The following is a 144,179-nucleotide window of genomic DNA, read 5'->3' as shown; positions in this document are numbered from 1 at the left end:
ACAGGAAATATAGACAATTCCAATCAAGTTCAACCCAAAGAGGGGTTCACTAAGATACCTCATAATCAAACTATCAAAAATCAAAGACAAATAAATTATTTGGGGAGGAGCAACAGAAAACATATAACATACAAAGGAGCGCCTATGTTACTATCAGTGGATTTCTCAGTAAAAATTATACATTCCAAGAAAGAGTGTGATTATATATTTAAAATGTTGAAGGAAAGTATTGCCAAACACGAACACTTTACACAGCAAATTTGCCTTTTAGAAATGAGAGAGAAGTATAAACTTTCCGAAACAAAAGCTAAGAGGGTTCATCACCATTAGATCAGCTTTGCAGATACTGTTAGAGTTATTTAAGCTAAAACAAAAGTCTACTAATTAATAACATGAAACATACAAAAGCACAAAACACAACGATATAAGTAAAAAACAACCATATTCAAAATACTCTAGGACTATAATAATAATTTGTAAGACAATTTTTTCCCTAGTATGGAGGTTAAAAACAAAACTATTAATAACAAATATAGCTAAAATAAATTTTCAAGGGATACATATTACAAAATTATGTATATTCTGACATCAGAAAAAATACAGGGGGGAGTAAAAATGTAATGCTGTATACAATCAAAATTAAATCATTAACAGCTTGGATTAGTCAGTATATAGTTGAGTACAGTGTATTTTTTTGTTTTGAATCCATTCAGTTACTCTATGTCTTTTTATTGAATAATTTAATCCATTTACATTCAAAATAATTATTGATAGATAATAATTTACTGCTGATATTTTGTTGTTTTCTGATTTTTCTATAGATATATATATTTTTTTCATTTCTCTTGCTATCTTTCTTTATGTTTTGATGATTTTCTGTAGTGGTATTCTTTTAATCCTTTCTATTTTCACTTTTTGGTTTCTCTAAAAATTTTTATTTTGTCAGTACAGTGAGGCCTACATAGGGACATTTTGTACTTACATATATCCAGTAGGAGTTAATACCCAAAATATATTAGCAACTCAAACAACTCAGTAAGGAAACAATATACCCAATTAAAAATGGAGAAGGGATCTGAATAGACATTTCTCAAAAAGTCATCTAAATGGTCACCAGATATATTTTTAAACACCCGACATTGCTAATCTTCAAGAAAATGCAAATTAAAACCACGATGAGATATCATCTCACACCTGTAAGAACAGCTATTATCATAAACAGAAAAGATAACAGGAGAAGTGTTGGTGAGAATGTGAAGAAAACAGAACGCTTGTACACTGTTGCTGGAAATGTAAATTAACCATTATGGGAAACTGAATGGAAGTTCCAATAAAAAAAAGAATGAACAACAAGATCCAATAATCTTAGTTTTGAGTATTTACCCAAAACATTTAAAATGAATTTCTTAAAGATATCTGCACTCTCATGTTCAATGCAGCAACACTCACAATATCCAAGTTAAGGAAGCAATGTGTCCATCAACAGATGAGTGGGTTAAAAATGTGTAGTATATATACACAATGAAATAATACTGTTCAGCCTTACAAAGTAAATTCTGTCATTGGTGACAACGTAGATGGAATTGGAGAACATTATGCTAAATAAAATAAACCAAACACAGAGACACAAATACTGCATATTCTCACTTATATGTGGAATCTATAGCAATCAAACTCATAGAAGCAAAGAGTTTAATGGTTTTACAGAGACTGAGGGAAGGGAGAGTTGGGAATTGATTATCAAATAATATACAATGTCAGTTAGACAAGAGGAATGAGGTTTTTTGGAGATCTATCCTGCAATATGGTAAATATAGTCAACAATATTGTTTTATATATTTCAAAACTGCTAAGAGTACATTTTAAATGTTCCCCCCACAAAAATAATATTTACTGGAGGTAATATATAGTTAATTAGTTTGATTTAATTATTCCACATCATATTAACGGATCATAGCATTACTTTGTACCCCATAAATATATACAATTATGAAGTGTCAATTTACAATAAAGTTAAAAAATAGTATCTAAGGCTCTCAACCCTTTCTGCTTAAAAGACCCTAGACTTTTAAAAGGACAATCTTAATCTCCCCCACCTCAAATACTTGAAGTCAGTAGTAAATTTAATATATTGTAGCTCAACAAATCCTAGAAGTACCTCCACTAAAGATTAGATGACAACATCTCCCAGTATTAGTAACCTGATGAAAAAAAGTTACTTGTTTTGGGGGATAAATATTATCACTTTAATCTTTAACCTTGTTTTGCACAAAATATTCATCACACAATCAAAAAACTTATGTATACATTAGGAAGCAAAACTTTGTCTACATGAGGAACAGATTAAATATTCAATAGGAATGTAACCAGAAATGAGTCATATTCTGGAATTTATTTAAGAATTTAAGCCTACTTTAAATACTCATATAATTACATTAAAAAATCTAATGCAATAATAACTACATGCATGAACAGATGAAAAGGTCAAGAGGGTAGTGGAAGCTGATCCTAAAATGCATGTGGAAATATACAGAATAGCAAAAACAGCCAGATGTGGTGGCTCGTGTCTGTAGATCCCAACTACTCAGGAGGCTGAGGTAGGAAAACTGCTTCAGTTCAAAAGTTTAAGACCAGCCTGGAAGTAGAGCAAGACTATGTCCCTTTAAAAAAAAATAACAAAAACAATTTTGAATACGAAAAAAATTGGGAGACTTACCTCATTTTAATGACTACCATAATGCAATAATTATCAAGGAAATGTGTTATTAGTATAAGGATAGACATAAAAATCAAAGGGATGGAAACAGAATTAAAAAAAACACCACACATGTTTAGTCAAATAAATATATCAACAAAGGCACTAATTCAATTCAATGAAAATTGGAAATGTTTTTGAACAAATGGTATTGGAACATCTAGAAAACTATACGGAAAATCATTAGTCAAGACTTCTACTCATTCATATGCAAATATTTGTTTGAGGTGGATCTTAAACCTAAGCCTAAAATTTAGAACCATAAAAAGAAAAAGATTAGTAGTATCCCTTTAACTTTGTCATAGGCATTTTCTTAAAGCAGACATATAAATCAATCATAAAAAACTAATGAAAAATTAAACTTAATTCCAATTAATTTTCTTCTATTCAAAATATATTGTTTAAAAAATGAACAGGCAAATTATAGACTGGTAGAATATGCATAACACATATTCTTATGCAAAATATATAAAGGACTCTCATTAAGAAAAAGAAAAACAATCTATTTACTGAACAAGCAAGAGAAACAATATATGAAAAATAAAATATACACATATCTGATAAGTACTTGAAATCTACTCATCATTTTCAAATAAGAAATTGCTCTTTAGCATCCTCTAAAATTACTCAAAATTATTCATACCCACACTCACGAACACACAAAATATCTAGTGGTGCAGAATTGGAGCAGTTGAAACTCTCAACATTGCCTGTGGGTACAAATAAAAGAATTCAGTCATTCTTGCAGTGTATGATAAAGGTCAACATACTTACCTTATGACCAAGCAATTCTGCTCTTGAGTATTTAATTAAGCATAATGAAATTATATGTCCAGAAAGAGACTTACACAAAAATGTTCATAGGAGCTGTATTGGCAGTAGCTGCAAACTGAAAACAACCCAAACACGAATCAACATAAGAATGGATAAAAAACAAACTATACTCACCTAAGAAAATACTTCTCCAGCTGAGGCGAGTGGATCACGAGGTCAGGAGTTCGAGACCAGTCTGAACAACATGGTGAAACCCTGTCTCTACTAAAAATACAAAAATTAGCCGAGCATGATGGTGCAAGCCTGTAATCCCAGCTACTCAGGAGGCTGAGGCAGGAGAATCACTTGAACTCGGGAGGAGGATGTTGCAGTGAGTCGAGATTGTGCCACTGCACTCCAGCCTGGGCGACAGAGTGAGACTCTGTCTCAAAAAACAAGAAAAGAAAAGAAAAAAGAAAAGAAAAAAAAGGGGAAGGGAAGGGGAAGGGGAAGGGGAAGTGACGGGAGGGGAAGGGGAAGAGAGGGAAGGGGAAGGGGAAGGGGAAGGGAAAAGAAAAGAAAGGAAAATAAAAGAAAAAAGAAAAGAGAAGACAAGACTACCAATCAGCAAAAGAAGGGAACAAACTGCTACTATACAAATGGCACGTAAGGATCTCAGTAATGTTATTTTAAATACTCATGCCACATGTAAGTATATACCTGTCTTTGAAGTGAACATTAAAGGTGTTCACTTTGCTCACATTATGCCATATTTCGAATTTCCCACCCACTATATTCTGCACAGAACACATTTTTCTCCATTCAATAAAATGTTCTTTTCTGTGGGGATCTAAACTTTAAAATTTCCCCTGGAACTTTAGCAAATTTTTGAGATATATTTAATTCTTATGCTGTTAGTTCTTATGTTCATTTTAGCAAATATATTCACTCGAGATCACCACATGTTGTTGCTATTTGAACTAGCTGGAAGAAAATGGTAGGACCTAGAGGTAAAATAGTTACTCCTCTAGGCCAAAGAAAAAAACTGTATCAAAAGGGAGTATACTAGATGAAACAAAATTAAAAAAACAGATAAAAAAGATAACAAAATAATTTATCAGTAAGGAGTAGGTTTGTGTGAATTAGAGGAGACATGTGGCAGGCTGCAAAGATGTTAGCCAACATCTTTTTTTTTTTTCCTTTTTTATCCTCATACTTATTTTGAACCGGGCTTGAGGTCTTATAGCTAGGATTGCACTTCCCTGATCTCACTGCAGTTTGAACACCCACTGACCATGCCATCTCTAATGGAATTTGAGGGGAAATGATGTGCATCACTGAAAGCAGAATCCCTTAGGAAAAGGTCAAACTTCCTGACACTTTATCTTCTTCCTGCCTACTAGCGGGAACCTGGATATAAGAACAACCTACCTGTACCATGAAGGTTCCTGCACCTCAGAGTGACATTTATCAAAAGCTGATTCCTATTGAAGTGGCTTTCCTGGCTCGACATTATCAGGAGGAATGGTGCAAATTCTGAAAATAGAATTGCTATTTGTTGATAGCATGCTATTGAGGAGTGAGCAAATCATAGATTCAAATCTCACCCTGAAAAACAAGTAGACTTGTGACAATTTGAAACCTTCTGACTTACATTTCCCAATCAGCATAATCCAGATACTAGTAAAATATTGCAAAAGGTGGGTTTGAGATTTAAATGATCACCACATAGTAGGTGCTCAGAAAATTATAATTCTCTACCATTTTTTTCTTGAAATGATATATATTTTATTCTATTTATGTTGAATATATTCTCTGAGGATAAAATACACACTTAGATTTAGGTTATCAGAAAGAGAAGTGGCTACCGAATAGTTGTATTCTGCAGAGCACTCCAACAATTTGATTATTTGTTTTTTTTACTACCCCATTCATCATATAGGCCTAAAGTATTCATTAAATTTCTAATTGTTGAAAAGAAATAAGCAGAATGATTAGCTAATGTTCAGTGGCTTAAACATACAAATGGAATCATTTGAAGAAGATACTGCTGCTTATCTGTTTCATCTGTTTAATGATTACAGGGTTTGAGGTGGCCTCTTTCAGCAACCATACTACTTCATTTTCTTTTCCTTTTTTTTTTTTTTTTTTTTTTTTTTTTTAGATGGAGCCTTGCTTTCTCACCCAGGCTGGAGGGAGTGGCACAATCTCAGCTTGCTGCAACCTCTGCCTCCCAGGTTCAAGCAATTCTCCTGTCTCAGCTTCCCCAGCATCTGGGACTACAGGTGCACACCACCATACCTGGCTAATTTTTGTATTTTCAGTAGAGATGGGGTTTCACCATATTGGTCAGGTTGGTCTCGAACTCCTGACCTCAGATGATACACACGCCTTGACTTCCCAAAGTGCTGGGATTACAGGTGTGAACCACCACGCCCGGTCTATTTGACATTTTAAAGTTACCCTTTGCCTAAACAAAAATCAAGAAAGAACATCAAATTACTTCTTAAAAAATAGATCATCAAATGTATAGAAGATAGGACCAAAGAAAACAGCAAGTTTTAAATATTAATCAGCACTAAATTCATAAACAAATACAAGATGAAAATGCTTTTATTATGATAGATTTGGACATGTGATTTATGCTGGAAAATTTTTTCAGGATAAAATATTATGTTTTCTTTAGAGATAGGCCATGTAACAATATAGATGAATTCTGATATTCTGTCAAATAAGTGTATTTTAGCGGAGTGTTTTGAACATGTAAACAATTCTCTTTGAGACCTTGACTTGAATGAACAAATATAAAATTCACTGAAAATAGCTAGTGTGACTCAGTTCTTCTTTGGAAAAGAAATTCAATTGACTTCTTGGCTATTATCAAGATGAATGTTTCAGCTTTGAGCTTCATCTTCCCAGTTTAGATTTTGGTAAATGTAAGGTCATTCATTTCTTGAGCATTTAACTCTAGCAAGTTAAAGGCTGTGCTATTCAGATTAAAAATACATATTACCAGTAAACTGAAATGTCACACAGCAATTAAAGTGAAAAGAAACCTTTTATGTATTGGCAATCTGTTTCTATTGCCGCTTTAGCTATCTGATTTTTCTAAGGAACTGCAAGGATAAGATACAGCATACTTGTGTGAAAGGAATATTAATACTGTACTTTAAGTATTGTAAAATATATTTTAAAGTGTACCCAAATTTATAAATTAGCTATGTATAAATGACTTTTTATAACACATATTAGGTATTAAGATTGTGTACTTTTTTAATAGACTTTAATTCTTTTTGTCATATTTCCTAGCAAATAATGAAATAAAAGTTGACTAGATGTCCAAGTAAGACTGCTTAACATCAAAATAAATCTATAAAATCAATATTAAAAAATTCTAATAATGTAATGTGTACAATTCTTAAGGAAAATAGCACAGAAAATTTATGCAGTTTTTGTTTGTTTATTTGTTTTTGTTTTTACACCTAGCCTATAGGAAACTCAGGGCCAGCTGTTTCCCTCTGTCATCTCCTTTCGTCTTCACAGTCAATGTTGATAAATACGTCCATCCCAAATTTACAGCTGAGGATTGTGGGAATCTTTCATCCTCAGTTATCTTCCAGAGTTATACACATTAAAGTGTAATTAAGATAATGCTAAGTACCTTGTATTATTGCACTATATAGTATCATCTAAATTCTGTGGAGACTTTCTCAGTACTGGAAGAAAAAAAAAGAAAAAAAAAAAAAAAAAAACTTCAATTTTGGTGGTACCCATGACCACTGTTTTCTCTAATATATTGCTAGGTATTTTTCATAATCTTTATTTCCCAGTAAATATGTTTCACGAACCATATTTCTTTTCTCAGAACTTCATTTTGATTCTTTGCTCTTCCTACAACATTCTACACATATTTTCCAGGAAGAGAATTTTGACATTAATGATTACAAATACAAGGAGGAAAAAAAGTACAGTTTTAATAAATATTTGTTAATACTGTTCTTCCACGTCTCAATATCAATGTACTTTACTAACTCACAATTTAAAGATTACAAAATCTATATCACAATCTTAACCATATAAGATTGTGATTATAAAAGTCATGTAAACAAATTATAAAATGTTTGAAAAATACAATATTCCAACATAGAGTCATTTCAATTATTTTTTTCTTAGCCCTATATATTTCTGTTTCAGTTCATTCTTGGAATTATCACTAATGAAATTTATCAAGACTATTGATATACACAGCAATCATTATTTTTTAAGGATTATAAAAATTAAGTTCCCATTGCTTTATATAATTGCTCATTTAAATATATCCTTGTCAGTATTAAAAAAAAATCTTTCAACCTTATAAACAAATAACTAAACCTAATCATCTTTTAAAGAAATGAAGAATATTCTCACAATTTTTTGGGAATTGGTTTTGTTGAGTAAATTACATGCATATGTTTTTATTTGTTTTTAAAAGTCTTTTAAGTGCAGCTAAATTAATCAAATTAATCATACACCTCAGATGATGGCAAACTATCACTTTCAGTTCTAAGTCACTATCCTTTGTAATTCTATTTTTCTTTCTTTTTAATGCTATTCCCTATTTCTGTTCCTAGCATCATAAATCAACATGATAGTGTTTTCAGTGTGTTTATTTTTGTTAACATCCTTAGAAATAATTAAGTATTTTTACACATGTACAATTAACTTAAATTCATGGCATGATGTTTTGAATTTCATTCCTTTTTATACTTATCTTCCCTTCAAACACTATCAACATTTTAATTTTAGATTCCAGGGATACATATGCAGGTTTGATACATAGGTATTGATATGGTTTGGCTCTGTGTCCTCACCCATATCTCATCTCAAATTGTAATCCCCATAATCCCCACATGTGGAGGATAGGACCTGGTGGGAGGTGATTGGATCACAGGGCAAGTTTCCTCCATGCTGTTCTCATGATAGTGAGTGAGTTCTCCCAAGATCTGATGATGTTATAAGTGGCTCTTCACCCTTTGCTTGTTCACTCTATCTCGCCTGCCACCGTGTAAGATGCACCCCTTCCCCTTCAGTCAAGATTGTAAGTTTCCTGAGACCTCCTCAGCCATGCTGAACTGTGAGTCAATTCAAACTCTTTCCTTTATAAATTACCCAGTCTCAGGCAGCTATTCATAGCACTGTGAAAACAGACTGTTACAGGTATACTGTGTGATGCTGAGGTACAAATGATCCTGTCACCCAAGAAGTAAGCATAGTACCCATTAGGAAGTTTTTTTTTTTTTTTTTTTTTTTTACCACTTATCTCACTGTCTCCCTCCCTCTTCTTAGAATCCTCAGAATCTACTATTCTCAAGTTTATGTCCACTTTATATACCCAATATTTAGCACCTACTTATAAGTGAGAACCCTTGATATTTCCTTTTCTGTTTCTGCATAAATGTGCTCAGGATAACAGTGTCCAGCTGCATCAATGCTGCTGCAAAGGACATAATTTCATTCCTTTTTATGGCTGTATGGTATTCCATGGTATGTATCTACCACAGTTTCTTTATCCAATTCATCACTGATGAGCAACCAAGTCGATTCCATATTGTTGCTATTGTGAATACTGCTGTGATAAACATATGAGTGCATGTGTCTTTTTGGTAGAATGATTTTTTTTTTTTTTATGTTACACACCCAGTAATGGGATTATTGGGTTGAATGATAGTAATATTTTTAATTCTTTGAAAAATCTCAAAACTACTTTACATAGTGGTTGGACAAATTTACATTTCCTCTAACAATATATAAGCGTTCCCTTTTCTTTGTAACCTTAACAACACCTGCAATTTGGACTTTTTAATAATAACCATTCTGACTGGTGTGAGATGGTATTCCATTGACTTTTGGTTTGCATTTCTCTAATGATTAATTATGTTGATCATTTTTCATGTTTGTTGGCAGCTCGTATGTCTTCTTTGAGAAGTATCTGTTCTTGTGCTTTGCACACTTTTTAATGAGGTTGTTTTTAACTGGTTGAATTGCATAAATTTTTTACAGATTCTGGATATTACATGTTTGTTGGATGCATCGATTGAAACTAATTTATCCTATTCTGGAGATTCTCTGTTCACTTTCTTGATAGTTGTTTTGCTGTGCAGAAGCTATTTAGTTTAATTACACCCTACTTATCAATTTTCTTTTTTGTTGCATTTGTTTTCACAGACTTGATCATAAATGTTTTATCAATGCTAATGTCCAGAAGTGTATTTCCTAGGTTTTCTTCAAGGATTCTTATAATTTGAAGTCTTATATTTAAGTCTTTAATGCATCTTATGTTAGTTTTTGTATATGATGTTGGGCAGTGGTTCAGATTTATTCTTCTGCATATGCTTAGTCAGTTTTCTCAACACCATTTATTGAATAGGGAGTCCTTTCCCCGTTGCTAATTTTTGTTAAATTTGGTGAAGATTAGTTGGTTGTAGGTAAGCTGTTGTATTGCTGGTTTCTGTATTCTGTTCCATTGACCCATGTGTTTATTTTCGTATCACCACTATGGTGTTTTGTTACTGTATCCTTGTAGTATAGTTTGAAGTCAAGTAATGTGATGCCTCTGTCTTTGTTCCTTTTGTTTAAGAAGGCTTTGGCTATTTGGGCTCTTTCTTGGTTCATAAGGATTTTAGAATGGTTTTTTTTTTTCTATTTCTGTTAAAACAACAACAACAAAAAAACTACATTGGTAATTTGATAGGAATAGCCACATATTTCTAGATTGCTCTGGGCAATATGGACATTTTAACAATGTTGACTATTTGAATCCATAAGTATGGAATATTTTTCCATTTGTTTCTGCCATCTCTGATTTATTTCAACAGTGTTTTATGGTTCTCCTCCTAGAGATCTTTAATCTCCTTGGTTAGATGTTTTCCTAGATACTTTATTTTATCCTGTGGTTATTGCAAATATGTTGCATTGTTTATTGGCCTCTAAACTTGAATAGTATTGATGTATAGAAATCCTGTTGATTACTGCACATTGGTTTTTCATCCTAAAAGTTTGCTGAAGTCATTTATGAAATCCAGGAGCATTTCAATGCATTCTATAGTGTTTTCTATGTATAAAATTATATTACCAGCACCATGACCCACCAAAATATTCCAGAAATGAAGCCAGATGACTGAACCCACCTTATACTACAGTCAAAAACTCAGGGGCATCAAAAAGTGTAAAACTAAAACAAGACAAAACCCACCCAATGGACAGCAATTTCAAATATTAAATAAACATAAACCCACATAGATACAAAAGAACCAGTGTAAGAGCTCTGGCAACTCAAAAAGCCAATATGTCTTCTTACCTCCAAACAACCACATTAGCTCCCCCACAATGGTTCTTAACCAGACTGAAATGGTTGAAAAGATAGACACAGAATTTGGAATCTTGATAGCAATGAAAATTATCAAGATTCAAGAGAAATTCAAAACTCAATCCAAGGAATCTAAGATATTCAATAAAATTATACAAGAGTTGAAAAACAAAATGACCATCTTAAGAAAGAACTATACTTATCTGATACAGCCTGAAAAACACACTAGAAGAATTTCATAATATAATCAGAAGTCATAACAGTGGAATAGATCAAATTGAGCAAATAATCTCAGAGTTCAAAGACAAGTTCTTTCAATCAATTCAATCAGAGAAAAATAAAGAAAAATAATTGACAAAACCTTCAAGAAATATGAGATTATGTAAAGACAGCAAACCCATGACTCTTTGGCATCACTGAATGAGATATGGAGAGAGAATGCAGCATGGAAAATATATTTGATGATACTCTCTATGAAAATTTCCCCAACCTCAGTTGAGAGGTTCACATTCAAATTCAAGAAATAAAGACAACCCTCGTGAGATACTCTACAAGATGGCCATCACCAGGACCCATAGTCCTCAGATTCTCCAAGGTCAATATGAAAGAGAAAAGATTAAAGGCAGTTAGGGAGAAAAGACAGCTTACCTATAATAGGAACTCCCAACAGGAGACCTTTCAGCAGAAACCCTACAAGCCAGAAGAAACTGTAGGACTATATTCAGTGTTTGTAAAGAAAAGAAATTTCAACCAGAAGTTTCATATCGAGACAAAGTAAGCTTCATAAATGAAGGAGAAATAAGATCCTTTTCAGACAAGCAAATGCTAAGGAATTTTGTTATGATCACACTTGCCTTAAGTAGTGCTAAACATGGAAATAAAAGACTGTTACTGTATACCACAAAAGCACACTTAAGTTCATAGACAATTGACACTATTAAGTAACTACATAATAAAATATTCATAAGTACCAGTTAACAACTTGATGACAGGGTCAAATCTGCACATATCCATAGTAATGCTGAATATAAATGGGGTAAACACCCCACTTAAAAGGCACAGAGTGGCAAGTTGAACAAAGAAGCACAAACCAATTGTATGCTGTTTTCAACAGACCCATCTTACTAGTGCTGACACCCATTAGTTCAAAGCAAAGAGGTGGAGAAAAATCTACCTAGAAGACAGAAAACACAAAAGAGCATGGATAGCTATTCTAATTTCAGACAAAACAGTCTTTGAACCAACTACTATCAAAAAAGAGAAAGGTAGACATTACATAATGATAAAGAGTTCAATTCAACAAGAAGATTTATCTATCCTAAATATATGTTCACTCAACATTGGAGCACCCTAATTAATAAAACAAGTTCTTAGAGACCTACAAAGAGACTTAGACTCTTACAAAATAATACGGGGATATTTCAACAACTCGCTGATGGTATTAGATCACTGAGGACACAAAAATATCAGCAAAGATATTTGGGATCTGACTTGACATTTGACTAAATTAACCTAACAGGAATATACAGAATGCTCCACCCAACAACAACAGAATATACATTATTTTCATCTACACATGGCACATATTCTAAAATTGGCCACATGCTTGGCTATAAAACAATTCTCAATAAATTAAAAAAAAAACTGAAATCATACCAACCCCCTCCTGAACCACAGGGTAATAAAAATAGAATTCAATGCTAAGAAGATCTCTCAAAACATACAACTGCATTGAAATTAAACAACCTGCTCATAAATGCCTATAGCATAAATGATGACACTAAGGCAGAAACCAAGAATTTATTTGAAACAAATGAAAACAAACATACAACATACCAGAATCACTGAGACACTTATAAAACAGTTTTAAAACAAACATTTATAGAGCAAAACACCCTCATTGAAAAGTTAGAAATTTCTCAAATCAATGACATAACATCACACCTAGAAGAACTAGTAAAACAAGAACAAATCAACCACAAAGATAACAAAGGAAACAAAATAACCAAAATCAAAAGTGGACTGGATGAAACTGAGATATGAATACCATACAAAAGACCAAGAAACTGAAAGCTGGTTGTTTGAAAGAATTAATAAGATTAATAGAACACTACCCAGACTAATGAAAAGAGAGAAGATCCAGATAAACAAAATCAGAAATGAAAAACAGAACATTACCACTGAAGCCACTGAAATTAAAAAATAGATACCCTCAGAGACTGTTATGAACACCTTTATGAACACAAACTAGAAAACTCACAAGAAATTAATAAATTCCTGTAAATGTGCAACCTCCCAGAATTGAACCAGGAAGAAATTAAAACCCTGAAGATACCAATAATGACTTCCACAACTAAATTGGTAACAAAAAGCCTACCAACCATAAAAAGCCCTGGACCATTTGAATTCTCGGACAAATTCTACCAGTTGTAAAAAGAAAAGTTGTTATCAATCCTACTGAAAATATCCCCATAAAAGTAAATAAATAAGGAGTGACTCTTCCCTGACTAATTCTGTGAGGCCAGCATCATTCTAATACCAAACCCTGGCAGAGACACAACCTAAAAAGAAAACTTTCAGGCTAATATCATTGATAAACATAGATGCAAAAATCTTCCACACAATACTCGAAAACCAAATCCAGGAAGACATCAAAAAGCTAATGAGCCATGATCAAGTAGGATTTATCCCTAAGATGCAAGGTTGTTTCAATATACACAAATCAATAAATATGTTTCATCACATAAACATAACTAAAACAAAATCCAAATGATCATCTCAACAGATGCAGAAAAGGCTTTCAACGAAATTCAATATCCCCTTCATGAGAAAAACTCTCAAAAATTAGTCATAGAAGGAACATGCATCAAAATAATAACCATTTATTACAAACCCATAGCCAATATCATCCTCAATGGGCAAAAGCTGGAAGCATTCCTCCTGAAACTCAGGACAAGACAAAGATGCCCACTCTAACCACTCCAATTCAATGTAGTACTATAAGTCCTAACCAGAGCAATCAGGAAAGAAAAGAAACAAAGGCATCCAAATATGAGATATGATATGATTCTATACCTAGAAAACTCTGAAGATGTCTTAAAAAATAGTAGAATAGGTAGATGACTTCAGTAAAGCTTCAGGATACAAAAATCAGTGTACAAATGTAAGGAGCACATCTATACAACAATAATATTCAAACTGAGAGCTAAATCAAGAATGCCACCCCACTCACAACATACACCCACACACACAATACGATACCTAGGAATACATTAAACCAAGTAGGTGGAAGTTCTGTACAACAAGAATTACAAAACACTGCTCAGAGAAATCAACAATGACACAAACAAATGGAAAAACATTACATGCTCATGGATAGAAAGAAGCAGTATCATTAAATGGCCTTAATGCCCAAAGCAATTTACAGATTCAATGCTATTCCTATCAAATTACCAATGACATTTTTCATAGAATTAAAAAATGATTATTCTAAAATTCATGTGGAAACAAACAGGGGCCTAAATAGCTAAAGCAATCATAAGTAAAAAGAACAAAGCCAGAACATCACACTACCCAACTTCAAACTCTACTACAAGGCAATAGTAACCAAAACAGCATGGTACTGGTACAACAGACACATATATCAATGGATCAAGTTAGAGGACTTAGAAATAAAGCCAAACATCTACAACTATCCGATCTTCAACAATGTCAATAAAAAAAAGCAACTGGGAAGGGGACTCCCTATTCAAAAATGTTGCTTCAATAACTCACTAACCATATCCAGAAGATTGAAATTAGACCACTTCCTTTTACTATATACAAATATCAACTCAAGACAAATTAAATAATTAAATGTAAAACCAAAAACAATAATAACTCTAGAAGAAAACTTACAAAATATCATTCTGGACATAAGCCCTGGCAAAGATTTCATGACGAAGACACCCAAACCAATTATAACAACAACAACAATTGACAAATAGGACCTAATTATACTAAAGAGCATCTGCACAGCAAAACAAATTATCAATAGAGTAAAAACAGTACCTTCAGAAGGGCAGAAATATTTGCAAACTAGCATCTGACAAAGGTCTAACATCCAGTAGCTATAAGGAAATTAAACAAATTAACAAGCGAAAAACATTAAAAAGCCATTAAAAAGTGGGCAAAGGACATGAACAGACACTTCTCAAAAGAAGACATACTTGCAGCCAACAAATAAATATAAAAAATTATCAACATCAGTAATCATTAGAGAAATGGAAATCAAAACCACAATGAGACACCATCTTGCACCAGTCAGAAGTTATAGTTTAACATAACTATATGTTAAAAATAACATATAGTAGTGTGGTTGTGGACAAGAGGGAATGCTTATACACTGCTGGTAGGAATATAAATTACATTAGCCACTGTAGAAAGCAGTGTGGAGATTTCTCAGGGAACTTAAAACAGAGCTACCATTCAACCCAGCAATCCCATTACTTTATATACACCCAAAGGGATATTGATTGTTTTATCATAAAGACACACGCATGTGTATACTCATCACAGCTCCATTTACAAGGGCAAAGACATGGAATCAGCCTAGGTCCCCATCAGTGATGGACTGGCTAAAGAAAATGTAGTACATCGGCCGGGTGTGGTAGCTCATGCCTCCAATCCTAGCACTTTGGGAGGCCAAGGTGTGGGGATCACCTGACGTCGGGAGTTCGAGACCAACTTGACCCATCTCTACTTAAAATACAAAATTCACTGGGTGTGGTAGCACATGCCTGTAATCCCAGCTACTCGGGAATCTGAGGCAGGAGAATCGCTTGAACCCGGGAGGCGGAGGTTGTGGTGAGCCGAGATCGCACCATTGCACTCCAGCTTGGGCAACAAGAGCAAAACTCCATCTCTAAATAAATAAATAAATAAATAAATAAATAAATAAATAAAATGTAGTACATACACACCATGGAAAACTACACATCCATATAAAAGAATGAAATTGTGTTCTTTGGAGCAACGTAGATGGAGCTGGAGGTCATTATCTTAAGTGAATTAACACAGGAACAGAAAACCAAATAGCGTATCTTATCACATTTAAGTGGAAGCTAAATACTGGGTACACATGAGTACAAGGAAGGGAACCATAGACACAGTTACCTACTTGAGAGTGGATAGGAAGTGATGAGGATCAAAAAACTACCTATTAGGCACTACGTTTATTACCTGGGTGATGAAATAATCTGCATGCCAAACTCCAACGACACACAATTCACCCATGTAACAAACCTGTACATGTACCTCAAAACTAAAAATTGGAAAGAAATAAAATGAGAAATGTATCATCAGCAAAGAGAGATAATTTGACTTCTCTTTTTCTATTTAAGTAACTTTTATTTGTTTCTCTTTCCTGATTACTCTGACTTGGACTTCCAGTACCGTATGTGATAGGAGTGATGAGAGTGAACATCCTTGTTTAGTTCCAGCTCTTAGGCGGAATGCTTCCAACTTCATCAGTATGATGTTGGCTGCAGGTTTGTCATAGGGCACCAAGTATATCTTAGCAGGTTTCCTGACTTATTTTTTCAACTATGGTGCCTGCATCACCTATTGACTTTCAGTGTTTTATCTCAAAAGATTCAATATTGTTAAAATGTAAATTCTCCTAATCTACAGAGTTAACGCAATTCCAATTAAAAGTCCAAAGGATTTTTGTAGGTTTTTTTGTAGATTTAGACAATTAAAATTTTATATGGAAAACCAAACTAACCAGATTAGCCAAAAGAAAGAAAACAAAACATTAGAGGTGTCACACTACCTGATTTCAAGACTTTATATTAGTCAAGATCATGTGGGATTGGCAAAGGAAAAGATAAATCAATGAAATAGAATTGACAGTCCAGAAATAAACCTTTGTATTTATGGTAAATTCATTTTTTTTTAAAGGTGTAAATGGAATTCAGTGGAGAAATTATGATATTTTTAAAAAATGATACTGGAACATTTGGACATTCAGATGCATGTAAATTCATACATACATATACACAAAAATACATGCATACCTACATACATACATATGTATGAAGAATAAGCCTAATCTATACTTCACACCTTATACAAAGCGAACTCAAAATGGATCATAAAGTGTAAAGCTAATAAACTTCTAGAAAAAGAAAAAAAAGAAAAGAAATGTCAGAGGATTCAAATATATTCTTGCTTTGTTAATTGAATCAGTACCAATAGCAATTTGTGATTAGACTGTCAAACAAAATCCCTGAAGGGATTTCACACTGTTATATGCTTGGTTTTTATTTGTTGGGATTTTTTTGTTTTTGTTTTTGTTTTTAACAATGTAGATGTAAATTTGTGAATTACAGAAAAGAAGCAGTTTTAACATAAAATGGACAAAATTGATTTCTTTCTCTGCTTACAGAGCTTAATACGAATTTCAATCCATAAACCTTTAAAATGAAACAATAGAAACTCCAACAATTCAGAGTTAATGTAAATGAAAACGGTTATCTTCCAAATCATAGCGTAATAAAATAACCTTGAAACATTGAAAAAAAAAAAAAAAAAAGATCTGTTTGAAGCGTGATGCTTTAGTTGATATTTTAGTTCTTTTCAGTGGTAGAGGTCTTTCCTGGCGACATGTAGTTGTCATGTGCCCAGACCCATTGTAAACTGTTTTTAAGGTACATTTATTATTTAATTCCTTTGGTTTTTGTTTTCTTTTTCTAATTCATTTGTATGGCTTTGATTTTAAAATATATTAACCATTTAGAATTGAGATTAATGAGAAATAACTTTCTGGTACTTGTATTTATTATCTTCTAAAATAGTATAATAAGGTGGTAAAAACACATACACACACACACACACATAAACATACTCACAATGTAGTGTGCAGTGTCATCACAAATCAAATGACAGAATGGACTTATCTATTATACGAAGTTTTCCTAGTGCAAACTTAGAATATAGCTATATTAGTTAAGTTATTAAATAGTTGCTATTTTCCTAAATTGTAATTTAGTATTTTATATTTTTTTAATGAACCAGGTCTCTGAATAACACAGGAAATTGTTTTTAAAACAAATTACATGAGAAACATAGCACTTTTTACTGTCTTTTACATGAATCACTTTGCTCTACATTTAGCTGCATTATTCTGAATGAACAACTGATTTGCTTCTCATTCTAACTCATTCATTGTTCTTATGAATAACGGAAATGTCTTCCAGATTTCTGCAACGGGTTGACTGTAAGTCAAAGGTTGGGATGTGCTGTCATACCTTTTTTTGTGTTGTTTATTTGTTACATGACTTCTTGTAAATTTTTGTACAAAGTTGGGAGTAGTTGTACTAAGAAACGAGAGTTAGATGACATTATACAATGGAATATCAATTTTATTCAATATTTCAATTGGAGAAATACTTTCTGCCATGAGGTACCTTAAATGTCCTCTATATCTTCAAATCCTTGATAGAATCTTTATGTGAAACCTGCACTTCAATAAATGAGTATCACTAGATCATATGCAAGTCACTCATATTGTCGAAAAAGTGGGTTCTACCAATCAAAACTCACCAATTATGTGTTGATATGCTTTTTATCCACAAATTTAAGTGTAAAATAATAATTATGTATGAAACTAGAATAACTGACATCATAAGAAACATACGTAATTTGTAAAAAAACACATAATTTTCCTATCATGTTTGATAGAGTGATATCTAATTGTAACAACATGCATATTGACAATGGCTCATACAAAGTAGGAGTTTTAACTTTCTCACATAACAAGAAATTTGAAAGTAGGGAGTCCAGAGCTAATATTGTAGTTTTAATATGTTACTAGACACTCACATATGTTTACTTTACCTCATATATAATTGTTTGAATTCTAAGAAGAATGAGAAGGGCAAGAGGCAACTGGTAAGTTTGATCCTGTGGTGTATTTGTGAGCCATCTCTAGGAAAGGAGGTGAGGTTAGGGGTAGGGTGAGGATAGTTTCTGATTTGTAGAATTTGTTGGTTCATGTGTAAATATTCCCACTGTGGCTGAATTTAAGTTACTCAATATGATATTACTAAAGGTGGAGTTGTGAAACGATGGGTAAAAATTGTTCCTGTGAGACAGTTATAGCTGGTTTAATGGCAAACCTCTGGCTGTGCCCTCTTTTAATGAGCCTCCTTGGGACCCATGCCAAGAAACTCCTATCTGATTGCTCAAAACTGTGTTCCATAGCCACGGCCACAACAGGGCAGGCTAGAAATTATTACTGCTCCAAAATCAGAGAAAGGAGACATAGTCATCAGGGAGACAGTCAAGTGTCTGCTATACTTGTCTATAGCAAAAAATAAACTAACATCAGAAACATTGCTGAGGGTCTTTTTAAAATAATAATGTATTGTATATTTCAAAATAGCTAAAAGAGAGGACTTTAAATGTTCTCAACACAAAGAAATGATAAAACTTTGAGGTGATGAATATGCTAATTCACCTTATTTGATCATTCCATAATGCATATGTGTATCAAAATATATTGTAGGCCATAAATATATACAATTACAGTTTGACAATTAAAAAGAAAATGAAACAGAAAAGTATTCATCCCTTCCTGTAGACCTGCTGCTCCAGGAACTGGGTTAGGCAGTTGAACAGACATGCATGGGACAAGAAGAGTTGTCCTGCAGGGAGAGTTTCTTCTTTGTATGTTTCCATCCTTTTCACTGCTACAGCAAAATGCTTGAGATTCAGTGATTTATAAAGAACAGAAATTTATTTCTTGCAACTCTAGAGGCTGGGAAGTCCAGGATCAAGGTGGTGGCATTTTGTCTAGTGAGAGAATTTTTGCTGTGACCTTATATGAGAAGTCATCAGAGTAAGCTAGCATGAAGCTTCTTTTAAGGGGCCATAATCCTATCAACAAGGGAGTGGCATTCATGGCCTAATTAACTCTGAAAGCCCTCACCTACTAATACTATCATGTTAGCAGGGCCTAAATTTTGGAGAGTAAACTTTCAAATCATAGCGGAGGGGAAGAAGAAATTCAGAAAGCATGAATTAGGTTACTTCTGTAAAGTGGCAAAAGCAGGCAACATTGAAAGAGGGCAAACAACATATGCATAGTTCAATGCTGGAATATTTCATAAAGCAATAATTACATATGTGGATATAAATATATAAAGAATTATGTCCATATGCTATAAAATATTTGAATCTATGAGATATTTGGATCATAGAAAATATTCTGGTTACCTCTAGTTTTATTATGGCTAAATATTGCTTCTAATAAAGTAATAGAAAATCTTTAAAATAATTTTTTTAATGTCTAGTTGCCTTATACATGTAAATCAGCCAGCAGCAGTGCTGATAAATTGATTTTATTAGTTGAAAATTGCATTATCATCAATTTGTTCTAACTCAATTAAATATCTTTCTCTTTGGAAAGATATTCAATTTAAAAAATTATTTCAAGCATGGAATTGTATGCACCATAACAACTGCAGGTACAAGGTGCTGAAGGACACTAGTACATAAACTAGTCTGGAAGTCATTAAAAGCTTAAATCTTACTTCCTCAGTTTCTATCTATACAGATGCTCATCGATTTATGATAGGGTAACATTCCTAAAAACCTATAGTAAGTTAAAAATACCTAAGTTGAAGAAACATTTAATACATTTAACCTACCAAACATCATAGTTTAGCCTAGCTTACCTTAAATGTGCTCAGAATACTTACATTAGCCTATGTTTAGAAAAAGCCTTGTAATAAAAGCCTATTTTATAATGAAGTGTTGAATATCTCATGAAATTTATTAAATGTTGTATTAATAGTAAAAATCAGTATAGTTGTGCAGGTACCCAAAGTTCAGTTTCTACTGAATGATTATCGCTTTTGTATCACAGTTGAACCACTGTAAATTGAGGACTGTCTATGTTAAAAACAGTTTTTCCCATACAAGTAAAATAATGGAATAAAATTAGATATATATTTCTACTGTGGGCCTTTCTTTATATATCAATAGTCATATTTATATATAATATATACTGCCACAGCAAAAGTGACAAATAATTTTTCTCCTATGTTATTACTATATTTCTTTCAAATTCCCTCTAACAACTTTGATTGTTTCCAATTAATTTTAAGTAATGTGTCTTTTTTTTTTTTTACTATGGTCCCAGTATCTATTGCATTTTTGAGATTATAGCATATGGTTAAAAATGAATGTTGAATGAACGAAAGAAAGACTGAGACAAATGATTGGTAAAGGGTGGTAAGAGTTCTGGATTTATAAAAGGCAAATAAACTGACAAGTAGCTGACAATCCAAGAAAAACTTTTTAAAATTACTAGTAACAGAAAGAGATAGTAACTATAGTATGGTTGTGAACTCAGGACATCCATATTTCTCATTATACAGCCAATGAAGGCTTAATTATTTATACTAATGGATCCTAGATAATTTAAAACAATTTATTACTAAGGCCATGAAATACACTTTTGTACTCCTGGCTGAATGAAGTTTTAACTTTTGGAAAATCACTTTGTTTTTTTCCAGAAATATTCAACTAATGTCTGCCTTCCATTATGTTTTGAAAAGTCAGTAAATGTATGTACACAAGGCTCTTACCACAATACATACAAATACTAGATGGTGAATACAGGTTACTATTGTCATGCTATGCATTGATTCTCAAATTCAAAGAGAGCGAGACATATGATTCAAAAGGAAGTAAAGAGACCCAAATACAGTCTTACAGAGTATCAGACTGATGTGGCCATGATTTTCTATTTAAATTTGTGCTTATATACTAGATATAGTATTTTTATAAATTGTGAATAGTGGCTGTAGATACATATTTACATTATATACCACATAGTATGTTGCTATACTCAATATACACATATACACATAGTATAAAGTTGTTTAGCATGTTTAGTTCTTATATTTACTATAAAGTATGTGTATATGTATGTGTGTGTGTACAATTTAATGTGGGAAATAAAGGAAAATTGGTATGATCCTTGCTGATAAAACATCTTATAAATAAGCGGTTTCAGCAGTTAAACTGTTTTTGTGTGTGTGTGTGTGTCTGTTTGTTTGTTTGTTTAATTCTCCAGTAGCACAATGTACAATGTTGACAACAAAATTTAGCAAATTCTGTCTTTTTCATCCTGAGTCCTGAATAGGAAGACCTAATTATCATGTTAACAAAGAGCATAGCTCGGCCTCATTTTTATCATGCACCACAGTTCACTTTTCCCTTTTTTCCAGGATATCACTAACAACCTCTAGATGTGCTATAAAAATGATACTTTGAGTTTGGCCTTTTGTTTCTATATAGCTACCAGGGAATATCCTGAGATAGCTGGATACCACATCTGCACAACCAAAAGTAGAACTGCAACATCTCATCCAGATATCTCATTCATTAAGTTGAAAATGATTCATAAGTGAATTCACTAAATGACTATTTATTCTCTGTTCTGAAACTACTAAATAAGAAGTCAATATAGTCAGTATACATGGAACTTCAATTATAAATTTACATTTCAGTAAGGACATTCTGTCTATCCCAATGGCTATTTAAAAAAATCATACTATAGCTGCTTTCACAAAGCTGTCCCATAAAATGTTATTGGATATGTAAAGAAAATATATTACCCTTGATGTTTTTCTCTGTATGGAAAATTTTTCCTCTTACAGGCGGCAATTCCTTTAAGATTTTCTTCCAAAAATTACCTCTAAGGACTTGTACAGATTGCATTTCAGGAGATTAAGTCTCTAGGAAAACAAACATTTTTGAAATATTGCAAAACAAGTACAACTCTATACAGCAATAAAACACCACGGTTAAGAAATGGACTGACTTATGGCCTTGTGGACTGGAAAGATAAGTTTTATATCATGCTCCAATGACTACAAAGTTAATCCTGTTGACTTTTTGTATCACTTCAGTGAGGTGCAAGTTTTAGTGTCCCCAGGTAATATGACCAATGTCATTCAATTCACAGTAGTGTATAGACCATATTTTCAGAAAGCATAATTTTAGAAAACAGAGAGAAAATAATTTAAAATCAAATTCTGTACTATAAAAAACGAAACTTATTGATATCATGAATGCCTATGGCTACCATATCAATAATGACTTTAGGTGACCAGGACTTGCTGTTGACATATTGAATAGTATAATATATTATATGTGAAAACATGTCTAAATATCCAAATTAGCCTTGACATTCTCAAAATCCCAAGTCAAACTTTTTAACATCCACCTACTCATTCTTTCACATTATAAATGTTCTTACATCTCTTCCAGTTTAGATATGGCAGTTATTAATAATGCTCACATTTATGACATGTACATTTCATAGTATTGATTTTTTGAAAGATAATTTTATATGAAAATTATTGATAAAGGAATTGTCTTTTATGCTGTCAAAGAAGTTTCCCTGCATTAAGAAGACAGTCTTGCTATTCAGTATGAGTCAGCTTTGTTGATTCCTCCAAAGTATGCTCCCAGTTAACAAGAAAGATTTTGATGTTAAACTGTAAGATTCTTGAGTAATTTTCACTGATTCTTTGTAGTGTCAGTTTTGCTAAAGTTGAATGCAATGCTTCTAACCACAACAGTTATATCTCTTTCTTAATTGCACTATTTCATTACTGTTTAAACTCAAAGAACAGTTGCATACAAAAAAAAAAAAAAAAGACTTTTTTGTGCTTTTCCTTTTTTCCTGTTTTCAGAATTTTAGGTATCAGAATTGAAAGCTATGAGAAAGTCAGTTTTTCTGCCTTGCAGAGATAGTCCTCAAAAGTCTCTAGGGACTACACATTTTATCAATAAAAGCAATTGGCTATCAATATCAGTAACAACTATTGGAGCAGTTGTATTAACCATTAAGAATACAGTAACTTCTGAGAAATGAAAGTAGATAGACTAAGATACCGAGCCTTTGTCCCTCAGGCATGTTGGTTGTTTATTATATACTACATTTGAGGGGAGATGTGTTAGTGACCAGTAGGCTTCCACTTTTTAACAAGGGAAAGGAAACCTGCTTGTTTCTATAGAGACTGTAAAACAAAGAAACAGGAGATAACAAACTTTTATTCCTTGTGTCCTGCAACCATCAGGACAACTGAAAATTATTTCTACCCCATAACTATGGGAATATAACCTAGTATAATGCCATATTTTAAATCATATGTGTATACATATATACATACAAAACCACACATATATCTGTATATGTGTGTATGTGTGTGTGCGTGTATATATATGTATATAATATATATACACACACTCACATTTTTAAAGCATTATTACAAATAGTATCTTCTTTCACTTTAAACACAACAGAAAATTATTTTTTCCATTTTTAGAGATAGGAAATTGAGATTTAAAGAGGTTAAGTCTTTTGCTCCAGTTCACAGAGATAGGTGAATATAATCTATTTTTTCCAATATCTAACATGGGGAAGGAGAATATAATCTATGTTTTCCAAGTTCTAAAACTTATTGCTGCTTTCATCGCATCTCTCTAGACTTTTGGCAGTTACTGAAAACTCACTAATGATAACTATTGTATTCCCCAAAGCAAAGCTTTCTAAGAAAAATATTCTATCACATTAAAGCTAAATTTCTGTACATGCTTCCACAGCCCCCTCTTATTTTGATGAATTTTAATGGGATTCGCAAAATTTAATGTAAAAATAAATTTTAGAATGCATTAATTCACATATCTTTTAGATTACCATTGGGTAATGATAAAAGCATCCTTATGCTACTCTTTACTCTTATTTTTTTGTCTTTAGTTTTCTTAATTTTCAAAAAGTCTCCTCTTTTCGTGACCTTGGCTGCATTTGAAAAATAATTATGATGATATTTAAAGAATAAAAACTAAAATGTAAAGACAACAACAAAATAATCAGGAGTCGGTATGCAAAATGGTATATAAAAGAGTATAAAGAAGAGAAGAATTCAATATGCATTTGAAAAACATAATTAACTCTATGGAAGCATAAGATAGTACCAGGTCTAGTACTTCACTCATAAAACTTTAATCAAGTGCTTATTATGGGCTTGTCATTTGACTAAGGAGCTGGGTAAACAAAGATGAAAAAGACAGCCCACAAACAAAGATGAAAAATTAAACTGTACAGAAAAATGTTCAATCAAGAAAATAGAGACACAGAAAATTTATCTAAGTTACACAGTATTGGAGCAACTATTCAAATCCAAAGCCAAGTGAACTAGGCTTTGAAATTTAACTTTTACATTTGCTCACTACACCAAATAGTAAAGTTTTAAAATATAGTTTTAGGAAATTCACTCCACTGAACTGTGTGTATCACAACTATGTTACCCTAAATAAAATATTGAATATGATAATACCGGAGTTGAAAATCTTTGGAAACTCTTCATATTCATTTTATTGTATCACTCCTCCTTGGGTACAAAAAAAAAAATCTTACTTAAGTTCTGACCTTATCACCTTCATTCACACTGTAACTTGCTCTCTTGTTTAACATTCTCAGGCATAAAACCCTGAGAACCATAGAATGCCCTGTTTCTATGTACCTATAAACATACTGAAGGCTTTGCCGCACTTAAAACAAATAAAAAGAAAATGAAAAAATATCTTTAACCTGTTCCCACCTCTATTAAATTCTTTAGAAGTCTCAATTTAATCACAACTGTGTTTCTTGAGATGGCAGTGTACATTTCTCCCTTGTCTAGCTTAACCCAGAAAAACATGGCTTTGACATGTTTTTGACACTCGAATTTCTGTTTAAATTCCTTTTGTACAAGTCAACAGTGATCTCTAAGCTTCAGAACTACTCTGACATCATCTTTATGTAGCATTTATATTACCAACCCATCATTATTTTTAGATGGAACCTCTTGGAGTCCGTAACATTAGTCCTCCTCAATGTTCTACTTTTCTGAGCATCCGTTTAGTCCATTTCACAAATTTATCCAGTATATTTTACTTTGGTCCCCTTTCCTGCTGAGATGGTAACGCTCTTCCTATGGATCTTGTAAACGGCTTCTACCAGAGTTGTTAACTTTCATGCCAGGACAAATTGCCTGAATGGAAACAAAGTATGACTATTTTTTCCCTTTCCTTTTCTATTAAGAAAGTTATCCTCGATATGAGAGAAAGAGAGAGAGAGAGAGAGAGAGAGAGAGAGAGAGAGAGAGAGAGAGAGATTGAGAGAGAGAGAGAGAGAGCCAAATTAAAAATAAATGTATAGAAAAAATCTCAAAGTTAGATTTCAGAAGTTTTCAGGCAATGACCATTTCACAACCACCTCTACACTAGCCACACTATGAATACAAAAATAAAAACAAAAGTTTAATTTTTGTTATACCAGATAGAGTGACAACTAAACTTTAATAAAAATCCATATATAATTCATTATTTGTAGAGAAACACAGACTTTCTTTTTTAGATTTTATCACACTAATGAAGCCTAATGGTACTCACAGTAAAGTATTCGGGAAAGAATTAACTCATAAGGGCAAGCATCAAGAAAGGATTTTAGTTCAGGATTTTTTAAAAAAGAGCCTGCAGGGCAAGTTGTGAGAGAACTTTCTTATTAAACTATCCTTACCTTTCCCTTTTCTCCTGAAAAATTGGAGAATTTTATTAAAAAAATAATTTACTTTGAGAGTGTCTTACTTCATATTGGTCAGTTTATCTAACCACAGCAATATCATATATAAATATTTCATGAATTTATTTCTAGCAGTTACTCAAATTAGGAAACTATGTCTCCCTCAAATATGTCCTGGCCCTTAGTATCTTTCTTATTTTTCTGAATTTTCTCTTTTCTATAACTGTTGACTTATTACTACCCTCATTTCTGTACTTATATAAGGCTCAGATTATCAAGGTAAAATGGTGATGGGTGTCTGTGGAAATATTGTTTGAAAAATATTATGTTTTGTCTATTTATTAATGCCTAATTTTTTAATTTTGTACTTATATTTTTGTAAAAATATAACACAAAGCAAAACAAATAACCAAACAAAAATAGACAATCACTTCCTCATGACATAGAAGAGCCGAGAACTACAAGGAGAATTTTAATTGAGAAATATTTTTCAATAAAAATATTAACATTCACAAAATTCGAATAAATTACAGCAAGGAAATTAATAATGACTTGATTGATAAAATTTTTGTCATCGCAATTATAACCATTCAACATGGTGTAGAAAATTTTATGATATGAAGCTAACAGCCATATGCAAATGTAAGCCTTAAATAAGATTTAAAAACTGGCAAACAAAAATGTATTCCCAGGCTACACAATACATATTCTATAGTGTCAACTCAGCCTGAGTACAATATGGAGTATGTTGACTGTAGAATCCCAAGAGATAATTTTCTGGAGTTAAAAATAAAAAATTATAAATGGAGATCATTTTGATTTAAGAAATTAACTTATATTGCAACAACCAAATAATTATATTCTAAATTACCTTATACAAGAAAATACCTTAAGGAGCTCTGTGTAACCTCCTCACACTTCATTTGAAATATATAAAATATTCATATTTATCTATGAACTTGGCAATGTATTACTCCTACATTCCTCTGTTTAATTTTTATTCCTTTAATAACAAAATTTTGTTTGGCAAAGTGTCATTTTGTGTCATTACTCAGTAACCCAAAGACTCTGTAAATCTCAGAGAGACATTTCAACAACTTTTATTCTTTCCTACATACATTACTCAGCCTCTGTTGTATAATGCATCCTATGCATCAATAAATTTAAAATTTAGATTAAGCTATTCAATTCATAGAAGCACTTTTGTTTGATTGCTCTTTATAAAATTCAAGATTTCATCATCATGATTTTCAATGGGACAGATCAATAAAAAAAATCCATAACTCACATCTATGGCCTTGCAAAAAATATGCTAAATATATAACAACATAATGACAAAGCAATGAATCATTGTGTTCTATATCTTTGTGCTGAAATCCATTCAGTAGTTTTGTCTACTTCTTTTCTTATATTGAAAACTTCTAATACAACTACATTAATCAAATAACATCTCAAGAAATTGTGCTGATTAATGTAAAAGAGATACTGTACACCTTAATCTCATAATCCAGATTCAGTCAGCCATAATTTTATAAGGTTTATCTATGAAGATATTAAATTGTTTATAATGCAGTATTCTATACAGAAATATTTTTAAATATATATGTATCTGTGGAATAAAATGCTCTAATTAACCAATTATGCAAATAAAAAGACACTTGTTCCATATGTCATTTTTGAGTTAACTATCTTAAAAAAATTACATTTCAAGGATTTTAGAAAGATTAATAACATGCAAAGTTTTTATGAAAAAAATATTTATGCATGTCAAAGAAATGGGGAAATATAGGCACAATTTTTTAGTTAATTTTATCATACAAAAAATTAATATTTTATGACTTTATACAGTGGCTAGAGTTAAAGTAAATCTATCTTGAAGATAAAATAAACACTTGATTAAAATGATCATATTATACATATATTTAGAGTTAGAATTTCATTTATATTTATACACACTGTATTTTAAATAATGTAATCATTTCTATAAATACAAAGCAAACTTGAATTACCAGATACTTTATAAGATAAATTTCAAGTTATCCATTTGCATTTTTGTATTATAAGTAATATTTTAAAATATTGATATTACCTCTCTCCAATTTTTGAAAAGGAAATAGCTAGTGAACATAGCCCTAATCACAGCTGTAGCAGATTTTCTTTTTTTGTTTTTTTTTTTCACTCATCAAAAGGTATTTTTATAAGTAGTATGTGTAATCTCATTCTTAAAAGATTCACTACCTCAGACATTAATTATACACAATAAGGAGATTATTTTTTATGATTTGAGCTGACTTTTTTTATTCCCACCAATTGGTGTCTAGAGAAATAATGTTGTCGTACACTGATTAAAAAGTTGATAAACCTAAAAGTTAAAATTGACTCTTAGCTGAATAAACTACAAAATTATTATTTCAGAAGGGAGCAGTGAATAAATGGATTTATTTTTAGAGTACTCAGCATTCAGGTATATTCTACATTGTTGAGATTAAAGGTAGGATTGAAAGGAGATGAGAAGGGACCAGAAGAACTGACAGGGTTTTGATTACAGCAAGCAACAAGCAGATTTATATGCACTGAAAGCATTCAAGACTGCTGAAGCACAGCTGGCATCATGTATAAAGCTGATGATCATGAATTAAATGAGTGATGGGTGACAGTAATCTAATATGTTCTCAATGCAGTAGTTTTTAACTGTCTTTACTTGAGAGTCTTTTAAAAAATATACTTCTATATTTATTTTAATGATTCCCTTTTGAATACACCTTTATTCACCAAAAGAATTATGATTTACTCCTATATGCCAATATTTCCATCACTGTTTAATTGTGTATTAGAGGACTTTAAAAATATTCTTATTAGCAGTCAAATATTAAATATCATGTTTCTTGTAATTAAGCTTTTTTTCAGATTACACTGAAATTAGCAAAGGCCGGACATGGTGGCTCACACCTGTAATTCCAGCACTTTGGGAGGCTGAGGCAGGCAGATCACTTCAGGTCAGGAGTTCAAGACCAGCCTGACCAATATGGCAAAATCCAGTCTCTATAAAAATACAAAAATTAGCCAGATGTGGTGGTGCATGCCTGTAATCCCAGCTACTGGGAAAGCTGGTGCATGAGAATTGCTTGAACCCAGGAGGTGGAGGGTTGCAGTGAGCCAAGATCCCACCACTGCACTCCAGCCTGGGTGATGGAGCGAGACTCAATCTCAAAAAAAAGAAAGAAAGAAAGAAAGAAAAGAAAGAAAAGAAAGAAAAGAAAAGAAAAGAAGAAAGAGAAAGAAGAAGAAGAAGAAAGAAATTAGAAAAGAAAGTATATTGTACAGACCAACTCCTTAGAGATAAAATGAAATTTAATAGAAAATTTTGTAGTTCTAGAACTCCAGGAAATATTCAAAGTTACAGCCATATGCCTACATATCTAGGGATGTATGTGATGGAAAACTAAATGGCTGTTTCTTGAGATAAAATGGAATAAAAAAAATTTGATGTCCCATTGTGTAGAGGGTTCCATTACTATCCCCATGTTCAGAGATTTACTAAAACTCAAGGGATTCAGCATGTAAGTGTATGCATGGCTAAGATTTATTACAGTGATGTTCTCAGAATACACATCCAGATCATGAAGGGCAAAGACACAGCTCAAGTCCATCTGGAGAAATCTTGTGAAGGCTTCCTTATGCTCCCTCCCTCCAAGAGCAGAGTATACTTTTCTTCCAGTAAAAGAAATGCAAACAAAATGTGTGCAATATTTCTACAGGGAAGCCCATTAGAGATTCATCTTCCAAGGATTTGCTGAGTTCTAGTGATACAACCACTTTCTGTCTAGAAAACAGCAAAATTCCAGATTCCCAGAAGAAAAGCAGGTCTTTTCTGTAAACCATATGGTCAATATTAACCACATTCTTTACACAAAAGGCCTAGGCACAGTGAACAACCCTTATCAGTTAAATGTTGCCTGGAAACACTCTGAAAACCAAGTTCTCAGACTTGCTATGTTAACACTTTTTGGACACTTAACTATTTTTAGAATACATATAAGAGTAGAGAAACTTTATGGTTTTCCATTATAGGCATTTTCACTCTTTTTCAGTTAACTGAGATATAGAAGTCCAGCTGTATTCGTTTCCTAGGGCTACATCATAAAGTGCCACAAACTGGGTGGCTCAAACTAACAGAATGATATTCTTTCACAGTACTGGAGGCTAGAAGTCTGAAATCAAGGTTTCCTAGGGCATGATTGCTCTGAAGGTTCTAAGAGAGAATCTTTTCTGTGCCCTTCTCTTAGCTCTGGTGTTGCCGACAATCATTGGCATTCCTTGACTTGTAGACACATTACATCACTCCAGTCTCTGCCTCTGCTTTCACATGGCATTATCTACAATGTGTGTCAGTGTCCCTGTACCTCTTCCCTTAAGGGCAACAGACATATTAAATTAGGGCCTACTCTATTTCCAAATAAAGTCACATTCACAGGTACAGGGGAGTTAGAACTTCAACATATTTTTGGAGAGATTAAATATTTTGAATATTCTAAATATTCTTAAGGGCCATTCTACTACAAAACATCTAGATCTGTTTAAAACATACTATTTAATGCATTGCTATCCACTAAACAGAATGAAACCAAACAAAAAAGACAAAGAGCAAGAGTGAAGCAAGCTTAAGAGAGAGAAATGACATTCCACTGCTCACTACACTAAAATAAATACAAAATACTAAATATAAATATTTCATATATATATTATAAATGACATCCCACTGCTCACTACACTAAAATAAATATAAAATATTAAATACTAAAATAAGTGTAAAAAGTAAGATTTCCTCAAAGACAATTGGTGCTTCAGTGTTATGACTATCTTTGGGAAAGCAGCAAGGTGAAGAAGCTGACTTTTAGATTGCCTTACTAAGCCAGAGTTGCCAAAAGGAAGAAGCATGCAAACACCACATGTATATGTGTTTGATTTTATGATATTACTTATATATGTACTGTATATATTTAATGTACATATAATTTTCATATTTTACTATCATTTATCCCCATAAAGATGGCTACAGCACATTATTTGACTTCATACTTCTTTATGTTTAAGATAGTTAAATATCCCCCTGTCCAGAATTGTGGCTCCAGTAGTTTGGTGAGCGGCAGGAAGTGGCCCCCAGGAGCCTTTTTGCTCCTTCACTCTCATAATTCAGCCAGTAGGAGGGAGTGGCATCCAGCAGCTTTTACACTCCTATAGTAGAACAAGTGGGAAAGAGGGTTACAGCTCTTTTATTCCCACTACTCGCAGCTCGGTGAGTTGTGGGTTCTTGTCCTGTGACCAAGAGGAATAAGGTACACAGACACTGGACAATGAGTAAGGCAGATAGAAAATTTATTGAGTGACAGAAGAAAAGCTCTGACTACAAGAGGGGCGCTGGAAATGGGTAGCTGTCTGTGAGGCTGAGTCCGGGGTTTTTATGCGTTTAGAATGGGGGAGTCTGTGGTCATTGGTCCTTGGGTGGTCTTGGAAAAAGCACCATTTGATTGGCTAAAAGGCATCATTCAGAAGGAACCAATCAAGGGAGTGGGTAAGATAGAGATTGAAGTTCTCACTCTGGTCATGGAGTCTATCTGGATCTGGCCACTCAGTTTTCAGGCTTTAAACTGTCCTTGGTTTGAAATTCAGGTTTCACCAGGGTTTTCTTGTCTGCCTAGGAATGTATCTGTCTCCTGTCACTATCAGAAACAGAGACAAGGTTCCTTCCTTTTTGTTTTTCACTACCTGGTAAGTATACAATTCATGGAGCAATTAAAAAGACAACTAATTATTGTGGCTTCCATATATCAGAAATCAATATCTGGCTCTACATATTATCTCAAAAGTTCTTCTAATAACATCAGAAAAGAGATGTGGTTCATGCTTTTGTTGAGTTTCACTCCTAATAAAAATGAAAAACAGGAGGAGGAGGAGGAGAAATAAAAGGAAGAGAAAATAAATATGATTCTACCACAGAGACTTAGAGGCACCAAGAATATGTTTTGATGGAGTTAATACAGGATGAAGAAAAATAATACACAATAATATATGCAGACAATCATCTTAAAAACTCATGAGAGATAAATGAATAATATTTATTTACAGGTTTTGTATATTTTTAAATTCAACAAAATTGATAACTTTATTACCAAGTGTTGCACATGAGGTATTTGTAGCAAGGTTTCTTTTGTTTGGGAATATAAAATATTTACTCCTGTTATAATAATTTTTAAAGATAGTATTAGAACATCTTTTTTTTTTCAACTTTTAGGTTCGGAGTAGATGTGAAGGTTTGCTACATCAGTAAACTCATGTCACAGAGGTTTGTACAGATTATCTCATCACCCAGGTATTACTCCCAGTACCCAATAGTTACTTTTTCTGCTTCTCTCCTTCCTCCCACTCTCCACCTCCAAGTAGACCTCAGTGTCTGTTGTTTCCTTCCTTGTGTTCATGGGTTCTCATAATTTAGCTCCCACTTTTAATTGAGAACATGCAGTATTTACTCATCTGTTTCTGAGTTCGTCTGCTAAGGATAATGGCCTCCAGCTCCATCCATGTTCCTGCAAAAGACAAGGTCTGGAAGAGCATCTATTTTAAACCAAAAACTGTTTTAAATGTTGAGAAAAAAATTAGAAATAAAACTTGTTAATAACCAGATTTTATTTGACCCATAAAATATACTATTACAAATTTATATTGTATTTTTTACTTTGCTTGACTCAAAGGTATTCTTGTGGCTTCAGATACTGAGAAATGGCTTTTCCTTTTAGTGACCAAGTATCTTTTAGTATCCTTTCTACCAACTGCTATTTTATCTCCCCTTTATTTACTCTTTATCACAATAACATCAGTTCTTAGTCATGGCTAACTGTATTTTTCAAGCTCAGTGGTGGCTGAAGCCACTATTTTCTCTTTCCACCTAGATGTCAGGAGTTGAAGAATGGCAGTAGATTTTTTTCCTTAATTTTCCAGTGCTTCCTTCTACACTGTCAAATCATATTATAAGGAAGCAGCAGATAGGATTCAGGTTACACTGAGAAGGTAAATCATTAACTAAAATTCTTCCTATACTACCACAGTCTCCAGTGCAATATAAGAAATAGTTCTTTGTCTTTCTTTCTTAATGTTTTTTGGTGGTCCTTTTCTATAATTCGGGGGAAATCTGTAATCGTATCAAAAAATATACATTTTGGCTACATTTAAAAATATTCCATAGTAGTTGTGTGTTTAAGTGATATTCGAAAGTCTTAGGCATTTTATTTCTCAGTTTAGAGATTTAAAAATGGCCAGACTATTTAAAGATTGAATACTTACAGCAATAACAGAGAAGTCTGAGTAAGGGTGTGAGATGTCTTTGCAAAATTCATATCTACATACTTTTTATTCTATACTTCTGGAAGTGTAATTCTTTGGATTTCTTTTCAACTTAATATGATCTAATTTATATAAGCAGGAATCTACTAAAAATGAAGAAATATTGCTTTCTAAAGTAAAAAAGTTCTTTTAATTTAATTCTTATAATCTGGCACATTATATTGTCATCATTTTTTAAAACCTGGTTGGTATTACTTTTTCTGAGTAATACCTAAAGAAGTTCAATTTTATTCATTGGAGGAAATCTACAAATACTATGAGAAGTTACATTTTTTGGAAAATATGCAGTTCTTGAAAAACATATTTTCTGTTTTTTCCCTAATATAAATACAACTTGACAAAGTGTGCTCTAAAATATTTTAACTGTATTTATATATTGGGGAAAATGAAATTTTTTAATGAATATCAATTTAGAATTCCACTTAAATTTAGCTGAAAATAGGAACATTAGAGAATATGAGAGGATGATCCATGTAAACAGAAGTCAAAATATTTCGCACAAGGGCTATTTATACAAATTAAGGCATATGTTAAGTTTCAACAGTTTCACTCTATTACTTAATCTGTAAAGGAAGAGTAAAAAGGAAACCAGCAAAGTGCTAATATTTTCTGTCCAGAATAGAAGTGGAAATTTTGATTATAGCACCATCAAATTTTTCTTTTCCCTTGATAGCCAGAAGCAATTTATGTTGTCCATCTCAGATTTTTCACAGACATTTCATAGCAGGGGGCTCAAAGTTTGGTGGAAAACTTTATTACTGACACAAAGATTTTCAATGTTGTCCCCAACTTTTCTTGAAGGAAGACTTTAAAATCTAGACTCTCACCAATTTAAAATACACTGGTTTGCCAAAGGAAAAACTTTCTACCTCCCACCTCCATTTTAAAATTTACTATCCCAAACTAATGATAGTGAATTAAAACATTCAGGTATTTACAATTTTAGTGGTTAAAAACAAATTATAATAAATTAGAAATTATGTTAGATATTTTTATGTCAAGGGATGCTTTCTTGGAGTTAAATCAAGACATTTGTATCTTCTTTTTGCCATAATTCATGTGCTTAAAAAAACATTAAAAATTGAGCAAATGCCATGAAAAGGAACAACATCATCTGCTTTACAAGAATGTGGATGGAGCTGGAAGCCATTATCTTCAGTAAACTAACAAAGGAACAGAATACCAAACACCACATCTTCTCACTTTTAAGTGGGAGCTGAACAGTGAGAACACATGGACACATGGAGTGGAACAACACACACTGGGGCCTGTCAGGGATACGGGGGGAGGGACAGCATCAGGAAGAACAGCTAAGGGGTGCTGGGTTTACTACTTGGATGATAGGTTAATCTGTGCAGCAAACCACCATGGCACACGTTTACCTATGTAACAAACCTGCACATCCTTTACGTGTACCCCGGAACTTAAAATAAAAGTTGATTTTTAAAAATTGCGCCAAAATTTGTATACCAAATTGAGTAACTGTTATTATATTTACTATAATTCATCCTTAGTGCTTTTAATTAAAACCTGTTCACCAACACTTTTTATTTCAAAATTTCCTTTCTTTTACCTGTCTATATTAATGAAAGTAGATATCTGAAAACATTCAGATTAGGTAAGTTAAGTTTTCAAAAAATTAAAAAAAAATCTTAGCAAGTATATTATTATAGTGGCAAAATTGACTTTAAAATATAAACAACTACTCTACCTCTACTAATAAAAGATGGTTTTGACAAAACTCTTAAAAAATTCTGTCAGAACAAGAAAAAATGTAAGCTGGATATATAAACTACATTTAAGAAAAGCAATAAGGTAAAGAATTTAAGTGGATAATTTAAGAGAAAAGATAAGACGGTTATTGAGGGTACTACAGTTAAAAGGCAATTTTTTAAATGTGTTACTCGCAATGCCCCATCGGTGATGACATGAGCCTAACCTCATCATTGAGTTCCCTTTGACATGCATAAAAAACTTGCCCTAGCTGGAAGAGAATAAGGAGCAGTTTAAGTTTACATGAAGGAATTCCACAAAAATTTTACCTCTGTAAGATTTGACTTAGGTTGGGGGAAGGTTTTATCACTTCAGCATTTCATTTATAACAGCGACATACTTTCCATGTTGGTGAATTAAAATAAAACCACAACAGAAACTGTTATAAATTTCTGGTATTTTGTCAAATGGTCTTGGTTTGAGGTCCCCTAAAAGGTTGACCTTGAAGTGAAGACCAGGTGTTGGTAATTTATCAGGGAGCTGGTCCAGGGAATCACAAGTGAGGACATAGGAAAGAAAAGACAGGGAGGGAAGAAAGACCATGAGCAAATTTCTGCTGTGGGCAACTGGGACTCAGTTCAGCGAGGGGACACCTGAGGTAGAATGTGTGTTTCTGTATTCCAGACTCTGAACTTGTGTCCTTTATCATCTAACTCTGGTGTCTGACCATACCATACCGTTTGGTTGAGCAAGTTCCCCCGGCGACAGACAAATTTTATGTTGAATTGGTATTTTCAATACACTTTTATGATATGTTAATCATTTATTCATTTTATTTTATACATGTTAGACTTCATTCACAATATACATGCTAGTTGGTCAGCAAAACTACCCAATTTATTAATTGGTGAATAAAATAAATGATGGCAAATATTTACAAAACTAGAAAAGATTCCTGGTGTTTGATTTTGAAAATTTTACAACTTAAAATAGGACTAGAAACATCCATCCATCCTTCACTTTGTTTTATAATTGGCTAGTAGTTTGCCTCATTTGCTTTATCTCTTTTACCACAATATAATTATTGCAACCCAGAAATTAAGCATTAATAAGACAACAATTTATTTTAAAGTTCATAATTTTAATTTATCCAAATATCCCAAAAGGTATTTTTAGATGCATTTTTGACTGAAGATTCAGTCAAATATCACCAGTAACATTTTGTTGTCTAGCTATTTAATCTCCTTTAATATAGATTATTCTACCTTTTTATTTTTGTCACATTTATATTTTTGAAGGCCCCAAGTCAGTTGTCTCGCAAAACGTGTCAAATCTGAATTTCCCTAATTGTAATAACATTCAAATTAAACATATTTGGAAAAATATAACACATGTGATTTGTGAGGTTTCTATTACACCTCATCAGAAAGCTCATAATATTAGTTTATTTCATTATTAGTGATCCTAAATTTAATCACTTGGACAAGATAGTATCTGCAACATCTTTCCACTTAAAATTTATCTTTTTCATTGCAATTAAGAAATTAAAAATATCCTTGTGATTTCTCCTGTAACTAGAATCAAGTGACTATCGATTTCCCTGTCAAATTTTTTTTTTTAATTTTTTTTTTTATTATACTTTAAGTTCTAGGGTACATGTGCATAACGTGCAGGTTTGTTACATATGTATACTTGTGCCATGTTGGTGTGCTGCACCCATCAACTCGTCAGCACCCATCAACTCGTCATTTACATCAGGTATAACTCCCAATGCAATCCCTCCCCCCTCCCCCCTCCCCATGACTCAAAGGTTTTTGCATCCATTCATTACCCTTCCTGGAAACACTGATCCCTTTAGTGGTTGCAAAACAGCGATTTTCTGGTTTTAGCATTGCTTTTAGATGTACTATGCAAAGTTTCCTAAGCAAAGAAGAGCGTCTCCCTCACTTTTTGAATATCATTAAGTACTCTTGAATTCTTACTTATCTTCTTAATAAATATGTAGGGTCCACATTTCAAAGATTCTGGAAAAAGACAAGAGATCCCTGGATCCAAGGCAATAAAACTTTTTATAGCACAACTGGTAGCACAAGCCTCATAGCTGAGAAATTGCAAGTGTAGAGAACCCCAAACCTAAACAAGCATCACCAATTGGGTAGTTTAAACAAGAGATATTTATTGTTTTACAGTTTTGGAAGCTAGAAATCTAAGATCAAGGTTTCAGTGGAGTTAGTTCTTCCTGATGTCTATGAGACAGGATCTGTTACATACTTCTTCCCTAGCTTCTGGTGGTTTGCTGGCAATATTTTGTGTTCTTTGACTTGTAGAACCCCCAGTCTCTACCTTCATCTCATATGTTCTCTCTGCATTCACTTTCCCCCTTATTATTAAAGACAACAGTAACATTTGACTAGGGTCTACCCTAATGGCCTCATCTTTTTTTTCTTAGTATTTTATTTTACTGTAGTCAGAATACTTAACAGGAGATCGATCCTATTCACAAATTTTAAGTGTACAACAAACACATTTCACAAAAGAAGATATATGAATTGCAAATAAAAACAGAAAAAGGTATTCAGCATCATTATTCATTAGAGAAATGCAAACCAAAACTAAAATATCACTACATACCAATTAGAATGGCTAAAATATAAAAGATTGATCATACCAAGAGTTGATGAAGGTGTAGAGCAACTAGAAGTCTCAAATACTGCTGACAGGAATGTATACTCACTTTGCATAACATTTTGGCTGTTTCTTTTCTTTTCTTTTTTTTTTCTTATTATACTTTAAGTTCTAGGGTACATGTGCATAACATGCAGGTTTGTTATATATGTATACTTGTGCCATGTTGGTGTGCTGCACCCATCAACTCGTCAGCACCCATCAACTCGTCATTTACATCAGGTATAACTCCCAATGCAATACCTCCCCACTCCCCCCTCCCCATGATAGGCCCCGGTGTGTGATGTTCCCCTTCCCGAGTCCAAGTGATCTCATTGTTCAGTTTTCTTAAACAGCTAAAAGTGCATGTACCATACAAACTAGCCATTCCACCCCTAGTTGTTTACTCAAGTTGAATGGAAGAATATATCCATACAAAGACTTGTTGATAAATGTTTATTATAGCTTCATTGTAATAGTTAAAACCTAGAGGAACCCAAATGTCCATCAACAGCTGAATAAACAAATTGCTATGCATCTATTCAATGGAATACTATTCAGCAATAAAGATAAACTATTAATATGTACAACCAAATAGATGAACTTCAAAATAATTATGCTGAATGAAAGATGTCATGTAAAAATGAGCATATACAGTATGATTCCATTTGTGTAAGATTCTAGAAAATGCAAACTAATCTATAGAGACTAAAAGTAGATAAGTAGCTACATAGGGAGGTCTGAGGAGGGCAGAAAGGAAGGGATTACAAAAGATTGCAAAAGAGTAAGAGGAAACTTAGGGGATGATGGTCGTGGTTATTATCTAAATTATGGTGATTTATTTATTTATTTATTTATTTATTTATTTATTTAAGATGGAGTTTCCCTCTTGTTGCCGAGGCTGGAGTGCAATGGCGCGATCTCGTCCCACTGCAACCTCTGCCTCTCAGGTTCAAGTGATTCTCCTGCCTCAGTCTCCAGAGTAGCTGGGATTACAGGCATGCACCACCATGCCTGGCTAATTTCGTATTATTAGTGGAGACACAGTTTCACCATGTTGGCCAGGCTAGTCTCAAATTCCCAACCTCAGGGGATCCACCTGCTTGGGCCTCCCAAATTACTGGGATTACAGACGTGAGCCACCACGCCTGGCCGGTGGTGGTTTTATGATTTTCGGGTATATACATATATCAAAACTTATTAAATGTTATACTTTAAATATGTTCAGTTTATTATTTATATTATACCCCAGTAAAACTTTCTCATTTTAAAAAAGGAAAAAGACCTCATAAAGGGACTGCTGGCCAACCCATCTAATATTCCTTTAGAGAAAGATAATAACTTATTTATCCTGGTCAGTAAGTCTCTTCTGCACCAGAGAGAGCATTTGTATCTTTCTTTGCTATACAAATATACTTAAAGTGATAGTCCAGAACAAATGTATCAATGCCTTTATTCAAAACATGTGCAAAAATGTGAGTGACTCATGGAGTTTTGTCTCTCAACAATATAATGGTAATCCATCTCCACTATTCACTCTGATTTCTTTCTTTCTTTTTTTTTTAAATTATACTTTAAGTTCTAGGGTACATGTGCACAACATGCAGGTTTGTTACATATGTATACATGTGCCATGTTGGTGTGCTGCACCCAGTAACTCGTCATTTACATTACGTATATCTCCTAATGCTATCCCTCCCGCCTCCCCCATCCCCTCAATAGGCCCTGGCATGTGATGTTCCCCTTCCTGTGTCCAAGTGATATCATTGTTCAATTCCCACCTATGAGTGAGAACATGCGGTGTTTGGTTTTCTGTTCTTGCGATAGGTTGCTGAAAATGATGGTTTCCAGCTGCACCCATGTCCCTACAAAGGACACGAACTCATCCTTTTTTATGGCTGCATAGTATTCCATGGTGTGTATGTGCCACATTTTCTTAATCCAGTCTGTCACTGATGGACATTCAGGTTGATTCCAAGTCTTTGCTATTGTGAATAGTGCTGCAATAAACATACATGTGCATGTGTCTTTATAACAGCATGATTTATAATCCTTTGGGTATATCCCCAGTAATGGGAAGGCTGAGTCAAATGGTATTTCTAGTTCTAGATCCTTGAGGAATTGCCACACTGTTTTCCACAATGGTTGAGCTAATTTACAGTCCCACCAACAGTGTAAAAGTGTTCTCCACATCCTCTCCAGCACCGGTTGTTTCCTAACTTCTTAATGATGACATTCTGACTGGTGTGAGATGGTATCTCATTGTGGTTTTGATTTGCCTTTCTCTAATGGTGAGTGATGATAAGCATTTTTTCATGTGTCTGTTGGCTGTATAAATGTCTTCTTTTGAGAAGTGTCTGTTCATATCCTTTGCCCACTTTTTGATGGGGTTGTTTTTTTCTTGTAAATTTGTTTGAGTTCTTCGTAGGTTCTGGATATTAGCCCTTTGTCAGATGAGTAGATTGCAAAAGTTTTCTCCCATTCTGTAGGTTGCCTGTTCACTCTGATGGTAGTTTCTTTTGCTGTGCAGAAGCTCTTTAGTTTAATTAGATCCCATTTGTCAATTTTGGCTTTTGTTGCCATTGCTTTTGGTGTTTTAGACATGAAGTCCTTGCCCATGCCTATGTCCTGAATGGTATTACCTAGGTTTTCTTCTAGGGTTTTTATGGTTTTAGATCTAACATTTAAGTCTCTAATCCATCTTGAATTAATTTTCATATAAGGAGTAAGGAAAGGATCCAATTTCAGCTTTCTACTTATGGTTAGCCAATTTTCTCAACACCATTTATTAAATAGGGAATCCTTTCCCCATTTCTTGTTTTTCTCAGGTTTGTCAAAGATCAGATGGCTGTAGATGTGTGGTATTATTTCTGAGGGCACTTTTCTCTTCCATTGTCTATATCTCTGCTTTGTTAGGGCAATCAGGCGAAAGAAAGAAATAAAGGGTATTCAATTAGGAAAAGAAGAAGTCAAATTGTCCCTGTTTGCAGATGACATCATTGTATATTTAGAAAACCCCATCGTCTCAGCCCCAAGTCTCCTTAAACTAAGCAAAGTCTCAGGATATAAAATCAATGTGCAAAAATCACAAGCATTCTTATACACCAATAACAGACAAACAGAGAGCCAAATCATGAATGAACTCCCATTCACAATTGCTTCAAAGAGAATAAAATACCTAGGAATCCAACTTACAAGGGATGTGAAGGATCTCTGCAAGAAGAACTACAAACCACTGCTCAATGAAATAAAAGAGGACACAAACAAATGGAAGAACATACCATGCTCATGGATGGGTAGAATCAATATTGTGAAAATGGCCATACTGTCCAAAGTAATTTATAGATTCAATGCCATCCCCATTAAGCTACCAATGACTTTCTTCACAGAATTAGAAAAAACTGCATTAAAGTTCATATGGAACCAAAAGAGAGCCCGCATTGCCACAATAATCCTAAGCCAAAAGAAAAAAGCTAGAGGCATCATGGTACCTGACTTCAAACTATACTACAAGGTTACAGTAACCAAAACAGCGTGGTTCACTCTGATTTTCAAGTTTTCCCAAATTCGTTGACTGGGAACACATTAAAGTTGGCTCATGTGTCTTTCAAATATGTCCCTATTTCTTTATCTTTATCTTTATCTTCCCTCCCTCCCTCCCTGTCTGTATTTCTCAAAGTCTTTTTACCATCTAGTACATTAAAGTATTCTATTTTATGCTTTCCTTTCCCCAGATGAGATGTTGACTATTTATCTAAAGGTGCCTTGGTTATTTTAAATATATATATATATAACACTGGTATTCCAAAACCAAATGCTGAGTGCTTGAGTGTCTCATACTCCTAGGACTATTCAGTGACAAGCTCACATATTCATACTGAATCTTACAATTCAAATTCAGCACCATGCCATTCTTCCCCATCTCCCAGACTCTATATTTTGGTATTTCTTCTCCCACAGTGAAGAACTTGGTTCTCAAGAACCCCAACACATTTGTTTGCTCTACCTACTCTATAATACAAATATAAAAGTTTCAGAATTTCTAAACCAATATTACAACAAACAACAAGTCTGCTAAGATTTCAAGATTTTTCTGCAACTTTTTTTTTTATTGTTCTTAGGCTATACTAAGAAACAACTGTGAAAGAATTCTGTATATAAGTAACTACATTAAAAAGGCATAAACAGACATGTGCCACAGCAACACTTAAACTTTATACCCTATTGTAATGTATCTCTTTAGGTAATTTTCTCTTCTGCTTCTGGATGAATCCTTTTTGTATTTATTTTTACAAAAAAACCCCACATATCTACATATTAATATTATTCCATATTTTTCTTAACTGCAAATCATAAATCCATTTACCAGATCATTAAGACTGTCCTAAATTTGAACTCCTGAATACAATTATTTCAGTGAATATTTCATTTTGGGGGGATTGTTTTGTTTACCAGTTCTTTATGAATAGACATTTAAATGGCTTTTAATATTTTGTTATTTCAAAGAATCCTTTAATAAATAACCTGTCTGTAGGTTATCTTGTATGTCTGGAGCTGCACTTTCAACGTAAAATTTCTCAAAATGGGATTACTGGGTCAAAGAGGAAATCCTATAGAGCTTTGTTAGATAATATCACGTTTTTCTCTGTAACTAGAGATACTTAATCATCAATAAATCATATATTTTGTAGCTATTATAAGAAAATAATACATACTGTCTTCTGGGAATTAAGCTTTGAAATTTATGACTGTTAAATTAAATATGGTAAACAGACAAGCTTTATCTAAGAGGGAACTTTGCAAATACCAAATAGTATGTGAATTTACTAGTTTTTAGAGCATTTATTTAAATTTCCATTAAAACCTAAATTTAATTCAAGATTATCTGCTTATCTTCTTATTAATAACTATGGTAGCTACATTTATCATACATTTATAAACTGTAATCACACTCTACTGTACAGATATTTATGCCTTACTTGGCTAATACAGTGGGATGTCTATAAGTGTAATTAGGTACCTAACCTTAATTATGAAGGCATAGATAGCTAATTTTACTTAGACTTCAGTTAATTGCGAAGAAAAGATATTTTTGTATACATTTGTTTGATGGGTCCATGTAGAGTCTGCATAGACAAACCATTAGTTTGTAATGTAAAATTTGTTTATTAAAATGTGTTGCAGATTTTATTTTGTTCTTTAAATAATTTTTATTAAAATATTTCACAGTATATATTTTCTAGAAATGTGTATATTTATGTATATGCAGTGTTTTACTACTGTATGCCAGAAATTCAAATTATATAGAAAATAGACAGCTTTCAAATTCTAACAAATGTTAAAGTCTCACAAGAAAAATTGAATAGTAACAGTTGTATGTTTGTACTCCAATTTTCAATTACACTAAACTTTCAAAACCATTCTAGTAATTCAATTGTAGGTATTCAATCTCAGAAATTAGTAATAATGTTTTTTATTATTAAAGCATTTTATGGTTTTCAAAGCAATTTCTCAAGCATTACTTTTTTATGCTTCACGAAAAGCCTGTGAGAAGATAAAATTGCATTTTGGTTCTCTGGGTTTCATCATTAATAAGTTTGATATCTGAATATGTGCATTCAAAATGGAATATTTGGAGATCTCTTTTTATATTATTCTTCAAAATCTATAATCACCTGACAAAATTTAAGTTGTATCACTATTGTGGAAATGATCCTATTGCAAACAAAGGACAGTTTGATGAAAGATCCTTGTTGCTACAATTCTCTTACCGTTTTAGGGATTTAGTAGTAAAAAGCTTTTAATATCCTGATTTGCTTCAGATGACATTTTGAGATAATCCAAAATATAATCTTTAAAAATTGAGAACAAATAAATTATTTCCTACATCTCCTAAGATACAGCACATTTTAGGTATCAGGGCATTAAAAAATAACTAAGTAGCTTGAAGCTGTTAAGCATCAAAAGAAGGTTGTTGCTGATAAAGTTAAAATTGTTGTGTATTAACTTTTGAGGTATGAAACAAAATCAGACTGTATTTATTTCAGCATTAGTATAATTGCAGTTGAAAAACAATAGTTATATTTAAAATGTTGATATTATATAATATGTTCATATAACATGGTTTTTATTAATATTATTATAGATATTATAAAATAATATGCACTGGAGCATTTTAATTTTCACACATATAAAACCTATTCATTAGGATGAATGATGTTCTCCTAATGAATGATTTTGAAAGACAGTTGCATTCTCAGAAATGCAAAGCTATGTCATTCATCCCATATGCCTCACTTTTAGACTTAATATTCAATAATGTATTTCCAGCATTTTGAAGATGATACTCAATATTTTTCTTTTACCTCAAAATAGGACACAAGAAAATTTGCTTAAGGCCAAATGGCCATCTGCCTGGGGCTAAAATCTCACTGCTTTCTGGCACACATAATGAGTAACCTCTACTGTGTTAATTTTTCCAATATAATGAGTTCTATACAGCTTATCATCTTTTTCATTTTTTTTCATTCATTATCATAAAATGATAAAGCCAAAATATAAGGTAATATGCAGATACTTTATGAACACTATTGTATATACCAAAATAACTAAAATAAATTAAAATATTGCCTGCAAAGGATTATCACTATGATGCATCAATATGTTCATTAGTTGGTATATGGATGTTTGCATTTGGCATGTGAAAGAGAGTTTAAGAGTGCTGACATATAATGTGTATTTATAACACAGTAGGCATTTCATTAATGTTTGTGAACTGAGTAAAACTGTAGGTCACATGAGATTTAAAAATATTGAGACTATATGTTCATAGTTCTCTTAGTAGAGATTTTCTTAATGCATCTATTTTAATAAATTAAAAAACATTATACTGTATATAGCAAGCATTTCCAGTAAAAATTTGTTTTTTTGTTTGAATATTTTGGTAAATATAGTTTACATATAATTTTAAAATATTAAAAATAATTTTAATGGATATATTAAAGTAACTGGTCATGAAGCAATAATTTGGAAATTGAGAGAAAAACATAGAAAAACATTATTTTTTAAAGCTTTAGAGGTGAAAAGTAAGATAAGAGTGAGAATGTAGGTTTTGCCTTTACAAAGTTAATGAATCACTGGGTGGAATGGAAAGATGGATCTAAATTAATTTGAACTCATCAACATTTTTGAGAACTTTGACTATAGTTACAAGAGATTAATTGAGAACTCGAGAGAATGGTTTTGGGAAGAAACATTGTGTGCTTATTATATATTATAAGACCTGAATATATTTGTACATAGAGATGAAAGCATCAGTCATAATGATGAGGATGAAGATACAAGAAAATAAGTATATAGCTAGGGGAAAAACAAGATATTAAGACTGGATCAACCTTAAAACTGGAGAGGTGAAGATCAGGTGTCGTAGCACATACTGGCAAAACATAGTAGAATGCAATGAGATGGTAAGATAGAGTGGAATAACTATCTGAGACTAAACCCACCAGTGAGAAGACAGGTAATGAAGCAACAGGTTCATCTGCCTATATTTGGAAGAAGCCAAGTATACAAGCTAAAATGTGCAAAGGAATATGTAAACAACAAGCAAGTCCAGTACAATCATAGGGATCTGATAGGTGCAATGTGAATAATCAACATGTCCTTCTAGTTGATTAAAATCGGGTGATTGGAATTCAGGAACTAGTTGATTAAAATCGGGTGATTGGAATTCAGGAACTAGTCATACTTAGAGATTTCATAGGCAGCAGAGTCCCAGAAAAGGGTGTCAATAACAACATAGGGCTTGAGATTGGAGAAACATTGTGCACCACTTTTAACATCTTATATTTATTTGCTGGAGGACAGAATAATAGAAGACAAGAAAAAATATAAACAAAGCAGGCTGTTGGATGACAGAAAGAACTAGGTCTACGATAAAAAGAATATAGCAGATGAGTAATCCGGGAGGTACTGGTGCACCACAGAGGTTATAAATTCAAGAAGTAATACGGGTTTTAAAATGTGAGATTCCCATCTCAAAGGAGAAATTTCACTTCAAGAACCAAAAAATAAATGAACTAGATTAGAGGTAGACAAAGTATGTCTTTTGGACCAAATCTACTTTGCAGCCTGAAGTTTTGTGAACCCAAGCTGAGTGACTTTTACAATTGTAAAGGATTACACACACACACACGTATGTGTGCACACTCATATGTGCGATCATAAACGTACACACAAAAAGCAACATGTAAACAAGATTTTAATTGTCCATAATTCCTAATTTATTTAATATTTGTCCCTTTACCAAAAACATACACTAATTATTGAACTAGATAAAGCTAGATACTTTAAGACCAGGAATAACTTTACAACTAACACAAAGTAAAGCAAAACAAATGAACAACAACAAAAAAAGAACTTGATGCCAAATGCTGTATTGTTTAGAAATCCTGAAAATTTATTTTATAACTTAGGTGTGTGTTAATTGTAAGCAATCAATAATACAATAGAAAGTAGCTTACACGTTATCACAGAAAACAGTTATACTTTGTCTGCCTTGTGCCACTGCTCATAATAACTCTAATGGTTATACTTTGGAAGAAGTCAAAGGGGTTAAGTTTCACAGTATCACCTCTACAGGTAATAAGTTCAATGACGTATTTCTTTTCTGGGATTCTCCTGACTCAGCCCTTAAAATAGGGCTTCCAGACTTCGCCCCAATGCTCTAAACACCAGTACACAAGAAAAGGCCTGAATCTCACTAGTATGCTGTTCTCCAAGTTATTGTATCAGATATAGGTCCTTTTTATCATTGGCTTATGTATTCCTCAGAATAATTCAATCCGCCGGTTATCTAGCAAATATATTTTAAGCATTTATCATATACTAGGCACTGTTTTAGACGCTGAGGGTAAAATGGTGATTAGGATAGAGTCACCATTTTAGGGATAGAGTCCTTTTTCTCAATTAACTTATAGTTGATTGGATAAAAACAGCAAGGAAGGAAAGAAGGAAGGAAGGGAGGGAGGGAGGAAGGAAGGAAAGTGAGGGAAGGAGGGATAAATTCTATGAAGAGATAAATGAGAGCCAAGCGAGCTTGGAGAGCTGTTTTAGCTAAAGCTGTTTTAGCTGATATTTCAATTGAGACATAAATAATCAGAAGAAAGTCGTCATGAGAAGAGTATTCTAAGTAAGAGGGATAAGAAGTACAAAGATCCAGAAAGAGAAACAAGCTTGAGTTATTCAAGACAGAAAGAAGTTGAGGGTGGTATAGCATTCTGAGCTAGTGGATGGTAGAGGGCAAAAAGATAGAGAGTAGGCAGAGCCACAGAGGCTGCCTTGTTATTAGTTCAAGTGCTTTAATTTGCAAGGGGTAAAAACCATTGAAGCAGAAATACAGACATTCTTGTGATCAATTTTAACAACCACTAAAAAACATCAAGAGTATACAAAATGCTGCTATAAAATAGTCTCAATATAATCATATGTAGTAAATTTTTCTTTCTCTTTTTTCCAGTCAAAATAATTATACTACTATTCTGAAGAGAAATGTTTCAAATATATATTGCATTGCAGTTCATGATAAAGTATCTCAGAAATTTATCTGCCATATCATTTGAAAATTTATGAGAGAGAAAAGGTCACTTCAGACAGGGTTTTTCAGAACTAGGTTACCTGAAGAAAAAAATGTCATTGGGAAGACTTGAAGAAGGGATTAAAATTATAACAATAGAGGAAGGGGGCAGTAACAGACAAAGCCTGGAGGAATTTTTCCCCCCTAAAGAATGAAATAGGACAGTTTGCATGTGGCATAGTGTTTATGTGGAAGAATAGATGATACATCTGGAAGGAAATTTTTGGAGCAAATGACTAGGAGCCTGTTCAATAATGCCTTGCAATTTAAAAAGGGAAACTTTTAGGAAAAGGGGGGATTTCAATGCTTGTCTATCCAACCATCATGTATTAAAAGACCAAGCACTTATTACCAGGTACACACTTTTTTTAGAACTCACTTTTAAATGTCTACAGACAAAAATGGGAAGTGACACTAGCTACTCTCTACCTATCCACTCATGCCAACCCAGAAATCAAGGCATTATTTTTCTCCAGATGCTTGTGATTAATGTCCAAAATTGTTTTCATGACTGTTGTGCATCATCGCAAATGCTCTCAACTTTCTTTCTCACGGACAGCTTAAGGAGTAGTTTTGAGTCTGTTAGTACATCTTAAAACTAGGATGAATGTGATATGCCTACTGCAGCATGGTTTATAGTCTCTTACCACGTCAGGCTGTCATGCATCAAAGCAGTGCCTCAATTTTACTGGCCTTTTTCCTCCAAGTTCTTACGACAGAAGCAGAAGGCAAACCTCTCACTGATTTATTTATTTTTAAGACAAAACTACTATAAACATTTAACACAGACACTATATTTTAGTTATGAAAACAAAGTATACAGATAATTCAGTTTAAAGCATGTTTAAGCCAGAAATTTCTGTAATAGTTAACCCTGATTGATTAAATGTTTTAAAATCAAGATATGCTCAATATCCATATATTAATATATTCATTGTAACTTTCAGTTGACTCTCCATACAAATCTCTGCAAAATTCCACACATCAGCTGATATTGCCTATTTTCTCTTATCCTCTTAAGAGAGCTAATACTAAAAATTAGAATTGTATCAAAGTTGAAAAGAAAAAATATACATATTATAGATGTCCTTGGGAAAGAGCATTTAAGGAAAAGTTTATTCATGGAGTCCACACTCACTGAATGAGGACCGAAAACATAGCTTTAAATTCTCTAGTGTGTGTTCGATGATAATTTAGTGAGGTGACATTAAATATAACGTAAACTTGTCATTTCATAAAATTGTATGAAGCTCTTTTTAGAATATAACAAAGGTATTACTATTAAGCTTCTACTTGAACAAATTCCTGGGCATTTTAGTGTTCACTTTCCTAACCACAGGTGATTCAGTAAACTACAGGTTTAGGTTGCTGAGAATTTCTTATTTTAAGCTGGGGCCCCTTGACAGGCCATGGACTGGAAGACACGAATGCCATCCTCAACAATGGCCCAAGGGAGAAAATATACCCATTGCAGGAGATTTTTGATCAAATTGAGCCTTAAACCTGACATCAACAACCAATTATGTTATTGACCCCTCTGAAACACCCGGTGTCTGGAATTTGTACTCTTTAAACCAAGTTTGCCAGATAAAACACAATACATCCAGTTAAATTTGATTTTCAGATTAAAACATGCTTTAAAAATATAAATGTGTCCCAAATATTGCATGAGACATAATTACACTAAAAAAATTTGTCACTTAAAATTTAAATTTAATTAGCTATCATATATATTTATATTCTAAATCCAGCAACCCAAATTAAAACTGAGTATAATCAAAGCTAGACATTATTTTTTGTTTTGTTTACTTGATTGTTTTCCTCATTTTCTTCCTAGAAGAGATCCTGCTGTCCGCCCTCTCTAAGTTGCTTCTTTAAAAGGATTGATAGGCACTTCTGATAGTGGGCATCCTTTTTTTACTAACAGCTTTTCTACCAAAGCACATAAGTCAATAGCATCCACCCTTTCTAAGGACTGAAGAGAATAGTCTCCTCATACCTGATGTCAACCACCTATTATGTTATTGACTCCGGTGAAACACCCAGTTTCTGGACTGTGTACTCTTTAAACCAACTTTGCCCAATAAAATACAGGATACCCAGTTAAATTTGAATTTCGGATTAACACATACTTTAAAAATACAAATGTGTCCCAAATATTGTATGAGACATAATTACACCAACCACCACAAGAGCTTTTTGATCAAATTAAATCTTAAACCTGATGTCAACAACCCATTATATTCTTGATTCTGACTTCTGAGTGTGAAAGGAAGAACTAAACCTATTCAGTTGAGCTCTTTCAAGAATTTATTTCATTCGAGAGGAGTCTGTCTTTTCTCATTTTTTTCTTTTTTAAGTATTCAATAAATTTTTGTTGTAACTGTTGAACAAATTGTTTCTCGCTGAAAACATATAGACCCCTTCCTATTTAAATTTTTCATATTTTTGAATAAAAGAGGGACTTTAAATCTTTATTTCAAGCTTCTTTAGATTTTAATAATGAAGCTATAATAGCTGTATGACAGAATTTTATTTTATGTTGCATCATTTGAAATGATTCTTTTTTGATAAATAAAAATTAATAATTTATTTAAAATATGTTTACATTATCCCTATATCAAATACTCTTTTTACAGTAAAGCAGAATTGTAAGTATGCCAGTAGTAATCACTTTTTAGATTGTATTTTACTTTTGGTAATGCAAAATTACCTAAATTTCTTAGAGAATTTAATCATTAAACATTGTCTTTTTTATCTTTCAATTTGCAACCAGGCACTTATTGTCCCTATTATTATCAAAACACAAATAAAAACAGAAAACCCCAAAATAAAATAGATTGTTTTGCCCCACTTTGTTAGTATCGTTACTCATAGACTAATAATTTGACATGTGTTTTCTTTGAGGCAACCACATTTACATGAGATGAAAGAAAAGCATTTCTCTTAGGAAATCATTTACAAATCAAGTTTGCTCATTTAAAATGTTTTTCTTGTTATTGATCAATGATGCAGTGTTCTCTGTAACACAATAGGAATTGCCTCCATGTTAATGGCACATGAGTTCGTAAAGGCTGCTTTTCAGTATTCTCTAACTCAACAGCTAATGTCTGTCGTTACTTAACAGCTAGAATTTCTAGTAAGTCACAAGGTTTGTTTTATACTTAGCTTGCTTCCTCGAAGTACATTATTCCACACTTTCAAGTTCAAAAATCAAAACAGTCAGTTTGAATGTGCAAACTATTATTCAGTGCACAATGTCATGTAACACGTATCTGTGTGCCCATTTAACAACCATTAGTCCATGAAAGAGAGAGACTAACCAAATATGGTATGTTGAAGTTAACACATACGGTTTATTAGAGATGAAGTTCATGCCATGATGACAGAAGAGGAGAACTGAAGTTACAAAGCAGGAAAATGCCGGGCGCGGTGGCTCAAGCCTGTAATCCCAGCACTTTGGGAGGCCCAGACGGGCGGATCACGAGGTTAGGAGATCGAGACCATCCTGCCTAACACGGTGAAACCCCGTCTCTACTAAAAAAAAAATACAAAAAACTAGCCGGGCGAGGTGGCAGGCGCCTGTAGTCCCAGCTACTCGGGAGGCTGAGGCAGGAGAATGGCGCAAACCCGGGAGGCGGAGCTTTCAGTGAGCTGAGATCCGGCCACTGCACTCCAGCCTGGGTGACAAAGCAAGACTCCGTCTCAACAAAAAAAAAAAAAAAAAAAAAAAAGCAGGAAAATAATCACAGATGATATATGAAACCTCCTTTTAAAACCTTTTGGATATGTATCTCTTTGGCATGGTCCGTTTTTCTAATATTTAATCTTCACAGATGCATCTTCTTCTTTTTTTCAATTGAATGTGAATGCTGTCCCTCTCACTCTTCTGCTTAGTTTGTGTTAGTTGGAGTATAATAGAAGTAAAAGGCAAGCATACTTCATAAGTGACCTCGGTTCTATTTTCATCTCTCTTCTACATCCAGCCTTTTTTACTTTGAGCAAATTACTTATTCCCTCTGTACATTGTTTAATAATATTAATGAGGTGGAGTCAGTTAAATAATTTGTAAATTTTATTCAGTAACTAAAGCTTTTGGTTGCTTATTTAAACCCTGTTGAATTCCTGATCCTGCTGTAAATCTAGTCCTGTAAACTAAATACTCTTTTCTGGTTACCGAGTTGTATTTAATGTTTATAGCTCAAAACTCTATTGCAAATTTTTACTTACAACAGCTCTATTGTACATAACCTATAATGCACTGAAATATCAAAATATTAAAGACGTTTCATCCAGCCTTCTGGTACATTATCTAGTCCCTACTTACTTAAAATAATTCAGTGATTCATAGAGGATTAGAAATGATATAGCAGAAATTCGGGAAAAACAAAAAAAGTAAAAGAACAGTCAAGGCCCAGCATTTCAAATTCAAAACAAGCTCAGAAAATTGAAGGCTGAAATATTAATGTATTAGTTTGCTAGACTAACATTAAAAAATCACAGACTAGGTGGTTTAAACAATGGAAATATATTTTCTCACAGTTTTCTGGTGGCTGATTTCGACCATTAAGATATCGGTAAGAGGTGACAATATGTTAGCAGCCCTCACTCTCCGGGCCTCCTCGGCCTCCGTGTCTACTCTGGCAGCACTTGAGGAGACCTTCAGCCTGCCACAGCACTGTGGGAGCCCCTCTCTGGGCTGGCCTAGGCCAGAACTGGCTCCCTCTGCTTGCTGGGAGGTGTGGAGGGAGAGGTCCCGGAGGGAATCAGGGCTGAGCCCCGCTCTTGCAGGCCAGAACACGTTCAGGGTGGGCATAGGATTGGCGGGCCCCGCACTAGGAGCCCCGACCGGTGCCACCGGCCCCAGGCCAGCAGCTGCAGAGGGTGCCCCGGGTCCCCTAGCAGTGCCGGCCTGCCAGTGCTAGACAGTGGGCTTCAGCGCTGCAGGAGCCTCCGGGACGAGCACCGCCCCCTGCTCCACTGCACCTGGCCCCATCAATCCCCCAAGAGCTGAGGAGTGCCAGCAAATGGGGAGGGCCTGGCAGGCAGCTCGGCCTGCAGCCCTGGTGCTGGATCCACCAGGTGAAGCGAGCTGGACTCCTGGGTCTAGTAGGGACTTGGAGAACCTTTATGTCTAGCTAAGGAATTGTAAATACACCAGTCAGCACCCTGTGTCTAGCTCAAGGTTTGTAAATACACGAATCAGTACTCTGTATCTAGCTGACCTAGTGGGAACTTGGAGAACTTTTCTGTCTAGCACTCTGTGGCTAGGTAAAGGTTTGTAAACGCAGCAATCAGCACTCTGTGTCTAGCTCAGGGTTTGTAAATACACCAATCAGTACTCTGTATCTAGCTAACCTAGTGGAAACTTGGAGAACTTTTCCATCCAGCACCTTATGTCTAGCTAAGCGATTGTAAATACACCAGTCAGCACCCTGTGTCTAGCTCAAGGTTTGTAAATACACCAATCATTACTCTGCATCTAGCTAACCTAGTGGGGACTTGGAGAGCTTTTCTGTGTAACACTCTGTGTCTAGTTAAAGGATTATAAATGCACCAATCAGCAATCTGTCAAAATGGACCAACCAGCTCTCTGTAAAATAGACCAATCAGTTCTCTGTAAAATGGACCAATCAGCAGGATGCAGGTGGGGTCAGATAAGGGAATAAAAGCAGGCTGCCTGAGCCAGCAGTGGCAACCCGCTGGGCCCCCTTCCACAGTGTGGAAGCCTTGTTCTTTCACTCTTTAACAATAAATCTTGCTGCTGTTGGCTCTTTGGGTTCACGCTGCCATTATGAGCTGTAACTTATCAGCTGTAACACTCACCGTGAAGGTCTGCAGCTTCACTCCTGAAGCCAGCAGAGACCACAAACCCCCCAGAAGGAAGAAACTCCGAACACATCTGAACATCTGAAAGGAACAGATTCTGGACACACCATCTTAATAACTGTAACACTCACTGTGAGGGCCCACGCCTTCATTCTTGAAGTCAGCCAGACCAAGGACCCACAAATTCCAGACACATTGGCAGGTTTGCTTTCTCCTGAGGTTTCTCTCCTTGCTTGCCAATGGCTACTTCCTGCATCATCATATGGATCTTTCCCATGTGCCTGTGCTTCCTTGGTCTGTCTGTGTGTTCAAGTGTCTTATAAGTACACAAGTCAGATTGGATTCGGGCTCGCCCATACAACCTCTTATAAATTTAATTACCTCTTTTAAGGTCTTATCTCTAAATACAGTCATGTTCTGGACTATTGGTAGGGAGAACTTCAACATATGCGTTTAGTGGGAACACAATTCCGTCCATAAGAATTAACATTGAGGTAAAGCATTTTGTGAATACCCATGAGTGAGGCCCTGGCTCAACAATAAAGTGGAAAAGGATAAAATCATCCATTCTTAACATTCTGTAGTTTAGGAAAGTGTATGAGTTATTTAGGGATGGGAGACAGAGGGCAACACGAAACTTGTTAGAAGGGCTTATGGTTTATCATGCTTGAGAAGGAGCCCTTTGTTTCCCTAGGTAGACAAGATATTGGGATTAAAACCTCCAGTTTGGCCATGTGCAGTGGCTCACACCTGTAATCCTAGCACTTTGGGAGCCCAAGGCGGGCAGATCACTGGGTCAAGAGATAGAGACCATCTTGGACAACATGGAGAAACCCTGTCTCTACTAAAAATACAAACAAATTAACTGGGTGTGGTGGCACATGCTTGTAATTCCATCTACTATGGAGGATGAAGTGGGAGAATCACTTGAACCCAGGAGGTGGAGGTTGCAGTGAGCCGACGTTGAGCCATTGCACTCCAGCCTGGGTGACAAAACGAGACTCTGTCCCTTCCCCCACCCCCCCCCCCCCCCCAAAAAAAAAGAAAAAAAAAAAGACACAGCCAATTTTGGGGAAATTTAGACTGAAGCGGATTTGGGCCTATTTCCCAACTGAAGATCCAGGAAACAACAAACTCACTGATGAAACCATGATACCATCCTTGTATCAGAACACTCACAGAATAATGACCTTAGATGGCATCTAGGCAGAGAAGTTTGAGGCAGCCTCACAGGAATTTATTCTCCCAAGCCTTTGGTCAGCCATTTTCTTTATGGCCCAAATAAAGGCTAGGAATTTAGCAAAGGAAGGTGTCCCATAGTTGTGACACGACGATCCAGTAGTGAATGAAACATAGGAGTCATAAGAGTCAGCAGATGGCTGTGGAGCAGGTGCTTTCCCAATAGATAGTGACAAGGAAATTGTTACCGCAACACCAGGGGTTCAGCCTAGGTCCTGCTTCTTGCCATACAGAAAGCCAATCACTGAGACAAATTATTGCCAAGGAAGATGGCTTTAATCGAGTGATGCAGCTTAAGGAGATGGGCGATCAGTACCAAATCCATCTCCCTGACTGACTAAAATTGGAGACTTATACAGTAGAGGAAAAATGTAACTATGTATGGGAAAACAGTAAATCAGAATGGTTAAGGAGGCATCATGATGAATAAGTAAGTGACTTCTCATTGTCTGTGTGAGATGATCTGGTGAGTTTCAGTTCTTTCATATCTTTTAAGAACTCATTGTCTGGATCTGGTGAGTTTCAAGATTTAATACAGAAGGGTCAATTTCTACGTTTATCAAAAAAAAAAAAAAAAAAAAAAAATCTGTCTGTGGGAATATTGGGTAGATTTCAAAATCTTCATGTGACCGAAATGGCTGATAAATCATTTTAGAGGTTGATTGGGTAATACACAACTGGGCAGAAAGGAAGCTTCCAAAAGAGGTGAGACATAAAAAAGAATTAGAGGTGTTATGTTTTTTACATGCACAAATTGTTTGCCTATGAATTTTTATCTGGTACCCATATTTGAGGTTAAATATGTGTGTTTGTGTGTTATCTGGGATGGGGTGTGTATTGGTCCGTTTTCACACTGCTATAAAGAAATTCCCAAGGCTGAGTAATTTATTAGGAAAGAGGCTTAATTGACTCACAGGCTGAGGAGGCCTCCGGAAATCATGGCAGAAGGGGAAGCAGGTCCCTTCTTCACAAGGCAACAGGAGAGAGAGAAGAGTGTGAAGGGGAAAGAGCCCCATATAAAACCATCAGATCTCTTGAGAACTCACTATCATGAGAACAACACAGGAAAAACCTCCCCCATGATCCAATCACCTCCCTCACTGTATGCGTGGGGATTACAGGTCCCTCCCTTGACACATGGAGATTAAAATTTGTGATAAGATTTGGGTGTGAACCCAGAGCCAATCCATATCAGGGTGCAAGTTTATATAGCTTTTGCTTTTATGTTCACAACAGGGCAAATAAATCACTACTATGATTATGAAGTTAAGACTAGGCAAATTTCAAACTCTCTATTTTCCAAAAATTACCTAACTTTTTTTACAGTCTGAACACCTGGAGTTAAGCTAAGCAAACAATAATAAAAGATGTAAATCTGCTTTCTGAGAAAGAAGACAAATGTTTCCTGTATCATTTGTTTAGTGAACAAATAACAAAAGAGGACTAAAGATAAATATGCTCCTTCTTGTCAGTAGGAAACTAACGCAGCTTAATAGCATTTGATGCCTAGACTCAAGGTCGGGAGAGGAACAGATATCCTTGATCTCAGAACAAAACCAACAGTGAAATATCATGTGCATCCTGAACTCTTCCACTACCTTTCTGCTGTGCTTAGATACTTTCCTCCCAACTGCCTCAGATCATAAAAACTGTCAGCAGTATGTACCTGAATAATGCATCAGGAGATTGGAAGTTACTAAAAGGAAAGAAAAAGACCCAAACTGCTGAAACAACAATACTACCTACCATTACTGAGAGTGTCAATTTATGGTAGAGTTTATTGGTAGTTTCTGTTACTTTATGGGATAGTTCATAATTCATAAGAAAACATCCTTGCATACTTGTTCCACACAATAAAAAATAACCCTTTTGAGCACAGGGCCAGGAACCTATGGAGTAGTTGTTCGCATCAGCTTCATAAACTTAGACTTATTATTGAAGATTTTTATCTTTAGTTTTCTCATCGATAAGATGTGGAAAATGTTGTTTTCAGAGTTGCGTGATTGAAATGACAAGTTAAATTGTTTTTAATAAGATGATTGTTTTCTAGATATAATACACCGTTTATGAATGTTTAGGTCAACATTATTTTACTTATCTATTTATTTTTGAGATGGAGTTTTGCTCTTGTTGCCCAGGCTGAAGTGCAATGTCATGATCTTGGCTCACTGCAACCTCTGCCTCACATATTCAAGCGATTATCCTGCCTCAGCCTCCCGAGTAGCTGGGATTACAGGCATGTACCACCACACCCAGCTAATTTTGTATTTTTGGCAGAGATGGGATTTCTCCATGTTGGTCAGGCTGGTCTCGAACTCCCAACCTCAGGTGATCCGCCCACCTTGGCCTCCCAAAGTGCTGGGATTACAGGCGTGAGCCACCGTGCTCAGCCTAGGTCAACATTATTAATGAGGTTTTAATTTTCTAAAAATATGTTCAAAGAAAGACATATTTTCTAAAAATATGTTAGAGAGACATGTTTAAAGACATTTGTCTTTAAACAAAGTATAAAATATAATTTATACTTTGAACTTCTCAGGTAGTTTCTCAATTATAAATAAGAGATGAAAAAAAGTTGAAAATATAGAATATAATTAAGGGATAAGTTCTGAATATATAAATTATCCTTAGTGCATTGTTTAAAATAAACTGACTGGCCGGGCGCGGTGGCTCAAGCCTGTAATCCCAGCACTTTGGGAGGCCGAGACAGGCGGATCACGAGATCAGGAGATGGAGACCATCCTGGCTAACGCAGTGAAACCCCGTCTCTACTAAAAAATACAAAAAAACTAGCCGGGCGAGGTGGCGGGCGCCTGTAGTCTCAGCTACTCGGGAGGCTGAGGCGGAAGAATGGCGTAAACCCGGGAGGCGGAGCTTGCAGTGAGCTGAGGTCCGGCCACTGCACTCCAGCCTGGGCGACAGAGTGAGACTCCGTCTCAAAAATAAAATAAAATAAAATAAAATAAATAAAATAAAATAAACTGACTTTATTAGGCAGAATACCCAATAACATTTCCTTATTAGCTTCCAGAATTTAATAAGATTGCATATTAAAAATTCTAATCTAGAAAGGAAAAAAGAGAAAAGCCAAAGTCCTATACTCACTTGAAAAAAATTGAATATTATATTTCCCAAAATAAACAGGAAATAGGAATTCAATGACTGAGTTTTTTGTTTTTAATTTCTAATTGTTTGGGTATTTTTGCATAATGTAGAATAGTGTGATTTTAATGTTCTTTGTGGTTCTTTTTCAGTGAAGAAGTTTTAATTTTTTAAGGAACAAAATTATGCCAACCAGTAAACTAAAAGCAAATTTCCAAATTTATTCAGTAGTACTGTATTCTGAGCAGAATTTTAGTCTCTGGAAACCAGGGATGTATGCCTAATTAATAGACATGAGTAGAATCTATTACTTGACCATCAAATCTCTTGAATACTCATATTTAAGTAAACATTTTTGATAGGTGTTAACAATTAAATTAGAATGAAATCCAATTAAAGTTCAATTAGCAATTTAAAGATTCAGATTTGCAAAATGTATAGTGAATTTTAATCTTCTTTCAGTGATTGATGCGCATGTTCAGAATATTAAGTTCTTACATGTTCCTAATAGTATTTTCATTTTCACATGCAGCGCACATGCTGAGTTAGTCAATGCTTTCTAACAAGTCTTATACTAATAAAGTAACCTGGAACTGATAATTGATGTCATTATCAACAAATGAAATAAACCTAAATGATTTTTACAATTCTTTTCCTTCACTTAATGTAATTGTGATAAAATATTCCAATGTGCACCACAAAGCATTTTTTACTATATGTGGGATGCTTTCTCTATGACAAAAACAAAAACAAAAACAAAAACAAACAAACAAAAAAGAGTATTAAGATAAAATTTGGAATCTTGTAGAAATAAGATTATTTTTTACTTAAGAATATATTTTATATAAGACAGAAAAGACTCAAACACAAGAATAAGTAGAGACAACAACATAAAGTGAAAAGAAAACTGAAAATCTACTTTAAGTATTAATGTTTATATGCCAAATAATATAAGATTTATAGAATGCAGGCATCAAAAACTGTTATCTGAGCAAAATTATTTTTACTGTGGACAACTATATATTGGATTATACTTTTATATTAACATAATGCAAACATATTTTCAAATTAATAAAATGAATGGACCTTACCTTATATAAATACTTGAAATCATGACAACATCAAAAGCATCAAAATTCAGACTAATTACTTTAGTTTAATGTGAAGCATTTTCTACATTTTGTAGACCATGCTGTGGGGGAAAAAGATACGACAGCATTGGTGGATTATATGCTATGAACCCCAAAGTGCCCTTTACGAGAGCAGTGCTGGGATCATGGTGTCCCTCTTAGCTGTAGGAGCTGAGATTAGTGTGTGACATGTGGGCTACCAATCCTGGGGAGTGTTTGATATCGGGGCTACACCCACTTGGTAAAACTAAAGTATAAGTGCTGCACAGGACTAGCAGTTTCAGTATCTGGAAATCAGTGAACTTGAACTTAATTAAGGGATAAGCTCTAAATATACAAATTACCATTAGTGCATTGTTTTAAATAAGCTGACTTGATTAGGCAGATTACCCAATAACATTTACTTTTTTGACAATCTCAGGGAGAAGTTCAATAGTTGAGAAGGGAAAGTTACCTTGGGAAAGTAAGGCAAGAACAGAAACTGAGATTAAAAGACCAAGGTGATTACTGGCTTCAAAGACTTGAGAAAAGGCAAGAGAAGAGGTATCTTTTCTTGATAGATTATACTATTTCTGACCCAATCTGCAATTGTTTTGTAATATTAGCCATCAGTATTCCTTAAAACTCCATAGCTTTGCTTAGGCATGTAGCATGGTAGTTAAGAATATGAACTCTGGAACCACACTGGCCTTAAATTCCACCTCTGTCACCTTCTAGCTGTGTGACTTAGGCAATTTACTTAGCCTCTCTATGTCTTAATTTGGTCATCTATAAAAAGGACATTATAATAGTGTATCTAAATCATAGAGAGATTATAATGATTACGTGTACTAACACAGATAGCATGTGCAGAACAATACATGGGATTTATTAAGCACTATATACATATTTGACAGTACTGATTTATTCATTGAAGTGAAAAAAACAAATATTTTTTCACTGCAGTTTATGCTTTTAGAAAATTGAAGTAACTATTACTTAATATCATGTTATTTAAAAAATTATGTAATTTTTAAAGTAAACACAAAGTAATGCTGAACAGTACATAAAATGAAAATAAAAATTATCTGTGAGCTTGGCCATACTAAAATCACCCTTGGTTTGAAAATTGACAAGAATGATGTTTGGAATTGATTAAGATTCATTTTACTTTGTTTTTCTACTAAGTCATATAACAAGATGCAGTCCCCAGCCCTTTTGGCACCAGTATCTGGTTTCATGGAAAACAATTTTTCCACGGACCAGGGCCCAGGAAGGATGGCTTCAGGGTGAAACTGATCCACCTCAGATCATCGGGTATTAAAGAGTCTCAGAGGAGTGCGCAATCTAGATCCCTCGCATGCGCAGTTCACAATAATGTTAGTGCTCCTATGAGAATCTAATGCAGTGCTGATCTGACCGGAGGCCGAGCTCAGACGGTAATGCTCACTGCCTGGCTGCCCACCTCCTGTTATGCAGCCCAGTTCCTAACAGGCTACAGACCACTACAAGTCGGGGCCTGGGGTTTGGGGATCCTTGCTAAAAGATGTACTCAAAAGCAAAAGTATACTTGTGAGTGAAAGCATCACTGCAACGCATTCCATCTTCTTAATGAGCCACAAAAGGCAGAAGTCAGTACAACCAACGTGAAGTGAGATATCATCAAGACCTGAGGAGCTAAGAATGATATGTGCATTATTTTCCATCAAACTAGGCCAGAGAGCCACTTTAGTTCTCAGGAACTCATTCTATTATCATGCAAAAAGAGTTTACTTTCCATATATGTATAGTTTATTTTTTGCTAAATCTTTGCACCTATATACCACACTGTAAAATGGTTGTAGATGTAACCAGAATTAGTATTTTAACTGTTAAAACAATTGCTCTGTCTTCAGTAATGAACAAGTATGCTAAGTTAAAGTCCAGTAATATCTGTGAGTTGATTATATCCTTGATTTTTATGAAAATTCATGGAACTTCCATCGGAAGTAAAACAGAAAAGGACTTATGGCTATTATCAGATATTTGATGAGATTTGAGGATAAGAATGTAGAAATATGACCTTAGAGAAGAGACCCAAATATTTCTGATTTGTCTTTCGTTTTAAAATAGTGTCTGAAAACAAAACAAAACACAAAACCTGAAGTAAGCAGCTAGACCTGCTATAGGATTCTAATTAGGCTGTCATTGTGAAATCTCGTGTGAATTTTCATGATCAGGATTAATTACTTAATTTGCAGTTTTAACCATAATTAACTTAATTTGTGGTTTTAAAGATAACCACAAAAAAATTATAATTGTATAAGTAAAATATAAAATTATAAATATCAGACAGACCCATAATCCTAGGGACATACTCAAAATTTATAAGGCAAATTTCCAGGTATTTGAGATTTTAAGAATATTTATTAAATTTACTTTTACATCACAAAAGAACTAAACTATGGATTTAAATATTTGGAAAATGAGAAACTTTATCTCTTTCTATAAAATATAGAATTTGGTTAAAGTGTATCATAAATACTTTGAAATGAAATAAACATATTTCATTTTAATTCCAAAGAATTGAAATCAATATTTTAGTAGAAGTTTGGTTGTAATAATTATAACACATATTTATAGTGCCTTTAATAGATGTTAGGCATTCTTTTAAGTGATTTATATATGCTAGTTACTTTGTGACATAATATTATTACCTGTATTTCAGAAATTAGAATGCTGTGACAAGGAGATTAAGAGATTTGCCAGAGATTATATTAAAAATACTGTATATATTCATTTATGTACATTATAAATATCTATGTTTATATTTAAATATTATGTATGAACAAATATCTATGTTTATATTTACATATTATGTATGCACAAAGCTAAAAAAGGGTTACCAAAGTTTATTAACTGTTGTATTTAATGGGAAGTGTATTTTGAAGGTGAAAAAGTATCTTTCCTAAATTGTAAAAATCACTTTAGTGTTCTAAGGATATTAAGTAGATTATTCTGTGGTGGTCATTATCATCAAATATACCTAATATATTACTTACAGAAAAAATTATGGAAGCATATTTATATAAATATATGCAACTTGAATTTATTTATTTGTATTACAGTTAATTTTTTAAAAGTCAGAAATATAAAATATCTAACAGTCCTATTTATCTTATTAGGAACCTTACCTATGTAGTTAATTGAATCCTCCCAATAATAGTGTATCTGCAGTTTATAAATACAGAAACAGAAATATAGGTAAAGTTAATTGGAAATATTTAACATGTATTAAATTAAAATCCAGGATTAGAATACATTGCATTCTTATTCCAAACCTTTGCTCTTTTTACTTCTTAGAGCCATCAATTTAATCTTAAATTTTTTTCTTTCAGTCTGGCAAAAATTGTTATGTATCTCAAGGTAATTGATAGACCTTTAAAATCTAAGGCATGAAACCATAAAAATTCTAGAAGATAACATTGGAAAAACCCTTCTAGACATTGGCTTAAGCAAAGACTTTATGACCAAGAACCCAAAAGCAAATGAAAAAAAAAACAAAAAACAAAGATAAATAGGTAGGACTTAAACTGAAAACCTTCTTCACAGCAAAATAAATAATCAGCAGAGTAAACAGACAACCCACAGAGTGGAAGAAAATCTCCGTTGTCTACACATCTAACAAAGGACCAATATCCAGAATTTACAAGGAACTCAAACAAATTAGCATGAACAAAATAAATAATCTCATCAAAAAGCGGGCTAAGGACATGAACAGACAGTTCTCAAAAGAAAATATACAAATGGCCAAAAAAAGATGAAAAAGTGCTCAACATCACTAATTGTCAGGGAAATCAAATCAAAACCACAATGCGATACCACCTTCCTCCTGCAAGAATGGCCATAATCAAAAACTCAAAAAATAATATATGTTGGCATGGATGTGGTGAAAAGGGAACACTTTTACACTGTTGGTGGTAATGTAAACTAGTATAACCACTATGGAAAACAGTATGGAGATTTCTTAAAGAACTAAAAGTAGATCTGCTATATGATTTAGCAATCCCACTCTTGAGTATCTACCCAGAGGAAAATAAGTCATTATATGAAAAAGATACTTGTACACCCATATTTAAAGCAGCACAACTCACACCTGCAAAAATAAGAAATTGGCCCAAATGTCCATCAATCAGCAAGTGGATAAAGAAAATGTGTTACATCTATACCATGGAATACTATTCAGCCATTAAAAGAAATTAAATGATAGCATTCGCTGCAACCTGGATGGAATTGACTGCTATTATTCTAAGTGAAGTAACTAAATACTGCTAAACCAAACTGTATGTTCTCACTCATAAGTGGGAGCTAAGCTATAAGAGTGCAAAGGCATAAGAGTGATACAGTGGACTTTGGGGACTCGGGGGTAAGGGTGGGAGGGGGATAAGGGATAAAGGACTACACATTGGGTACAGTGTACACTGCTCAGGTGATGGGTGCACCAAAATCTCAGCAATCACCACTAAGGAACTTATTCATGTAACCAAACACTACCTGTTCCCCCCAAACAATCTATTGAAAAACTAAAATAAAATATGGTGCTAGAAAGTATCACTACAAGGCACAGGACATTTGTAGCTGTCTTCAGATTAACTTTTGTTTTGTTTTCTTTTACTAACAATGCTAATTATTTCCGTCTCTCTCCCTTCCTCTTTTTTTGAGGTATGTGGCAGATGATGGGGATAGAGCCTAATTTTATGTACCTTCCAGATACAGACATTAGGATCTTTAGATGTGACAAACAAGTGTTTTCTATTTATTTTTCCTAAATCTGTGCTTTCCGTCTAACTATATCCTTTCTCATCTATGAACCTCTGTAGCTATCTAATTAGCTAATTACTGCTGCCTGTCACTTATTTATCATTGATATAAATGACAGTTATTTTGCTAGACGTATTCCAGATTTTATCTGAGAAATTCTCTACTCCTGAAAAACATTGGCAAGTGTATCTTGAAGGGAACATTTTACAAGCCCTGTAAATCTCCGGGGTCTCGGTAAATTTCTTGGTTTTGTACTCATGAGTTTCTCTGTCTGCTCTTATTTGGGTGCTGCTCTGTTCTTCACCTCTTTTCATCACGATGTCCAGATAGGCTTTGTGCAATAAATTCAAATCGCAATGAGGCCATCTATCTCCTAGTTTTGCTACCACTTTCCCCTCTGAGCTGCAGAAACAGATCTCAAGGCTACCTAAAAGCTGTAAGCATGTGGTGCTACATATGACTCTTTCCTACGTACCCAGATCCTGGGAAGGTGTCTTCCCACCCCAGTGCTTCTCACTTGACTAGCAGTCCCTTAGCTCTTTCTTCTTGGTGAAGTACAAATTTGTATCCAGCTTTTAACATATAAATTGTATCTCCATTTGTTTATTAATAAAAACACTTAGAGTTTCAAATATCAAATAATATACAGTTTCTTCATTATGCCTGGTGAGGATCCTTTTTGACGAACTCACTCTAATTTCCATGGCAGATCCTTGCCCCTCCATGGCATGTGTATTGCTTGAATGATCTTACCCCAGTAGAACTTCTCGACTTGTATGTAAACATAATTTACTGTTTTATTTTAAAATTTTTGTTGGATATGTAGTTTGTTGTAAGTCAACACAACTAATATCTGGAATAAGTGATGGAACAAACAGAAAATACATAAATAAATGTCAAGTGTTTCCTACACATAGGGCATTATTTAGGCATGTTGTAAAAATTATCTTGTTGAACTTTCCTAACCAATATTTTAGTAGACATTATATTACCATTTTCACAAAGAAAGATTCTGAGGCATAATTTGATTTTCATGGCATAAATTTTAATTCATTAATCTAACATCTAAGATTTTAATCAGAACATGTGCATTATTGGATCACCTAGAGTTTTGTTATTTTTTAAACATTTTTCATATACACTTTGTGGCAAGAGTGAAAGAACATAGTCTACCAGCTCTGTTATCCATGTTATCATGACCTCATTTAGAGTAAGTGCTTTTGGCCTGGCACTGTGGCCCACGCCCATAATCCCAGCACTTTGGGAGGCCAAGGTGGGCAGATCACGGGGTTGAGAGATTAAGACCATCCTGGCCAACATGGTGTGAAACTCTGTCTCTACTAAAAATACAAAAATTAGCCAAGCGTGGTGGCATGTGCCTGAAGTCCCAGCTACTTGGGAGACCAAGGCAGGAGAATCGCTTGAACCAGAGAGTTGGAGCTTGCAGTGAGCTGAGATTGTGCCACTGCACTCCAACCTGGTGACAGAGCAAGACTCCATCTCAAAAAAAAAAAAAAAAAAAAAAAAAAGGTGCTCTCACGCACCTAGTGTCTCCTTAATTTCATACATGTTGTGGAAAATTGGATAATCCCAACTTGTTTGATTGAGCCCCAACTGCAGATATTGATTTGTCTTTTGACTTACTTAAAGACTCCAAATTTTTAGATTAATGAACTAGGAACCTAAAAAATAAGACTGGAAGTGAGTATGTTAAGGGTATGCTTACTAGCTTATAGATAATAAGATTTCTTTCTATAGTAACTAAATCAAACCACTTAGAAAATGAGTAAAAGAAGATATTAATTACATTTGATAAACTCATGGCAATCCAACCAGTAGCTATTATTTGGCATTACAACACAGAAATATGTCATGCAAAAGTAAAATGTTTAACATTTTTATAGACATTTTTTGTAATGACATCACTTCTTAGACAAAAATTAAGGTATCTCAGAGACATCTGTACTTCCATGTTCATTGTAGCATTATTCACAATAGCCAACATATGAAAACAACCAAAATGTTCATCGATACGTGAATGGGTAAAGAAAAGGTGATCTATACACACAATGGAATATTATTCATTCTTAAGAAAGAAGGAAATCCTGCCAACGTAACGACATGGATGAACTTGGAGGATATTATGCTACATCAGATAAGCCAGTCCCAGAAGGACAAATACCGGATGATTTGACTTACATGACGTGTCTAAAGTAGTTAAAGTTATAGAAATAGAGACTAGGCCGGGCACGGTGGCTCACGCCTGTAATCCCAGCACTCTGGGTGGCCAAGGCAGGAGGCGGCTCACGAGGTCAGGAGATCGGGACCATCCTGGCTAACAAGGTGAAACCCTGTCTCTACAAAAAATACACACACACACACAAAATTAGCTGGGTGTGGTGGCGGGTGCCTATAGTCTCAGCTATTCAGGAGGCTGAGGCAGGAGAATTGCTTGAACCCGGAAGGCAGAGGTTGCAGTAAGCTGAGATCTCTTCACTGCGCTCCAGCCTGGGCGACAGAGTGAGATTCTGTCTCAAAAAACAAAACAAAACAAAACAAAAAGAAAGTAGAATAGTGATTTCCAGAGCCTTCCAGAGAGAGGACAATGGGAAGTTGCTGTTCAATAGTATAAAGTTTCAGTTGTATAAAATGAATAAAAGTTCTAGAGATGTGCTGTACCACATTGTTCCATAGTTAAAAACACGGTATTTTGCACTTAAACTTTCTAAAGAGAGTGTATGTTATGTTAAGTGTTTGTACAACAGTGATGATGATAATAATAATAATGATTATAATATTCAGAACAAAGTTGTGAAAAACATTTTCTTTAAATATTCATATTTGGATAGATTTAGACAGCTTACAAAACATCTTTACATATTATTTATCTGGTCCTATCTTTATTTTAGTGATTACACAGTTAAAACTCAAAGAGAATGTATCTTTTCCAATAATGTAAAGCAAATGATAAAGTCGAACACAAATCTATTTTTAATCCTTAAATCCAGTTTTCTTTTCCCTCTGTAATTCATTTTTATTTTATGGCTAAATAGAGCTCTGTCTTTACATTTGTTATCTAATCACAATTTACTTTCGTGTGTGTGACAATAATGCTTTAGAAGGTATATAAAGCAAAATTACTTCACAGATATATAGATATACATATGTAGCATATGAAAGGGATCTTTAAATATGTAATGCAGCGGTGGTTACATAATAAACTAAGGAATATTTTAATTTTAATCAAGTGGCTAATGTTTGACTTGTAATTATTTGACTTGAATTTGCGTTGTGGCAAGTTTACAGCATAACTGGCTACTATTAGGGAAAAAGAGTTGATATACACATGAATTTGTCATTTGTTTAATATAAAGGTTATGGTGAATTGTATGGGAAGAAAAGGATTGATTATTAAAAAAAAAAAAAAAAAAAAAAAAAAAAACCACCTCTCCTTGTTCTTTTACAGCTGGCTACATATAATAGTAATATAATTGTATAAAGTTGTAGTTTCTCTTTTGCTCTCCCTGGAAGAGTTTCAGACAGCTGTAATTATGAAGTTTTGGTTTAATAATACAAACCTGACAGTAAAAATGAGCTGTGTTACTATGTTAATAAAGACTTTTTGCAGAGCTTGAAAGATAATGCACCCATCCATTGTTTAAATAATGCAGATTCTCTAAGAACTTGGAGAGTAAGCAGAATATGCTCTGACCAATGCAATGTGGGTGTCTCGGGGCTAGAATGTGTCTTGCTGTTCTGTTCGTCTACTTGTCAAAGATGATTTTTTTTCTTGCAAGTTAATTATTGATGTTCCTAAGGCTCTTTTACAAAGACAAAATTATGTATCTTAGGGGGGAAAAGCATTTCCATGAAAATACATGTAATTAGAGCCAGATATCAGAATGTGTTCTACTTTCCTTAAAGAACTTTATAGTCGTTTCTAGATAACAGGTAAAGTTCTCGTCTGTGTTACTGTCTTTTGAAAGGATACAACTGACAATCTCCTAAGATAATGAAAATTAACAAAGGACTAGTGATTTCTATTTCAAATAACTTAGGCCACTTATTCTTTGGTTAGCTCAAGGCAGATGAAGAAATCTAAAATAAATCTGATTTTCGAGTATTTTGAGTGAGGAAGAAAATGCATCCTCTTCTAAGCAAGCAAATATATCCAGACTGGGAAATCCCTCATTTGTAACAAAATGTTCAGAAGTTGAAGAAAGGATACCTAGCAGACAATAAAATATGAGGAGTGACCTCAGTCTATAAAGAAAACGTGTAAGAAATAGCTGAGCTTGTGCAAAAGGAAAAGGATCACAAAAACTGTGTTTTGGAATTTTTTACTTTTTATAATTGCAAAAGTAACACACATGGATTTTAATAATAGTTAAAAGATGAAATTCTCTAGAGTGAAGAAGAAATGAAATCCTTTCTGCTGTACTCTTCCACATTTCTGTACTGAGGCAAAACAAACAAAAAACAACAACAAAAAGTGAACAAAAACAAACAAACAAAAACACCCATTTCTTGCTTGAGAATCCATCCCTTTTCTTATCTGGGTTGCTAAATCTGTACAACACTGGGAATCAATCATCTGTTTCTTTAGTGTTTTTCTGGAATTTTAGGGAAGTTTCTGAATTATGTCAACCTCAGCCCCAATAATTTTCCTGTTTTCATTATTTCCCTTGACTTGGATTTGGAGAAGAAAGCCATCAGCGTATGATGAATCATAATCTTGACTGGAAAATCTTGTCAGAAGTATGTTGATTAGTACAAGGAGAAATTACTGCTTTATAATATTTATTCTCCATATTGAAGTAGTACATGTGGCTTTACATTTATTCAACTTTTGTTTAATTTCTCTCAGTGGAGTTTTAAAGCTTCTTCTTTTCCCCGAAATTGTTTCAATGTCCTCATTCGATTTGATTGCTAGGTCTTTGTCCTTTTGAAACTATTTTAAATTGAATACTTTATTCTATTATATCCTCATGGTTATTGTAAGCCAATGTAATATTTTTGACAGTAATTGAATAATTAGACACCTATGATAATTATTCTATTATTTAGGATCATTTTTTTTCCCAGCTGATGATACTGTGTTTTCTGTATGTGCAGTAACAGAATAGAGAAAAGATAAACCTACTGCTTTGAGGGAACTTGATACCAACATTTAACATGGAAAATGTTGATAATCCCATACTAATTTTATTTTTATATACTTTACTGGGGATGAGTTTATTTGTTATGTATTTGTTTGCTTTTATTCACCAAATATTTGTAGGGTGCCTATTACATGCCAGACACTATTTTAAGTGTTGCTTACAGAAAAAGAAAAAATGACACACAAATGTCTGACCTCCTAGATCTGACATTTTAATGAAATACAGGATTAATAAAAAGAAATAAATACATAGCAAAAGGGAGAGATGATGCTGTTTCCATGGTTTTACTTGCTTTGCAGCAGTGTGGGGCACATTGTTAATTGTGTGCAGTTTCATCTGTCAGACTCAGGAAAGGCCTCCATGAGAAGGTGATATTTGAGAAAAGGCTTAATGAGGATGAGAAAAGGAGCTATGCAGCTGCCTGGAAAATGAGATTTCCAGCCGGAAAGAACCAGCAAATGCTTCTCCTGAGGCAGGAGCATGTCTGGATGCTCAGCAAATAGCGAAGTTCAGCAGCTGATAATAGAGAGCCAGAACATTAAGAATATATTTTTATAAATAATAAATATGGTCTGTGGACCTTTGATTCAAATAACAAACATAATATGAATTGGCTAAAATCTAAAAAGGATACATTTATGGAAGGATGCTGCCACAGCTCTTCTAACAAGAAGACTGAGGTTGCACCAACAAAAACCGAGTGAATTGCACATCTCTGGACTCATCACTCCCCAGCTTTCTTGATTTCTCACCAGATGTCAGCATCATTCTCTCAGAACAAGTTCCTTCATATTGCAGCGGATAAATAGGTCCACACTTTCACATCATGCAGCTCCACCATCACAGAAGGACTATCTCTCTTAATTTAGTTTTAATTTTTGAAATCATAGAAAAAGTGTCCAGACCAGCTTTAACCAACTCCCAAAGTGATTAACTATGGCCAAGTGTAGAGGGTAGAATATTTTGAATCATAGCCCTTAATAACACTAAATGTTTAAAGTGGAGACTAGGAGCTCTTCACTAAAGGAAAGGGGATGACCAAATATAGTATAGATTTTACTACACATAATTAAGATTTCATTGGATCTTGAGATAGTAAACACTGCTTATCTATTTGCAGTGGGTTCCAATCTTCATATTCTGATTAATGTAACTCTGAGTACAAATGACTTCCAGATATGACTAAACTCTTTGTGAATGCATCTGTAATCATCGAACTTTTGTTCAACGATGATTTTCCACTGATATCTTATTTCCAAGAAATCTGAAGATAATGTTATGTCTCTAAGAAATATTCTTGAATGAACAGTTATGTTTTGATTATTCATTGATTAATCAGATTTTTTTTTTCTTCTCACAGGTTTCCTCCTATATTCTGTGGATTTCTCTTATCATGCCAGTCTAAACGCTTGTTATTGACACCAGAACAGCCAACATGATAATATTGGTCTTCATTCTCTTGGAAAGGAATTGACAGAAGATACTAAAATAATGCATGATTAGTATTACAAAAAAGTGTTACAAAAATGTCATAAGTGTTACGAAGGAAGTACATCATGCCTGAGATGAAAATAGGAAGTCTTTATTGCTATATTATTCTAAAATCAAATTTTATCTCATTATTTCAAAAGTAATAACAATGTCAACTCATGGAATTCTACTTATCGTACTATTAAAATTGTAATTGCTTATGCATAACTAGTATAATCATTACTAGTCATGACTTTATAGCACCCCACACTTGTCATATTTAAAAGAATTGCCATGTAACTATAAAAATGTAACAACTAGGAAAATGTAGGATAGTAGTGTAAGGTTAGAAAATAAAGATATTTTAGGACTTTGTGACACTAGCTCAATAGAAGGTATATTAAAGTTCATAATACCTCTATTTAACACAAGCAAATTATTGTGTGTGTGTGTGTGTGTGTGTGTGTGTGTGATGTGTATTCCTCTATTGGTCTTATTACCTAATAAGATGGGACAGATTGAAAATATGCATACATTTTTAAGTTAAGAAAAATGCAAAATGCATCAATAAAATTTTTTAAAGATATTATATGATACTTCTATCCGTGTACAGCCTTAACCTGCTAAGATTTTTTGGCAACATTTTTGGAGATTAAATACTGACTGGGATGTCAATATCTTCATCATTAAAGTTTTGTCATACAAAACACAATTTATTAACTACCCAACGGCAATTCTCTTTTCTTTCTTGCCTAATGAATCTCAGTTTTGTTCAGGTCTCAGGGGTCATTATACTAACAGGAGGTGGATTCCTCCTTACCCTTAAGAGGTTAATGTTGGCAAGTGTAAACTAGTTGTTATATGCCAATCATGACAATTCTAATCCTTTGACAATGGGTGATTAAGGCATAAGTTTTGATTTTACCCTATGCACAATTTGTTAGGGAACATCTTCTGAAGAACTTACTTTAAGTTTTCTTTCTTTTTCTTATCGTTTTCTCTCTGTTTCTCTCTCTACTTATCTCTCTCTGGGGATGAAAAAAAAAAAAAAAAAAAACAGTGACTTTACCTTTTCAAGTTCTGAATATAGTCGTAAGACTATAAGCTAGCTAAAATGCTGCAGCTAATTTAGGACTATCACTAAAGACAAGGAAAATGCCCTAAAGGAGGCAGGACAGAAAAATGGAAAGGGCTGGACGATTTAATAATTTTGTCATGCTCCAGAATTAACCACCTCTGACAAAGATTGATTCTGCATTTCTTATCATTTACAATGAAATCAAATCAAATAAAACTTTATTGCTCAAGCCACTTGTAATTGAGAATTAAGTAACCTACCCTATTACTGAAGATCATAATTGATGCAATCATTATATTTATTAAGAAATGTCTGTGTCAGCTCCATCGCTTATACCTTTGCACGGATTATCTCATTTAATTTTCTGCAATAAACGTATTATCACCAAGTTATATATGCAAAAATTAAAATTTAGAGAGGTCAGATTAACTGCCCAAGGTCACACACCAAGTAAGGAGCAGAGCTTTCAAATATAAATAAAGCTATTCTGATTCCAAAGGCAATTTCTTCTCTGGGTCTGACCCCAACAACTATTCTTAATGCTTAAGTGTCTGCAAATACGGCATATTACATTTACATTAAGAAGTTCATTGATTTATTTTCTTAGATGCCAAATATAAAGGATAAAATCTATTGGTGTATTTTCAGATACACCGATATCATTAAACCAAAATTAGATATATGGGATATCTAAATTCCCATATATGTGATCCTGGATCCTTTTATACATTGTTTAGAAAAAAAAATGTCTGAGGTGTTTAACCATTATGTGTTTTTAATGTATTTACTTCCTTATGCTCACAGCTATTTTTTAATTATTTATTTTTGTGCAAATAGCATCTGCTCAAAACGGAAAACAAATGACTACATTTTTGTAGATTTATCTACTGTATTCTTTCTCTTATCTTATTGTTCCAATAAGATCAATTTAAAGAATAACATGAGATCAATTTTTAAAGAATAACATGAGATCAATTGTTCTATTGATCTCATGTTATTCTTTAAAAAATGTTAATATTTAACCATTTACAGCAGAATAAATTCAAGATTCCCTAGTAATGCTCAACAGACTTTCTAATCTCTCTCCTTTGTGTTTAAGTATATGCATAAACATATATCTATAATGTCTAATTGTTTCTTAACAGTATGCATCATCAGTGCCTAACTCTATGTCTGGTATATTAGTCAGGGTTCTCTAGTGAGACAGAACTAGTAGGACAGGAGAAAGATGTAGGCTGGGAGGCTAAACCAGCCTAGTCTTTTCATGTTTTCTGCCTGCTTCATATTCTGGGCGCACTGGCAGCTGATTAGATGGTGCCCACCCAGATTAAGAGTGGGTCTGCCTTTCCCAGCCCACTGACTCAAATGTTAATCTCCTTTGGCAACACCCTCACAGACAATACTTTGCATCCTTCAATCCAATCAATTTGACACTCAGTATTAACCATCACAGCTGGCATATGGTAGGTAATTAGTAAATCTATATTGAATGAGTTTGTATAGATAAAATAAACATAAAAGGCATTCATTCAACTTCAAACCATCTTAACCTTACACACAAAAAAATGCACTTGATTTATAACCCCACCTAAGCTTCAACAGTGTTAATTGCTGCATTTGAGGAGCCAGGAAATATCCAATACATCCCTGGAATATTAACAGAATTGGGACTAAATAATAGAATTTCCATGAGAAGCACAAAAACTGTTTTCCCCCTCTCTGTGTGACTCAGAAAACTACTTTTTCAAGGATGTAATAAAAAGGGAGAGGATAGAGATGAAAACTTTCACAAACATTGGCTTCTGTATAAAGACAAGGTTACTTCACTATTAGTCTATGGGAGTTCTGATCTAGTCTCCAGGATGATTTTAGCCATGATATAAAACTTTGGACAGGTAGAAATGGAATGTATTAGCTAGATATTCACAATATTCTGTTTAAACTGAAACACCCTAGAAGTCTCTTGTGCCAACTTATTGAAATCATTTATTCAAAGTGTGTAGATTGATTTGTTTTCAGTTAATATATCTGGACACAGCCTGGTCTGGGGTCTAAACAGCCCTTCAGTACTTTGAACTTTGGCTTTCCTGACACAGAGATCTTTTGCATTTATCTGAGCAATCCATTATCTGGAAACAAACTAAATTTTGTTTGACCAAAAGAAATCCCTGGAAGCTGTATCCAGATTATCCAGGATATACTAATGCTCTCTCTTTTTTTTTTTTTTCTTCTGTTATAGTGATCTCATATTTAAATAGTTGATGTAAGACTTTTGTGCTTTAGCTCAGATAGGTCTGGGTTCTTGTCTCATGACCAGGGAGATTTAGGGGCATGAACACCGGAAAGTGAGTGGAGTAGAATTTATTAAGCTAAAGGAAATCTCTCAGCAAAGGGAGGGATCCTGATAAGCAGGTTGCCAGTTGCCCCTTTCACAGTTGAATACATGGACTTCTATATAAAAGCTGATGAGGCTGGGTTCCTTATTCGTATATGGCACAAATTCCTGGCAGCTCTACCCCGTCCTTCCAGTGCACATGTGGGACCTTAGTCTGAGCTGCTTCGTATTGATTTATTTTCCTTACTGCTCATATATTAAGGAATGGAATTGTCTATTGCAGGCATGTTTAAGCAAGCCCCTTGTGCAAATTCCCTTATCTGCACTAAACATCTGGTGTAAGCACTTGTGGAGTGGATCAGAGGTTCTCCAGGACCCTTCCCTTACTGTCTGCCTACAACAAGCTGACTAACTCTTTTCATAGTCATGACTATATTTCACATATGTATATGTGAATGTATATATACATATATGTATATGTATACTTATGTTGTACAAGTGAATATATTTCACTTACATATATAATTTGTATATGTATGTATAAATATGTATGTTTTTGCCATTACTTTTGCACCAATCTAGTAGCTATACATAAGTATATACTTAATATATACTTATAAATTACTTATATATCATATATTAATTACATATTTTATATATAAGCATGTTATTCAATTACAAGATGAGTGGTGTCACTTTTGCAAAACCATTGCATTAGGTTTACCCAGCACCTCTACTTTCTCCCTCTTTTTTACCGAGACTTGAGAATCTTTTGAATCTAGTACTTAGATAAACATGTATTCACCTATTCAGTGATATTGATTATCATTTAGGCCATCAAAAATTATATTATTCTTGCCTTTAATGATTAATTCAGCTCACTCATTATCTAGAGTTACTAAGGAGATTAACCTGGTTTTACAAACCATTACTTTTATAAAAAAACTAAATACATGTGAAATTGCTACATTTTATTTACAGAATGTAGTTCTGTTTGTGAAAGCATTCAAGCAGGTAAATTTTAGTTTCAGAGCATTTTTTTTATTCAATGTGAAATCAAACTAAAGAAAACATGATGGATTCAATCATCATAGAGTATGGTAGCCTTAAAAATAAGTCATGTGTGATTTAGATTCAATATTGAATATCAAAACTATCTGCATGTCTTTTAACTTGACAAACTCTACGGTAGGAGAAAACGGTCAATTTTAGAAGTTATTTAGTAACTCTCGGTGAAAGCAAGACCATGCTAAAAAAGGGAAGAGATGATTCTGTTAAGCTGGATGAGATTAAGATGAATATTGCCAATATGTATACAAATTAAATAGGTTTCATGAAACTTTAATTTCTAGAATTTAACAATTATATTATCAAATTAATATTCATGTCCTCTCTGCTGCCAGTATCAGCTACAAAGAGTTCTGGTTCTGCAAACAAAACCTTTGGGTCTTTATTTTGCAAAACAGCTTTGATGTACATAAACAAAATTGAGATGATCTGAAATTAATTAGACATAGTTACATTAAAAATATCAGAAAATTGGCTGGGCGCGGTGGCTCATGCCTGTAATCCCAGCACTTCGGGAGGCCGACGCAGGCGGATCACAAGATCTGGAGATCGAGACCATCCTGGCTAACACGGTGAAATCCTGTCTCTATTAAAAATACAAAAAAAAAAAAAAAAAAAAAAGAAAGAAAATTGCAGGGCGTGGTGGCGGGCGCCTGTAGTCGCAGCTACTCCAGAGGCTGAGGCAGGAGGGTGGCATGAACCCGGGAAGCAGACCTTGCAGTGAGCAGTCGCACCACTGCACTCCAGCCTGGGTGACAGAGTGATACTCTGTCAAAAAAAAAACAACTCAGAAAATTAATGAGTGTTGGAATAATAGAAAGTGAGGGAAGAGAAATGTTTTAGAGATCTCGAATATTTGGGAAGAATTGGGGAAAAAATGTTTTGATGGCAGCTGTTATATATATATATATATATGTATATGTATATACGCACGCACACACACACACACACACACACATATGTCATTGCCTCTTACATGATTCACTCCAGAAGCCAGTCTATAGGACAGTATTATGCATGATCAATTCCCTTTTGTATGTTTCTTTTTAAGATTTAATGTTGGAAGATGATAGATCATCAATCATATTCAACACAGCCTGAGTTTTTTTCTCCAATATTAAAAAAGAACATGATTCTTTATATGTGTATGATATGAAATAACTAGAATGCTAAGTTTTGTTAATAGTGCTTATATTTCAACACTAGAATTACATTGAACATGGTAAAATGCTTTCATGTGATAAGAGTTACAATTCACCAAAGGAATATGTTCATAATCATTGAATCACTTATGAGTAGATTTGACTTCATTGTATACCTTGTCTTTTTTTTTTTTTTTTTGGCTTTTCCATAATCTTGATTTTTTTTTTTTTTCTCATATAGCTGCCATTGCTTTTGGTGTTTTAGACATGAAGTCCTTGCCCATGCCTATGTCCTGAATGGTATTACCTAGGTTTTCCTCTAGGGTTTTAATGGTTTTAGGTCTAACATTTAAGTCTCTAATCCATCTTGAATTAATTTTCGTATAAGGAATAAGGAAAGGATCCAGTTTCAGCTTTCTACTTATGGCTAGCCAATTTTCCCAGCACCATTTATTAAATAGGAAATCCTTTCCCCATTTCTTGTTTTTGTCAGGTTTGTCAAAGATCAGACGGCTGTAGATGTGCGATATTATTTCTGAGGGTTCTGTTCTGTCCCATTGGTCTATATCTCTGTTTTGGTACCAGTACCATGCTGTTTTGGTTACTGTAGCTTTGTAGTATAGTTTGAAGTCAGGTAGCGTGATGCCTCCAGCTTTGCTCTTTTTGCTTAGGATTGTCTTGGCAATGCGGGCTCTTTTTTGGTTCCATATGAACTTTAAAGCAGTTTTTTTTCCAATTCTGTGAAGAAACTCATTGGTAGCTTAATGGGGATGGCATCAAATCTATAAATTACCTTGGACAGTATGGCCATTTTCATGATATTGATTCTTCCTATCCATGAGCATGGTATGCTCTTCCATTTGTTTGTGTCCTCTTTTATTTCACTGAGCAGTGGTTTGTAGTTCTCCTTGAAGAGGTCCTTTACATCCCTTGTAAGTTGGATTCCCAGGTATTTTATTCTCTTTGAAGCTATTGTGAATGAGAGTTCATTCATGATTTGGCTCTCTGTCTGTTACTGGTATATAAGAATGCTTGTGATTTTTGCACATTGATTTTGTATCCTGAGACTTTGCTGAAGTTGCTTATCAGCTTAAGGAGATTTTGGGCTGAGACAATGGAGTTTTCTAAATATACAATGATGTCATCTGCAAACAGGGACAATTTGACTTTTTCTTTTCCTAACTGAATACCCTTTAATTCTTTCTCTTGCCTGATTGCCCTATTTTTAGTAAAGACTTCTAGTGCTCAACAACATAAAGGCATCCTCTCTTTATGATGACACAGAAAGAAAACTCTTACTCTCTTCATTGAAAATGAGGTCAATGGGTTGTGAATAGAGGTGTTTGTCGTTTTCTAAATAACTTAATTGCTAGTGTAAGATTCTTATTTTTCCCCTCACTTCTGTAAAAATCAGACAGAGATCATAGCGACAAACTAAAAGATCAGTGGAGCCTCGGTTCCTGCAGAGAGAACACTTGCTAAGGAGAGTATTTTTGTAATTATAGCCGACCTTCCTTAAGTATAAATTAGTATCTTTTTATTAGGTCATTGTAATTTTTCGAGGTATTGGGGTAGCAAAATGTGACTTGTAGTGGTGAACATAGCAATGCAATTAGCCAGGAGAAATGCATTAAATGTTGATTAGTACCATTGTCTTATACAACTTAAAATGTTATTCTTGTCATATTATTTCAGAAAGTACATGTTATGTACATGACATCACTAATGATGTTAACCTTCATCACTTAGACAAGAGTGTTTGCCAAAGTTTGCCACTGTAACGTTACTGTTTTCCTCTTTATCTAATCTATTCTTTGAAAGAGAGTCTGGAAGTCAAGCCCATCCTCAAGAGACAGGAAGTTGGAATTCAAACCAGCTCCTAGATGAGGGTATCTACATATATTATTGAAAATTCTTTAGTAAAAAATACTTTTTGGGGGATGAGCGGGGTGGCTCATGACTGTAATCCCAGCACTTTGGGAGGATGAGGCTGGTGGATCATGAGGTCAGGAGATCGAAACCATCCTGGCCAACATGGTGAAACCCTGTCTCTACTAAAAATACAAAAATTACCTGCGCATGCTGGCATGCACCTGTAGTTCTAGCTACTCAGGAGGCTGAAGCAGGAGAATCGCTTGAACACAGAAGGTGGAGGTTGCAATCACTTGAACCTGGGGGGCAGAGGTTGCAGTGAGCCAAGATCGCACCACTGCACTCCAGCCTGGGCAACAAAGTGAGACTCCATCTCAAAAAAAAAAAAAAAAAAAATACATACACACACACACACACACACACACACACATTTTATAAGTTCCTATATTCAGTTTGATAACATGCATTAGGGAATTTTATGTCTATATTTACGAGTGATATTCATTTGTAGTTTTCTTAAGAAGCTTTCTTCAGCTTTGGTATCAGATTAATACTAGCCTCAAGAAATGAGATGGAAATTATCTACCGTCCTTATGTTTTCTGAATGAATTTGTGTAAGCATCTTAATATTTCTTTGTTAAATTCACAGTGAAGCCACCTGGGCTCCATGTTTTATTTATTTGGAGCTTTTAAATGACTAATTCAATCCATTACTTCTTATAAGTGTAGTTGGGTTTTTAATTTATTTATTAGTTGGTTTTAATAATTTTTGTTTTTCTAGAAATTTTCTACTTTGGTTAAGTTGTCCAATTTTTTGGTATAAATTTTTTCATAATATTTTCTTATAATAATTTTAATTATTATAGATAGATCATTGCTATCGGTAGATACAGAGATGGTTTCTCTTTCATTCCTCATTTTATTAATATGTGCCTGTTTCTCTTGGTGATTCTAGTTAAAAGATTATTTTATTCTGATGACTCTTCCAAAAGTCAAACTTCAGTTTTATTGCTGTTATTGTCTTTTCTTAATCATTTTTATGTTTTCTATTTCATAATGTTTTATCCTTATTTTTTTCTTTCAGTTGGCTTTGGTTTTACTTTGCTTTTGTCTTCATAACTCTTAAGGGTGATGCTTTGGTATTGATTCAAGACTTTTTTTTTCTTTTTTAATATAGTGATTAAAAGTTTTCATCTTCTTACTACTTTTTTTAATGCATCTAATGCATTTTCATATGTTTAATTTTCCTTCAATATTTTCTAACTTCTGCTATTATTTCCCTTTCGACCTGTGGATTATTTAGAAGTATGTTCAAAGTTATTGGTGTTTAAAATATATAATCTTCTGATAATTCCATCTAGCGCATGTTTTATCACACACATTGTAGTTTCAGTTCTAATTTCACCTGGATCTTTTCCTATCTTCCATGTCTTCACTGAAATTTTTAAACATATACAATACATACAATACAGTTATAGGCCAGGAGTGGTGGTTCATGACTGTAATCCCAGCACTTTGAGAGGCCAAGGTGAGTAGATCACTTGAGGTCAGGAGTTCGAGACAAGCCTGACCAACAAGGTGAAACCCCTTCTCTACTGAAAGTACAAAAATTAGCCAGGCATGGTGTCGGGCACCTATAATTCCAGCTACTCAGGAGACTGAGGTGGGAGGATTTCTTGAACTCGGGAGGTGGACGTTGCAGTGAGCCCAGGTGGTGCCGCTGCCCTCAAACCTGGGCAACAGAGTAAGACTCCCTCAAAAAAAACCACAAAAAACAAAAAACAAACAAACAAACAAACAAAAAAACACTAGAATACAGTTAAAATAATTATTTTTATGATCTTGTCTGTTCTAAATTCTAAAATTCTGTGTCAATTTTGAGTTAGTTTTGGTTTATATTTTTCTCCATTAGGGGTCTCATTTTCCTGTGTCATTGTATGCCTAGTTATTTTTTACAGGATTTCAGACTTTATGATTTTACCTTTCCTAGCATTAATTCTATTTTATTACAATAAAAAGACGAGCTTTTTGGGGTGATGCTTTTAAGTTACTTGGAGGCCTTTTTACCCTTTTGTGTCTGGCTTTGAAGATTTGTTGGGCATGGGTTGCGGGAGGTCAAGGAACAGAAGCATGACTACAGCAGTGCTCAGCCTGTGACTCATTATTTCCTTCCTGCATGCTCTAGTAATGCCCTTTGAATCATGAGATTTTTCCAGTCTGGCTATTAGTAACAGACACTTTTTCTAACCCTATGTGAGCACTGAGCATCCTGCTAGATAGGTTTACGCAGCCTCCTATAGTTTCCTCACAGGATCAGTAATCAGCTAAGTAATGGGGGGGTTTGCGGAGTTTGGATTTCTTTCTGTTTAATTCTCTCCTAACCCATGATACATTCTGTGAACTCTAGGCAATTTGATCTTCCCATATTTCTGCTCTGTTTCCTCAACTCAGGGAGTCTTCCAAGCCCAACCTAGTTTTGCCTCCCGGTTTCATGGTCTAGAAACTCTCAAGACAGTTAGCTGTGACGATCATAAGGATTTCCTCCTTTGCTTTCTTTGTTTCAGAAATCGCTGACTTTCATTCAATTAAATCCAATGTCTTGAAAACCACTGTTTCATATACAGGCACTCCCCAACTTATGATGGTTCAATTTCCAATTTTTTGACTTTACGATAGTGCTAAAGTGACACACATTCAGTAGAAACCATATTTCAAATTTTAAATGTTAATCTTTCCTCAGACTAATGATGTGAAGTAAGATACTCTCGCTATGTTGGGCAAGGTCACTGGCCCACAACTCCCAGTCAGCCACACAATCATGGCCATAAATAACCAACTCTCTATGGTGTACTGTGTTGCAAGATGATTTTGCTCAATTGTAGGCAAAGTGTTCTGAGCATGTTGGAGGTAGGCTAGACTAAAGTATGATGCTTGGCAGGATGGGCATATTAAATGCATTTTTGACAAGATATTTTCAACCTATTATGGTTTTATCAGAACATAATCCCATTATAAATAGGGGAACATCTATATTTTGTGTTTTGATTGTTTCAAGTAGGAGGTTATATTCAGTTCCTGTTGATCTGTCTTAGCCAGAAGCAGGAACCTATTATTTCTTTTTAACAGTATGAATAATTCTGAGGAGCAATCAGTGGTGAGAATTGTTGCATTCCTGACATCCTTCCTTCTAACTTTCTGGAGAGTGGATTGATGGGAGGTTCTTAATTTAATTAGCTGAATATACATATGAATGTATGATGTTGGCACATATATGTTTTGTCCAATTTCCAAGTAGTTTTTTTGTTTTTCTTTTTCTTTGATAAGTGATTTTTCATAAATTTGTAATTTTAAAGTAATGGCGACAAGGTACTTCAGGAGAAAGGGTGAAAAACTTGTATTTTGAAGGCACTGAGATTAGACTTCTTGCCTAAATACTGTCATTTGCTGAAAGAAAAGAAAGAAGGATATAGGTAAATTCTCAAGTAAGGCAAGATGGCCAGCAAAGCACCTTAACTAGCGTTCCATTATTTGGAATGCTAAGCATGTGGGAGTTATTTATATCCTACTTCTTGAGGTCATCACGAAGGTCTAATTGCAAAAATCAAAACAATGCAACCTCAGGCATAAATGGGTTAAACACAGGTAAAGTTTGTGATGTAGATTTAAGTCAATGCTTTCTCCATTCTCTAGTGATTTAGTTTGCCTTTTCTAACTGGTGCAGAGAGGGAGACATACTTACAAATTGAGATTTCCTTTATAGATGTAAATTTCACTTACAAAAAGGTTTGGAAATAACCAGAGGAAAATAGTCCTTATGCCAGAGAGGCATATTTTGAAGATGAATTCAGCTAGATTGTGAGTTCTCAAGTTAGCTTGTGCTTTACAACTAGAATCCTAAACGTAGAGTGAAGCCTCCTGAAGTATAGGGCAAGCATTTTACATGCCTGGACTAAATGTGGATACTTCTAATCTTGCCTTACGCTCAAAGACTGGTTAATCCTTTTTCTGTTTAAAGGATTGAATACTACACCAGTTATTGTGAGGAAACACTTTAGGGATGGATTCTAAAAGGTTGTTTGCTATTTTTTTATCCTTTTTTGCTCTATCCTTGGAAGACTGAGTGTTTAGTTCTTTGATGTCTTTCTCAGACATCCCCTATTTGGCTTTAGACATCCATTTATGGGCTTTTCCAGGCCCCAGTGAGGTAGGAAGTGGGACTCGACTCTGAGGATGGGGCTTGGACATTGGACCAAAGTGAAGACTAGTTGAAACAGGGCCAGTGCAGAAGCAGCTTTACTTAACACATGCCCACATGTGTGTCATGTCAATTTACCATTGTCATGGCAATACCCGGAAGTTATTGCTCTCTTTCATGGCGAAAACCTGACAACTTGTAAGTTGCCACTCTTTTCCTAGAAATATCTGCATAAATTGTCCCTTAATTTCCATCTCATTAAACGTGAGTGTAGATATGAGTGTGGAACTGTGTCAAAGTTGTTATTCTGGGCATACTGCCTATGGAGCAGCGCTGTCTCACAAGGAGCAGTAACTCTGCTCTACACTGCAGCTTCAATAAACTTACTGTTTAACACAACTGGCTTACTCTTGAATTATTTCTTGGGCAAAGCCAAGAACTCACCCAAGCTAAGTCCTGATTTGTGGGTTTGCCTGTCCTGCATCCCAGTGTCACAGGAATAAACGGATAAAGATCAGTGAGTTGTGGGTCATATGATCCAGTGAGAATTCTTAATTCCTTAGTAAATTTCTAGGAGTTTTCCTTTGGCATAAGGAAAATTTTCACTATTTCTTTGAGCTCAGATGTTGACCAAGGCATAAAAACAGTTAAAGAGACAGGACTGGTTGATCTGAGGGCCTAACTTAATAAGACATTGGTCTTGCTTTCTTTTTCATTTTGGAGTGGAAAGGTAGCTGAGGGAAAAGGTTAGCATATTTTCAGCAACTAGGCAGAGAAGGATAAAGAGAAAGAGAAGGTGCAATGAGTTAAGTCAGTCAACGTGCAAATTTTTTTTTTCATCCATTAGTTGCATAAACTTTTCATTTGTCTTTGTGAGGAATATTTTAAAGTACCATTTTTTATTGATTTAGTCTTTTAGAAACCTCTGCATGCCAATCAAAAGAAGTTACCATTGCTTCTGAGGCATCACGGATCCCTTATTTTCCAGTGTGCCCATATGTGAATTACTGTTTAAGTTAAAATTCCCTGATTGTGGATGAACATGATAGCTAACACCTATAATCCTAGCACTTTGGGAGGCCAAGGCAAGAGTGTCATGTGAGCCCAGGAGATTGATACCAGGCTGGGCAACATAGTGAGACTCTCATCTCTAAATAACAGAATAACATAAAGGGCAAATTTATTACTCAGTCGGCTGCAGACATTAGGAAAAAGCTCCAGAAGTTAGTCTTGGGTCCTGAGCAAAATTTGGAGACATTATTAAACCTGGCAACCTCAGTGTTCTATAATAGGGACCAAGAGGAACAGGTCAAAAATGAAAAGTGGGATAAGAGAAAGGCCACAGCCTTAGTCATGGCCCTCAGACAAACAAACCTTGGCAGTTCAAAGAGGAGAAAAAAATGGAGCAGGTGAATCACCCAGCAGGGTTTGTTATCAGTGCAGTTTACAAGAACACATTAAATAATATTGTCCAATGAGAAATAAGTCACCCCCTTACCCATGTCCACTATGCCAAGACGATCACTGGAAGGTACACTGTCCCAAAGGATGAAGGTTCTCTGGGTCAGAAGTCCCCAACCAGATGATCCAGCAACAGGACTGAGGGTGCTTAGGGCCAGTGCCAGTTCATGTCATCCCCCTCACAGAGACTTGGATAAGTTTGACCATTGAGGACCTCATCTTTCTCCTGGACACTAGTGCGGCCTTCTTGGTTCTACTCTCCTGCCCTGGACAGTTGTCCTCAAGGTCTGTTACCATCCGAGGGATCCTGGGACAACCTGTAACCATGTATTTATTTCTCCCACCCCCTTAGCTGTAACTGGGAAACCTTACTTTTCTCGTATGCCTTTCTCATCATGCCCAAGAGTCCCACACCCTTACTGGGGAGGAACGTATTAGCCAAAGCAGGAGCTATCATCCATATGAATATAGGGAACAAAACACCTATCTGTTGTCCCCTACTTGAGGAAGGAACCAACCCTGAGGTTTGGTCATTAAGAGGACAATTTGGATGGGCAAATAACGCCTGTCCAGTCCAAATCAAATTAGGAAACTCCACCTCTTTCCCTTACCAAAGACAATACCCCCTAAGACCCAAAGCTCAAAAGGGATTACGAGGTATTGTTAAACATGTAACAGCCCAAGGCCTAGTAAGATGGTGTAACAGCCCCTGTAACACCCCAATTTTAGGGGTACAAAAATCAAATGGGCAATGGTGGTTAGTGCAGGACCTCAGGCTCATTAATGAGACCATAATTCCTTTACACCCAGCTGTACCCAACCCTTATACATTACTCTCTCAAATACCAAAAGAAGCAGAGTGGTTTACAGTCCTGAATCTTAAAGATGACATTTTCTGAATCCCTCTACACCCTGACTCTCAAATCCTATTTGCCTTTGAGGATCCCTCATATCAAACATCTCAGCTCACCTGGACAGTCTTGCCTCAAGGATTTAGAGATAGCCCTCACCTGTTTGGCCAAGCATTTGGGTGCAAAATTTAAGTCACTTCTCACACCCGGTACCCTAATTCTTCAATATGTGGATGATTTACTTCTAGCTACCAGTTCGGAAACCCTGTGCCATCATGCTACCCAAGACCTTTTAAACTGTCTAGTTGATCTAGGTTGCAAAGTATCTAAATCAAAGGCCCAACTTTGTTTACAGCAGGTCAAATACCTAGAGCTGCTTTTCCACTAAAGGAACCAGGGCTCTCAGCAAAGAACATATCCAGCCTATAATGGCTTATCCTCACCCTAAAACATTAAAACAGTTGTGAGGGTTTCTTGGAATAACCAGCTTTTGTTGACTATGGATCCCCAGATACAGCGAAATGGCCAGGCCACTTTACACTATAATTAATGAGATCCAAAAAGCTAACACCCATTTGACAGAATGGGGACCAGAGGCAGAAGCAGCTTTCAGAACCCTAAAACAGGCCCTAACACAAGCTCCAGTTTTGAGCCAAACTATGGGACAAAATTTCCTCTATATGTCACAGAAAGAACCGGAATAGACCTTGGAGTCCTTACCCAGACTCGAGGGACTACCATATAGCCAACAGCATACCTGAGTAAAGAAATTGATGTGGTAGCAAAGGGTTGGCCTCATTGTCTATGAGTGGTAGCTGCGGTGACTATTTTAGTATGAGGCCATCAAAATCATACAAGGGAAAGACCTCACTGTACGGAATACTCACGATTTAAATGGCATACTAACTGTTAAAGGAGGTTTGTGGCTGTCAGACAATCACCCACTTAGGTACCAGGTCTTATTATTTGAGGGACCAGTACTTTAGATGCACATTTGTGCAGCTCTTAACCCAGCTACCTTTCTTCCAGAAAAAGAAGGACCAACAGAACATGACTGTCGACAGCTCATAGCCCAAACTTATGCTGCCTGGGAGGATCTTTTAGAGGTCCCCTTTACCAACCCTGACCTTAACCTATATACTGATGGAAGTTCATCTGTAGAAAAGGGATTACAAAAGGGCCAGATATGCCACAGTTAGTGATAAAGCAGTACTTGAAAGTGAATGCCTTCCCCCAGGGACCAGCACCCAGTTAGCAGAACTACTGGTTCTTACTCAAGCTTTAGAGCTGGGAAAGTGAAAAAGAATAAATGTATATATGGACAGCAAATATGTTTATCTAGTTCTACATGTCCATGCTGCCATATGGAAAGAAAGGGAGTTCCTAACCTCCAGAGGAACACCCATTAAATACCATGAAGAAATTATGAAATTATTATATTCAGTGCAAAAACCCAAGGAAATGGCAGTCTTGCACTGCCAAGGCCATTAGAAAGTCAAAGGAAAGGAGGCAGAAGGAAATTGTCAGGCAGACGCTGAGGCCAAAGTTGACGCAAGACAGGATTTCCCATTAGCAACACCTATGGAAGGACCCTTGGTATGGGATAACCCCCTTCAGGAGACCAGGCCCCAGAATGGGGATCTTCATGGGGACATAGTTTTCTCCCCTCGGGATGGCCAGCTACTGAGGAGGGAAAGGTGCTCATAACCACAGTTAATCAATGGAAAATACTTAAAACCCTTCACCAAACATTCCACATGGGTATTGAGAATATCCATCAAACAGCCAAATCTTTGTTCATTGAATGAGACTTTCTTAAGTCTGTGAAGTATGCCAAAAGAATAACCCCTTGGTCCGTTGCCAAGCCCCTCAGAGAGATCAAAGGACAGGACACTACCCTGGAGAGGACTGGCAGTTAGATTTCACTCATATGCCTAAGTCATGGGGACTTCAACACTTATTAGTCTATGTCGATACCTTCATAAATTGGGTTAAAGCCTTTCCCTGCAAGACAGAAAAGGCCCAGGAGGTAATCAAAGCCCTGGTCCATGAAATAATTCCTAGGTTTGGACATCCCCATAGTTTACAAAGTGATAATGGCCCGGCTTTCAGAGCCATGGTGACTCAGGGAATTTCCAAGGCATTAGGGATACAATGTTACCTTCATCGTGCCTGGAGACCACAATCCTCAGGGAAAGATGAATGAAACCCTCAAAAGGCACTTAATGAAATTAACACAAGAAACTCACCTCTCATGGCCTATCCTCTTATCCATAGCATCATAAGGGTTTGAAATTCTTCCCCCAAGATAGGACTCAGTCCTTAGGAAATGCTATATGGACAGCCTTTTCTCACAAATGATCTCTCACTTGATCGAGAAACTGCGAACTTAGTCAAGGACATAACTTCTTTGGCTAAGTACCAACAAATCCTTAAAACATTACCCAAGGGACGCCACCGAGGAAAGGGAAAAGAAAAGTTCCATCCTGGGGATCTAGTATTTGTCAATACTTCCCCCCTACCTCTCTATTCCTACATCCATCGTGGGAAGAACCATATTCGGTTATCTTCTCCACTCAAACTGCAGTCAAGGTGGTTGGAGAGGAATCTTGGATCCATCATATGCAAATCAAACTTTGGACACAGCCTGAAAAACCCACGGAATCATCAGTCCGGGAATCTAAGAGTCAGCCAGACAAACCTTCTTTCACCTGCGAGCCATTGGAAGACCTGCCTATTCTCTTTCGGAAGGAAAAACCACAGGAAAGTAATTAGTGTTCATAAGTTCTACCTCAGTTCTTGTTTTAAAAACATAATGTACGCTAATATCCTAACTTTCCTTGCCTCTGCCCAAGTCTTAAATTTTTCCCACTCAACCTTCTCCCCTAACCTTGAGGGAATTATAAACATGTCCTCCCGGTTTTTATTTGAAGCACATCCCAGCCAGAGTAACTCATCCCTTTGGGGTTGCATGAACCCTAATTCCCCCTTATATACAGTAGTTCCGGCTCCCCTCAACATATGGGTGGAAACCTTCACGGACTTATACATAGCTAACACTTCTAAGGGACCAGAATTTTTTCCTCCTAGTGTTAGGTCCAATTTTCCTGAACAGGCTCAATCAGCCTTAAAAGCAGCCCCCGCCGTTCTCTGACAATTCACTATACCGGCCATCCCAATCATAGGATCTTTAGGTACAATAACCTCCTTCTCTTCATCTCCATTCCTTTGTATCTCCCATAAAGTGTTCCCAGGATCACAAGATGTGGGACACCTGGCTGGTTGAATGTAGAGTCCAAATATTCTAATTCCTATAGTACTACTACTGGCACCCCCATATTTTTTGGAAATAAACAAGAGCTCCTTGGAGATCCCATTTCAGTCACCTATCCCTTAAGATTTATCAACGTAAGCCAAATAATTCCCACAGCAGAGGCCAAAACAACAAGCAATTAGTGCTAGGGCAGACTTTCCTTTTCCCAGGATATTCCCCTCCTGGGACTTTGTTCTTCTCTCACAAGAGAAGGGTTAAAACCCATTGTTCCCTGCTTCCTGTTCCTGGAGCACGAGTTTTTCTTAGTGCGGTGCTTAGATTGCTTATATCTGAACAAATAATAGAATTTGCTTAGTACGTCCTTGGCAAATTATATTCAGCTCAAACAACTAGGAGCAGCCCATATGTCCTGAATCCTCAAATCATGGGAACAAGAAGTTAATGCAGACCAACCTCAGTCCTTATTAGATTTTCAGCCACAGGGGTGTATAGAATCCCGGCAAGGAGTTTTCTTGGTTTGTGGAAGATCCTTCTATGTCTGTCTCCCCACCAACTCGATGGGAACTTGTACTTTAGCCTACATAGTACTTCCTGTGACCTATTCCTTCTCAGAAGAGGCGGTAGCTATGCCCATTCATGCTAAGCTTCAGCCAACAGCAATCTCACTACTTCCTCTATTGGCTGATTTAGCATTTACTACCATTCTAGAAACTGCAACCACTGGACTCACAGTGCCCTTAACACTCTCTAAAGAACTAAGAGAAAGCCTAGATGGAATCTCTCTCCAACTCACTCAAATCGAGGACCAAACAGACTCATTAGCAGCCGTGGTTCTCCAGAACTGACGAGCACTAGATCTCCTCACTGCTGAAAGGGGAGTGAGGAGTGCCTTTTTCTGAACGAGAAGTGTTGTTTTTATGTCAATAAATCAGGCATAGTAAGAGCTGGAATTAAACGACTTCAGGATAAAACCAGCAGACTACAGGGTGGGACAACTGAAGCTACCTCATTGTTCTCATAGCATATTCTCCCCTGGCTTTTTCTACTTTTAGGTCCCCTCCTTATGATTTTTTTTTTTTTTTTTTTGAGACGGAGTCTTGCTCTGTGGCCCAGGCTGAAGTGCAGTGGCACAATCGCGGCTCACTGCAAGCTCCACCTCCTGGGTTCACGCCATTCTCCTGCCTCAGCCTCCTGAGTAGCTGGGACTACAAGTGCCCACCACCACGCTTGGCTATTTTTTTTATTTTTAGTAGAGACGAGGTTTCACTGTGTTAGCCAGGATGGTCTCGAACTCCTAACCTCGTGATCCACTTGCCTCAGCTTCCCAAAGTGCTGGGATTGCAGGCATGAGCCACTATGCCCAGCTGACTAGAGATCACTTTTATCACCATCTTGGTTTTGGCAGGATTTGGCTGGCTTCTTCATTGCACCCTGTTTTATCAGCTGGGTCTTTGTGACCCATATGTTGTGCTAACCTCCTATCTTATCCTGCGACTAAGAATGCATAACCTCTTGCGAATGCAGCCCAGCAAGTCTCAGCCTCATTCTACCCAGCCCCTGCTCAAGACGGAGTTGCTCTGGTTTGAACTCCTCTGGCACCTCTACCTGGTTACTCTTTGTTCCTAGGGGTCATCATCAGCGAATCTCCTTTGGGCCCTGTTTCTACCACCAGAACTGTTAAAAGATACACTTAGACACATTAAAATTTTAATGAGATTTGAGAAGATAGCAATTCATGAACTTGGCAGTGCCAGACTTAAGGTGGTTGGGGTTCTTCTGAACGTGGACAAGGGGAAAACTTTGTAAAGTGTTAATGGAAGGATGACAAAGGAAGTATTTAATTAAAGTAGGGAGTCCCTAGTTAGAGTCATTTGGTAGATTCTGATTAGTAAAGTCTCTAGATAGAGGTTTGTTGGTAGTTTCTCATTGATTAAGCTTAAGTTCCATTTTTCTAGGCTATGAATATCCATTCTGAGTTGGATTTTGCTTTTCTTACAAAAGAACCTAGAACACTGAAATTTTCTTAGCCTAATGATCTTCTAATTAATTTGTTTAACAATTTGCAATGGAACTAAATAAAAAGGATATTGTTGGGCCAGTGGAAAGCTTCCCTTTTGCCCCTGAAAATTCACTGAAAATCACAGACAAGAGGCAGATTAATAGGAGAAAAGGTATACAAATTTATTTGGTCATAGAGTTAGTGACACAAGAGCCTTCAGAATGAAGACCCAACTCTCCAATGCAGGGAAGAAGCTTAAATACCATCTTGAGGTTTTAGAAAGAATGGGGACTCAGAACACGGCCAAAACCAGGATGTGGAGGTAAATCAAGTTTTACTCGCAAGACAGGGTATGGGAGGGAAAGGAGAGGAGGTTTGCCTAGCAAAGGTGGCCTTGATTAGGTTTACTTTATGTAGATTAAGCTTCACAGATAGCAGCCTTCAGAGAGAATAGATGATAAATGTCTCCTTTCAGACCTTTAAAGGCGTCAGGCTCTCAGTTAATTTCCCCTAGATCTGGACAAGGAAGGTCCTGGCTGCATTAATGTGCATTTTCTTCAGATGCAAATTTCCCCCATAAAAGACAGCTTTCTGGGGCTACTTCTATTTGCTGACAGCCATCTCAAAATATAGCAAAAATATATATTTTGGGGTAAAATATTTGGTTTCCTTTAGTATGCACACTGTGATTCAATTATAATGTTAACATGTTTAAATGTGTTATTTGGAACCTTGATATGTATATTTGTAACATATCCATTTTATATTATTTGCATAATGGTTATAATAATGCCATGTTCTTAATGGACTTAATTTAAAGGGTCACTTTCTGCCATTTGAACTTATAACCTTCCCACTTAAACCGAAACAGATACCAATTACAGGCGTGACTTTTAACAGCAAGAAAATATTTTGATTTTTCTTAAATACTAGGCACTGTGCTAAAGTCTAGATCTTTATGACAAAAAGTGCATGTAGTTCTTTTTCTTTCTTTTGTCTGCTGTATCAGATCCTGCCTGATATATGCTCAAAATTGTTATTTTCAAGAGAGTTTTATATTAGAAAGTCGTTTTGTTAATGACTATTTATACAGGTTCAGGTTAGGTGGAAGGAAACTCTAAGACATAATGAAGTAACCACAGGAAGTTCTTAACCCTCTGAGCTTCAGGCTAGGCTAAGGAGAGAAAGCAGTTAACTGTGAGACAACTGTGTAAAGAGGACTGTCTGGCCAAAGACATGCCTTGTTGTTAAGGCAATCAGTCAGTATGCTGTGATCTTGCACTCAGGATTTGGATGAATAAGTGTTCAGACCTTATTCTCTTCCCCTCTCTTATTCCCTCACTGTTCCCCAGAGGTTGAATTAATAAAGAGCCAGAGGGCAAGGAAATCCATTAATATAACCCACATAAATTAAACTTTCAAGGCACGAAGTAGGGTGGGAAGGGGTGGAGAGTGAGGGGATCTGGTTGGATAAACAAAAGATATCCAGCAGTCACTGTGACACACTGATGACCCTAATATGCTTCTGTTAGTACAGAGAGCTCTGTGTGAGCTTCTTGAGAGGTAAGAATAGCTTTATATAGGTACTCTTCACTTCCACTTAACCAAAATTGAACACCTCGTTATGTTCAAAACCAGATGTAAAATTACTGGTCTGAATATCCTTCCATTTCATTTTTCTTGTTTTTTAAATTAAGATAAAAATTATATCAAGTTTGTTAGTTTAAAAAAAATCAAATGAAGTTAAGTATGTAATCTGGCCATTTTATCACTTGCTTCACCCAATTCTGCCATCATAGTGCTAAAGGAATACAGTCTAATTTTAATAAATAATAGCACCATTAGAAATTAAATAAATTAACCTATAATGAAATGAATAAAAGATAGATGACCTTTGAATTAAATGCTTATCTTTCTACATGAGGATAATATTCAGTACACTAAAGTTCATTTTATTCAGTTGGTATGTTGCTGTTTCTCACTGTCAAGTCCATTTACCAACGCAAATGCTCCTCTACTTATGATGGGGTGACGTCCCAATAAACCCATCATAAGTTAAAAATACCATGAGTCAAAAATGCATTTAATACTCCTAGTTTATGGAACATTGTTGCTTAGCCTAGCCAACCGTTAGCTTTTACATTTGCCTACAGATGGGAAAAATCATCGAACATAAAGCCTATTTTAAAATAAAGTTTTGAAAATCTGATGTAACTGATTGAATACTGTACTGAAAGTGAAACACAAGATGGTTGTATAGTATTAAGGCATAATTTCCACTGAATGCATATTGGTTTTGCACTGTCAGAAAGTCAAAACATCAAAAGTCAAAGGATGGTTAAGTGGGGAACTATATTTTGTCTTACCCGGAAATTACGAAATCTTCCCTAATTATCAGTAAACCTAGGCACGCATGACATTTAGCAGTGGAGGAAAGAACAATGAATGGTAATCTCAAACCTTGAGGCAAGTCCTGGTTCTGTACGAAATATCTCTATGACCTTAGGTCAACCACTCATAATTACAGACAACTTGTCAAACAAATTTAGAAATCTAAAAATAGACTATTGTGTCATAAAACAGTATTATTAAAATATTTTTTTCCGAAATTCAGTGAAGTCAATCCTCTAGAATTTTGTTCTTAATGTAATTATAATAAATTAAGAAATAAAAATGTTTATGATATACAGATGTAAAAAAGTCCACTCCCATAGGCCAGGCATGGAAGTTCCCACCTGTAATCAGCTCTTTGGGAGGCTGAGGCAGGAAGATTGCTTGAGTCCAAGAGTTTGAGACCAGTCTGGGCAACATAGTGAGGCCCTGTCTCTACAAAAAATTTAAAAATTAGTCAGACATGGTAGTGCACTCCTGTAGCCCCACCTACTCTGGAAGCTGGGGTGGGAGAATCCTTTGAGCCTGGGAGATAGAGGCTGCAGTGAGCTGTGATCATGCCACTGCACTCCAGCCTGGGGTGACAGAGAGAGACACCAACTTAAAAGAGGAAAAAAAAAGTCCACCCCTATACAAACAGTATAACAATATTAGAGTTGAGATATTTTTTTTCACATTAATGACAAAATTAGTACAGAACCACAAGAGCATAAACATGTTTATAAGCTGAAAATATCAATACATTTTCATTTTCATTTGGCTTGTAAAATCATAATTACTGTATGTCATTCAAACATTTCCAGAAGTTTTATGTTTATCTGCAATACATTTAGGTAGCTTAATATTTTAATTATTTCTGATCTATTACATGCCAACTGATATCTTACAAAGATTATCTGGAATATTATTTTTTTCTTTGGCTTGTTCCTTTAATTATTCACTTTTATTGTCCCAAATTTTTGACATCTATAGTGCTGTAACTGAAATTTAAATGGAATCCATTTGTGACAATAATAATAAATTCTTGTATTTGAACAGGATTTTACAACTTTAAAAGCATTTCTATTTCAAATAAGTGTTTTAGCCTCGTATCTTTGTAATGAAATATTTTTATGTATTGTAATTTTTCTTCCTCCACAAGTAATTCTGATAAAACTAGGAGTCTGCAACGTTCATTGCTTTCAATTCAGTTTTTTTGCTATTCTCATTTTTAAAATTTATTTTCTTCTTTAGACTAGTTTTCTGGACTTTTAAAAATACGTACAGGTTTTTTCAACATTTCTACTTTCCCGGGAAAACATTATGTCTTAAGATTGTGTTTCTTCTTCCCTTTTCTTTTTATTAGATGTTAGAAACTATTTTTTAAACTATAGATCACCTACTATCTTTCTTTTTATACATTTTTTATTTACTCAAAAAGTTCTGTTATTTCAAATCAAAACCATTGTTAGTTCCCTCGTCCCCATACACATCTCTTGTAGAGTCAATAAATCTCTGATCTGAGATTTCAGTCATTTCTTTTATTTAAACATATTATAGCTTAGTTCTAGCTCTTGTATTTTTTCCAGTAACTTTAAAATGATTGCAATATTCTCATCAAGTCATTCAGTTCCAACTCTTTAGGTACATATTTCAATGATACTTATTTGGAAAATGCTTTCATATTGTTCCTATTATGTCTTTAGCTTCTACCATGTCATTTTTATCAGTATGTTTTTTTCACTGTTTATATATACAGTTTTTTTTTTTTTAACCTCTCACGACAGCAGAGGTTTTTTTTCTTTTATTTTCTGCAGGTTCTTGCGGTGTCACCCAGGCTGGAGTGCGGTGGCAGAAGGCTTGCTGCAACCTCTGCCTCCCTGGCTCAAGGGATCCTCTCACCTCAGCCTCCAGAGTAGTTAGGACTACAGGTGCAAATCACTATTCCCAGCTAATTTTTTTGTAATTTTTGTAGAGACAAAGTTTCACCATGTTGCTCAGCCTGGTCTCGAACTGCTGGACTCAGGAGATCTGCTCGCCTTGGCCTCCCCAGAGTGCTAGGATTACAGGCATGAGCCACCATGCCAGGCCAAGGTCTCATTTCTTACTTGAATATAAGCAATTTCCTACTTTTAGACATAATTATACTTTTTTTTCCCCCTCATTTTCTCTTGTGACTCAATTGTTTCTAAAATCTTCATAAACATAGCTGGTGAAGTTTGGCAGAAAACAAACCAAATAATGTGTGATACAGCTGGAATTGCTTGATCTAGGGTTCAAGGTGTAATACCAATATTGATTGTGTGTTGTTATGTTTCCTTCCCCTCTTTCAAACAATTTTCCAAGAGCTGTCTCTGATTTTATACTAGTGTTCTTTTTATCTGCATTTTAAATCATGAGAATTTCCTCAGTCTTTTACATTTCACGTTTTACACATGAAATGTGAGAATACAATTATGATTGCATGCATGACTTGTAACCATTTACATGATTATATATAAATTACATAATCAAAGCTTGTTGTTTACTAAAGTATTTTTTAGAGTAGTCTGTAATAATCATGAATTTACCAATCAGGACTAGATTTTCATGGCTGTATGAATCTTTGTATACGCTATTTCATAGACTTCAAAGGTGTGTAGAATTTGTTAGCACTAAAGGTTCCTGTTTCTACTGTTCTTTATTGTTTATTGATTAGTGTTAATTTTCATACACAATCTACAGTGTCTAAAAGTAAAGTTTAAGGTCCGGCATGTTGGCTCATGCCTGTAATTCCAGCACTCTGGGAGGCCAAGGTGGGTGGATCACTTGAGGCTAGGAGTTTGAGATCAGCATGGCCACATGGTGAAACCCCGTCTCACTAAAAATACAAAAATAGCCTTGCATTGTGGTATGCACCTGTGTTCCCAGCTACCTGGGGGGCTGAGGCAGGAGAATCGCTTGAACCCAGGAGGCAAAGGCTGCATTGAGCCGAGGTCGTGCCACTGCACTCCAGCCTGGGCATCAGAGTGAGACTCAGTCTCAAAAATAAATAAATAAATAAATAAAGGTAAAGTTTAAAAAATTATTATGGACAACTGTTTGCCTATCTGGTATATTAGAAATTTGGAAGTTGCCACTGCATTCTAGCAACAAATAAAAAATTGAACAAACTGAAAAATCAGCAACTCTTCTTAGATCCCTAAGAGAAGTAAAGTCGTAAGACAAACCACTGCCTTACAATTAGAGAGACAGACAAGTGGATACAGAAAATCACAACCAGAGCAGAAATCTCCACGGGAATCAGTGCCTAGATTGGAAAACTCCAGAGAGTCCCAGTCATCAGTGGGGAGTTCTCCACATTATTTGTGAGCTTTAGCTCCAGGAGCTCACCACATTATTACAGTATCAGAGCAAGTCCACTTGTACTTGTAGCAGGAGGGACTGGAAAAGAAACCACTGTTTTTAAATTTTTTTTAAATTTATTAGATTATTTTTTGTTTAATAGATGGGATCTCACTTTGTTGCCCAGGCTGATCTCAAACTTCTGGACACAAGCTATCCTCCCACCTTGGCCTCCCAAGGTGCTGGGATTATAGGCATGAGCCACTGTGCCCAGCCACTTTTTTTCTTTAAAGTGAATAAATTATTGGCAGTTCAAATATAGGTGTATAGAGCTGTAATAAAATATATGCAGGAGTGACAGTCTTAAGAGGATATACAAGTAATGATGTAAAGAATTAATATTTGAATCATAATGATTATTGTTATCATTGTAAAAAATTAATTATTGAGATTACTCAGGTTTTAATCTGTCCTATGACCAAGAGGGCCTTAAAGTTCCCCTCAGGGTGACTAACTTTTAGACAGGTTTCTTTCTGATTCTAGGCCCCTGACCTTTTGTTTTTTAGAGAATTTAACTTAGAAATCTTGTAAATGCTTTTTCTGTACCTTTGAAATATAATATAGATTTTTTTTTTTTTTGAGATGGGGTCTTGCTCTGTTGCCCAGACTGGAATGCAGTGGCACTATCTTGGCTCACTGCAACCTCCTCCTACCAGTTTCAAGTGATTCTCCTGCCTCAGCCTCCTGAGTAGCTGGGACTACAGGCGTGCACCACCACACCCAGCTAATTTTTTGTATTTTTAGTAGAGATGGAGTTTCACCATGTTGGCCAGGATGGTCTCGATCTTTTGACCTCGTGATCTGCCCGCCTCGGCCTCCCAAAGTGCTGGGATTACAGGCATGAGCCACCGTGTCCGGCTGAAGTATAATATAAATCTTTTTAAAAACCTCTTGCCAGTTTTACAACCCAGAACCCAGGATGCCTTTCTCAAGGACCTGGGTGCTATCCATTTGAAATGTAATCATCAAGGAAGTCAGTGTTCCCATTTCCGTAGTCTCTGTGGGAGGGGAGGAAACAACTTGTTCCAAGTTGTAGAACTATTTTTTGTCAGAACAACAGAAAAAGTTTACTTTTCCTTTGGGTAAAGTCAATTCACAAAAATAGATGCCCCCTGATCTCCCTCTCAGCCCAGAGTTCTCTCCCTCACCTGTCCTTTGTTTCACCAGAGTTGAGGTCAGACTGTGTTATGGTCCCTCTCCTCTACTGCAATTGCCTTGAATAAAATCTTCCTTGCCTGTTTATCTGGTTCAATTTTTGCTTTTATATCTATGATCCAACTATCCATCTGTTTTTACTCCCTTCCACTGAAAATTGTGTCCACTTTGTACGTTGTGTGGAAGGATATGTATTCACTCAAATCTGTCACTTATGCTTCCAGACAATGCATGCATATTTGGACTAGAAATCATTTTGCAAAAACTAAGCAGTGTTCCAGGTATTTTTGAAGGTATTTTCATTACTCCTTAGTTATGGATTTTTATGCTTTTCCTACAACAGCATAAGAAACCAAATTATTACAATAATTTTCCTAGAAGTACATTAAAAACTATTTTAGAACTATATCTAAATTCAACATAGGTTTAACTCAATACATTTCTGTGTATTGTCTAAAAATAAAACTAGTATTATTCTGAATGTTGTGATGTAGTAAGAAAATTCTTTATTTGGATATCTCTGTTTTATTTTCTTTTATACTATCTTTTATTTTAATAAGATAAAACTATCACTATCCACCATAATAATTATTAGTGTGCAATAGCTTAAATATATATTGAAAGTTTGGGTATTTTGTTAAAAAAAAATAATTCTTCAAAATTAATTGTCATGAATTTAGCATTATTGATTCATTTCCTTTGCTTAAGACTTTTTCAGGACCTTTTTGCTCTTGTTTGTCATTGTTGTTGCCTTTCTGTCTCAGGTTCAGCCTACCAACCAGCCAATGTGGATGCTTAATAAATAAATAAATGTAAGAATAAATAAATAAATAAATAAATAAATAAATAAATAAATGTCTATATAGTTATTCTTTATATGGCTTCAGAGAATTTTCAGGTATTAAATATCTGAAGATAAATGCCATGAAAAATAAAGCTCTTCTGTCATATCTAAAGAATAAAATATTAATTGTTAGCCAAAGTCAGATTGATTGACTGATTTTTTACTATTGACCATAGAAAGCCTATTATTGAAAGCTCATAAATTACTGTCAAACACTGATTCTCAGAACACTACTCAACCATGCAGTGATTTATGTTACAAATAATATAATACAGAGAGTATGGCTATTTCTTTATGAAAACAGTTCTCTCTTTTAGTGTTAATCAGTGAGGGTCTTTGTTGATAAACCATGTGATTCATAATAGAAAAAATATTCTTACTAATGCCATCATTACAAATCTTTAAGCTCTGAGAAATGAGGAAGTAGTTTAATCTTTAAGGTGTTTCTTAGCACCATAATGGTTACAGGCATAGAGTTTAGAATCCTTTCTAATAAGGGTACTTTATGGACCACTAAATAATACAATTTTAGCAAACTTGATTGCAGATAATTTATATTTCAACATGTAATGACTTTGCTTTCCAGTTCAATTTGGTTCTTTAAATCCAGTCTTATTATTGAGGATTTTACAAAACAAGTTCTCACCAAATATTAGGAGAACATTTAAAAAATATTTTCCAAGTTCTGGATATTAGCTCTTTGTCAGATGAGTAGATTGCAAAAGTTTTCTCCCATTCTGTAGGTTGCCTGTTCACTCTGATGATAGTTCCTTTTGCTGTGCAGAAGCTCTTTAGTTTAATTAGATCCCATTTGTCAATTTTGGCTTTTGTTGCCATTGTTTTTAGTGTTTTAGTCATGAAGTCCTTGCCCATGCCTATGTCCTGAATGGAATTGCCCAGATTTTCTTTTAGAGTTTTTATAGTTTTAGGTCTCACATTTAAGTCTCTATTCCATCTTGAATTAATTCTTATATAAGGTGTAAGGGAGGTGTCCAGTTTCAGCTTTCTACTTATGGCTAGCCAGTTTTCCCAGCACTATTTATCAAATAGGGAATCCTTTCCCCATTTCTTGCTTTTGTCAGGTTTGTCAAAGATCAGATGGTTGTGGATGTGCGGTATTATTTCTGAGGGCTCTGTTCTGTTCCACCGGTCTATATCTCTGTTTTGGTACCAGTACCATGCTGTTTTGGTTACTGTAGCCTTGTAGTACAGTTTGAAGTCAGGTAGTGTGATGCTTCTAGCTTTGTTCTTTTGGCTTAGGATTTTCTTGGCAATGCGGGCTCTTTTTTTTGGTTCTATATGAACTTTAAAGTAGTTCTTTTCCAATTCTGTGAAGAAAGTCATTGGTAGCTTGATAGGGATGGCATTGAATCTGTAAATTACCTTGGGCAGGATGACCATTTTCACAATATTGATTCTTCCCATCCATGAGCGTGGAACGTTCTTCCACTTGTTCGTGTCCTCTTTTATTTCATTGAGCAGTGGTTTGTAGTTATCCTTGAAGAGGTCCTTCACGTCCCTTGTAAGTTGGATTCCTAGGTGTTTTATTCTCTTTGAAGCAATTGTGAATGGGAGTTCACTCACGATTTGGCTCTCTGTTTGTCTGTTTCTGGTGTATAAGAATGCTTGTGATTTTTGCACATTGATTTTGTATCCTGAGACTTTGCTGAAGTTGCTTATCAGCTTAAGGAGATTTTGGCTGAGATGATGAGGTTTTCTAAATATATAATCATGTCATCTGCAAACAGGGACAATTTGACTTCCTCTTTTCTGAATTGAACACGTTTTATTTATTTTTCTTGCCTGATTGCCCTGGCCAGAAATTCCAACAGTGTGTTGAATAGGAGTAGTGAGAGAGGGCCTCTCTGTCTTGTGCCAGTTTTCAAGGGGAATGCTTCGAGTTTTTGCCCATTCAGTATGATATTGGCTGTGGGTTTGTCATAAATAGCTCTTATTATTTTGAGATACATTCCATCAATACAAAATTAATTGAGAGTTTTTAGCATGAAGGGCTGTTGAATTTTGTCAAAGGTCTTTTCTGCATCTATTGAGATAATCATGAGGTTTTTGTCTTTGGTTCTGTTTGTATGCTGGGTTACATTTATCGATTTGCATATATTGAACCAGCCTTGCATCCCAGGGATGAAGCCCATTTGATCATTGTGGATAAGCTTTTTGATGTTCTGCTGGAAACAAATTTACAAGAAAACAAACAAACAACCCCATCAAAAAGTGGGCAAAGGATATGAACAGTCACTTCTCAAAACAAGACATCTATGCAGCCAAGACACATGAAAAAATGCTCGTCATCACTAGCAGTCAGAGAAATGCAAATCAAAACCACAATGAGATACCATCTCACACCAATTAGAATGGCAATCATTAAAATCACAGGGAACAACAGGTGCTGGAGAGGATGTGGAGAAATTGGAACACTTTTACACTGTTGATGGGACTGTAAACTAGTTCAGCCATTGTGGAAGACAGTGTGGCAGTTCCTGAAGGATCTAGCACTAGAAATACCATTTGACCCAGTCATCCCATTACTGGGTATATACCCAAAGGATTATAAATCATGCTGCTATAAAGACACATGAACATGTATGTTTATTGTGGCACTATTCACAATAGCAAAGACTTGGAACCAACCCAAAAGTCAATCAATGACAGACTGGATTAAGAAAATGTGACACATGTACACCATGGAATATACTATGCAGCCATAAAAATGGATGAGTTCATGTCCTTTGTAGGGACATGGATGCAGCTGGAAGCCATCATTCTCAGCAAACTATCACAAGAACAGAAAACCAAATACCACATGTTCTAACTCATAGGTGCAAACTAAACAGTGACAACACTTGGACACAGGAAGGGGAACATCACACACCAGGGCCTGTTGTGTGGTGGGGGGAGGGGGGAGGGATAGCATTAGGAGATTACCTAATATAAATAACGAGCTAATGAGTGCGGCACACCAACATGGCACATGTATACATATGTAACAAATTGCATGTTGTGCACATGTACCCTAGAACATAAAGTATAATAAAAATATATTTTACAATGACTTTAATTTTTACATGTCATGGCACCTTCAATGTGATGGGGAACATCATCCATTAGCATAAACTTTCCAAAATTATTTTTTACAATTTACCATGTCACTTTAAATTTGTCACTGCCTTATTATAAGCATTTCTAGTTAAACATTGTAGGTTAATTAAAATTTGATATGTAAACCTTTTAATTTTATGTTTAAAATGTTTCTTTTTATTACACTGATATGCACACTCCTTGAAGAATGGAGTATTATAAGTATTTTAAAATAAGTCTTACTGACCTTGCAGATAAATAGTTTCCTACTCCAACCTAAGGATATCAATATATTCTGGTGTCAAATAAATAACTGAATGACCTTTCAGTTAATCACAGAAGAGTATCAACTTCACAAAATATTCATCTGACATATTTAGCTAGTTTAAATACCTTAGCCTCTATAAAAATATATATGTTCCTCCTCAAAATATTTAGTCTTTAAGCCAGCACAATGATTAGATGGAGGACTTCTAATTCTAGGTCGGTTATGTGTCAAGATTGGTGAATTATTTCATTGTTTCTAGTTGGATAGACAAATCTCAACTTATATATAATAAGGTCAGTTTCTCAGTTAATAACATTTGAGATACCCACAAAAAAAAGCAGGATTTTCCTTACAAAAGCCTCTTTAGAGTGTTTGGTTCTAAAATTATCTTCTTAGAAAATATGACAATTAGAAAGCTTTTGTTTATAATATGGAAGCTGTGTGACAATAGGAAACTAGAAAAATGTTTGCATATAAAAGAAAAATTTAGAGAGTAAGAGAAAACTTCTTAATAATTCTATACAGTGAGACGAAATATAATTACAATTATATAATATGTTGTGAATTTTTTTTGTTACCTATTTTACTATTCTCTTAAAACTCAATTCAGCTTGCTTATATTGTTATGACCTCATTTAAAAGTATGCAATCCTCAAATTTAGGGTAATATAACCTCAAATCTAAAAGGGATTTGGACCCATAAATTTGTTCTATCACATATCTCATTGATGGTCATAAACTATTTTCTTTGATGAGAATTTATATTAACAAGATACACTTTTCTACTTCAGTGTCATCTATATTTATGATAAAGTTCACATATAGTTGGCCATCCATATCCATGGCTTCCATATCTGTGGATTCAACCAACAGTGGATTGAAAATATTTTTTAATTGTATCTGTATTTAAAATGGACAGATATTTTTCCCTTGTTATTATTTCCCAAGCAATATAGTACAACTATTTCTATAGATTTACATTGTATTGGTATAAGTCATCTCAAGATAATTTAAACAGGAAAATGTGGGTAGGCTACTATGCCATTTTATATCAGGGACCTGAGTGCATCTGTGGATTTTATTAGGGCCTGGAATCAATCCCCTATGGATACCAAGGGATAACTGCATATATATCGGTTTGATCCGGTCACGTGATTACTCTGGTTAATAAGCTGTGGGAAGAAGTGAGGTGTGGCCTTTTCAGCCAATGCATAGAAGAGCTAATGCATGCCCTTCCACTTCCTTTTTCCTCGTTCTAATGACCAAGATATCACTTTTTGTAGATGATGCATCTACAAAATGATGAAGGAACATTCATCAGTAGTAGTTTTTGCATGACCACATAGAGCAGACCCTTCATAGACATGCATAGACAAATATCATGAGCAATATATAATTTTTTGGTTAGGTTAAGCTACTGAGATTTTAAGCCTCTTTGTTATTGGAGCATATATTAACCTATTCTATGATCCCTTACCTAGGACATTTGCCTAAACCTTACGATGAAGTCTAATAATTTCTCCATGTGATACTCATTCAGATAATTGGTGAAAACGATCCCCCTAAAAATGCTGTTTTATAGTAAATCAACCTCAAAACCTTAGTGAAATTTTACTAGGTATGTTGCCATAATAAACAACTCTCAAATCTCAGTGTTTCGAAACTATGAAGTTTTATTCTTGTCACATAATATCTGTTAGCTTGGCTGCAGGGTGGCAATGGCTCTGATGTACAGCTGATCTTCATTGAAAGAGCAGGTTCTTTAGGGACAATATGGCCGAAGAAAAGGAAAATAAACGGTGGAATCACACAATGGATTTTAAAGCTTCTGCTCAGAGGTGGCACTTGCCATTTGCATAGGTCAGTTCCACAGCCAAGTGGCCAATCATGAAGAAAATGGGAAAGAAAATATAATCTTTTTACAAGGAGAGGAAAACTATAATTGAGACTAAGAACTAAATATACAACACTTACTTCCTTTAATTGTTTCCTTCCATGGTACATTGCCTAACATTATACTTAGAACATAATAGTAAATATTTTGAGTCAATGACTTTTATCTCTAAACATTTTGCTTACTCAAATATTATTTTTCCTTACAAATTTGCCTCGTAAGAATAAAGGTAATTCTTCAGCCATTGTACTTAGAAATGCCCTTGACAGAGAACAGTAGAATAAACCTAAAGATTCCCTCCCTCAGGACTATACACTGCCTTTTAATGCAATTTAAGATTGTATTAACTTTTTAATTGCTTGGATCCTATCATTGACTCACATACAATTATAAGTTCAACTAAAAAGCTTAATATTTTATACTCTTCTCATATGGCTTTTCTGCATGTAAATTATGAATCCTTAAGAACAGAATGTAACATGTGTTCATAATAAATTATATCTAGTTAGATTGAACCCATTTATCCAGATTGTGCATAACTTTTGGCATACTTCTGTGATCCACCATACCCCTTAATTTTGAATTACAGCCTGTTTATTGCATGAACCCAAAGTCTGATAGGAATACAAAATCAAAGTCTTGTACAAATTTTTCCATCATAGGAAATTATCTAAATGATGGCATTAACGAAATGTGTTCCCAAAATATTTTAGACATCATTCCCCCATTACAGCTACTTTTCTCTATCAGGATAATAAGTAAATATAAGTGAGAAAGTAGCTAAAGGTCTCAAAAATTTGGTTTACTATCAAATTTTGTCATCTCTGTGATTAATTTTGGATAGTTCTCTAGCCTCTTAGAAATCTACAGGAGTAGGGAGAAACGTAAAGAAAGGAGTTACAGGTTAGAAATACATGAAGCACTTTAGAAATGACCTAAATGTATTTTTGTTGATGTAGTAAAGTAAAACTCTAATATAATTATGCATATGTATAGCCAATTATATGAAGGCCACCCTTAGACTAATCCGTAATTTTTTCACTGATTTGGGATAATATCTTTATGCCATTTTTGTCATGATACACTCTGAGTATAAAGAAGCATGTATTCAATTATTCCAGTGATCAAGATGTGAACATTTTGGGTGAGGGGGCATTATTTTGTCAATATTTTGTAAGACTATTCAACTTTACACACATTACTTTTTGCAACTGCTTTTCAAATTAGTCATAAAAGCAGAGGTGAATCAATATGCAATCATACTGTCTTTTGTAATTATTTACATGATTACCTTTACTGGCACTATTTTTCTGTGTATACAGATTTGAATCATATCCTGTCTGGTTCCGGTTGTTTTCAGTCTGAAGAACTTTCCATAATATTTTTTGTAAGGCAAATTAGCTTGTAACAAATTTTCAGTTTTTGTTTATCTGGGAAAATATATTTGGCTTTCATTTTTGTGAATCTCTTTGAGCTTATTCTCTTTGGAGTTTGTTGAGCTTCTGGATATGCACAATATTTTGTAATAAATTTGGGCATGATTTTAGCTGTGATTTTATTCAAACATTTTTCTCTTCTTTCTCTTGCTTCCAAACTGCACTGGAGTATGCTTGCCTCATTGTTATTGGAGCATATGTTAACCTATCCTATGTAAGGCCAAACATCCACACTGAGGTTTTATAGTAGGAGAAAGAAAGGTGTTTATTTACAGGGCACCAAGCAAGAAGAAGCAGGCAGCATAGGCTAAATATTCAACCTCCAAGATGGCTTATAATCAAGGATTTTTAAAGGCAGGTACATTTCAGGAAAGCAGAATTACAGGCAAAATTGTAAATCAATACAGGAAGGTTATATATTGGTTTGGTCTAAAAAATGTGACATATCTTATATCAGGGGGCTTATGGCTCATAGACGCATTTAAAAATTCTCTAGTTTATAACTGGCTAAGGAAGCAAAGCTTTGTATACAAACTTGGGGTCAGCAGAATGGAATGTCTGGTCCATAGTCAAGACTTCTTCCAGGCCCATCAGAAAGAAATACAGAACAAAGAATGGCAACGAGATTTCAGCCCTCAGTTCCCTTTTTTTCTGAGGTCTACATGTCAGTGGATCCATTCAGTGGCAGGGTCCAGAATTCTGAAAAACAATTCAGGGAACTAGATCAAGATGTTGTCTTTAGTTTCTGTAGGTAACCAAACATCTTGTGGTTTTAGCTTATTTGGGTGACTGTTGATTCAAGCCACTATTTAACCTTCTTGCTTATCAAGTTGTTCACTTACTTTTCCAGGATAGCTAGGTATCTGGAATTTTCCTTAAAGAAATTAAAGATTTTCTTTTATTTCCATGCTTAGGGGATCTCACAGGCCCCTGCGAGGGGATATTGCTCTGTCTCACTCTCTTCTCTTTCTTTCATAATTAAATGTATGTCAGTACGCTTCGTGCTTTCCCAAATTTTCACGAGGCTCTCTTAATTTATCTTCACTCTTTTATCTCTCTGTTCTTTGGCTTGCATGCTATAAATCTATCTTCTAGTTTGTTTACTCCTTCTTCTGTCAGGTCAAATCTACTTGTGAGCCCCCCAAGTGGTTACTTTTTGTTTTGTTTTTAGTTATTATATTTTTCAAATCTACAATTTTCTTGTATTATAATTTTATCACCTTATGATATTCTCTCTCTGATATTATGTCATGATATTTTTATTTCTTTTTTTATAATTTCTATCACTTTTTGGATATTCTTTATTTGACATTATATTGTCATCATATTTTTATTTATTTATTTAGTCTTTTGTTTTAGTTATATGAATCTGTTTATAATGGCCATTTTGGAATCTTTTCCTCTTTTTTTTTTTGGAGACAGAGTTTAGCTCTTGTTGCTCAGGCTGGAGTGCAATGGCATGATCTTGGCTCACCCCAACCTTTGCCTCCTCAGTTCAAGCAATTCTCCTGCTTCAGTATCCCAAGTAGCTGGGATTACAGGCATGCACCACCATGCCTGGCTAATTTTTGTACTTTTAGTAGAGATGGGATTTCTCCATGTTGGTCAGGCTGGTCTCAAAATCCCAACCTCAGGGAATCTTTTTCTTATAAATCTGACATCTAGTGACTTCCACAGCTCGTTTTTGTTGCCTGTTATGTTTCCCTGTTTCTTTGCATGCCACATAATTTTTTATTGGAAAGTGAACATTTAGATTGTATAGTTTAGCAACTCTGGTTATTGGTCTCCCATTTCTCTACATCTTGTCAGGGTTATTTTATTATTTATTATCTTAGTGATTCACTGTGGTATTTTAGTGGTTTATTTCCCCTCCAGAGTGTTAATCCTTAGATGTTGCTCCTCAAGGAGTCACAGTTTTGGGTATGCTCAGTCATCGTGCGATGATAGCTATTTCAGCAGGACTCTTCCTCTCTTTCCCCGGCCTGTCTAAACCTGCTATTTAACCTCATGTCTTAAGTCTATTCTCACAGTGCCATAAAAAATGATATTGGGTAATTTATGAAGAAAATATGTTTAATTGACTCACAATTCCACAGGCTGTACAGAAGGCATGGCTTGTAGAGGCCTCAAAAAAGCTTACAATCATGGCAGAAGGAAGAATTGGAAATGAGCACATCTTCACATGGCAGCAGGAGAGAGAGATAGAGTGAAGGCAGAAGTGCCACACACTTTCAATCAATCAGATCTTGTGAGAATCCTCGACACACCATCATGAGAATTAGGACTTTGTGAGAACTGAAGAATGTCGTCCTGACTCTTAGAATCACCATCCTGACACACTATCATATGAATGACTTGAGAACTGACACACTATCATTAAATGATCTCGAGTCCCATCACATCTATCATGGAGAATGATCTTATGAGAACTGACACCATCAAGGAGAACAATCTTGTGTGGTCCACCACCATGTCGATTTCATGAACCGACAATTTATCAAGAGAAATATCAGATCTTTGTGGAGAATCCGGATACACTATCATGAGAACAAATCTTGTGAGAACTGAGACATTATCATGAGAACAGATCTTGTGAGAACTGACACACTATCAGGAAAACACCTCTACTACCCAATTACCCCCCACCTGGTCCCTCCCTCAACATTGAAGATTACATTCAACATGAGGTCTGGGTGGGCACACAGAACCAAACCTTATCACCCCACTAATGCAAGGTTGTATGCATTGGTAAAATGTCTAAAATGCCAGGCATAAACGGTTCGACAAAGGAACCCCAAAAAATTGTGGTATTCTTAATGGAATGTTTTCTATGGTCAGTATTTGACATTTGTTCTGACCTCAGGAGGGTTTCCTCAGTTGTCTTATTACCAGGACTCTCATTCATACTAGCTAGCCTAGAGTTTAGCCTATATCTTAAGAAATAGGCTCTCCCAAATACATTTCATCACCACAACCTCTACTTAGGCTTCAACTTCACCAAGCTCTATTGCAAAGATATTCCTTTGGAAAGAGATTAGGAGCTACCTGCTGCATGGCCTACTTCCCCACAACCCCCTAGAGCTATGGAGCTTGAGGTTAGAATAATAACAAATTTCTGGTTGAGTGACACTTCCACTGAAGGAGCTAATCACTCAGTGGTAGGTGGGAAGACTTTCAGCTTGCCTCCCACAGCAGGGAAGCACTGCCTCATGAACCCCATGGGGCAAGGGTAATCAGGGCCTCAATATTCTTTGTGGTGCCATGCCCAAGATAAACCCTTCATTGCTTCAGTGAGGGATAGGCAGGAAAATAGAGCTCCATTTCTCTCGTTGTATTCACCCAGGACTTAGCCTTGGCAATAGGTAGCTGAGCGTATAGTGAAAAATGCTGATGTCCTATCTTTCTTGGGAAGATAGCCCTCCAAATGACAGGAAAAAAGATAAGGATCCAGTGTTCTTGGCTACAGCAGTCTGGAGTGGAGTCTCTGCCTCCCTGACCTGGGAAGTAATTAAAAAAGAATTATTCTTTGTTCAAATACCACAAACTGCCTTCTTTCTTAATACATTTTTACAGAATTTCTTGAATAGACATTTCCTTGTTTGCTGTTTACCTTTAGAATGCTTTTCAGGGGCTTTCAGTCATTGTTTTTCTGGAATTTATATCAGTTTCACTGCGAAGTTGGTCAACAGAGCTTCTCATGCTGTCAAATGGAAGTTGGCTCTCATGAACACTACCTTAATACTGTTTTCTCTCTCTTTCACACACACACATTTCTCATTCTTGCCCCACACCCTTTTTTTGTGCCTCTTTACCTATTTCAGTTTCTCTTAAATTTACAAATGAAGGATCTCTTCTGGATTATGTCTATCTTTCCATAAAACACAGTACTCAAATAAGTATTATAATGATAGCTTAGAGCTTCTGTACCTTGTTAATACATCAAATTTAGGAAAAGAATAGAGAAAGAAAAAGAGAGAGAGAGAAATTAAGAACGGCCAAATGCCAGTGGGAATGTTACCAGGAAGTGCACAGTCCTTGTTTCTTGCTTTCTTGGAGGAAAGAATTCAGCCAAGAGACACACGAGAGTTAGGTAGCAGTCAAGTTTATCTAAAGTGAAAGACACCCTGAAAGCAAAGTCAGAGCAGCCACTTGACATTGAGACAGACCTGACAGTGATGGTGAAAGTATGCTCCGAAAACTGGGTCAGAGAATGCTGCTACAGAATGAGACAGCATTGACTGGCACTGGGGAGCCCCCTTTATGGGAGTCTTACATTAATATTCATAAAGGGGTGTGAAGAGGTATTACTATTAGTAGTAAGCATTTTCGGATGGTCTCCTGGGCATGCATGCACTGTGGCTGAACATGCTGGTACAAACGTTGCATGTCTCATTAATACCTTCAATCTCCATCCAGGGGTGTGTTTTTTATTATTTTAATAATCAAAGGTTACCTATAAGGCAAGCAAAGTCAAAGCATGCAGGCTCACTACTAGGGAAAGTCCCTACTGAAGTTATTTCCTTCAAGGGCCAGATAAGTCTCAGAGCTAGATAGGCCTAACCACAAGTCCACATGTGGCTATTTTTGCTTGTATATTTGTTTTTGTTTTTGTTTTTGCTAGTAGAGAAGTAATTACAAGTGTGGCAAAGTTTCCAGGGTTTCCTTCCTCTGGGGTTCCCTTTCCTGCTCATGTCTAACTATCCTTTCTTTAGCAGGAAGCCTGACTCAGGTTTCAGTTAGAGGAATGTGTCTACTGTCTCTTGTCTTCTTAATTCATAGCTTCCAGAAACAGGTCAATGTCAGCCTTTTATTATCCCTCAGTTTCATAAAAGTGGGATATTTACTCTATGCCCCAGTTTTATAAAACTTTCCTGGTTATATTTGTCCACTTTATGTAGGCCATTTAATTTGTTTTATTCAACAGAACGAAATTGCTTGAATTTCTCTGTTAGATTCCAGGCCCTGAGCCGAGGAGTCCTGTAATTCTACCCTATGTAACATTCTTCTTCTGTTCCATTAGTCAGTTGTCAGTAAAATGTCATTGCCTTTTCTTTCACTCATGTATATATTTTTGACATCCTATCTATAGAAGAGATAAAAAAATCTGAACACATAAACTTAAATACTTTTATGCAGAGAAATTTTAATTTCACCTTTTCTTCAATCATATATGATGACGTTATTAAAAAAAAAAAAAACCATAGCAATTTTGGCAAACTTTATGTACAGAAGAATAATGTGCCCTTGTTCTCTGTAGGATTTTATAAAACCTTTTTATTCTTGTTGCTTATACAATTTTTCGTTCTTTCCCATAAATTTCCTCCAATGTAGAAAATTCATTGACAACTTTTCTAGTATATTTTCTACAGTGTTTGCTAGTCCACATCAGATTCAATGTTCTTCATCTCTTCAGTTCTTTCAACCACCTTCCTTACTTTACTCGTCCACCATTATCATTAAAATGGCCATTCATTTCTGCCATCAAAACATTTTTATTGTTCTAATTCAAACACTCATGATTAAAACGTCCTCCCTTTTTCATGCATAAAACTATTTTGTTTGTTTATTTATTATTATTATTATTATTATTATACTTTAAGTTCTAGGGTACATGTGCATAATGTGTAGGTTTGTTACATATGTATACTTGGGCCATGTTGGTGTGCTGCACCCATCAACTCGTCAGCACCCATCAATTCGTCCTTTACATCAGGTATAACTCCCAATGCCATCACTCCCCCCTCCCCCCTCCCCAAAATAGTCCCCAGTGTGTGATGTTCCCCTTCCTGAGTCCAAGTGATCTCATTGTTCAGTTCCCACCTATGAGTGAGAACATGCGGTGTTTGGTTTTCTGTTTCTTGCGATAGTTTGCTGAGAATGATGGTTTCCAGCTGCATCCATGTCCCTACAAAGGACACAAACTCATCCTTTTTTATGGCTGCATAGTATTCCATGGTGTATATGTGCCACATTTTCTTAATCCAGTCTGTCACTGATGGACATTTGGGTTGATTCCAAGTCTTTGCTATTGTGAATAGTGCCGCAATAAACATACGTGTGCATGTGTCTTTATAACAGCATGATTTATAATCCTTTGGGTATATCCCCAGTAATGGGATGGCTGGGTCATATGGTATTTCTAGTTCTAGATCCTTGAGGAATCACCACACTGTTTTCCACAATGGTTGAACTAGTTTACAATCCCACCAACAGTGTAAAAGTGTTCCTATTTCTCCACATCCTCTCCAGCACCTGTTGTTTCCTGACTTTTTAATGATCGCCATTCTAAGTGGTATGAGATGGTATCTCATTGTGGTTTTGATTTGCATTTCTCTGATGGCCAGTGATGATGAGCAATTTTTCATGTGTCTGTTGGCTGTATGAGTGTCTTCTTTTGAGAACTATCTGTTCATATCCTTTGTACACTTTTTGATGGGGTTGTTTGTTTTTTTCTTGTAAATTTGTTTGAGTTCTTTGTAGGTTCTGGATATTAGCGCTTTGTCAGATGAGTAGATGGCAAAAATTTTCTCCCATTCTGTAGGTTACCTGTTCACTCTGGTGGTAGTTTCTTTTGCTGTGCAGAAGCTCTTTAGTTTAATGAGATCCCATTTGTCAATTTTGGCTTTTGTTGCCATTGCTTTTGGTATTTTAGACATGAAGTCCTTGCCCATGCCTATGTCCTGAATGGTATTACCTAGGTTTTCTTCTGGGTTTTTATGGTATTAGGTCTAACATTTAAGTCTCTAATCCATCTTGAATTAATTTTCGTATAAGGAGTAAGGAAAGGATCCAGTTTCAGCTTTCTACTTATGGCTAGCCAATTTTCCCAGTACCATTTATTAAATAGGGAATCCTTTCCCCATTTCTTGTTTTTCTCAGGTTTGTCAAAGATCAGGTGGCTGTAGATGTGTGGTATTATTTCTGAGGACGCTGTTCTGTTCCATTGGTCTATATCACTGTTTTGGTACCAGTACCATGCTGTTTTGGTTACTGTAGCCTTGTAGTACAGTTTGAAGTCAGGTAGTGTGATGGTTCTAGCCTTGTTCTTTTGACTTAGGATTGTCTTGGCAATGCGGGCTCTTTTTTGGTTCCATATGAACTTTAAAGCAGTTTTTTCCAATTCTGTGAAGAAACTCACTGGTAGCTTGATAGGGATGGCATTGAATCTATAAATTACCTTGGGCGGTATGGCCATTTTCACGATATTGATTCTTCCTATCCATGAGCATGGTATGTTCTTCCATTTGTTTGTGTCCTCTTTTATTTCACGGAGCAGTGGTTTATACTTCTCCTTAAAGAGGTCCTTTACATCCCTTGTAAGTTGGATTCCTAGGTATTTTATTCTCGTTGAAGCAATTGTGAATGGAAGTTCATTCATGATTTGGCTCTCTGTTTGTCTGTTACTGTTGTGTAAGAATGCTTGTGATTTTTGCACATTGATTTTGTATCCTGAGACTTTGCTGAAGTTGCTTATCAGCTTAAGGAGATTTTGGGCTGAGACAATGGGGTTTTCTAAATATACAATCATGTCATCTGCAAACAGGGACAATTTGACTTCTTCTTTTCCTAACTGAATACCCTTGATTTCTTTCTCTTGCCTGATTGCCCTAGCCAGAACTTCCAACACTATGTTGCATAAGACTGGTGAGAGAGGGGATCCCTGTCTTGTGCCAATTTTCAAAGGGAATTTTTCCAGTTTTTGCCCATTCAGTATTATATTGACTGTGGGTCGGTCATAAATAGCTCTTATTATTTTGAGATACGTTCCATCAATACCGAATTTATTGAGTGTTCTCAGCATGAAGGGCTGTTGAATTTTGTCAAAGGCCTTTTCTGCATCTATTGAGATAATCATGTGGTTTTTGTCTTTGGTTCTGTTTATATGCTGGATTACGTTTATTGATTTGCATATGTTGAACCAACCTTGCATCCCAGGGATGACGCCCACTTGATCATGGTGGATAAGCTTTTTGATGTGCTGCTGGATTTGGTTTGCCAGTATTTTTTTAGGATTTTTGCATTGATGTTCATCAGGGATATTGGCCTAAAATTCTCTTTTTTTGTTGTGTCTCTGCCAGGCTTTGGTATCAGGATGATGTTGGCCTCATAAAATGAGTTAAGGAGGATTCCCTCTTTTTCTATTGATTGAAATTATTTACAGAAGGAATGGTACCAGCTCCTCCTTGTACCTCTGGAAGAATTCAGCTGTGAATCCATCTGGTCCTGGACTTTTTTTCGTTGGTAGGCTATTAATTATTGCCTCAATTTCAGAGCCTGCTATTGGTCTATTCAGGGATTCAGCTTCTTCCTGATTTAGTCTTGGGAGAGTGTAAGTGTCCAGGAAATTATCCATTTCTTCTAGATTTTCTAGTTTATTTGCATAGAGGTGTTTATAGTATTCTCTGATGGTAGTTTGTATTTCTGTGGGGTCGGTGGTGATATCCCCTTTATCATTTTTTATTGCGTCTATTTGATTCTTTTCTTTTCTTCTTTATTAGTCTTGTTAGCGGTCTATCAATTTTGTTGATCTTTTCAAAGAACCAACTCCTGGATTCATTGATTTTTTAGAGAGTTTTTTGTGTCTCTATCTCCTTCAGTTCTGCTCTGATCTTAGTTATTTCTTGTCTTGTACTAGCTTTTGAATGAGTTTCTTCTTCTTCTCTAGTTCTTTTAATTATGATGTTAGAGTGTCAATTTTAGATCTTTCCAGCTTTCTTTTGTGGACATTTAGTGCTATAAATTTCCCTTTACACACTGCTTTAAACTATACCACAAGGATACAGTAACCAAAACAGCATGGTACTGGTACCAAAACAGAGATACAGACCAATGGAACAGAACAGAGTCTTCAGAAATAATACCACACATCTACAGCCATCTGATCTTTGACAAACCTGAGAAAAACAAGAAATGGGGAAAGGATTCCCTATTTTACAAATGGTGCTGGGAAAATTGGCTAGCCATAAGTAGAAAGCTGAAACTGGATCCTTTCCTTACTCCTTATAAGAAAATTAATTCAAGATGGATTAGAGACTTAAATGTTAGACCTAATACCATAAAAACCCAGAAGAAAACCTAGGTAATACCATTCAGGACATAGGCATGGGCAAGGACTTCATGTCTAAAATACCAAAAGCAATGGCAACAAAAGCCAAAATTGACAAATGGGATCTCATTAAACTAAAGAGCTTCTGCACAGCAAAAGAAACTACCATCAGAGTGAACAGGTAACCTACAGAATGGGAGAAAATTTTTGCCATCTACTCATCTGACAAAGTGCTAATATCCAGAACCTACAAAGAACTCAAACAAATTTACAAGAAAAAAACAAACAACCCCATCAAAACGAGGGCAAGGGATATGAACAGACAGTTCTCAAAAGAAGACACTCATACAGCCAACAGACACATGAAAAAATGCTCATCATTACTGGCCATCAGAGAAATGCAAACCAAAACCACAGTGAGATACCATCTCACACCAGTTAGAATGGCAATCATTAAAAAGTCAGGAAACAACAGGTGCTGGAGAGGATGTGGAGAAATAGGAACACTTTTACACTGTTGGTGGGATTGTAAACTAGTTCAACCATTATGGAAAACAGTATGGCGATTCCTCAAGCATCTAGAACTAGAAGTACCATATGACCCAGCCATCCCATTACTGGGTATATACCCAAAGGATTATAAATCATGCTGCTATAAAAACACATGCACAGGTATGTTCACTGCGGCACTATTCACAATAGCAAAGACTTGGAATCAACCCGAAAGTCCGTCAGTGACAGACTGGATTAAGAAAATGTGGCACATATACACCATGGAATACTATGCAGCCATAAAAAAGGATGAGTTTGTGTCCTTTGTAGGGACATGGATGCAGCTGGAAACCATCATTCTCAGCAAACTATCACAAGAACAGAAAACCAAACACCACATGTTCTCACTCATAGGTGGGAACTGAACAATGAGATCACTTGGACTCAGGAAGGGGAACATCACACACTGGGGCCTATTATGGGGAGGGGGAAGGGAGGAGGGATGGCATTGGGAGTTATACCTGATGTAAAGGATGAATTGATGGGTGCTGACGAGTTGATGGGTGCAGCACACCAACATGACACAAGTATACATATGTAACAAACCTGCATGCTATGCACATGTACCCTAGAACTTAAAGTATAATAATTAAAAAAAAAAAGACAGGATCTCACTTCGTCACTCAGGTAGGCTGGACCACAGTGGCATAATCACAGTTCACTGCAGTATCTAACTTCTAGGCTCAAGCAATCTCCCAACTCAGACTCCCAAGTACCCAAGACTAAAAGCACATCTCACCATGTCCAGCTAATTTGTAATTTTTTTTTACAGCTGAAGTCTCGTAATGTTGCTCAGGTTGGGCTTGAACTCCTGGACTCAAGTGTTCTCCAACCTTGGCCTCCCAAAGCACTAGGATTACAGGCATGTGTCCCCACATTTAGCCTTGGGACTTCTACATTTCCACTTCTCCACAAACAAAGCATAGAGATATACAAAGCAATTAAGAATTTTATTCCTATTCTGAAATGCCTATGTCTATTATTTTCATATTTCCAATGACACTGTCTTCTCTTTTTCTTTTCAGGCAGAGTCTCGATCTACTGTTCAGGCTGGAATGCAGTGGCTCAATTACAGCTCACTGCAGACTCAACTTGCTGGGCTCAAGCAATCTTCCCACTTCAGTCTCCCAAGTAGCTGGGATGTCCACAGGCATGTATCACCATGCCCAGATGAATTTGTAAATGTTTTTTGGAGAGATGAGGGTCTCTCTATGTTGTCCAGGCTGGGACACTTAAAATAGTGATTACTTCCTCTCACTTTCTAAAATTGACTAATCAAGACCTTGCCTTTCTTCTATCTAAATATTGTATGCAGTTTTTATAAAGTGGTCTAATTTACAGTCATACGAAGCATGACAATATTAACTTAAAATTTAAATGCTTAACAGAGATTATCTTTTTTTAAAGAAAGTTGTTTTCATTTTTAAACAATTTTATTTTTTAGAGTAGTTTTAGGTTCACAGCCAAATTAAGCAACAGATATAGAAATTCCACATATACTCTCTTTCTTAATACATATATAGCTTCCTCAATATTATCAACATCCTCCATCATAGTGAGACATTTGTTACAACTGATGAACCTTCATTGATACACTGTTATACAAAATCCATAGTTTACATTAGGGTTCACTCTGGTTGTCCTACATTCTATGGGTTTGGACAAATTTGTAAAGACATGTGTCTGCCATTTATCGTATCATACAGAATTTTCACTGCCTTAAAAATCATCTGCTTGTCTTTTAAAATCTCCCTGAAATGACATGAGATGAATGGCATTATTAAGTCCAAAGAGGAAATTAAGACTTACAAAGAATAAGCAACTTGCCTAAAGTCCTAGAGATTAATTGTCAAGGTCTTTGAGTATTCTTATGATAGCCTTCACATTAGTTATGTCTCTCAACCACAATTAAATGTTTACATTTGTGTGCTTTTGTAAATTTGCTTTGTGTTTATTTTAATCCTTGATTACATGTTCTGTTGTTGTGAAACACATGTGACTCTATCCTTTAAGAGTATGCATTTGATGAAGGCAGAAATCACGTATTCTTAGTAGTTACTTTTTGCTCAGGGTTTCTCAGCAAGAATTCATTTAGCTAAAGAGTCTTCAGCATTAAAGACATTTTAAGACTACTAATTAGCTGCTTAACTATTTTCTAGTCTCCTGGTAGTTGAATAACTTTTTCTTCAATTGGGATAGACATTAACTTCATCATTTTGGCCTCTTTCTAATTTGTGTAATTATTAACTTCCTGCCCAAAGCTAGCCTGAAGTTTTAGTTGGTTAAGTATGTTTCCCAGTTTTCCCCAATTAAAGGCTGTTAAATAAGCATACCTGAAATAACCACGATTCATTAATGGGTAAAGTGAGATGCAAGGACTGATGTCTTTACTCCTCTAATTCTTATGTGGATTTTAAAAATATTTATTATTAGGAAAATTATGTAACTTCATTTTCTCTATCTGCTTATCAATGTCTGTATCTGAGTACAGGTATCTTTTATATAATAAAATTTCTTTTCTGGAGCTAAATAATGTGTACACATGCACATAGGGAGTGGAAAAATAGACATTGGAGACTCAGAGCGTGGAAAGGTAGGCATTGAGGGATGAAAAGTTAATTAACAGGGGTACAATGTATACTAATTGGGTGATGGCTTCACCAAAAGCCAAGATTTCACCACTATGCAGGCTATCCATATCATAAAATTGTACTTGTACCACCTATATCTGTAAAAACATATCCACACACCTAACTAACTTCCCTGTCTAGTTAACCTTTTATCTCCTTATTGATATTTATATATCTGTACATCTGCTAAGTGATTTTGCTATCTACCTGTTTTTCTAGATGTAGGTATAACATGACATATATTTTACTGGACCATGAAAATTAAGGAAAACGAAAAGAAAAATCATTTGGGAAAAATTCAGACTGCAGAAGTCGCCTGCCTGAAAAGTCACATCAACAGGCAAAAATAAAACAACCTGGAAATAAATTCAGGCTGCACCTGCACATACATAAGCAAACAGGTTCCAGCACAGAAGCTCTTTTTTCTTTGTATAACTAGTGAGCTCCCAGGAAAAGGTTTCCTCCAATTTTCAGGCATATGCACGGTGGGAACTTGCACAGGGAGGTGGGGGCTTACCTAAAACAAACACACAGTTATACAAACAAGAGAAGCAGCGCTTTGTGCTTGACTAGAGACATACCCACCAACAGCTGGATAAGAGAAGGGGAGTTGCACAGTTTTACCGATAAAAAAAGTTACTGAAACAGTTACAGGGAGGAGAGCAGTTTCTTATAAAAAGCTTTTGGATTCAGCTGTAACCTGGCAATCCACTTGAACTCCCCTTTCTCCTGCGGAGAGCTTTCTTTTTTCTCTTGCTACACTTTTGCTCCAACCCCACCTTTGTGTTTGCATTTGTTAATTTTCTTCAACCTAAGAAAAAGAACCCAAGGTACTAGTTCAAACAACAAGAAACTGCTACATTAAGGTGTGTTGGCGAAACTGCAACAAACATATAAACACAATCCATTATAAAACTTAGTTTTTTCTCAATTAAGTTACAATGGCAAAGAGCCCCTATTCAATTCATTATGAAGTCAGCCTCAAAGGTCAAGAGAGCTTCCATAAAGTATACTGCAGTCTAGAATATTTGGTTAGTGCTCTCTTTTTCTTCTTTCAAGCAGTAATCATTTGATAGGCTGTCTGAGCCTACGTGATACTTAAAGGTTAGAAGCCCCATAGCTTGTGTTTATAGGAAGTGGAATTTTTGCTGAGACTTAAAGCCCCGAGTCTAGATTCATACTTCCTTGGAAGGCATATACCTCTGTGGCCTTTTTTTCTCTATAAAAATCTGCATGGCAGTTGCACTTATGTTACTCATTCCTCAGAATATCCACAAAATGTGGGGATAATTCCAAATTCTTGCTATATTCTTTGAAAACTTTTATATTTAAGGCAGTTTCTACATTTAGTCTTCTTATCACTTTTCTCTATCATTTTCCAATCTGGAAGAATTCTACGTAGTTTTTCTTCAAAGGACTTGGAAACATAATGTTGACCTCTTTCCTGAGGGTAGTGGTAGGAATAGGTGAATGTGTTACAGGAACCCCTGCTTACGAGGCCTCTGGTTTAATAGAACATGATCACAGTGACTCCATCTTGAAGTGAGTAGCTGAGCACTCACAAAGCACCTATAAGGTTGATACTTATGGTCTGAAAATAGCCACATGAGAAGCTGACCACCAATTCTAACTGTAGAATATGTATGGCCTTACAGTACATCCCCGACTAAGCCTGTAGAATGCCCAGATGTCCTAAAAGAGCAGCCCACTTTACTCAGAGATAACATTAATGAGCTAGCCTAAGTTGAAGGACTAGTAATTACTGACAGCTTCAATAGCCCCTACCTTTATTAAGCACATCTGTACGTTCCATGTTTAATTGTAGCTCCTTATAGTTTTTTTATAAGTAGAGACACTAATAAAGGGTGGTGCATTCCTCCTCCTGCTTTCTGAGGATGCCCTACTCTGTAACAGAGTAGTTTCTAATGAACTTACTTCTTTCTCTGTGCTCTTTGATTTGCCTTGAATGCTTTCCCAAGCAAGATCCAAGAACCCTCTCTTGAGGTCTGGATTGGGACCATTTTTTCTGGCAATAAATGAGAACTCAGATAAGTTAACTTTTTTTTCTTATGGAGTCTCCCCCTCATATGTATATATATCGATATATTAATCAGTATATTATTTTGTAGTCATAAACTGCATCCATAAAATGTCTACTGTGTTGTATGTATGTGCTATAGTTTTAATATATTCCTTCAAGGTTCATTTGTTGAAAACTTGATCCCCAGTGCAATAGTGTTGAGAGGCAGAATCTCTAAGAGATGATTGACACATGAGTGCTATGACCTCATGAATGGATTGATGCCATTATTGTGGGAATGAGTTCATCATGGTGAGAACGAGTTCTTTATAAAAGAATAAATTTGGCCCACTTCCCTCTGTCCCTCTCTTCTATGTGTTACCTTCTGTTATTTTATGATGCATCAACAAGGCCGTCAATAGATATAATGCCCTGATCTAGGACTTTCCAACATCCAAACTCTGAGCCAAATAAATTTATGTTCATTATAAATGTTCCAGCCTGTGCTATTCTGTTATAGCAGTACAGAATATTAAGTTGATGTAGAAGTAATTGCAGTTTTTGTCATTAAAATTAATGAGTACATATGAGGGTGTTACATATAGCACCCTGATGGAAATCTGCATAGCCTAGACACAGAAGGCACTATGTAGATACAGAAGACACACTGTGGACACAGAAGTGTTCAGAAGGTCACTTGGTAATTGAGGTAAAGAGAGTAAATATATATCTAGAGTACTGGGTCAGTGTGGACAAGGGGTAAAGAATGTGGTGGAGGTGGTTACTAAAAAGTAGAGCAATATGTTAAATGGTGTAACAGAAAAGATGGTGGCTGAAGTTTTGGTGCTACAGATAGCAGTTTAAAAATAGTGGCAACAAAAACATTGTGGACTAGATTGTGCCTCCCCAACCTCGTTATGTTGAAGTCCAGACCCATTGTTTGACTGGATTTGGAGATAGAGCCTCTCAACAGATTATTAAGGTTAAATGAAATCATAAAAGTAAGACCCTAATCTGCCCTATAAAAAGAAGAACTCACGAGACTCCTCTCTGTCTTTGCACAGAGGACAGGCTGTGTGGAACAACAGCCAGATGGTGGCTGTTGCAGGTTGAGAAGAGAGGCTTCATCAGAAACCAGCTCTCCCAGCGACTTAACTGTGGACTTCTGGCCTCCAGAACTGTGAAAAAATAAATGTTTCCTGTTTAAGCCAGTCATCTGTGGTATTTTGTTACAGCAGCTTAAGTAGACTCAAACACAAAGCAAAACAGCAACATGAGTATTATAACGAAGAGACAGAATGCTCTCACCACGGAGAAATGATGGAGTGCTTAATAGGTAATCTTGGGAAAACTCTAGAATTGGGCAAGGATGTGCACATGTGTTCAGTAAAAGAAACATTACAAGTGAAATGGATATTAAGATTTAGTGAATGGGATGATTCAGTCTCAGCTAGTGAAATGAGAAATAAATGACAAACCCTGTGATTTTTTTAAAACAAAAAATTAAGCTTTTAATGTGTATTTCCTAATATATCCATGTGTATTAGTGTTCTATTGCTACATTACAAGTAATCATAAAGGTAGAAACTGAAAATAATGCCAATTTATTTTCTCACAGTTTCCTTAGGTCAGAAGTCCAGGCACAGCATAACTGAATTCTCTCCTCAAGCTCCCACACAGCTTAAATTAGGGCATTAGCCAAGACTGCAGTCTCATATGAACTCATTCAGGTGGGTAGCAGAATTCAGTTCCTTATAGCTATAAGAACCATGGCAGCTTCCATTTCCTTCAAAGTAAGCAAGAGAAAAGTCTCACTAATTATTTGTCATAATTTTAAAGAGATCCTACCTGATTAAATCAGATGTACCCAGATAGTGTCTCTTTTGATTTACTCCAAATTAACCAATTTGTCATCTTAATGACACACGTGAAATCCCTTTTTACATATAATGTTACCTAACCACGGAGTGAGATTTATCATATTTACAAATTTCTCATGGGGATTATACAAGGCATCTATACCAAAGGGTGGGAATTTTGGTGGCCATTTTAGACTTCTTTCTACCACACAGTTATTGCCATTCGTTGCACACCCTGATTGCCTCTCCCATGTCCCTTGGCATTCACTGTTATTCTTGTGCCTGTAGATAGTGTCCTACAGCAAGCACCTTCCCTGCCAGGGCTCCACTTCTAGATTCATAGGCTGGGTAGATCACAAGCCCTAGGAGCAAGCACCCTCAGTTGCTGCTCTCAACAAATAAGTGAGTAGTAGTACAAATACTCTTAATTCCGTGGTCCTCAGATACAACTAATCAATGTTCCACACTGTCTCCCACAGGTACCCAAAGGTCATGAACTCTAGTTTTCCATACAGAGAACTTTCTTAACATTACAACCTGTAAAGTTTTTATTTTTTTCTTTCCTGTCTTATTTTTTTACTCCTCTCAAATATTTCTCAGGATCATCACCCCCACCAAAAAAAAACACCAAAAAACAAAAAACACAGTTACACTCAGATTCTTACTCAGGACCTCTTCCAGATGTAATACAGCTTATTCCAGTGGACAAATGTTATGTTACTGTAAAACCTTTTGACTGCTCTGAGAAATAACTTTATGTGTGTGAGCACATGTGTATATAATGCACACTGTATTAAATGATATCTAGACATATATATATCCTGTATATTATATTTAATATGGCATATATGTTAAAGATAATTGATATGTTAAAACATATAATTATATAATTAAAATACATATGTTGCAAAATATATTCTAAAATATATGTAACATATTAATGTCGGTAGAAAATGTTTCTACTTAAAAAATGGTTTTATTGCTTTCCTACTTAACATAATACACATCAAATATTGTTTTCTAAATGCCATCTAATTTCCCAATTATTTGTATTATTTTATTTTATAAGTAGAAGTAAATCTAAAGTTATGTAGGAACAATTAAAAGCAGAAACACTTTTTAAAATTTATGATCTTTTTGAAGCAGCATTCTTTTTTATGTACCCTGAATTTCTGAAATATTTTATAAATTCTTAATAAATGAAATACTTAATAAATTCTTCATAAAAATTTTAACCTTATATAAGGTTTGATATACATAATTATCAACGTAAATATTCAAGCTATTTACTGAAAGTTTAAACAAAAACAACACGTTCCTCATGCCAAATTAGTATTGCACAGTTCAACATGTCAATAAGCAGAGTATCATGGTATTACACAGAATGCTGCTTCACACATAAATAGTTTGCTTTACACATTTTTTTCTACTAACTTCATTTTCTAATCCTCATAGTCCAGAATTTTATTGTAGCTATGCACTACACAAAGTACTTCGTGTATGGCTATTGATTAAATGGTTATTCCTGTTGTGTTAAATACACGAATTCATTTATTTCCTTATAATATGACTTTCCTTTATAAATGTGATATTTTCTTTCATGTTTCTTAGCATCATTTGTGACCTAAGATGATACATTTGTTCCAACTGCGTCTTAAACAGTTACTGGACATCACTTCTAAATCATCTTCCTGGTGATTACAGAATTGCTCAGACAAATATGCTATGTGGAATGATCACAATATATATTATTTGTCATGAATTAATACAGAAATATTGTATACATGTGTATTTACCTATTCAAGCAATATCAATATGAACATATACAAATACAAAATTCAATTATTATCATACATTTTCTAGAAAACATTTCAGCATCTTGAAAGTGTTTGACATAAAGAAATATTTATTTTGGTTACAGGAACAATAAGGAAATCTATAATAAAAGATTTTATTCGCTGAATTACTTTTGTATTTAATTCTGGTACCATATGTAATTGTGGTATACAACACTTTCTAACATTATATTCTAACAATGCAAAAAAGAGCTAAGGTATGTTTCAGCTGAAAATATTTAATGTAAAAATATATTGTCATGTTATTGGACTATTTCCAGTTTCACTTGTGAAGAAAAAACTGAACAAGGAAATCTTGCCATTCAATTATTTGGAATTCAGCAAAAATTAGACTAAAACTAATGTCTATATTTAGAGTACCATTCTATAATAGCACTTTAAGCATGATGGTAGTTTTATGGCAGATAAGAAAATATTCTACCATCCACATTTATGATATAGATGTATGTAAACAGAAGTCTATTAACTATGAATCTGTATATACTATCACAACATTTGATAATTAACTTGATATTTGTAAAGAAACAAAGATCAATTTCCAATAGCCATGTTTCTGTGATTCAGGGTTATACTGGTTGCCTCTATTATGTACCTTATGTACATGTAATTTTTAAGTGGGGATTTGTCGTAAAACCAAGAAAGTGAGCAGATCATTATATATTTCCGTTTAGACCTGTTTTATGGAAAGAAGAAGACGCATTCAATCTATACGTGTGTACCACTATTTACTTACTTTTAGAGGACAGTTCCTCAAAGAGTTACCTGTTCCCACTGTGTCCAATTTATCTTGCCCAATTCTATTTTTCTCTTTAAAACTTATTTGGAATTTTATGGATATTTTATATATATGAATATTATATATATATGAATGAGATATGGTTTAGGCTTTGTGTCCCAACCCAAATATCATCTCGAATTGTAATCCCCACATGTTGAGGGAGGGGCCTGGCGGGAGATGATTGGATTGGATCATGGGAGTGGCTTCCCCCCTGCTGTTCTCATGATAGTGAATTCTCATGACACCTGATGGTTTAAAAGTGTTTGGCAGTTTCCCCCCACTCTCTCTATCTCTCCTGCCACCACGTAAGATGTGCCTGGCTTCCTCTTCCACCATGATTGTAAGTTTTCTGAGACCTCCTCAGCCATGCAGAACTGTGAGTCAATAAACCTTTTTCCATTATAAATTGCCCAGTCTCAGGTCATTCTTTAGAACAGTATGAAACTGGACTAATACACACACACTCTCTCTCTCTCTCTCTGTCTGTCTCTCTCTCTGTCTCTCTCTCTCTATATATATATATGTGTGTGTGTGTGTGTGTGTGTGTATGTAGCAAAATACAGAAATATTAAGAGTAGAGTTTACATAATTTTTAGAGAATGAACATACCTACATGATAAGCACAAAGATTAAGAAGCAAAACATTACCACACAGCCAGAACCTCGTGTACTAGTCACTTCCTTTACAGTGAAAATAATAATTATTCAGCCTGCTATGACCATAGGTTAGTGCTATTTTTTACTATAACCACGCAGTTACCACCAACCATGGAAACACGGTGTATCTGCTTGGCTTCATTTACTAAATACCACATTATTGCATATAAATATAGGTCATTTTCTTTGCTGTTTCCTAGTCAATTGCAAGAATATTCCACACTTTCTTTATTCACTCTACTGATGATGGATATTTGGCTTGTTTCCTTTTTGGTTCTTTTGGGAACCTCTATGAATAATGTTACTATAAACATTCTTACACATGTATGTATGTAGTGTAGGATAAATGTATCTTTAGGTTTAGTATGCACTGGTTGTTTTCCAAAGTGATTGTATGAAGTTAAACTTCTCCCAGTAGTGTGTGCGAACTTCATTTGCACTAGATCTTTGCAAAAATAATACTGGTTTTCATTTTAGCAATTTTAATGGGTTTGTAGTGATTTTAAATAATGCAAGTTTTAAAAATGCAAGTTTTGATTTGCATTTTCTTGATATCAAAAAAGTGTTTTTCTTATTGTTATTTATCATTTGGATATTCTTTTGGTGCAGTGCTATTGAAGACTTTTTACGAAATAGACAACTGACTCTAAAATTAATATGAGCATTCAAATGGCAAGAGCAGTCAAGTCAATCTTCAAAGTGAAAAAATAGGAAAAGGAGAAAGAGAAAGAGGAGAAAAAGACAAGAGAAAAAGAACAAATTTAAAGCTGCAAATGTGTTATAATCATCACTAATTAGATTAAGGTTTTACTGCCAGAAGGGTAGATGTATAGACAGAACAATATTACAGAAAAGGGAGTCCAGAAATACAACACATACATGATTATGTGATGTATTACCAAATATTAGTATAATAGTGAGAACAGATCATCCTTTGAAAAATTAAGTTGTGCTGGTTGAGTTTTTATAAGATGATTTTTAATCACTATACCACAATATATATGTGAAAATCAATGACATATTTATGTACATTTAAAAATAAATAAAAAATAACTTTTAGAAGAAAATATTGGTGAATGTTTTCAAAACTACAGTAAACAATGATTTATTAAATATTACATACAAATATTTTTCACAGAGAGAAATTGATGAGTACAATAAAATTAAAAACTTTTTTCAACAAAATGACCCATTAATGTAGTAAAAATAAATTTAAGATCTACAGTGGGGGGAATTACTTATATTATGTAACGAAGGGTTCATATCCAGAACCTCTAATAAAATACTATTAATTAATAAGCAAAAAAGCGAAAAAGCAGGAAGTTCAACTAAATCTATACATTTTAGAGCTTTAAAACTATTTTTGTTGTCTTATGAAATGATTTCTCAAATCTCAAAGTTATTTGCAATATATTGACAAACTTACATTAAGGACCTACCAAAGCTATACTTGCCTATATTAGACACATTTTAGATTAAATTTAGATTGGCCTAACCACTGTTCATTTTCTCCATTACTAAGATTATTTTATTTTCTTTGCGTCACAATTCGATTCTAAATTTACCACGTGAAAATCGTGAGATTTATAGCAGAACAGGCTGAAAATGATGACATCCAGGTTTATAATTCTCAGGTTATCAGTAACGAACTTGAAGCTTCTGCTGTATTTCTGAGAGCTGAAGAGACAATCTTTCAAAGTGCAAAGTGTCTTTTTTTTTTTTTTTTTTTTTGAGGCGGAGTTTCGCTCTTGTTGCCCAGGCTGTAGTGCAGTGGCATAATCTAGGCTTACTGCAACCTTCGTCTCCCAGGTTCAAGCGATTCTCCTGCCTCAGCCTCCTAGAGTAACTGGGATTACAGTCAGGCCCACACCTGGCTAATTTTTGTGTTTTTAATAGAGACAGGGTTTCACCATGTTGGCCAGTCCGGTCTTGAACTCCTGAGCTCAAGTGATCCACCCGATTCAGTCTCCCAAAGTGCTGGGATCACAGGCGTGAGCCACCGCACCCGGCCTCAAAGTGTCTTTTAACTAGGCTATTAGAACTGGCGTTACCACTGTTTTTTCTCTTGAATTCTACATAGTAGGGATACCAACAGACCTTTATTCCCTGCAATGAATGCATATGAACCTAGCCAACAATAATGCTGGCGATCTTGCTTCTCTTTATTGTTCCCAAAACTCAATGGTACAGAGATAATTCAATTTTGCCATTATTTTTTCCTTTTAAAAACATGTTGTCTTATTCATCCTCTTATTATTTTATGAAGAAGAAATCATAAAGCAGTCAAATAACCAAGTCAGTCTATTCTGTTAGAATGTGCAAATACATTTCAATCAGTTAATATGACTCAGGCTTGGTGAGATGCATAATAAATGATACTGTGGAAAAATTCTACACTGAGATAGATTTGACTCAGTGTTTCCTATTATTTAACTACCTTAAATAGACATTATGATCGTTCAGGACTTATTTTTTTCCCAAACAACTCATCTAATTATAGTTGAAAAATATAATTGATTCAGAAATGTGTTCAATATTCACAGTATATCCATGTGTTTCTAGAAAAATAATTTCTGGAGATTTATTCATTTGGGGATAATAGTAAAGCTTGGAGAAAAAAAGGATAGGTAGATTAAAATAAGTATCAAGTCCTGATATGTTGTCAGAACAATAGATTTTTCTACTAAACAATGTGCTATAAGAAACATACAAAGTAAAAGTTATCTCGTGTATGATGAATACAGTTTACTTATAAGGTTTTTCCAATACAATCTGTAACAATATTTTATTAGCAATATTGTCCATTTCCATTTAAGGTGAGGTAATATTTAGGGTCATAATATATGCTATGGAGCTTCTGGTTTGGGAGCTATTTTTTGATTCAACTATAAATGAATGGATAAAAGCAATGGATTTAATGTTTATTGACTACCTACTTTGCCAAAACACTGTGCTAAATGGTGTGCATTAATGATTTTCTGCCATTCTTAAAATAGCCATATCTGCCTTAATTATATAAATAGAAAACAGGGAATAAAAATACTCTTACAAACATTGGAAAAGTGATCAATTGTGGTCTTATTTACTCTTTGTTTCTTAGGATTAGTAATTTCATCAGTCATAAACTAGATGATTTGGATATCATTCCTATATTGTAGAGAAAGTAAATAAGAGACAGAGATGATGAAACTTACTCTATATTATGCAATAAGTAAGCAAGAAAATTAATATTTCTGTTCAGTTAAGACAAACTTCAAAATCTGTGGTCTTGATTCTACCACACAATAGACTCAAGTTTTTAAAAGATGATTATTTGGCTGTTTACCAGGCGTGAGTTGAGGTCAGTCATAACCAGTAATGTACAAGCACTTAAATGTGTTATAAAATGTTTCAAACCAGGTTTCTCCATGGTTGGCATATATACATGAATTAAGACACTGTTGCCCTTTTCCTACTGCTTTTGACTTGACTTACAGGAAAAAAAATTAGAAGCTTGATATGTTTATTAAAAAGTAAGGAAAAGGAAATAATTCTTTCCTTAAGTAATTATACTCTTTAAGTAAAATAATAATGAAAGGAATTATAAGTACATAAGACTGTAAAGTACTTCAGGCTCCAACTACAACACATGAATATAAAGCTAATTTTTAAATTCTTTTTATATATATATGAGCTCCAAGAAGCAACACACTGCTTGGAAAGGATCATTGATATAAAATCCATACATATTAACAACCTCTATTTATTTAAAGCATAACAACCTCTGTTTTGCATTTTATGCGTATGTGGTGAGCCATGAGGATCGTTAAATTGAACTTTAAAAAGGTGTAATATTCATGTTATTTTTGAAAATTTTCTTATTTGTTTTGAAAATTTTCTTGTTTGTGTTTTATTCTGTTTTTATGTTTCTATTTCAAATATACAGATATTTTGTCTCTCCTAAAATAATAAAACAATTCTATATCTGGACAAAACTCTAGTCAAGAGTTTGGTTTAATTATTCAAGTGATGAGAGACTATTTTATTACTCTGTTAGAATTAGTAGCCTTAGTTGTAACATTTCATTTTTCCAAAATAATAGTTTCCTTCTTTAGAAATGAAAAATACATACATGCTTTTGCTATCATAATGACATGAAATAATACACAGTCTGTATAGGTCTACTAGATGGCTGATTGATTTTCAAAAAGATGTGATTAATACTTATTTAATAGCAATATTTTGTTACATTCTGAGCTTCAGCTTATTTTCTTTAATACTCTGACAGCCCTATAAGACTTGTATTACTTTATTGTTGTTCTTTGTAGCCATTTACTCAACTAACACTTACTGCCTTAATTATATAAATAGAAAATAGAGAATCAAAATGCTCTTACACAAATTGGAAAAGTGATCAATTGCAGTCTTATTTACTCTTTGTTTCTTAGGATTAGTAATTTCATCAGTCATCAAATAAGGAGCCCCAGAAAACACTGTTAATAAGTCAAGTCAGTGGACTAAGTTAAGTGATAACTAAATCCTAATATTCATATTGAATATATTAGGCTTACATATACTTAAGTGTATAGTCTACCTATATTACACATGTACACACACATATACAAACAAAACACACACATGCTTTTCTCTTATATTTCAACCACCATCAGTCTTACAGAATTTTAGATAAGATGGAAACTATCTTTAACTGGCATGCACATCCTGGGAAAAATTATTTTTTACTACCTAGCCAGAAAGATGTATATTTAAAGCCATTTAAAAATAAAGCAGTGTGTAGAGGGAAATTTATAGCACTAAATACCCACAAGAGAAAGCAGGAAAGATATAAAATCGACACCCTAACATCACAATTAAAATAACTAGAGATGCAAAAGAAAATACATTCAAAAGCTAGCAGAAGGCAAGAAATAACTAAGGTCAGAGCAGAACTGAAGGAGACAGATACACACACACACACACACACACACACACACACATACACACCCCTTCAAAAAATCAATGAATCCAGGAGCTGGTTTTTTGAAAAGATCAACAAAATTGATAGACCACTAACAAGACTAATAAAGAAGAAAAGAGAGAAGAATCAATTTGACTCAATAAAAAATGATAAAGGGGATATCACCACCGATCCCACAGAAATACTACCTTGAGAGAATACTATAAATACCTCTATGCAAATAAACTAGAAAATTTAGAAGAAATGGATAAATTCCTGGACACATACACTCTCCCAAGACTAAATCAGGAAGAAGTTGAATCTCTGAATAGATGAATAACAGGCTCTGAAATTGAGGCAATAATTAATAGCCTACTAACCAAAAGAAGTCCAGGACAAGACAGATTCACAGCCGAATTCTACCACAGGTGCAAAGAGGAACTGGTACCATTCCTTCTGAAACTATTCCAATCAATAGAAAAAGAGGGAATCATCCCTAGCTCATTTTATGAGGCCAGCATCATCCTGACACCAAAGCCTGACAGAGACACACAAAAAAAGAGAATTTTAGACGAATATACCTGATGAACATCTATGCAAAGATCTTCAAGAAAATACTGGGAAACCGAATCTAGCAGCACATCAAAAAACCTACCCACCAAGATCAAGTTGGCTTCATCCCTGGGATGGAAGGCTGGTTCACTATACACAAATCAATAAATGTAATCCATCATATAAGCAGGACCAAAGACAAAATCCACATGATTATCTCAATAGATGCAGAAAAGGCGTTCAACAAAATTCAGCAGCCCTTCATATTAAAAACTCTCAATAAACTAAATATTGATGGGATGTAACTCAAAATAATAAGAGCTATTTATGACAAACCCACAGCCAATATCACACTGAATGGGCAAAAACTGGAAATATTCCCTTTGAAAACTGGGACAACACAGGAATGCCCTTTCTCACCACTCCTACTCAACATAGTGTTGGAAGCTCTGGCCAGGGCAATCAGGCAGGAGAAATAAATACAAGGTATTCAATTAGGAAAAGAGGAAGTCAAATTGTCCCTGTTTGCAGATGACATGATTGTATATTTAAAAAACCCCATTTTCTCAGCCCAAAATCTTCTTAAGTTTATAACCAACTTCAGCAAGGTCTCAGGATACAAAAATCAATGGGCAAAATTCACAAGCATTCCTACACACCAATAGCAGACTAACAGAGAGCCAAATCATAAATGAACTCCCATTCCACAATTGCTTCAAAGAGAATAAAATACCAAGGAATCCAGCTTATAAAGGATGTGAAGGATATCTTCAAGGAGAACCAAAAACCACTGCTCAATGAAATAAACAAAAAAATGGAAGAACTTTCCATGCTCATGGATAGGAAGAATCTATATTCAGAAAATGGCCATACTGTCTAAAGTCATGTATAGATTCAATGCCATCCCCATCAAGCTACCAATGACTTTCTTTCCAGAATTGGAAAAAACTATTTTAAAGTTCATATGGAACCAAAAAAGAGCCCACATGGCCAAGACAGTCCTAAGCCAAAAGAACAAAGCTGGAGGCATCATGCTACCTGACTTCAAACTATATTACAAGGCTACAGTAACCAAAACAGTGTGGTACTGGTACCAAAACAAAGATATAGACCAATGGAACAGAACAGAGCCCTCAGAAAGAATATCACACATCTGCAACCATCTGATCATTGACAAATCTGACAAAAACAAGAAATGGGGAAAGGATTCCCTATTTAATAAATGGTGCTGGGAAAACTGGGTAGCTATATGTAGAAAGCTGAAACTGGGTCCCTTCCTTACACATTATACAAAAATTAATTCAAGACAGATTAAAGACTTAAATATGAGACCTAAAACCATAAAAACCCTAGAAGAAAACCTATGCAATACCATTCAGGACATAGTCATTCATGGGCAAGGACTTCATGACTAAAACACCAAAGCGAAGGCAGCAAAAGCCAAAATAGACAAATAAGATCTAATTAAACTAAAGAGTTTCTGCATAGCAAAATAAACTACCACCAGAGTGAACAGGAAACTACAGAATGGGAGAAAATTTTTGCAATCTAGCAATCTGACAAAGGGCTAATATCCAGAATCTACAAATAACTTAAACAAATTTACAAGAAAAAATCAAACAGCCCCATCAAAAAGTGGGTGAAGGATATGAACAGACACTTCTCAAAAGAAGACATTTATGCAGCCAACAGACACATGAAAAAATGCTCGTCATCACTAGTCATCAGAGAAATGCAAATCAAAACCACAATGAGATACCATCTCGCACCAGTTTGAATGGTGATCATTGAAAAGTCAGGAAACAACAGGTGCTGGAGAGGATGTGGAGAAACAGGAACACTTTTACACTGTTGGTGGGACTGTAAACTAGTTCAACCATTGTGGAAGACAGTGTGGCTATTCTTCCAGGATCTAGAACTAGAAATACCATTTGACCCAGTGATCCCATTAATGGGTATATACCTAAAGGATTATAAGTCATGCCACTATAAAGACATATGCACCTGTATGTTTATTGCGGCACTATTCACAATAGCAAAGACTTGGAACCAACCCAAATGTCCAGCAATGATAGACTGGATTAAGAAAATGTGGCACATATAAACCATGGAATACCATGCAACCATTAAAAAAGGATGAGTTCATGTACTTTGTAGGGACATGGATGAAGCTGGAAATCATCTTTCTAAGCAAACTATCACAAGGAGAGGAAACCAAACACCACATGTTCTCACTCATTGGTGGGAACTGAACAATGAGAATACTTGGAAACAGGGTGGGGAACATCACACACCAGGATCTGATATGGGGTGGGGGGAAGGAGGAGGGATAGCATGAGGAGAAATACCTAATGAAAATGACAAGTTAATAGGTGCATCCCATCAACATGGCACACATATACATATGTAACAAAACCGCACGTTATGCACATGTACCCTAGACCTTAAAGTATAATAAGAAAAAGAGAGAAAAATAAAAAAATCAAATGATATAATTTATGAGGATATATCAATACAAAGAAATATAATTACTGGTTTAATAAATTGGACTCTTCTAATATTAAAAATATAACACCTTTAAAGAGAAATTGACAAAATTTCGTAAATTTATGTTTTGGCAAAAAGGAGCAAGAATAGCCACATAAATCTCAAAGAGGGACAAAAGTTAAGAATTACACTGAGTCTCAGAGTTATTAAGATCTATATGGAGACAACACATTACTGTTACAAAGATAGAAAAATGAATCATTAAAACAAAATAGTGAGTCCAGAAATGACCATATATGCATGCTTACCTGATATAAAACAAAGTAAGGCTGTAGAATGATGGGGAAATAATGACATCTTCAAGATATTCTAAGTCAATTGGATATTTTTATGAGAATTTTTTTAACCTTACATCATAAACACATGATTTCTTGGATACTTTGCATATCTAAATGTGATCAGCAAACAATAAAGCTTTTAATAAGTGGAACATATTATCATTTTCTTAGCAGAGGCAACAAAAATACTAAACATGAAACTTTGGTCATAAATAACAAATTAATAAATTTGATACTAAAATTAAGGGTTTCTGCTCAGCAAAACGCTGTAATAGATTGAAAAATAAAGAATCAAATAAAATATTCAGGAAATATGTACCTGGTATAATAATCTTTTCCTCTGTGTTTGCGTGTGTCTGTGTGTGTGAGTGTAAAATCTACAAATCATTAATAAAATGGAAGTCAAAGCAAGTCAAACCAATAGACAATGAACAAATACTGGAAGAAGCACTGTCTAGAAGATTGTTCTAAATTGTCTAGAAAAATATGAAAAGTTGCTTAAAATTATTAGTCATTAGGAAAATATCAACTAAAACCACAATATGTTTCCAGGAATACAAATGACAGACAACACCAAGATGAGGTAAGGATATGGGAAACCAGGGACTCTTAAGCACTTGGAGGAGTGTAGACTGAATAGTACAAAGACTTTGCCTTCTCTATTAAAATTTAACATAATTATAAGATACAATAAACTCTGTTGGATGCCTATGTACATTTTCTAAGACACATGCATCATGATGGTCATTGCAGAATCTTTTATTAAAGTCAAAAAGTAGAAACAAATTTCTATAAACATTAGAATGATTGAATAAAGTGTGTTTTCTTTCTACAATGCAACACTAAAGCATGGAGAATTAACAAATTATTACTGTACAAAAATACATGAATGGATCTCACAACCATGTCACATTAAAACAAAAAAGAGAGTGGTGGGAGGGACATACAAAAGAGCACGTTCTATATAATTCAAATGATAAACAGTTCAAAACAAGCAAACTAATTTAATTTTTTAGATCTCAGAATAGTTTGTCCTTGAGGGTAGTAAATAGGAAGGGGCAGAGGGACATTTCTGAGATTCTGATAAAATTCCATTTCTCAATTTATGTACTGTTTACAAAGATGTGTTCACTTCATCATAATTAATTGATATTACATTTATTAGGATCTGTCTAGTTTTATTCTCTGCATGTTGTACTTCCATAAAAAGTTTCTAAAAGTGCTATTATCAAGGTGTAACAATATACCTGAAGCCTGAATCATGGGCTTGCTAAGGAGATGGTATGCCTAATAAATTTCTCTACTTTATAGTAAGGACTCAGAAATGCTCTAAGGTTACTAGAGCCCTGATAAGTTATTTGCCTTGATAAGAAAGCAGAAGATTAACTGGTGTATCTGTCAATATTGAGTAAGGCCCAAGAGAATCACAAATAGAGATGTTTCAAAAGAACTGATAAGATCCTCACTCTGATCTGGAGGTTTCTTTTGTAACTGGGCACCTCATTAAAAACCTCAAGTTCAGGGAATCACATACCTTGGATTGCAGTTGTCACCATATCCTTAGGTCTGCTGGAATATTTTGGTTACATCATCATCAACATGTACAATTTCTTACAAGGATGATTTGAATGTATTGCAATGGAATAGTAATATAGCCATGGAATGTGCATTTAAGTATAAAGTATAAAATGAATCTTAAAATGTAAAATTAAAATGTGAAATATCTTCAAGAGATAAGTTGCATTTGCAAAAAGATATAACTGACTGCTCTGAGTGGCAGCAGGCCTGTTTAAACCATGTATATAATTAATGTATGTCTTTTAGAACACTTAATTCCTGTAATTCTAATTTTTATGAAACAATGTAGTTTCTGCAGGCTCTTTGCATGGAGACAAAGAGGAGAAAAATTGTCCACGTACTCCCTGCTACAGTAAAAGTCAAAGGCTAATATAGAATTTTCTATATATTGGGTGAGAAACAGATGATTATGTTGGTTGTCAGTTAAAGAAAGACAATCTATGGCATTATACTGTAATCTGGCCATAGACAATTCATAGGTGGATTCTAGTCAGTGGTTATGGGTAACAGGAAAAGGTCTACTCCTTTAAATCAAAAGTTTTCAGAAGTGCAGTCAATTGTTCAGGTTCCAGGTCAAGGAGACTGTGACTTAAAAATAGGACTTTTTGGAGAACAGGAGGGCTGGATATAACCAGGAAGGAACCGCACCAGTTAGAAGGTTTGAAGAAGAGAAGGACAGAAAGTGACATTTATGTTGTATAAGAACTTTTGGGGCACTTTTGTGTACATTCAGTATCAGAAAAAGGTGGGAAATTAACTTCTAATATCACTCGTGTATTGAGAATTGGCTTCCTGAACAAGGTTGTTACAGACCCTGGGTGTGGGAACCACAGCAGGGCAGGAGGTTCCTCATGACCGGATGGGAAGAAATAAAAGAGTAGTAGACAGGCACAAGTAGTCATACACACACACCCCCGCCCCCCAATCATTTCTATAACATTTTAAAGTTATACCTATTAGAATGCAGTTGTTAAAATTGCAATTACAGACATACCTAGTTTTATTACCCCTCACTGTATTGTGCTTTACTCAATTGAAGGTTTGCGGCAACCTTGCATTGAGCAAGTTTATGGGCACCATTTTCCAACAACATGGACTTATTTCATGTCTTTGTGTTACATTTTGGAAATTGTTGCAATATTTCAAACTTTTTATTATCCTTTTATTTGTTATGGTGATCTGTGATCAGTGACTTTTAACATTATTATTGTAATGTTTTCAGGCACCATGATCTGATGGCCTGAAATATAAGATGGCAAAAATAGTTTATAATATGTGTGTTCTGACTGGTCTAACAACTTGCTGGTCCTTCATCTCTCTCCTTCTCCTCAGGCCTCCCTGTTTCCTGAGACAAAATAATATTGAAATTAGGCCAATTAGTTACTCTCCAACAATCTCTAAGTGTTCAAGTAGAAGGAAGAGTTGCATATCTTTCTCTTTAAATAAAAAACTAGATATGATTAAGTTTAGTGATTAAGGTATGTTGAAAGATGATATAGGTTGAAAACTAGAGCTCTTGCACCAATCAGTTAGTCAAATTGTGAATGCAATGGAAAAGTTCTTGAAGGAAATTAAAAATGCTCCTCTAGTAAACACACAAATGATAGGAAAGTGAAACAGTCTTATTGCTGATTTGAAAAAAGTTTGAGTGGTCTGAATAGAAGAACATACCAGCCACAAATAACTCCTCAACTATATGAAGGTTATGAGAGGTAGTAAGCTGCAGAAGAAAAGGTGCAACTGAGGAGAGGTTGGCTGGTGAAATTTAAGGAAAGAAGTGATCTTCATAACATAAAAGTGTAAGGTGAAGTAGCCAAGGCTGACGTAGAAGCTTCAGCAAGATATTTAGAAGATTTAGCTGAGATAATGGATGAAAATCATTACACTAAAGAACAAATTTTCAATGAAGATGAAATAGTCTCATGTTGGAAGAAGATGGCATGTAGGACTTCCATAGCTAGAGAGAAGTGAATGCCTGGCGTCAAAACTTCAAAGAGCAGACTGACTCTTGTTAGGAACTAGTGCAGCTGGTGGCTTAATTGGCTTTAAGTTGAAGCCAATATTCATTTACCATTCCAAAAATCCTGGGACTCTTGAGAATTATGCTAAATCTACTCTGCCTGTGCTCTATAGATGGAACACCAAAGCCTGGATGACAGAACATCTGTGTGCAGCCTGGCTTAGTGAAGATTTTAAGCCCACTGATTTTAAGCTCAGAAAAAAAAAAAAAAAACAACTATTACTTTCAAAGTATTACTGCCCACTGACAACACACGTGGTCACCCAAGAGCTCTGATGGAGGTATACAATGAGAATAATGTTGTTTTCATGTTGGCTAACACTACATTTCTTCTGCAGCCCATGGATCAAGAAGTAATTTTGACCTTTAAGTCTTATTACTTAAGAAATCTTTCATAAAGCTATAGCTTCCATGGGTAGTGATTCTTCTCATGGATCTGGGCAAAGTAAATTGAAAACCTTCTGGAAAGGATTCACCACTCTAGATGCTATTCAAAAATGTCTATGATTTATGGGAGGAGGTGAAATATCCACATTAACAGGAGTTTGGAAGAGATTCAAGATTTCAGTGGTGGAAGTTACTGCGGTTTGGTGGAAATAGCAAGATAAATTAAAATTACAAGTAGAGCCTGAATTTGTGAATTGCTGCATTCTCATAATCAAGTTTTAATGGGCAAATGGTTGATTCTTATGAATGAACAAAGAAAGTGGTTTTTTGATATAGAAACTACTCCTGGTGAAGTTTCTGTGAACATTGTTGAAATGACAAAAAAGGATTTTGTATATTATATAAACTTAGTTGATAAAGCAGAGACAAGGTTGGCAGGGATTGCCTTCAATTTTGAAAGGCATTCTACTGCAGATAAAATGCTACCAAACAGTGTTTTATGCTACAGAGAAATCATTTGTGAAAGCAAGAGTTAATCAATGTGGCAGACTTCATTGCTGTCTCATTTCTAAAAATTGCCATAGCCACCCCAACCTTCAGTAACCACAACCCTGATCAGTCAGCACTCATCCATCTCAAGGCAAGACCCTCCGCCAGCTAAAAAGATGAGGACTCAATGCATACTCAAATAATTGTTACCATTTCATTAGCAATAAAATATTTTTAATTATGGTTTATATAGATTGTTTTTTCTAGACATAATGCTATTGTACACTTAATGACTCCAGTATAGTGCAAACATAACTTTTATATGCATCGAGAAGACAAAAAATTTGTGTGCTTTGCTCTGTTCCAATACTTGCTTTACTGTGATGGTCCAGAACCTGAAAATGTGCCACAAGATGTCAGAGTTATGCATGTATGCCAGTATGAATTAACTTATTCATATTTTATTTAGAGCATTGCCATTGTCTTACATCAATCTTCCTTCTATCCCATGTTTTTTAATGTCTCTGACAATTTCAAAATGCTAATGCTTCATCCAAAGCAAGCTAAATTTTCTTTGAGTGCACTTTGTGCTCTTTTATTCTAAAAAGCTAACAGATAAAACAACATTCTGTGTATTACTTGAAAAAATAAGGATGCTAATAAATAAACATCTTATTTTTTTAGTCCCTAGACAATGTTAATAGCAGCTTGAAAGAAAAGCAGCCTGAAGAACCACAACACAAAATTAAACTCATTGGTAAGACCAGATGTGGTTACAAGGTCACAATAAGTCTCTGAGAAATCTTGATCAGAAAGCTCATGCGCTTCCAAAAGGAGTCTAGCTGTTGCAATGTCAGTACTGCAATATATCTGGTCACAGGATGGGTACAAACAGCAAGAAAGGAGAATTTCACATGTAGACTCAGAAAATGTTTGATTGTATTCCCTTCCCTGTTTCCTGGGGACCTAAAGTAACTTCTGCTGCTGTGGATACTTACATTCAAATGAATGTTCATGAGTGATGTTTCTCTTTTAGCCTATCCAAAGCAAATGCATTTCCTGGAGGGTAGCTTTTGCCATTTAATATCACTGGCTTCTGCTTTGAAATCTAATGACTCAAGGATCACTGTTGTCATATTAGGAGATTTAAGTCCAATACTAATTCTCCGGCTAATTATTTGAATCACAGATTCACTTAACCTCTGAATTTTCTTCTCTCTAAATTCATGATCTTTGGGCTTCCGAAAATAATAGCCCACTGAATTTTTAAAAATATGCAGTAGCAGCATATATTTTTAACTTTTATTGTTAAGGACACTTAAATCAACCAATATCTGGGATTATTAGTTTAGGTTCATGTTTACCTCTTAATTTGTTACATTATACCCATGTCAGGCCATAAATCAAAAAGCAATCTCCCACAGTCAAGTCAGCTTTATAGATGGTTTTCACATTTGACTTGCAGAAATGCTTCTAGTTATTCACTTGTAACTTCAGTAGTAGCACAGAATTACTGTATTAGCCATCGGCTTCCCTTTATTTTGCTATTCTTGTGCTGGAGTAAACAGAGATTGGTTAGGTGAAGGAGCTGGCAGGAGTGAGAGAGAGAGAGAGATCTTCAAAGTTGAATGAAAGCATAATTTCACCCTTTTAAATTTTATCTTTTGAAATTTACAAATAAATAGCGATACATATTCATGGGGTACAGAGTGATGTTTTGATACATATAATGTACAGCAATCAGAGGTTACTTAACATATCCATTATCTCAGACATTTATAATTGTTTGTGTTGGGAACATCCAATACCCTGCTTCTGGCTATTTGAAACTGCATAATATACTTTTGTTAATTACAGTCATCCTACAGTGCTATAGAACACCAGAATTTATTCCTCCTAACTAGCTGCAATTTTGTATCCTTTAGCAATTTTTTCCCAGTGCCCCCACTTCTTCGTACCTTTCCTAACCTCTGAAATCCTCCGACAGAGGGACTTTTTATATCGATGAAATCAACTTTGTTTAGCTTCCACGCATTAGTGAAAACATGTGGTGTCTAATTGGCTTAAAACTTGGCCTTCCAATAGACTTAGGGTAAAATGATCTGTAAAAACAAACTTATTAGATTTTTGACATGATAAAAGTAAATGTTACTGATGCAGGATTTTTCTTGGCCCCTTTGCCAGACTCATGGCAGAGGCACCCCATCTACCCAACCCACCATGTTCAACCCCTTGTGGGAAGAAGCATGTGAGTGTTCCTGTGTGGCCCACGGCCAGACCAGGCATGTCACCTTGAGGGGAACACAGCAGCACCCATGTGAGGGTGCCCATGATCTCAAAGCCCGAGAGGGCTATTACAGTGCTCCTTTAGTTTCACTGTCCACACACACTGGTGTGTTAACAGCTTGGTTGGCCCCTTGCTTCATCGTGTGGGGCAGCTGCCCTCTGCCAGTGAGGGCAAAGGGTCAGTGTGACAGCCTTTCTGGATACCCACACTCAGAGGGTCCTGAGTCCTTGTTTGGCGTCCAAGAAGAATGAGCTCACATGGACGACTGAAGGATGGTGAAGGTGGAGAATTTTAATGAGCAATGAAAACCGCTCTCAGCAGAGAGGGGAGCTAGGGAGGGGATGGGAAGGGCAAATTGTCTTACCTGAAGTTCGGCCGTCTGCCCCTCTACCAACTGAGTTTGAGGACTTTATAGGCACAAGATGGAGAGTGAATGCTGATAGGTTTGTGAGTATGCAAAAAAGGTTAAAGCAAAGACACCACTCAAAGGTGGGCATGACAGTGTAGAAAACCAATTAGAAAAGGGTAGATATATGTAAAACAGGGTAAAGGTAGGGATCAATCAGAGGAAAGTGCACCAAACGGGAGACAAGTTCTCAATCTGGTCCAAGGATTTAACTTGTAGCTTGGCTTTCAGGCTTTAAACTGTCTTTGGCCTGGAGGTGGGGCTTCACCGGGTACCCACCCCATCTGCATAGGCATTTAGCTGGCTCCTGTTGCTATCAATACTATTATAATTTTGTTTGCCATCACTTTTATTTTTGCCATCACTTTTATTTTCTGGAATATGAAAGTGACAAATTCATTCAGCAAGTAGTACACACAATATCTACTGTGTGTCAGGCACAGTCGCTGATGAGAAAGTATGCCACAATAAAAAGTTGTCATGCTGAGATTTAAAAAAACAAAGATATATTTAAAATTGTCCTTTTCGTTATATTGTTAAAGTCTCATGGATGTGATAGTTCTAATACATTTCCATTATACCTATGTATTTAAGAAACGTAGTAAATAAAGTCAGAGTTGTTTTTAAAAATGGCTCCACAGTAAGTAAATCTTCTAAACTTATAATATTGAAAACTATTTCTTATTTCCTCAGCAACAATGTGTAATAAAATGTGTGATTCTGTTAAAGACAACTGTTTACATTGATCATCCTAACTAGACTGCAAGCGTTAGGAGATCAGGAGAAACTGATGCTTGCATATGTTTTTACCCAGTTTCTAGGCTACTTATAGTCACATAGTAGGTGCTTATAATTTGTTATTGTTGTTGGACACATGACCTTTTAATGTTAATCTTTGAAACTTCAGAACCTTTTGATCTTTCAGCTACTCTATCATGTAATATTTTTTTCTCTCCCTGCTGTATTATGAATTCTATCACATGTCATACCTCATGTTTCCTAACACAGTTTACTTTGATCTATTCATCCTGTCTCTTTTAAGGGCAATTTTAAAGCACATGGTAACTTAATAGAAAAGTTCAAAATATTTTGAATTGTAATCCCTCCCTAGGTGTTCTATTCAGACTTTTAAACAACCGTCTGTAAAATGGTTATAAACATATATTCTTGATACACCAGCAGGGAGCACATGTATATATTTTTGAATTGTAATGCAATAAGAAGTAAAATGAAAGGATTTAATAATATTCTTCAAATTGTTTCATGGGCACATTGCCAAAATGCTTAAGCAAATGGCTTTTTGTATCCTTTTCTAGTGAGTCAATATTAGTAATTTTCATAAAAGCATCTTACACAGTCAAGAGAGTCATGAAAGCATTTTCCCCTGAACAGAGTGAGCTTATGTGGAATATTGATTCTTCATGTCAAACACAGCTGGAGAGTTTCACCAGTAATTCTGGATCTGGCACACAAAATAGCTTCACTATTCCCTATATCTATTGAATTAGAGGAAGATTGGTTAATACATAACTTTAAAGATGCACCCAAATGCAGAGTCCATACATCACCAAAAGAAATGGACAGGATGGTATTAATCATGTTCTGAAATATGCCACTGAGGACAAATCAAAGTTGTCTTCCTATTTCAATGATTTGCCAAGAACAATAATCCACTTCTAACAAGCCAGGTCACTGTTTCGTTCCCTTGGTTCCACTGCAGATGACTGTAGAACACACCATTCTCTGTGATGGGATTAGGCATCTGTTACAAACAGATGGGCTACCCCAAGTAACGCATAACAGGTAATAGCAAAACAGAATGGATATTCCCCAATTCTCAGAGTTGATTTAGTTGGATGTTCCTCCTAAGAATATGTTGCTTAATTTTGTGGTAGTTTATGGCATTTCAGACAGTTGTCATGCTTCTGGGGACAGTTTGGTGATTCTTAATGCTTGGAGGCACATCAGAATTTCTTGATTTCTGGTTTATATTTTGTCTTCAGATTTTCCTTAATGTTTGCCTAAATCATAATCATTAACTTACATCTTACAGGCTTTTTTTTTTTTTTTTTCATGAATGAGCTATTTACCTTTTTCTTCAGATTTCCAAAGCTTATATTTCTTTGAGACTTACAAACAATAAAGAAGTGAGACATTCCTTTATGATATTTTTCTGGCATTTTCAGGCTTTAGCTTAGATGCTGCATAATTTCATACCTTCATAATTAAAATCCTAACACCACACTTTCAGTTGAAAGCTACTAAATCAATTGCCATATTGTATATAAGTATCACCACTAGCAAAGCATTAGGGGTTTTGGAATTAACAATTTAAAATGTCTTTGCAAATGTATAAGCTACGGAGTTCACTTTGTACTTCTATGTTAATAAAATGCAGAACTGAATTTTCTATAAAAGCAGAAGGATATGAGTGGCATTCTTTATGTTATCTAGAAAAGCACTTCCTAAAGATTTTACAGTATATGAGCTTGAAGAAGAAAAACAGATGTGCACTTTTCTCTGGCCTTCAAAGTTGAGGGTCATCTATTACCACGGATAAAATACAGCATTGTGACTATCAATGGATTATCGCAATTCCTTTCTCACTACCCTGTTTCATTTTTACTGAATATTTACCATTATTTAGAGTCATGCAAAGATAAAATTTCAGTGTGGGAAGGTAAAGAGCATGAATATTAAACAACATGTTCTGTTGCTGCCAAATTCCAAATTCCCAGTAACAACCCACTCTGAGGTAGAGTAGAATGGTGACAATCGTGTTACCATATGACAATCTGTCACTTTATGGGAAATAGAAGATGTTATTTTGAATGTACAATTTCATAAACATTTCATGTATTGACCTTAGAAAAAACACATAAAGTTTATCTTTTCCTTGACACTGTAACAACAAAACTACATTTAATTGGATATATTTAGACTTGTGAATTTTGCTTCATTAAAAAAATAGTAAAAGAAAGTAGTTGTGACATATTTGGGTGCAGAGAAGTATGTATATTTTCTTAACTGTTGATACTTTACACTTTGGACTTTGCTAAGATACAAGTTCTAAATGAATGTATTGAATTCATTGAGCAAAGGGTTTAGGATGACAAATGAAAATCTATATTTTTGATTTAATATATTAATATATATGTTTTATAAACAGCTTATATGATTTTAACTTCCATTGTTTACAAGTATACGAAAGTAACTTTTCAGAGGGCAGAAATAAAGGGTAAAGAGTTCCTCTAAGTTTAAGCCCTTACATAATAAACAACACTGTAACATTTATTATATGCCACACACTGCTCTGTGCAATTTTACATAAATTTGCTATTTTATTTTATCCACAATAGTCCTCCAGGATTGTTATTTATCAGTTATTTGATAATGGATAATGTTATCTTCACCTTTAAAGGTAAGGCAATGAGGCAATCAGGTGACTTACCCAAGGTAATACAGCAGTTAAGCAACAAGACTAACTTGTGAATGAAGGCAGCTTGATTCCACAGCCTGCTCTATGCCACGTCATCTATTTTTGTAGTTCTCTGTGATAACATCCTGTGTTTTATTTCTGTCCATTTTTTTAAAGATATTGCTATGGGTTTAACTGAGCCTGCCAAAAAAATATGAAAGATATGTTAAAAGCCTAGGATTGCATTGGAGTAGGATTGGCTCTTAATCTTATATGAGTGATGTCCTTATGAGAAGAAGAGAGACAGACCCAGAAACACACAAGGAGAGAAATGACCATGTTACAACAGAGGCAGAAATTGGAGTAATGCATCTACAAGCCAAGGATTACTGTCAAATACCAGCAGCTAGAAGAGACAAAGACTAATTCTTTCCTAGTTCTGGAGTCTAGAAGTCAAAAATCGAAGTGTCTGTCAACAAACTTCAACGCAGTTTGTGGTGCTTTCAAATGGCAACCATAGAAAACTGTTTATAGTGACTATAATGATACTAAAGAAACAAAGGAGGAAAACTGTGATAAAAAGATAGGCAAGTGTAATTTTCACAATGTTGAACCTTAAATTTGGGCAGAGACCTAGATAAAGGCTTTGTGACTTTCAAGGAACATGTGCTTCTTTCTCTGATATTGTCTAAATGATGAAGACACAATTCAGTTTTGAAAATAAACTTAAGTTTCTGGATATTCTTTGCTGAACCATTTAGGTACATGATGCACCCCTACATATGTATACTGGAAATACTAAGAATGGAGATTGCATGTGCTCTTTTTGATTGGTATCTGCCCTCAATGTCTAGTAGAGGGCTCTATCCAGGCCGGATTTCATTGTAAATATGATACTATTACTGGTGCTGCTAATGTTACAATTCAGGATTACCTATAAAACGTTTCTAAGTTTCTCTCAGCAAAAAAAATGATACACTGCTTTTTTGTTGTTTGGTTGTTTTGTTTTTTTTGTTTATTTGCGGTAGGCTGCAACAAACTTGGTTAAATTTTGACATGGAGGGGGACATGGAGAAAGATTGTTATGGATGATGATAGACTTGTTCTACACTTCCTCCTTTTGGGCCAGGATGGACTCTATGTCATTGCTTATACATCTTTCTACTTTATAGTATAGCATTAAATACTTTTCTTGTAAGAACTAGAAAAAAGGCAAGCAAGTTCCCACTTATGATATTATACTAGTATTGCATCAGTAAGTGCAACAGGGCAAAAAAAATGCTAAAAGAAATCAATAAAGAACTTAAATAAACACAAGAATTATGGATTGGGACATTCAATAGTGTTGTCTATTTACTTCCAAAATGATTGAACATAACTTAAGTCAAAACCCAGCAAGTAGATGGGCTCAGTGGCTCATTCCTATAATCCTAGCAGTTTGGGAGTTTGAGGTAGTAGGATTGTTTGAGTCCAGGAGTTTGAAACCAGCCTGGGCAACATAGCAAGACCCCTGTCTCTATAAAAAATAAAAAAAAAAAAAATTGCCAGGCAAGGTGGTGCATA

This window comes from Papio anubis, chromosome 8, assembly GCF_008728515.1.
Source record: "Papio anubis isolate 15944 chromosome 8, Panubis1.0, whole genome shotgun sequence".
Taxonomy (NCBI): Eukaryota; Metazoa; Chordata; class Mammalia; order Primates; family Cercopithecidae; genus Papio; species Papio anubis.
This window is presented reverse-complemented; position numbering follows the sequence as displayed.